The 144,179-nt window shown below is 45.0% G+C and overlaps 1 protein-coding gene across 2 annotated transcripts; it reads right to left on the reverse strand.

The window, feature by feature from the left end:
• Positions 1-486: 486 nt before the first annotated feature.
• On the reverse strand, positions 487-93,069 carry RRAS2 (RAS related 2). Of its 2 annotated transcripts, none has more exons than XM_030560446.1 (6): positions 92,935-93,069; positions 25,229-25,316; positions 24,229-24,331; positions 19,485-19,593; positions 6,771-6,889; positions 487-2,263 (listed from the first exon to the last, which is right to left on the reverse strand). In XM_030560446.1, the coding sequence occupies exons 1-6, from the start codon at positions 93,037-93,039 to the stop codon at positions 2,176-2,178; spliced, it is 612 nt and encodes a 203-aa protein (XP_030416306.1). In that variant the 5' UTR covers positions 93,040-93,069; the 3' UTR covers positions 487-2,175. The 2 variants fall into 2 exon arrangements, with proteins under 2 accessions (XP_030416306.1, XP_030416307.1); XM_030560447.1 differs by lacking the exon at positions 92,935-93,069 and adding an exon at positions 78,378-78,474.
• Between the last annotated feature and the right edge of the window lie 51,110 nt (positions 93,070-144,179).

The following is a 144,179-nucleotide window of genomic DNA, read 5'->3' on the forward strand; positions in this document are numbered from 1 at the left end:
GTGGGCGCTCCTGGATGTGACTATTTCATCACTTCCACTCTGGACCCGGCCCTGGGGCCCAGAATTTCTGTCAGCGGGCCTGCTTAGGAACATAATGCAATATCTTACATTTAATGCCTTCCCATAATCCCAAATGCTTTACACTTCTGAGAAATAAAAATCCACCATCTTTGCTAAAGGCCATCATTTCTTAGAAGTGGAGAATGTAATACATCTGCCAAACATTCCACAGGGTCTTTACTGGAGTAACTTTTAGAAAATTTGAAATAATGACCCAGCACGCACACACAACATATTTTACATGATGTCTGTAAAACATTGTCATTTCTCAGAAAACTAACCATGGTGTGTATGCAGAGTCAGCGAGCCAACTTAAGCTTCCTACTGCAATTTAATTTCCTCTACTATAAACGTCTCCTAGCATTAACCTGGCTTGTTACACAATCTAGTGGTCTTCAAGATTTTATTACCAGAGCAGAGTTATAATTTTTTATTGGCAGAGCAATCAACAATTCGCACACGCCAAAATATAGCCAAGTACAAGACATTTATTTTGAATGGCCTATTTTGTGAACTATCATTCTGTAGTCCTCTGGTATCAGCCGCTGGTCACAGCATCAGTTGAATCAGGAAGCCATTTCTACTTAGATGCTTTTAAGTCCATTCAGGTTACATCACTGTAGGTCAAATTTCAAGCTCCTGTCAGACTGAAAGTATGTAGAAATTTGCCTTTATTGTCCTAGTCCCCCTTCCAGCTATTGTTAACCCTTTCTCCCAAGGAGAGATTCAGTTTTTAAAAGACAAAAGGTGCAATGTGCTTACCTCTTGATAATGGTTAGATCATCTTTAATTCTAGCACCTCAAGTTATACACAGGTATGCTTAATAACCAAACTCCATAGAATTGTTGGACACATTCAATAAGGTGACAACTGTGCAATACCACTCAGTATTTCAGAGTCAGGGAACATAGTCTTGAATTGTTTAAACACAATCCACAGAACTCAAAATTCAAAAACCATCCACAGTTAAATTAAACAGTCATTTAAAAGTCTTACAGTTTAATATAGTTCACATAATGGTCAGTCTTTCACAAGGGATACTAAACATTACTTGAAAGCATGCCAAACTTTACTTGATGGCACATGATTGGCCATGGCTGGATACAACCAGAACAGTAAGGAGAAGTTCTACCACAGTTCAGCATATCCCGCATTATTTTGTCAGTTAAACGTGAACCGTGAGAATTAAATATTCATCTTTACATATACACGTTATGCTGTGAAAGCATATTTGCTTACAAACATATAAAAATACTTGTTAACTAGTTTGATAAGAAAATAATGTATAAAAGTATATAGCAAAAACATTTAATCATCTGACATTGGAAAGATCAAATCCATCTTTTTATATTACATGAAACAAAAACAGCTACAATTTTAGTTTTCTTGAATCCCTTACCCAGAAATACATCAAAGGAAGACACAGGAAAATTTTTCCCTCCAACAATAATGTGAAATTTTTCTAATAAACTGAAATGGCTAGTCCAGAATGAGCCCAGGTATTTGGCCACATTATAATAGTAGTAGTAATAATCCTGTAGCTATTCTAGATCCATAAAATACAGTAAGTAGACTTTTGGCCACTGGAAAAAAAGCTGAAGCATAAACAAGAGGTGAAACATTTTTGCTGACAAAGAAATTCAGTTTTGGTTTCTCAAGGCTAGCTGAACTCTAATTTAACTGAAGGGCAAAAAGCCACTACATTTCTTTATTAAATACACTTTACGCTTTGATTAGAAGTCTCCTTGATAGTAGCTAATGAAATGTCAAAAGTGAAAAATAAATTAACATAAAACAACTTTTATGTTTCACTTGAACACCTTGTCCTCTAAGGTTTTGTTTCATCTCCTTTATGAATAAAATTCCACAAGGTGCAAGCTCTTAAAGGGAGCAAAAATAGGAACTGTGATTTTAAAGAAGCAGCCTTAGTGTTTTGCTTTGAAGTCTGCCCTGAGATGACTAGTTGTCTTCTAGGACTGTATTCAGCCAGCTTCTTGGACTAAGGCTATTTTGGTGGTCATTTATAGGACATGGCACAAAAGCATACCCAAAGTGATGCAAAATGGTGGAAAGAAAAATTAATCTGGCAGTTGATAGCTTGATTCATGGGATTCTTAAAAAATGACACAATGACAGCCTTTCTTATCTTTTTCTTTCCGTGTTGGTTCTGGTGAAGGAGGGCACTCTTGTTCTTGAAATTTTCTAAAAAGATTAAAGTTCAGTTAATATATTTCTAACTCAAATCTGCTCTATATTTAAGTAAGTTTATTTATGATACTCTTGCTCTGGCAAAATTAGTCTTAACCACCATTACCTATGTTGGCTAGACAAGTTCCAGGATTTTCAGATTATTTGTATTGTCACAGAACCTAGAAACTGTATGCTAAGTACTGTACAAACATAAGAGTCCCTGTCCAGAGAGATTACTGCTCATGAATACTATTAGGCACACTTATATCAGTTCATGTCAGACCCAGCAAGATTTTCAGGAAGGTTAGACTGCTACTCTTCTGGGCATGCTCTAAGGTAAAAAAAGGTGTCGTGCCTATAACCAAATACTGGACAATAGGCCTATATTTGTACCTTAATATTAACAGCTTAAATAACCATAAATAACCAATTCTCATGGATAAATCTAAGATGTCGTGTCTCTGCAAACCATATCTTACAGAGATTCCCCCAAATCCTGTTTTTTGCAGGGGGCATAAGCAATAATAATATTAATAATGACTGATCAACAATCTTAATTCATGCCTGGTTCTAGAAGCTACATCAATAAGTATTGAAATTCAACATTTTAGTTAGCTCTTCTTATAATGCTTCTAAAAGCCTGTGCTTTCCTTTAACCAAAAGGGAAATTCCATGAAACAGAGCAAATTGCTCTGATGCAATTTAAATGGTTCAAAATGGGTTACTTATAGCCAACAAGTTCAGTTCTGAAGTTATGCAACATCCAAATGATGACATAACTCATCCTCTTTGGAGAAGTGAAATAGACATGTTTGTTTTTGAGTACCATTTAAATTGAAATCAAATCTGAATGATAATTTTAGGAATAAGAAGAGGCAAATCCTAATGATAGAGGATGAATGCTCTATATTTTACTCTCTTTTGCCTCTAGCCAAAAAGGACAGGATAATCTGTGATAGCTCTTGAAAATATATTACTTGTCTCTGGCCTATGACCACACTATAAACCAGATTTTTAAAATGGTGTTTATGCTACCTGGATAACTACAGCAAGCTACTCTGACGGCGTTTTGCCTCAAAACCAAAACTGTACCACCCTTATGATCAATAAGCCAAGAAGAGTATGTCCACAGAGTATGTTAGCACCCTTTGGCTAGGCTATGGGATTTTAGGTATAAGAATTCCCTTCCTGAAGTGCCAAAGCAGTATTTTTATGATGAATATAACATTTATTTTTCCATTTTCACCCAGAGGATGTGTAAGTGTGATGGGAGCTACAATTTGCAATTGAGACCCACGTCCCTGATGGCTACTAAAAAAATCTACTAGTGAGGAATTGGGTCAGTTATTGACAGATTTTGAAGGGCAGGATGCCATCAAAGGAATCAATTTCCTTCAATTGAGATTTTAAACCCTTTTCTAGAACTCCTCTCTACGCTGACAGAAGACACTAGGAACCTGAGCCATCTTTTTCCATGCACTTTAGGAGGACATTACATAACACTCTCACCATAGTTATCCATGCTTTTGTGACATCCTATTGGAATCACTGCATTGCGCTCTACATGGAGCTTTATTTGATACTCCAAAGCTTCAGAAAGCTCAGGTGGTGACTTTTTGCTTACTTAGCAGCTTTTGCCATAGGAAACAGGCATGTGCTCCAGGGTTTCACTCCCTTCCTAGTCACTTCTGGTTGTTATTCAAGGCACTGTTTTTTATTTAGGTCCATAGGCACAACCACAGGGAAGGAAAAAGAATCCTTCCTTCTCCACCCCACAATTTGCCTTGTTATTCCATAGACAGAAAATTCTCCCTCCTGGTACATCCAACTCTTTATTCCCCTCCTGTGGTGGCACTAACAGAAGTCAGCAAGGGCATTTTTGCTGACGGTCTCTATATTTGAAAAATCTACAAAGTGGCAGGGGTGGCTCTAGGGATTTTGCCGCCCCAAGCACGGCAGGCAGGCTGCCTCCGGCGGTAGGTCCGCTGGTCCCACGGCTTCGGTGGACCTCCCGCAGGCACACCTGCGGCAGGTCCGCCAAAGCCGTGGAACCAGCGGACCCTCCGCAGGCAAACCGCCCAAGGCAGCCTGCCTGCCACCCTTGCGACACCGGCAGAGCGCCCCTCACGGCTTCCCGCCCCAAACACGCACTTGGCATGCTGGGGCCTGGAGTTGAACCTGCAAAGTGGAAGCAAAAGCATTCTCAGTAAAGTAACTCATATTGGTCTAACAGGCTCTGTTCAAGGCACATGTAATTTGATTATCCACTCTGACTGGGAGAAAAAGGGAGATATTTTACCAAAGAAGTGCAGCCACTTCCAGAAGGCATTTAGTTTTACCATTGATTAAGCTATTTATTTTTTGTACATTCACCTGCCAGACAGGAGCAGTAAACAAGGCAGTTCTCTAGGTGAAGGAAGAATAAACTACATAATCCTTGATCTGTTGGTTTGGTTTGTTGTATGCTTGGCTTGATTGAAAGACTATACTGTGGTCTGTTTTGGGGGCTGTGCATTGAACCAAGCAACCTGCTAGGCTAGGCTAGGCTGTGAGCTTACTAACAAGGCTCTAGGCCAGGGGTCAGCAACCTTTCAGAAGTGGGGTGCAAAGTCTTCATTTATTCACTTTAATTTAAGGTTTCACGTGCCAATAATACATTTTAATGTTTTTTAGAAGGTCTCTCTCTATAAGTCTATATAGTATATTAACTAAACTAGTGTTGTATTGTAAAATAAACAAGGTTTTCAAAATGTTTAAGAAGCTTCATTTAAAATTAAATTAAAATGTTGATCTTACGCTTCTGGCCTGCTCAGCCTGCTGCTGGTCTGGGGTTCCATTCACCTAGGCCGGCAGCAGGCTGAGCGGAGCCTGCTGCCAGGACCCTGGCTGGCAAGGGTCTGGCAGCCAGAACCCCAGACAGGCAGCGGGCTGTGCAGGGCCAGCAGCCAGGACCCCAGACCAGCAGTGGTCTGAGCACCTCAGCCCACTGCCACTCAGGGGTTCCATCTGCCAGCTCCTGCCAGCCAAGATCCCGGCTGCCAGACCCGCTCAGCCTACTGCCAGTCTGGGGTCCCAGCCCTGCCCGCATACAGTGGGTACCTACCTTCTCCCTGGTTCTGGCCCATTCTCTTCCTCTCTCCGCACTGAGCTGAGGGTGGGAGTGCACTGAGCACAGGGCTGGGCGTGAAGGGTCTGGCCAGGAGCTAGAAGGAGGGAGGGGGCTCAGGGTTGGGGCAGGAGATTTGGGTGTAGGGCACTTACCTGGGCAGATCCCATTTGGTGCGAGGGGTGCAGGTGGGAATGTGGGGGGGATGCGGGAGCACCTGTTTGGTGCTCAGGGTGGGGATGTGAGGGGTGCAAGAGTCAGGATGTGGGGGGAGGGGTGCAAGCGATGTGGTGGGGTGCAAGAGTCAGGGAAGAGGGCTGAGGGTATGTTGGGGTTTGCCAGAGTCGGGGAGGCTGGGTATGTGTGGGGGTGCCAGAGTCAGGGCTGGGGTCGTGGGGGGAGGGGGGAGTGAAGGAGTCAAGCAGAGAGCTGGGTGCGTACTGGGGAGGGGTCAGGGCAGAGGGCTCCCCCACTCCTGTAGCCCCCAGCTGGCTCACCCACTCGGGGCCCCGCAGCACACCGCATGAGCGCAACTAGCGCCCCGCGGCAAGAGAGATTCCCCTCTGGCTGTGTCTGGAGGAGCCGCTCCTCCAGATCCCGTGGTATGCGAGCTCCGCGCCCCAGGGCTCTCTGGCCACCATCAATTCCCGCTCGCCTGCACCTGCTAGACGCTCAGCGCGGCCAGGCCGTAGGGCTCTCCACTCCTCCCAACTCACGAACAGCAGGTGATCCATAGCCGCGGCTCGGCGCCTCCTCCCAGAGATGTTCATCAGCCCGCACTGCTGCCGCCGGCCTCTCCCGCCTCCACCCACCAGGAGTCAGGATCAGGTTCAGCAGCGAATCTGCTCCCCTGGTGTGCTGCCAATCCACCATGGCCAGCTATACCAAGGTGGTCCAGGTAAGCAGGCCCCTCTGCAACAATGGGCAGGGCTCCTCGCCAGGTGAGGGGATGCGGGAGTCCAAGAGCAGGCCGCTGAGGCAGCTCCTTTCTTGGGGGGCACAGGTTTGGCACACGTGCCATAGGTTGCAGACCCATGCTCTAGTCTAGCCTGATATCTTTCAATCCCTAACCCCTTTCAGTTCCCTTGACAAAGGGATGATTAGTGAAAGGGTATCTGACTTTTTACACAAAGCCAATATTCAGTTGCTGAATACTGGCTACACTATTTAAGCATCAGCAGATTTCATTGACTATGTTCAATGCCTAGCACCAGAAATCTTCAAGGATTAAGGGAAAAAGTTCTCCTCTCAAACCCACACAGTCAGCAGAGTATCAGTTAACATCTGCAGTGCAGATGTGCAAGCAGAATTTGCCCTGATTATCCCTAGTTGTATTTTCTCTCCAAGACAGCAGTTTGTTCTCTGTTAAAGCTCACGAGTTCTTGAAGTTTCCTCAGAACACCGTTGACCTACCTTATTACTCTGACAAGCTCATGAAAGGCTTGGTCTACATTCAATCGTATTTTTGCTGAGGCTTCCATATACGTTACTTTAAGCTGTCGTGCTAATTGCTGGCCTTCCTCTTGTGTTACCTGAAATCAAAAGCAATCATTAAGAGTAAGCTCTAAGCATTCCACTGACATATTCTGATTTGCGTACACGTACACACACACACACTGAGCATGATGTCTATGAAAAAATAAGTAGCTGTTTCCCTAAATATTGCGTATGAATCACATTATCCCTGAGGGATTCAGTAGTTTGATATTATCTAGCCATTAAAATTAAACTACCGGTGTTGAGTATAGCTTCTCAAGCATGGTATTTAAAAAAAATAAAGCTACTCACCAAAAATACAAAAAACTAAGAATTTAAAATGCAAGTTAACTTTTTTTAGTGTAGAGAAGAGCATTCACAAGAATCAGAAAGCTCTGTTCATATACCATCTTTAAACCATTTCCCCATTTTCCATTTTATTAAATACTTTTCAAATTCTGTGTAATAGTTCATATAACCAGGTTTTACTCCTTAAACAGGAAAGCCTGCTATGAACCAAAATTACAATGACTCAAAAGTCAAACAGCTGCTGCTAGATAAGAACCAAGTGTGCAAGATATAAAGCACAGCTGTTTAGAAATATAGTTTGAACTCCAGAAGATGAGAGGTGGGTACACAGTGCTACAGAAATTCTATAAGAAAACTGAGTAGCTTTGTCCTGATACGATGGTGCAAGTTTCAGTGAAAAAATATTCATACAGCAATACACAACGCAGCCCAAAATGCTCATTTGTGACAAGCAGATCCTGAATAGTAAGCCGGGTGACATGCCTTCTGCACTGGAATCGTTTGATGCTAAAACAAGCTGCCATCCATCATCGATTCAATACATGCACCATATTGATAATTCCCAAAGGAATACTTAAGATAGAGAAGATGACGTCAAAGCTAGTGGGTGCTAAGACGCAGCCTTGCTACATACCAGTATCAATATTAAACTCAGATGACCTTCCATTTCAATACTAGATGGCGGCCTTCATTCCCTCATGGAACTCCTTGAATAGGAGGAGCACCTTTTGTGGACACTCAATTTGCAACAGAATCTTACAGATACCACTCCTGCTAACCATGTCAAAGGCTCTGGACAACATGGATCACTTCTGCTATCTCAGCTCAATTCTTACCAGCTCACTTAATCTTGATAGGGAACTTGATGCTAGAATCAGCAAAGCTTCTGTTACCTTTGGCAAACTTACCTGAAATATTTGCTAACCCTGAACACAAAGGTGTCTCTTGGGTCCTTGGTACCTTCCTATACACAGTTGTGAAAGCTAAGTTACGTACTCCAAGCAGGAGTGGAGATTGAACAGTTTCCACCTCTGCTGTCTTAGAAAAATCCTCAGAGTTACTTGGGACCAACAGATCACAATAATCAGACCCTTGAGGGAACCAGCCTACAATCCGGGCAGACTACACTGGACACAAGGAACACATGCCTCAAGATAATCTGCTGAAGGCTGTGCTCTATGGCCAACTGAAGAACTGCCCACGACACAAAGGAAGGCCAAAGGTCTAATACAGCAACAAGGTGAATGAAGCAAGGTCTCAGCATTTCCACTGACAACTGTGAAAATCCTGCCCAAAATCATTCAGTTTGGAGAAGCTGGGTTAAAAAGAGCCATGAGAGAGCTCAGCCAGCAAGCCAGGAAGCAGAGTATGCTTAAAATTCTGTCCGTCTGGTGAGGGAACCTGTAGCCACTGTGGGAAGGTTTGCCACCCGCATCAGGCTCTTTTCCTATACCACCGCTAAGCACCCTTGACGGACTGACTTTGTCGCATCTCCTTTCATCTGTTAAGATGCTGGATGGCCACATAAGGAGGAAAAAGCAGATTGTTAGTGGTAAAGATGAAGAAACAGATCTTGGTAAAACATGGCTACAAAGGAAGACAGTCAAAGGTCTGACTGGAAGAAGAACAGATGTCAATGGCAAGAGGTGCAGGAAGACAGAGGTCGAGAGAAAAGATAAAGTGTAGTTTAGGGGAGATTTAATTGGATGTCCAGCTGCAATCTCAGATGTCAGAAACACACAGAGGTAAGACACTGGACAAAGGAAGGGAAGGGCAGGGATAAAGAGGTAGACTTGTGGGTGGTCAGCAGATAGCATTAAGAGAGACAAATTAAGAATAAAAATGCCTCTTACATATATTATGTCAGTTAATGCGAAGAGAGGTACCCAGGGAGTGCAGAGGCTGGAAGAGGAGAGGGGAGATGCTTTTTACAGATTTTAAGGCCTTTCTGACCTGCTGTATAATAGGCAGAGTTTCCACCAGTAATTCCTACATTGAACCTATCCTTCTGATTGTAGCTCTAAAAGATCAATTCTAAAAGATGCATGGTAACTCAGTGTAAGACCTAATCTTGATTTATAGATTTCAAGTGATGGAGAATCTACCACATCCCCAGGTTAATTACCAGTGTTAAAAACGTGCACCTTATTTCTAGTGTGAAATTGTCTGCTTAAGTAAACAGACCCTTATTAGCAGATCCTTTTCTCTATGTAGGCATTTATAGACAATCAAGTCAACCCTTGGATACCTTAAATAGATTGCAATTCTCAAGTCTCTCTGCAAGGCAGTTTTTCCTGGATCATCAACTATTCCTGTAGCTCATTTCCAGTTTTTCCATGTCCTTTTCTGAAGTACTGACAATAGGACTGAACACTATCTTAGCAATTCTTGCTGTTACCTCTGTATATGGCACAACCTCCTTTCTTCTACTCAATAGACCCATTTATGCACCCAAGGCTCATTGTCATAACATCACATTGGGAGCTCATGTTTAGTGAGTTATTCACCATGACCTCCCAGTCCTTTCCAGAGAGTCACCCCATTCTGTAAATGTGACCTACATTCTTAGTTACAAAATATAAATACAGCCAAACGCATGGTTTAAAAAAAAAATGTTCAAATAGGCGTAGTTTACCAAGCAACCTAGACCACGCTGTATAATTGACCAATCTTTTAACACTACTAGTTTGGATCCTCCTCACATTTTCTCTTTTTAAAATCAGCAGTGACTTTGTTTTCTTCCAAACAATTGATAAAAATATATTTAATAGCAAAAACCACTTCCAATGGGTGCCTCAGGGGACACTGAAGAATTCACTGGTTTCCTGCTTAGCTGGTGTAACTCAAGGTGTTAACCTTGACCTGTTGCCTTACAATATTGGTCCAAGCTGTCTGTAGCAGCTCCACAACAGAGATCAGCTGCTCTCGTCTGCAATTCCCAGATCTGTACATCTAAAAGGTAGGGCACTCTAGACTGGAAAGACAGGGTGTCTCAGTTCACGGCAACTACATCTGTATTTCCCCCCTTGGATCCAGCAAGGGCCCACACACTCAGGCTTCCAGCTCCCCAGCTGTTGCCTTTTGGGTAGAGACCTGCATCTTACTCCCTTCAGACTAGGGCAAAGTCCAGGCTGTACAGTTCCCTGCTTTCACTGTGCATTTCCCAGCAAAGTCTGCTGCCCTAACAGCTCTGCTTGTTTTCTTTTCAGAGACTGATAACAGAGTGATTGCGGCAGACAAGTTACCACACAGTTCTTTCTAAGCACACCTACTATATTCTTAAGGTAAAAAGCATTAGAGAAGGCATTAAAAACAATAAAAGAACCTACATGCACACTAAGCCTACTATGCATCACCCCACCCTAGGAGGATTTTGTTTTGTTGTTACAAGATCAAAGTTTCCACTCAGAACAAGCGCAGTCTTACGAGGCTTCAATAGGCCCAGTCCTTCCAATCCTTGCATATGGATTGGAGCCCTCCATATACCAGGGTCCTGGCCATTTGCTGGATCAGGAAGAAGGCCCCGAGTCAATATAAAACAGGTTTCGGAGTAGCAGCCATGTTAATCTGTATCAGCAAGAAGAATAGGAGTACCTGTGGAACCTTAGAGACTAAGGCCATGTCTACATCTAAAATTTTGCAGCGCTGGTTGTTACAGCTGTATTAGTACAGCTGTATAGGACCAGCGCTGCAGAGTGGCCATACTTACAGCAACCAGCGCTGCAAGTGGTGTTAGATGTGGCCACACTGCAGCGCTGTTGGGCGGCTTCAAGGGGGGTTCGGGGAACGCGAGAGCAAACCGGGAAAGGAGACCAGGTTCGCTGCGGTTTGCTCTCGCGTTCCCCGAACCACCCTGCAAACCGCAGGGAAGGAGACCTGCTTGCTCGGGGGTTCGGGGAACGAGAGAGCAAACCGGGAAAGGAGAACAGCTTCGCCGCGGTTTGCTCTCGCGTTCCCCGAACCACCCTGCAAACCGCAGGGAAGGAGACCTGCTTGCTCGGGGTTCGGGGAACGCGAGAGCAAGCCGGGGAAGGAGACCAGCTTGATTACCAGAGGCTTCCTCAGGTATGCTGGGATACCTGCTTATTCCATGGAGGTCAAGAAAAGCGCTGGTAAGTGTCTACACTTGATTACCAGCGCTGGATCACCAGCGCTGGATCCTCTACACCCGAGACAAAACGGGAGTACGGCCAGCGCTGCAAACAGGGAGTTGCAGCGCTGGTGGTGCCCTGCAGATGTGTACACCTCCTAAGTTGCAGCGCTGTAACTCCCTCACCAGCGCTGCAACTTTCTGATGTAGACAAGCCCTAACAAATTTATTTGAGCATAAGCTTTCATGGGCTAAAACCCACTTCATTGGATGCATGCAGTGCAAAAAACAGTAGCAAGAGATATATAATATAACACACACACACACACACACACACACACACACACACACACACACAGAACAACAAACAATGGGTGTTACCATACACACTATAACGAGAGTGATCTGTTAAGGTGAGCTATTACCAGCAGGACAGAGGGGAAAAAAACAAAACTTTGTAGTGGTAATCAAAATGGTCCATTTACAGCAGTTGACAAGAAGTTGTGTGTGTGGGGAGGGGGGGAATAAAAATGGAGAAATAGTTTTACTTTGTGTAATGACCCATCCACTCCCAGTCTTTATTCGAGCCTAATTTAATGGTGTCCAGTTTGCAAATTAATTCCAATTCAGACTCCGGAGTCTGTTTTTGAAGTTTTTTTGTTGTAATATTGTGACTTTTAGGTCTGTAATCAAGTGACAAGGGAGGCTGAAGTGTTCGACTGGTTTTTTAATGTTATAATTCTTGACGTCTGTTGTGTCCATTTATTCTTTTACGCAGAGACTGTCCAGTTTGGCCAATGTACATGGCAGAGAGGCATTGCTGGCACATGATGGCATATATCACATCAGTAGAAGTGCAGGTGAACAAGCCTCTGATAGTGTGGCTGATGTGCCTAGGTCCTATGATGGTGTCCCCTGAATAGATATGAGGCCAGAATTGGCAACGGGCTTTGTTGCAAGGATAGGTTCTTGGGTGAGTGTTTCTGTTGTGTGGCGTGCGGTTGTTGGTGAGTATTTGTTTCAGGGTTGGGGCTGTCTGTAAGCAAGGACTGGCCTATCTCCCAAGATCCGTGAGAGTGATGGATCGTCCTTCAGGATAGGTTGTAGATCCTTCATGATGCGCTGGAGAGGTTTTAGTTGAGGGCTGAAGGTGACGGCTAGTAGCATTCTGTTACTTTCTTCGTTGGGCCTGTCCTGTTAGGGGTGACTTTTGGGTACTCTTCTGGCTGTGTCAATCTGTTTCTTCACTTCAGCAGGTGGATACTGTAGTTGTAAGAATGCTTGATAGAGATCTTGCAGGCGTTTGTCTCTGAGGGGCTGGAGCAAATGTGATTGTATCATAGAGCTTGGCGGTAGACAATGGATCGTGTGGTGTGGTATGGATGAAAGCTGGAGGCATGTAGGTAAATATAGCAGTCAGATCTTCTTCTCTCTTCCCATCCCCAAAGTAAGTTGTGTTGGGCTCTTTTTTCAAATAGGTTAGTAAGTTCTACATACACTGTTGTAAGTATATTTTTAGCGAAAGCGAGGCCAGAGTAGTTCATCTTATTTGGAGCAGCAGATGAGGTGGTCTGGGGCACTGAATTCCTGTGGGAATTCATCCAGTGTCTTAGACCAACAACAAGAAAGCTCCATTTCCGGTGCAAAAGAATTTTCCTCTTGCTGTGGCCAGCTCCATCATGCCTGAAGAGCAGAACCATCATCATCATCTGCAGACCTTGTCCTGGAGTTTTAGCCAATCTTTCAAATGTCATGATCCCTGGGGACTGTTAACTAACTAACTAACTATATCTGGCATGTGTTCTCTTTCAGAGCTCAATATCCAAACAGAAAATGACAAATGCTTGTTATGCTGTGCTGAGATAAGCACTCAAGCCAAGTTTGGTCCTATAGTATTCAAACATTACTGTATGGCCTGATGGGAGTATCTGCTTCTCAGCTTTGTACACAACCCAAATTTTAGTCCTCCATTGACTTTGTGTGCTCTTGGGCAAGTCATGTAACACCTGCTTAAGTTTCTTCATCTTAAAAATACAAAACAAAACAGGAATAATCTTCCCTTCCTTACAAGATGCAGTATCACAGGGGTGGCCAACGTGTGGCTCTGGAGCCACATGCAGCTCTTCAGAAGTTAATATGCAGCTCCCTGTATAGGCACCCACTTTCCAATGTGCTGGGGGATGCTCACTGCTCAACCCCTGGCTCTGTCACAGGCCCTGACCCCACTCCATCCCTTCCCGCCCCCTTCCCCTCAGCCTACAGTGCCCTTGCTCCTCCCCCTCCCCCCCAGAGCCTCCTGCACACCATGAAACAGCTGATCGGGAGATGCAGGGAGGAAGGGGGAGGTGCTAATCAGTGGTGCTGCCAGAGGCCCTGGGAGCAGCGGAGGGAGGAGCTGATGGGGACTGCTGAGGTATTACTGTGGCTCTTTGGCAATGTACATTGGTGAAGTCTGGCTCCTTCTTAGGATCAGGTTGGCCACCCCTGCAGTATCAGGACTAGAATTCATGCAGAATTCCTAATATATCTAATACTACATAAGCTTTAAAAGAAACATATGAAAAGAATGGAGTTCTGCTATTGACTGGAAGTCCATTTTGCTAAATCAACTAAAAAATCTAAAAAGGACTGCATTGCAAGCTAATTAATCCACAGAAGTCAAAACTCACATAAGTGCATGTGATTCCATAATTGCAATCACTTTGTCCCCTAATAAACTGGTGAAATGGGGCAGCTGTTTAACAAACGAGAGTGGTACACAAAAGTTTACAACAGAAAGTGGGAATTTAGGCATATGCCATCATGTGTCAGCAATGCTCCTCTGCCATGTATATTGGGCAAACCGGACAGTCTCTAGGCAAAAGAATTAATGGACACAAATTTGACATCAGGAATCATAACACTCAAAAAACAGTAGGAGAACACTTCAACCTGTCTGGTCATTCAATGACAGACCTGCGGGTGGCAATTTTGCAACAGAAAAGCTTCAAAAACAGACTCCAAGGAGAAACTGCAGAGCTGGAATCGATATGCAAACTAGATACAATCAATGTAGGCTTAAATAGGGACTGAGAATGGCTGAGCCATTACAAACACTGAATCTATCTCCCCTTGTAAGTATTCTCACACTTCTTATCAAACGGTCTGTACTGGGCTATCTTGATTATCACTTCAAAAATTTTTCTCTCTTACTTAATTGGCCTCCCAGAATTGGCAAGACAACTCCCACCTTTTCATGCTCTCTGTATGTATATATATGTCTCCTTAATGTATGTTTCATTCTATGCATCCAAAGAAGTGGGCTGTAGTCCACGAAAGCTTATGCTCAAATAAATTTTTTAGTCTCTAAGGTGCCACAAGTACTCTTGTTCTTTTTGCAAATACAGACTAACACGGCTGCTACTCTGTTACCTAAACTGAATCCCAAGGACCCCTGTTTTAAGCCTCACTCTAAAGATAACACCTCTAGCAACACAGTGCTGTGCTAGTGCATTAGTTAATTACTGACTCAGAGGAAAACTAGCACCTACTAAACCACAAGCCACTTCCGTGCACCCATTTTGGATCTTCCTTGAAAGCCTGCCACCCAGGGGCCGATGAAGGCCTAACCTCATTTAGTTTGTGATTAGCTAATAAGGCTGCCACCCTGGAAAAAGCTGCTGAGACATCAAGTGCCTTGTTCAACTCTCCTCCTTTTTAAAGGGAATCAATGTTATTTAAACAAAAGAACAGGAGTACTTGTGGCACCTTAGAGACTAATAATTTTATTTCAGCATGAGCTTTTGTGAGCTACAGCTCACTTCATCGGATGCATAGAATGGAACACGCAGACAGGAGATATTTATAACATACAGAGAACATGAAAAGGTAGACGTATGCATACCAACAGGAAGAGTCTAATCAGTTGAGATGAGCTATCATCAGAAGGAGAAAAAAAACCTATTGGAGTGATGATTAAGATGACCCATGCCTGTCCTGTAGTAGGTGGCTTCTAGGTACTCTTCTGGCTCTGTCAATCTGTTTTTTCACTTCAGCAGGTGGGTATTGTAGTTGTAAGAATGCTTGATAGAGATCTTGTAGGTGTTCATCTCTGTCTGAGGGATTGGAGCAAATACGGTTCTATTTTAGAGCTTGGCTGTAGACAATGGATCGTGTGGTGTGTCCTCGATGGAAGCTGGAGGCATGCAGGTAAGTATAGCGGTCAGTGGGCTTCCGGTATAGGGTGGTGTTTATGTGACCATCGCTTATTAGCACAATAGTGTCTAGGAAATGGACCACTTGTGTGGACTGGTCTAGGCTGAGCTTGATGGTGGGATGGAAATTCTTAAAAATCACAGTGGAATTCCTCGAGGGCTTCTTTTTCATGAATCCAGATGATTTAGATGTCATCAATGTAGCGCAAGTAGAGTAGGGGTGTTAGGGAAAGAGAGCTAAGGAACCATTGTTCTAAGTCAGCCATAAAGATGTCGGCATACTGTGGGGCCATGCGGTATCCATAACAGAGCCAGAAGAGCACCCAGAAGCCACCTAATACAGGACAGGCCCAACAAAGAAAACAGAACACTACTAGCCGTCACCTACAGCCCCCAACTAAAATCTCTCCAGCGCATCAAAGATCTACAACCTATCCTGAAAGATGATCCCTCACTCTCACAGATCTTGGAGACAGGCCAGTCCTCGCTTATAGACAACCTCCCAACCTGAAGCAAATACTCACCAGCAACTGCACACCATACAACATAAACACTAACCCAGGAACCTATCCTTGCAACAAAGCCCGATGCCAGCTCTGTCCATATATCTATTCAAGTGACATCATAGGACCTAATCACATCAGCCACGCCATCAGGGGCTCGTTCACCTGCACATCTACCAACGTGATATATGCTATCATGTGCCAGCAATGCCCCTCTGCCATGCACATTGGCCAAACCGGACAGTCTCTACGCAAAATAAATGGACACAAATCTGACATCAGGAATCATAACATTCAAAAACCAGTGGGAGAACACTTCAACCTCTCTAACTACTCAGTGACAGACTTGAAGGTGGCAATTTTGCAACAAAAAAAATTCAAAAACAGACTCCAAAGAGACTGCTGAACTTGAATTAATATGCAAATTAGATAGTTAACTCAGGCTTAAACAGAGACAGAATGGTTGAGTCATTACACTAATTGAATCTATTTCCCTATGTTAAGTTCTCCTCACACCTTCTATGGGTCATCTTAATTATCATTTCAAAAAGTTTTTTCTTCTCCTGCTGACGATAGCTCATTTCAATTGATCAGACTCTTCCTGTTGGTATGCATACTTCCACCTTCTCATGTTCTCTGTATGTATAAATATGTTCTGTCTGTGTGTTCCATTCTATGCATCTGAAGAAGTGAGCTGTAGCTCACGAAAGCTCATGCTGAAATAAATTTGTTGTTCTCTAAGGTGACACAAGTACTCCTGTTCTTTTTGCGGATACAGACTAACACGGCTGCTACTCTGAAAAATGTTATTTAAGTTATACCTAACAATCCTTTATGAGAAACTGTACAGCATGCATTTATAAAAAGCAAGCAGCTGAGGATACAGCGTTCACCAAGTCTTTGACACCAAACTAGAGGTCCTTTTAACCAAGCTGTGATTGGCTGCAGTAACAGTCTGAAGACTTGGTTTTTTTAGCCAATATTAACACCATCCTCTTAAATCCAAATGCCTAGATATAATGAAAAGAAGGCCCAGAACGTAATTAAGCATATACAAGGCTGTCTTGGAACCCCCAAAACTATAGAAGGATCCAGTAATACTGCTGAAATCTCATTCCTTACCTCACAGGAGCATTTTGTGGTTTAATGTTTGTATATCCCTTTGTAACTCATAGTATTTTTTTCCTTCATCATGTGGCCAATGTGGACATTATATTTGTGAAACACACGACCCTATAGATCTGTGGCATGTGCACACCAGTGTTTAACTGCATTAGCAGGTGACCATAAAGTCCTTTTTGCAATAGGTCAATATGTTATAGGGCTTGTCTTCCCTCGCACCCTCTCCATCAATTAAAATAAAAAAACTGTGGTTTTGATTTCAGCAATGAATTATGGAACAGCAGCTAAAAAGTGTAATTGTGTTATTTCTTACAGAACTGTCATTGATTAATTAGATTCTCAGAACTCTGTCTCTGCATAGCATTTCAATAGTACCCACTGTATGAAGATGCAGGAAAAAAGCACAACCAAAACTAATGAACTTTTTATTTTAAGACCTTGAAATATTGATAGTAGCAAAGCAAAGCCTGATTGTGTAAGCCACAAGTCAAAGATACTAAGGCTAAAATAAATAAAGATATTATCAAATACACAATGCTGTCAGTGGCAAGGGTCCACACTAGTATCTACAATCAATTAACAAAATCAAACCATTTTATGTGAACCATCAGCAAGTTTTTATGGCAGCAAAGATTACTTTGCAAATATAACCAGAACAGCTGAGGCACTGATGTCTGCCTGAGTGTACAGAACATGAAATAATAGGTCTGTGGAGCATGAAGTGCCCTTCCATCTAAATAGATACTACTTCAGACACCAGTGGTGTTACTCTTAAATATCAGCATTGTTAACCATTTTATGTGAACCACAGTGTTCAGCTGTAACAAACTGAATATAAAATAGCACAAAGTGCCTACACACATGAGAGATTAGGAATTCTCTGCCACCAAAACAAAGTTAGAGGTGACATTTTGAAGGTTTATGGAAGTGGTTTCAAACCTTTAAAGCCCTCAAAGTGATAGAAGAGTTTATAGTTTCATAGATTTTTATAGCCAGAAGGGACTATGATCTAGCTTTAATTTTTTGCTACAAGTTGCACCTCATTTAAGCCTGAATTTGTCTCGCTTCAGCTTCAAACTGTGGAAAATTCTGGTACATTTTTCTGCTAGATTGAAGAGCTAGCTGTCTACTATTAGAAATCTTTTCCCCAAATAGGAGCTTATAGACATTGATCAAGTCACTTCCTAAACTCCTCTGATAAACTAAGTAGATTGAGCTTCAGTCTCTCACCTTAAAGCATGGTTTCCAAACCCAAAGACATTCTTGAGCCCTTTCCAGTGTTTCTACATCCTTTTTAAATCATCAACACCAGAACCGAACACAGTATTACAGTAATGGTCTCGCTAATACGTATACAAAAATACCACCTCCTCCCCCGACTCCAACTTGATATTTCTCTGCTTACATATCCAAGGATTGCATTCACTCTTTCACCTAAAGAACTGCATAGGGAGTTCATGTTCATCTGATTATCTACCATTACCTTAAGTTCTTTTCAGTGTCACTACATTTCAAGATGTTGTCCTTGATATTGTATTATGATCATTCTTTGGTCCTAAATGTATGACCTTGCATTTGGCTGCATTAAAACACATGCTGTCCCAATAAACCTCTTATCAAGGGATCCAGTTTGGTCTGTATACAGTTAACCTATCCCTGTTATTTACCCTCCCATTAATTTTTGGAGTCATCTGCAAATTTTAACAGCAATGATTTTATATATTCTTCCACACCAATAGTAAAATATTGAATAGCACTGGGACAAGAATAGATACCTCTATGACCCCACTAGAAAACATCTGATAACTGCTCCCGTTTATAATGACTTTTCCACAATTTATCAGTTACACAGTTTTCAATCCATTTAATATGGGCTACATTAATTCTGTTGCATACCTCCAGACTTCAAAGCATACAATTGGTTGCATAATCTGCTTTATGTGTGTATAACTCAGTTATACACAAAAATTTCTGTTGCTTTTACAATAAGGAGTGCACTCTGAGTAAAACTTTTAGAGTAAGCACTACACCTTTTAGTGATAGAATTTTATGCTTGGCACAAGCCAATTTGATGAGTAATATATATTACAGAAAATTTTTGAGTAAGAGAATTACACATATTATAACTTAGATCTCTCAATAAATTTAGCCTCAGCCTCACGTCCAAGAGTCAAGAAGATAAGCTGCTGTATCAACAGTAAAATATTTTGATCCAGAAAAGTTCTCCCTAAAGAGAAACGTTAAGAACCTCAACTATAGCAGTTACCAAATTTCCTGCATTTCTTTTCCATTGTGATTAATTACAAATATTTTACGAAAAAGTCATTTGCTCCAGTTACTAATTTTAAAATTTGAAATTAATCTTCGACAACCATTTCTACAAAAGCCATAACAAAGAATTAGGATTCTTGATATACAAAATGCCAAGATTTACCTGTCTTTGATGATCCAGATCTGCTTTGTTACCAACTAGAATCATAGGAAATTCATCACGGTCTTTCACTCTAAGTATCTGCCTTTGAAACTTGTAGATTTCTTCAAAACTGAAAAGAAAGTAAGGAAGATTTACGTGTACTTGTTCATGGGTTCTTGATCTATGGCAGAGGTCGGCAACCTTTCAGAAGCGGTGTGCTGAGTCTTCATTTATTCACTCTAATTTAAGGTTTCACGTGCCGGTAATACATTTTAACATTTTTTAGAAGGTCTCTCTCTAACTCTATATATTATATAACTAAACTAGTGTTGTATTGTAAAATAAACAAGGTTTTCAAAATGTTTAAGAAGTTTCATTTAAAATGAAATTAAAATGTTGATCTTACGCTGCCGGCCCGCTCAGCCCGCTGCTGCTCTGGGGTTCTGTTCACATAGGCCAGCAGTGGGCTGAGCGAGGCCTGCGGCCGGGACCCTGGCTGGCAAGGGTCCGTCAGCCAGAACTCCAGACCAGCAGCGGACTGTGCGGGGCCAGCAGCCAGGACCCAGAGGGCTGGGGGTAGGCTGGAGTTGGGGCTGGGGGCATCAGGGCAGAGGAGGGGGCTAGGTATGGGGGGGGGGCAGAGTCAGGGCTAGGGTTGGGGGGGGGGTGAAGGAGTCAAGCAGAGGGCTGGGTGTGTATGAGGGAGGTACAGGACTCAGGGCAGGGGCCTGGGGGGTGTACGGGGCTCAGCGTAGACAGCAGAGTGTGTGTGCGTGTGCGCGCGCGCGGGGGGGGGTCGGGGTTCAGAGGAGAGGGCTGGGTGACTGCCCCCCCTAAGAACTCCCAACCCTGCTGCTCCTTGTCCCCTGACTACCCCCTCCTGGGACACCTGCCCCCAACTGTCCCCCAGGACCCCACCCTTATCTAAGCCTCCCTGTTCCTTGTCCCCAGACTGGACCCAACCCCCTACCTGTCCCCTGACTGCCCCGACCCTTATCCACACCTCCATCTCCAGACCCCCAGGACTCCCATGCCCCATCCAACTGCTCCCCACCCCCTTACAGGACCCCCAGAACTCCCAACCCATCCAACCCCCACACACACCCTGCCTGCCCCAACCTCTCTCCACACCCCTGCCTCCTGACAGGACCCCCAGAACTCCCAACTCATACAACTCCCCCAGCTCCTTGTCCTGACCACCCCCTCCACAGACCCCCCACCCTAACTGCCCCACCCCAGGACCCTCCTTGCTCCCGGTCCCCTGACCCCTATCCACCCACTGCCCGCTCACAAACCCCAGGACTCCCATGCCCCATCCAACTCCCCCTGCTCCCTGACTGCCCCCTCCAGAGACCCCTGCCCCTAATCACCCCACTGGGATTCCCCCCATCCAACCCACCCTGCTCCCTGTCCCCTGACTACCCCCACCCCTTATCCAACACCCCCAACCTTGAGGCTCCACGCAGAACCAGACATGCCGCCCCACGGGAGAGCACAGCCCCAGCCCTCAGGAGTGCGGCAGCAGTAGGGCTCCAGTTCAGTAGGGAGCGTGTCTGCCTCCCTGTGGAGCCAAATGCTGCCTCGCAGGAGCACGCAGACCCAACCTCCAGAGCGCTGCGCGCAGCAGCAGAGCTCCAGGGGAGGGGAGAAGGCGAAGGAAGGGGCCAGCAGCTTGCTGTGCTCGGCCCAGCACTCCGGTCTGGGAGCACTGACCCCACGGCTTGCCCTGTTGGGAGAGTGGGGCCATTTGCCCACCCCATGTGCACGGCTATGCTTCTGCTCCCTGCCCCCATGAGGGGAGCAGAGGGCAGAGGAGAGTAGGCTGGGCTGGGCAGGATTTTTAATGGCACGCTGGAGTCCTGGCAGGCTCCAGCATGCCATTAAAAATTGGCACACGTGCCATAGGTTGCCGACCCCTGATCTATGGGGTCATGAAAAATTGGAGTGGGATTACAACCACCCTCCATGTTTATGGATGAAGACAGGATGGCAGGTTTGTAGAAATTCTGGTGGTGTCCAGAACCTGCCCCCGTCCAAACTCCGCCCCACCACCTGCCTAAGGCTCTGGGAGGGAGTTTGGATGGGAGAGGAGGTGTGGGGTGCAGGCCCTAGGCAGGGGCAAGGGATTGGGGTGCAGGCTCTGAGAGGGAGTTTGGGGATGGGAGGTGGTGCAGGGGTGAGGGCTGTGGCTGCAGATGAGGGGCTTGGGGTGTGGGAGGGGCTCCGGGCTGGGGCAGAGGGTTGGAGTACAGGGGGATGAGGGTTCTGGCTGGGACTGGGGATAAGGTGTCTGGGGTATTGGAGGGTCTCTGGTCTAGGGTAGAGGGTGTGGCATGGGAGTGAAAGCTCTGGCTGAGGATGTTGGCTCTGGGGTGGGGCAGGGCTGGGGATGATTTGGGGGTCCAGGCAGGCTGCTTCGGGACAGTGGCCAGAGAGGACTCCCCCAGCCTTTTCCCTGAAGCAACCTCTGTAGGAGGAGCCCCCTTTCCCACCCCCCCAGCAGCACACTCACCCTCACCACTGTCACTGCAGGTGCTCCTAGAGCCCCTCAGGTCCAGGAATCTCCCTCACCGACCCCATGGTGGGTGCTGGGGGGTGCTGCTCCCCTGCTGTTGCCCCTGACTGTAGTCTCATTGGGGGTGAGGGATGGGGCTGCCTCCTTGCCCAGCATGGGGCAGGAGCGGTGACTATGGGCGGGTAGGGAGGAGGTGTTGCTGGAGGTCCCACTGGAAAAGGGACGGGTCTGAGGTGGAAGGACAGGCTCAGAGTTGGTTTGTCCTGGCAGTTAAGTTGGGGGGCACTAGGACCCCATGGCAGCAGTTGCTGCAGGGAGGCAGCATGGAGCTACACAGAAGAGACAGACTCTTTACTCCGGGGCCCCGGAAAGATGAGCAGGGACTGGGAGACATTCGGGGGAGGTGCAGGGGGTGCAGCAGATGGGGCCAGGGGGAGACAAACAGCCCCAAATATTGGTGGAGCTGGGCTCCAGGGCTCTGAGTAGTGTTAGTGCCCAGGCACCACGTGGGAATACAACTTGCCTATGGACAAAGAGCCAGGATTGTAAGTGTCCTAAAAAAAATATATTGTTTCATCCTAGGTCACCATGGCTCCATGATTAGGGAACCACTGAGCTAGTTCATCCATTTAAAATTATTCTTAACACAAATCAGTAATGTGCCATCTATAGGACCTATTCTGGTCTTTTAGAAAGTTGCAGTGGAGCATGCCCTGCTTAACCTAAGGATATGGTTCATGCAACTTTACAGGTGTCTATTTTCTTCATTGAACGGCAACTCAATATTAGTATCAGCTATGTGCATACATAAGTTGGAAAAGGCACTTCCACTTAAGACAACAGAAGGTTGTGTTTAGGCAGCAAGAGCCTTTTGCCAGTTTCCATATGGCTAGGAAGGATACCGATTTTATTCTTGCACTCAAAGCATACAGGACAATTTTTTTAAAAAATTCAAATATGATTCAGGCTCTTAATTTTAGGCAACCAGGTTTGAAATTACCAGCCAAAAATACACTGTTATCCATTCCATACAAGACTATGGAGGCCAAAATTTCAGATAGCATCCAAGAAAGCCAATTGGTCTTCCCAACAAAGCCTCTACAGCTTTTTCTAATGTTTTAAACCTTTGCTTTTAATTATAAAAACCCATCAAGTTGGGGATAATCCTAATGCCCAGGAATAGAAGAAAAGTGGAAGTGCTATCCAAGTAAATTCAACTGTCAGGTTTGCTGCCTGCCAGAAAAGGACAGCAGCAAGCCTAGTAACACCAGGCACAGCAACACTGAGCTGGCAGAGTTAAGGGTGCCCAAAGGGGTTAAGGAGTGAAGCAAAGAGAATAGAGCTGCCTTAGGGAAAAGGGAAGGGGAAAGGGCTGACCAAAACAAAAAGCTACCAGTGCACTCAATGAAGGACACCAAGCATAGATGTTACACGCTCTTACCAAGAACTGCTCAATAAGCCTGGCATGACATACCGAGCCAGCTTTAAAAGTTCAATTTAATATTTGGGGGAGGTATTTTGTTCCTGACGCATTTGGTTCCCTGCCCCCATTCTTGTTTTCCTATTTATAGTTTAAAGTCACTTATAGCATTGGGTAGGTGCTTTAATGAAACTGAAATAAAATGTAGACCAGTGGTTCTTAACCAAGGGTACATGTGCCTCTGAGGGTACGCAGAGGTCTTCCAGGAGGCGCATCAACTCATCTACATATTTCCCTCATTTTACAAGCAGTTACGTGAAAAGCACTAACAAAGTAAGTACAAACTGAAATTTCATACAGTGACTTGTTTATACTGCTCTATATCAATGTTTCTCAAGTAAGGGGGGGGGCGTGATTTATTTTATAATCATATGGCAAAAATGAGAAAGTACGCAATTTTTCAGTAACAGTGTCAGCTGTGACACTTCAGTATTTTTATGTCTGTTTTCGTAAGCAAGTAATTTTTAAGCAAGGTGAAATTTGGGGTACACAAGACAAATCAGCCTCCTGAAAGGGACACAAGTAGTCTGGAAAGGTTGAGAACCATTGAGTAGACAATTAACAGTTGAATTTTGTCTAGCCATATCACCCCAACTCCCTCTAACACAATTTGAGGGAATATTAGCTAGCCACTTAAAACCAGGAAGCATTGGCATCAGCTTGTGTCTGCAACAAAGGACCATGTGGTTATTCTAGTAGAAACTGACTTAGCAAACAAAGTTATCAGATGGAGTAGTAGCACCTGGTCTCATAGTTGATTTCAGGCTTACCTTCCTCTATCAGTGACTGAGAAGACAAGGAGAAAGCCCTCCCCAGTCCTCATATACTGTTCTCGCATAGCTCCAAATTCTTCTTGTCCTGCTGTATCCAGAACTAAACAGAAGAAAAAACTAGTTACTATACTTCATGCTCCTAGTTTGTGAAACTTTTCCTCCTGAAATAGTTGGAGCACAGCAGCTTCTTTTTTAAAAGAGATGTTATTTTATAAATTATGACCTTCCCCAGCATATGGAAAATGACTTCTGTAGATTTTCTTCCAATGAAGATATATTGCAAAATTCTTACTCCTGGAACTTAAGATGCTGGTGGGACTCCTAACTCAAGGTTTTTTGACTCTTCAGGGCAGTGACCCCGTCATAGGCATTAAGTCTGGCACGAACCAGACCTGAAGAAACACTGGTCTCCCTTTGACCAGCTCATGCCAGGCAAAAATAGCTATTGTGCATACCTAGATGGGAGTCTTACATTGATTGTTAACAAAAGGGGTTTCATTGGAATATTTGGAGGGCAGCATTTACACTCTGCACGGATGGCAAACATGACAGCCATTAAATTGTATCCCAGAACCACTACTCAGAAGAGTTAAGGAAGAAGTTCTGGTAGTCTTGTACTCAGAACATAAGGCCCAAGAATAAGGCTCCTAATGCAGAGGATATCTCTGGAGAATAGAAGCTGCAGATGCTCAGCATCTCTAAAAACAGAGAAGCTATTTATTTAGTTGCAGACACATTATTTACATTAGGCATTTAGGCTTAGTGTCACTTTAAAGAAAGTTAAGTTTGATTAGCTCTTTGATAGTCAATGAATATGCAATTAAGACTAGAGCACAAGTTTTTAAATCAGGTAGTCATGAAAGCGTCATAAATCAAAATACATAGCACAATACAATTTCAGCCAGTACCATCCTCTTAAAATTCAAGTTCAAACAAACAGTTACAGACCATTTAAATATCAATATTTAATTATGCTTTTAAAAAAAAAAAAACTTACTGTCCAAACGTGCTGCTTTCTCATCTATCACACACTGTTTGGTGTAGGAGTCTTCAATTGTCGGATCATAATCTGTGACAAAGTATGACTGCAGAAAAACAGAATTTATGTATGTGCACAAGACACATACATACAATACACTGTTTAATGCAGTAAGTTAAATATTTGTCATCTATCAAACTGTTTTTCGCAGAGTTATTTTCGGAACTCATAAAATGATATAAACTCAGGAGTATTTCATCCAAATTAGAGTAGACAATACATCTAAAACGGTGAAGTATCATTTGGCAATCTCTGGTAATGGCTTGATACGGACGTGGGCAAACAGCATATCAGAGGGAACACTTGTTATGAATCATGGATACATGTCATTAATGTGATAATACATATTAACCCCCATTCTTTTGGGGAGGACATTTATAACTTATCTAAATATTCGCTGGAGGAATTAGCATTTACACTATTACTCTATCTCAGTCAAATCACATGAGTTTTAGCTGGTTTTCTAGATAAATATTCCAAAATTGTACAAGTATTTTAGACAGTTTCATTGCCCCTTCAGACAACACATCAGTGCTTTTATAGTTTTGCTATGCCAGTCCTACACCACCATTGTTGAAGTTTAAAAATAAACTCTGCACCATTTTTGGAATTTAAAAAGTCAATTGGTTGTTTGTGCATCAGTGGACAAGCACCTATTTGAGTATACAAATCAATTCTATTGTTTAAGTGAAAAGTAAATTCTTTATGCACTTCACAGGCTCTCTTACTTGCCACCTAGAAGCTGAATGAACCTGTAGATTACACAAAACAGTCATTTAGAACAACAATGGGGAACAGTCATTTAGAACAACAATGGGGAATAGTCCCTTGTTTACTTCTGGCTTCACAGGCCTTGGCTACACTGGAGAGTTGCAGGGCTGGTGGTGGCGGCTTTACAGCGCTGCAACTTACTCACCGTAAACACTTGAAAGGCACATACAGCGCTGTATCTCCCTGGCTACAGCGCTGCATGTACTCCACTTCTGCCTGGGGAATAACGACTGCAGCACTGGTGATGCAGCACTGCGCTGCCAGTGTGGCCACCAAAAGCGCTGTTATTGCCTCCAGAGGTATTTGGAGGTATCCCAGAATGCCTGCTCAGCCACTCTGCTCATCAGTTCGCACTCTACTGCCCTAGCCTCAGGTGATCTGCCCTTTAAATGCCCCGTGGAATTTTAAAAATCCCATTCCTGTTTGCTCAGCCAGGTGTGGAGTGCAATCAGTGAATCTTTCCAGGTGACCATGCCTCCAAGCACCAAACGAGCCCCAGTATGGAGCAATGGCGAGTTGCTGGACCTCATCAGTGTTAGCGGGAGGAAGCTGTGCAGTCACAGCTGCGCTCCAGCCATAGGAATTATGATACATATGGGCAGATATCAAGGCCATGCTGGAAAGGGGCCATGACCAGGACGCAGTGCAGTGCAGGATTAAAGTGAAGGATCTGCAGAGTGCCTACTGCAAAGCCCATGAGGGAAACCGCCGCTCTGGTGCTGCCCCCATGACCTGCCGTTTTTACAAAGAGCTGGATGCGATACTTGGGGGTGACCCCACCATCAATCCGAGGACCACAACGGACACTTCAGAGCGGGGGAGAGGTGGAGGAGGAGGAGGAGGAAACAGAGTGGGGGTACTGGGGTGGGGGTAGAAACCCTGGAGTCCCAGGAGGCATGCAGCCAGGAGCTCTTCTCAAGCCAAGAGGAAGGGAGCTAGTCGCAGCAGTTGGTACTTGGTGAAGGACAAGCAGAGGAGCGGGTTCCCGGTAAGCGGCTTTTATTTTCAGGATAGAAATGATTCAGGAAAGGAGGGAGGGTTAGGGCTGCATGCATGCATGCCTAGATGTGGAATAGCCCATTGATGTGGTCTATCACGTCGCAGTAATCGGCCTCGGTAATCTCTTCAAAAGTTTCAGCCAGAGCGTGGGCAATGCGCCTGCGCAAGTTTATAGGGAGAGCCACTGTGGTCCTTGTCCCAGTTAGGCTAACGTGTACACGCCACTGTGCCGCGAGGGGTTGAGGGACCATGGCTGCACACAGGCAAGCTGCATAGGGGCCAGGGCGGAATCCGCATTGCTGTAGAAGACCCTCCCGCTCTTCCCAGGTGACCTGCAGCAGCGAGATATCTTCCAGGATTAACTCCTGTGGAAAATGTTGGGAGAGTGTTCAGTGTAGGTGCCCCCTGCAGCTGTTTGCTTTCCCCAATGCACAGAAACCCCAGCACAGCCCTGAAGCAATCAGTCCCCCTTACTCACCATTTCAGGGCTCCTGTGGGTTATGTGCACTCTCTTTGGTATGGGAAAAATATGCTAAAGTGAAGACTAAACTCCTTCACTGTGTGGGAATAAACTGTCTCAGATATAAACAATGCTGCCTCTGTTAACTGTTGCCTTTTTTTCCTTTCCACAAGCGACCTTGAGTTCTCAGCTGCCCATGTTAACAGCAGCTCAAAGACTCCAAAACCTGCGGAAGAAGCCACGAAAAAGCAAAGATGACCTGCTGCAAACAGTTATGGCCAGAGAGAATAAAAAGCTGCAGGACTGGAGGGAAAGGGAAAGCAGGATCTGCCAGAGAAACGCAGCAGCCAGGAAGAAAAGCACAAAGCAGCTGATAAGCATCCTGGCGCGCCAAGTGGACTCTATCCAAGCACTCGTAGCCATGCAGGCAGAGCACTACTGCATCACCCCCCACACCCCAAAGCTCTTTCCCTTGTGTCCCAATGTCAGCTCCAAACTCCCTTCCCCAGCATCCAGGTTCTTACCTCCACCAGCTGTCTCCAACACCTGTACGTTCACCAACCAGATCTGAGAACTATGACCCTTACCCTCTGCACTCAACCCCCATCACCATGCAGTATAGGCATCCTGAAGTGCAGCAGTCATTGCACAGCACTCCAGACAGGACATATTCAAACCTGTGACTGTACAGTTCCCCACCACACACCCCTGTCCTTTTAGGTTCCCAAAATGTTGTGTGTCTGTCAATAAAGTTATTTTCTTTTCAATAAATGAATTCTTGGCTTTGAAAACAAACAGTCTTTATTATTGCAGAAAGTCAAAGATACTTTAGCCCAGGAAAGAAACTGGCACTGCAAATCAGCTTAGGAAAAACAGATTCCTACTAACATTGTAACCACTGCACTTCACTCCCGTGCAAGGCACCAAACATTACTGTTGGTTTTCAGCCTCAAATTCCTCCCTCAAGGCATCCCTAATCCTTGATGTCCTGTGCTGGGCCTCTCTAGTAGACCTGCTCTCTGGCTGTGCAAATTCAGCCTAGAGGCGCTGAACCTCAGAGGTCCATGCCTGACTGAATGTTTCCCCTTCCCTTCACAAATATTATGGAGGGTACAGCACGCGGATATAACCGCAGGGATGCTGCTTTCCCCCAAGTCTAGCTTCCCATAGAGATCGCCACCGCCCTTTTAAAAGGCCAAAAACACACTCCACAGTCATTTGGCACCGGCTCAGTCTGTAGTCGAACCAGTCCTTGCTCCTGTCTCACTCCAGAGCTTTCCCTACACAGCTGTAAGACAGCTGTAACTCCCAGCGCTGCAGACCTCCAAGTGTAGCCAAGGCCACAGACACTATAGGCAACATCCTTTTCTTTTAACCCCATAATTCAAACAAAACTAAATCTAAAAGTATATTATTAGAACAAGCCCTCCAAATATAGCTTTGTCAGCATGAAAGCTACAAGTATTTCACTTATACATCAGCATAAGAATGTTGTAGTTAAAATGCAAACCATCTAAAAGCCTAGACAGTCATAGTTTTCTACAACTCACTAAGGCTACACTTAAGAGTTACAGCGCTGATGGTGGCTTTATAGTGCTGTAACTCACCCCTCGTCCACACTGGCAAGGCACATACAGCGCTCTATCTCCCTGGCTATAGCGCTGCTTGTACTCAACCTCGACGAGAGGAATAAAGAGAATAGTGCTGCTGCTGCATCGCTGGGGTGCCAGTGTAAACAGAGAATAATCTTAGTATGCTTTAGCTGACCTCCGGAAGCTTCCCATAATCCTTTTAAGTAAAGATTACTCTCTTTGTTTTGTTGTGATGCCTCTCTATTTTGTTGTGAACTCTGGGTTCCCGAAGCTGCTTATCAAAAACACAAACACAGCTAGTGTTTGCTGTGAATGAGCAGAGGCAGGCAGGGTGCTCCCTTTCACAGCTAGTGTTTGCTTGAAGAGAGGGAGAGGGAGGGGGTTTGAGGAGAGAAGCAGCACGGTGTGCGGGGGGAGGGGTCTGTTTCAGCATGGCTGCTTATTTGGTCTGTGAGGAAAAAACAAATAGCTGTTTGCTTTCAGTGAGCGAGAGGAGGGAGGGAGGGGGTCGGAACTTGCAAGGCAGCTGCTGACATGATGTCAGCTCCAAAAATCCACTCTCCCCCCACTCCCTGTCACACTCCACCCCACACCCGTCTTTTGAAAAGCACATTGCAGCCACTTGAACATTGAGATAGTTGCCCATAATGCACCGCTCCCAATGCCGCTGCAGATGTGGCCACGACAGTGCACTGGTAGCTGTCAGTGTGGCCAGACTGCAGCACTTTCCCTACTCAGCTGTACGAAGACAGGTTTAACTCCCAGCACTGTACAGCTGCAAGTGTAGCCATACCCTAACTTTCTCCACATCATCACAGAATCTGCAACATCTACATTGCAAAAAACCTGGAGCGCGAGACTGTGTCAATTGACCTGGACTCTATGGGGCTAAACCAAAGCAGTGTCAATGTTTGCACTCTGGTCGAAACCTAAGCTCTGAAACCTGCTTAGGGGGAAGGATTTGAAGTAAATGCTATGGGGCTAGGCCCATTTCCCTTGCTAGATAATTCAAGAGGAATGAGCCAGCTGTGTGTGTGTGTCTTGCTGACAGAAGTAAGCCCAGCCATCCCATGTGGTTATAGGGAATACTAAAAAGGAGAAGAGAAGACATATTAAGCACTAGAATTACAAGTATCTGTAACTAACAGATCACAGAATCTGCAAAAACAAAGCAGATTGTACCATGGAAGGACAGCTACTAAAAGAAAGCCATTAAAAATGTTTTGACTTGGCATCTTACCAACCAATTATAACAGTTAGAAACCAGAATTTCACTTGCAGTTTAACTGTTTTGAGTGTGTTGTATATTCTAGTCCAATTGTCAGCCTACATTCACATAAATCCCTAAAGAATATAATTTTCCTTTGCCATAGTAACAGTAAGGCCATTCTTTCCATTCTTCTGAAGCTCCAATTCAAGGCAGTGTTGCTATGCAATCACGGCCACTTCCTCAGTTTATACTACTTCCCACTGTTCTAATGTATAAAAGCAATGTTATCATGGTCCCTAGAGAAAGTCAGATATATTTAAATTTGCAACTACTGCTACAATTGTCTGATAAACTATCAGACAAGAGTAAGGAAATCAGAAACATACAAGAAAATGATTTTAGCTACCCAGAGATCAGCATATGCATTGTAATTTGATCACTTTTCACTGTAGATATCAATTATCCATTGAAATATATCCACCGCAGTTCTGTCACCTCCACATTCTGAACAGGGGCAATAAAGTAATTCCAAGTGGAATTGCCTCCTAACGAGTACAATAAAACTATTGAATCCCCTTCCACATGCATATATCCCTTTTGAATCCCTTAAATTTAAGGAAGCTATCAAATTCAAATTCATACTGCTCTACTTTAAGGTCTCAGGTAGTTTTGCCTCCCTATCATCTTCTCATTTCTTCCCAATCCTTTCACATTACTTTAGTTTCTCTCCTGTTTTCACTTTGTTCCTTTTGTCATGCTGCTCTATACAATTCAAGCCATCTCCAATAAGCACCTTTGTTCTCTCCTCCTTAGGGAGAAATATTCAAAAGCACCTGCATCACTTAAGAGACCAAGTCTATCAAAAGTCAACGGAACTTAAGACACTTGGGGTCTGGAATAAAATTTTCCATTCATCCAACAATAAATCATCCCTTCTTTCTTCCTCCTCCACCAAATCTCATCACTCTTCCATTCCTGAACTATTGGGCTATGTCTAGATTTCACAACCTAAAATAATGCACTCTCTTCAGGGCAGGGAAAACTTACTAAACTTGGAATGACAAATTATGTTTAAGTTGTATGTACATCGCTCAACGGACATTTCCAAAACTTTACCATACACAATCACTCACAAGTTTCTAGCTCCATCTCCTCTCATCCTTCTGCTCTGGATATTAGCAATGTCTGTCCCTCCCCGTGGACACAGCATCAAGCTATGTCACCTACTAGTGCCTCATGAACATACAGTAAAGTCATATTGGCACATCCAAATAATTAAGATCTTATATAATCAATTATGAGCAGTCTAAAAAAAGGATATTCATTTAAGGAGGTTAAATAGAGAGGAGCAATATAATATGGAAACAGACTGCCAGATTCAAAATGCATGAAGAGTTTACTGTGTTCATTTCCTTGTTGATCTGCCAAAAGACTTCACATCATATTGTTACCCTGTACTTGGCTATGTCCCTCAGAAGGTGCAACTACATCAAGCTGTGTAATGGTATTATGTCCATTTTGGACTTAGCTACAAAGGTAAAAATGAGTGACCTATGCAAGGTTTACATACACCCATAAGAGAGACAGCTAACATATTAACCAGCTACAACTCTGTTTTATAATACAGTACTTAGAATTATTTATCAGTATTCCTGTATGCTCCACTTATAGCTATGGTTGCCCACGCTTTTTCATTTGCGAAGGTCATTTTCAGAGGTTTATAAACTTTGAAACATGCTGTTAGCACATGCCAACAACATTTTCGGAGCATAACTGCCAAATTTTGGTGGACTTCTAAAGAGGCAGCAAAAGGTACATCTGACACAAACGCAGCCCCCTTCCCAAATTTGAGTCCCTGACCAGAATCCAGCAGTTGCAAGAGCTAGTCAACGAAATGGTGGTAAGAATTTTTAACACAGGCAAACTGATACTCATTTCCCCCTAACCTGTTTCAATTGAAAATTTTAAAAAGTCAAGTCTCAGGCAGATGCCAGGCAAGGAAAATTTCAGCCATAATTGTTAAAAGATTTGACAGAACTACAAGCCAATTGAAAACTGGGTCTTATAACATTGCCATTAGGCAATCTTAAGTGTAGGCACCACCTTCAGCTCCACCTATAAGTACAGCGTTTTAGCACGTCACCAACTGTATTCACCACTATACAAACTCTTTTGTATATTTGGAGTAGTTTCTACCCCCAAAGTCGTCTGACTCAGTTAAGATAAATGTTGGATCATATGCTGAACAAGTACATACTAGTTTCTTTAGAAACCAGCAGCCTAGCAAAAGCATCTTGTGCAATATATTAGTATCAAGCCACTTGTGAAGTGTTATTTACCATGTGTGACTATATGCACTCTGAGTTCCTTTGAAACTAATGGATCAGTATACCACTAAATACATTCTGTACCTGCTAATCTACTTAGTAAAGTCATGAATATTAGTTGCCATTAATACAACACTGATTAACACACAAATAACCAGAGCTCTTGCAAAAAAAAAAAAGCTATGCAATCTCTCAAGTCTAAGCTGTTTGTCAAATTAAGCAAAAAGTACGTTATATCCTGCCTGCACAAATGAAATAAACACATTTCAAACAAAGTAACAGATTCATCATAGTTTCAAAAACAGGAAGTTGCAGACTTTTGATATAATTATGTTGCAAGAATAGAAAGTTGGTATTTTTACTTTGCATACATTAAAATGTTCCTAGTTTTGAGCACTTTCATGGATGTCAAGATATTTAGAGCATTTGACAGAAACATCCCCTATATAATCAAGTCTGCCACATCTATAGTTCCCACACCACAAATTCATGCGAGGCCATAAAAATATGATAGTACCAAAACTGTTTCAGCTTTGTACTTTGCAAAAGCCAGGCAAGTTTTCAGAAGTGGGTATTCAATTTTAGGACTATGACAGTGAGAAAAGCCTGGTTGGACTACATACTGGGAAATAAGTTTTAAGAAAAAAAAGGAAAAAATTAAAAAAAACACAACAACATTTTTAGATGTAACTTTACTCTGTGAATAAATCAAATTACTGATTTGTCATTTAGTCAAACATGTTAATATAAAAATGAATACCTCCAACATATACTGTAATTTAAAGCCAGTATTACAATTTATATCCATAAAGCAGGGTAAAAGAAGAAATATTTTAAAGAGTTAAACAGAAAAAAATGAGTCAGATCAGAGTCAAGTCTGAAAGGAGCTTCCAAGAGTTTCTAAAAGACATAAAAGATTAATATTTAGAGGATTTTGTATTATAAGTATTTTCTTCCCTCTTTCAGGAGATGGTCTTTTCCCCCCATACACAGCTCAAAAACTATCAGAGTTTGTAGTTAACATTATACCATTAGATGCCTGTCAAATTCTGAAACAAAGGCTTGACACTTGAGTGGAAGCTCACAATTCAAGTCAGCATTTTAAATAACATACTGTTCAGTACTGAGATCAAAGAAATAAAAGCACATGAAAATATAGGTCAGCTTACCTGTAAATTGGGATATCTCCAAACTACGTTTTGTCTAGATTATGGAAGTTTGCACATGTATAGCTATAACAATATAGTTTAACAGCGTATATTTCCCTAATTTAGGCACAGTCTTACTTTCTCTTACTTAAGAGGCACTCTTTTTAGCAGTAAAATTTAAAATAGGAGCTGCTAATTCCCTGAAAAGATGCATCACAGCACTATCAACATATAGCAAGCCTGGTTCACAAGTTTCCAAACTGAATTATTTGGAGAACTTGAAAGCAAATAGGATAGGTGGTTGGGCAAAATGGATCTCCTCAGATTAGTTACTTAAATAACCAAAGTAGTCCTCCCTCTTGCTTTCTTCACATTTGAGTTTACAGAATCTCTGTAGGAATCTGAAGCATGGTGTGATGTCAAGACTGACGTTTATAGTAAAAGAATGTGATCCATCATAAAGCAGAAGTACTAAGGCATACAACAGTACAAGGCAGCAGCATCTTTGAAGTAGAGAACATAAGAAGCCAATGTTAAAGCAGTAGCTAAGGAATTTTTACAAAAGCAGATCCAGTATAGGAGGCATTAATCCTGAAATAAAATTCTCCTCACTCTTCTCTCTGATAAAGAAAGAGTAAAGAAAATCACCACTGTTGAGCTACAGAGTAAGGAAAGCATTTTGGAGGTGAAGGAAATATAGTGTATAAACAAATCAATCATTCTCAGCACCATGTTTGCTGAATGTTTTGAAGGAAGGCAGAGTGGGCTTGGAGGAGGTATTCTCCAACTCAGAACTGTACCTGGAAGAGATCAATGTCTCAGGCCTGGTCTACATCTAAAACTTAAGCCAGCTAGCTACATTATTCAGGGCTGTGAAAAATTTCTACACCTTATGCAACGTAGTTAGGTTGACCTAACCTTCACTATAGGTGCAGCTAGGTTGATGGAAGAACTCTGTCAACCTAGTTACTGCCCCTCAGAGAGGTGGATTACCTACACTGATGGAAAAAACCTTTGTTGACGTAGGAAGCATTTACACTATAGCAATATAGCTGCAGCCCTGTAGCTGTGACACTATAGCGCAGACGTGCCCTTAGATTTTTTTGCCTTCATTACAAAAAACCTCACTTTCTTTGTTAATGTCTCAGTGTTGACTAGTCAATGTTCTGTGCTCCAGGAGAGAGTTGAAAAGGGATAAAAGGGTATGGCTACATTTGGAATTTCAAAGCGCTGCCCTGGCAGCGCTGCCGCAGCTGCACTTTGAAGTGTGAGTGTAGTCAGAGCGGCAGCACTGGGAGAGAGCTCTCCCAGCGCTGCATGTAAAACACATCCCTTACGGGTGTGGCGCTCCCAGCGCTGCTGCCCTGATTACACTGACGCTTTACAGCGCTGTATCTTCCAGCGCTCAGGGGGTGTTTTTTCACACCCCAGTTGCAGCACTGTAAAGTGTGAGTGTAGCCAAGGCCAAAGATTTCTTCACTTCACACTTTAAGACTTCTTTAGTGCAGAAACTGCACAAGGCAATAGGAAAATGAATGCAAAGAGGTTACAACCCTCCAATGAGAAAAAGTAGCTGAGAGAAACTAATTTGAAAGAAAAAACAGGTAACTTAAACAACCTGAATGGCGTCCACACCTCTTGCAAGAGGAACTGCTCGTGAGAGGGGTCTCTGAAGAGGAATAGGGTTGGAGGGCGGAGTTGAAATAAATTGGAATTGGTACCCATACTCCACCATGCGTAGGACCCAGCGATCTGAAATTAACTAGGACCACACTGGGAGGAAGTAGGAGAGACGGTTGGAGAAGGGAGGAGAGGGATTCTGGCCTGTAACTGGTACGCCGCCCTCTGCCGCACCTTCAAAAGTTCATCTTTGGTCCTGGTGGTGGTTTCAAGGGACCTTGATTTTGGCCCCCTTGAGGTCCTGATGGTCGTCTGCGACCACCTCGGCCGCACCGCCTGCCAAAGTCCTGTCTTGTCTAGGCACAGAGTATGGGCGGTGAGGCTGGGGATAGAAAGGCCTGTGTTGGGTCACCGGTGTATGCATGCTGAAAGAGAGCATTATGACCCTGTTGTCCTTCAGGCTTTGCAGCCTGGGGTCAGGTCTTTTCTGAGAAGAGAGCTTTACCATCAAATGGCAAGTCCTGAATGGTATACTGCAGCTCCAGTGGGAGGCTTGAAACCTGAAGCCATGAGATGTGCCTCATGGCAACACCCGACGCCAGAGTCCTGGCTGCTGAATCTGCTGCATCCATAGAGGCCTGGAGGGAAGTTCTGGCCACCTTTTTCCCTTCCTCCAAGAGGGCAACGAACTCTTGGTGAGAGTCCTGAGGGAGAAGCTCCGTAAATTTACCCACCGCCACCCAGGTGTTATAATTATAGTGGCTAAGCAAGGCTTGTTGATTTGCCACCCGGAGCTATAGGGCACCTGCCAAGTACACTTTGCAGCCGAGTAAGTCCATTCACCTAGCTTCCTTCGATTTCGGGGCTGGTGCATGCTGGCCATGGCATTCCCTCTCATTAACAGACTGGACGACTAGTGAGCAGGGAGAAGGATGGACATACAAGTATTTGTACCCTTTACAGGGCACCATATATTTACGCTCAACTCCCCTGGCTGCAGGAGGGATAGGAGGCTGAAGACTGCCATATAGTGTCGGTATTGGCCTGGATGGTCCGAATAAACGGTAGGGCCACTCTAGTGGGGGCATCCGCCGATCGAATGTCCACTACCAGGTCCTCTACCTCTGGGACCTCCTCCACCTGGAGGTTCATATTGAGTGCTACCCTCCTTAGGAGGTCCTGATGGGCTCTCAGGTCGATTGGAGGAGGGCCGAGGAGGATGTTCCTGCCACCGCCTCATCTGGAGAAGAGGAAGAGATGCCAGCGACGAGCAGGTCCTGTGTGGCCTCTTGCTCTTGGGCGACCTCCTGTTCCAGTGGAACCTGGGAGTCTGGTGGGTGAACTGGGGCTTCCTCCGCAGCAGTCAGAGGGGGACGGCTAACCGTCGCCTCTAGCTTGTGCTTTGATGAGACAGAGCAGGACGGAACTACTGGTACATCCAAGGTGTCCAGAAAGACCACTGATGGGGTCCTTGGTCCTAGGCCTCTTGGAAGATGCTGGTGGGCACATCAGAACAACAGTCTTGTGCATAAGAGCTGTCCGCGTGGGACGACACTGATGCATGTCTGGCTGGCCATGGAGGGGCTGAGAAGCCCTGGGCAGAGTCTCGGCCTCTAGCGGACCTTGCTCTACTCAGCACCGGGGACCGGTACCGGGAACGAGATCGGGACCCGCGACCAGAGTGGTGCCGGCAGGTCGACCAAGATATCGAGGCTCGACGTCAGGAGCGGCTACAGGAGTCATGGTGCCTGAAGCGGTGCCGGGAGCTGGAACGGTGCCGAGAGTAGCAGGCCGGCGAACGGGATACTGAACAGTGCCACGAGTGCGACCAGTACAGAGGAGAATGGTGTTGGGACTGCGAGCGATGTCAGGAGCGGGAGCGCCAACGAGACCTAGAACCTCTGCAGGACCGCGATTGTGAACGGTGCTGCTCTGCTGTGTGGAGAGAGGATAGTCTTATCAAGGCAGGCTTGCCGATAGACTGTATTACCTGCACCGGTGGTGCCAGGGGTTGAGGCAGTGTCAACTCTGTCATGGCAATCAGATCCCTCGCTGTTGAGAATGTCTCAGGCGTGGATGGAACAGCAAGCTCAACCACGGCTCGTGCTGGAGATCTGACAGACACCGGACTCGACGGCCCTTGTGGGACCGGAATCGACGGTGCCGACGTCGTTGGTGCCGTGGCAGGTGTCAGTGCCGGGCAATCTGACTTAGACAAGCTCTCTACATGCGGTGCAGGTGACACGGAAGCAGGAGTCTTAGGCTCTCCCGACCTCGGGGAGAGGAAGCGGTGCCGAGTCGACTTCGGTGCCAGCAACAGCTGGTGCCGAGAGGCCTTGGCAGTACATGCCGAGGAGGCCCTTCTGCCCGCCGACTGACCAGCGCTCGGTGCCAAAGGTGGAGGGGTAAAAGCCACCTACATGAGGAGCTGATTTAGCCGAAAGTCCCACTCCTTTTTTGTTCTCAGCTTAAAAGCCTTGCAAATGTGACACTTACCTGTCAGGTGAGATTTCCCGAGGCACTTAAGGCAGGAGTCGTGTGGATCTCCTGTTGGCATCGGCTTATGACAGGCCAGGCAAGGTTTGAAACCCAGTGAACCAGGCATGGGCCCCGGCACCGGTTGCGGGGAAGGGGCTAATCCCCGAACTCCTCTTAACTATACACTAACTATGAACGATAAAAATTAACTAAAACTATATAACTTTGAAGTATATACACAAAAAAATAAACTAGAGAACTACGAGTAGCTAGGGAGGTGGAGGTCAGTAAAACCGCACTCCACTGTTCCAATGACTGGCATAGGTGGTAAGAAGGAACTGAGGGGCGGATGGGTCAGCAGGGGTATATATCCGGTGCCATGGCAGTGCCACTCCAGGGGGCGCCCAGCCGATCCACCAAGTGTTGCTAGGGTAAAAATCTTCCAATGAATGTGCAACCAGCGCGCGCGCACCTAATTGGAATGGATATGAGCAAGCACTCAAAGAAGAAGTCAATTTTTCTTTAAGATTCTTCAGTACAGACACCTATAATGGATATGCAGTCAACGCTCACGTTTTTTGGTGTTAGAAAAGTGAAAGGAACTGCCACTTTGATGCATTACTTAGTGTTACACACAAAGCAGTTGAATCTGTGACTGTTCTGCACAAAATCATGACAGCCTATACTGCAATTCGGTTGCTAAAAAAAGCACACCAACAGCTACCTTCACAAAAGCGATTTTAGATTTCAATCAGGGAAAAAAGGAGGCCGCCATGATGGTTAACTAGAATGAAGCTACTACAATTTAAAAGCAAGAACCCTCGGTAAGTTCAAAATATAACTATAAAAGCCAAGAGTATGGTTTACAAATAGTTACAGAAAATTAAGACCAGTAATTAATAGCTCTTCTGTTCTTAACTATTTCCAGAACTAAAATTAATTCAGAACTACCAATGTGCTATTCAAGCTTTTATTGATGCAACAGAACCCATGTTACAGCTCTTTAACACCACCTCACCTATCCCTGTAGTCTTCCATTGTTCACTTGGAGCTTGTAAACAAATATGAAGGAAAACATGCTATGGAAGAAACCACAAATTGCCCCCTGCATAAACTCTGTTAACATTATTGAAAACCCTCTCCAGCATGTATGAGAGATTCTGAATTTATGAACCAGAGAAGCAGTGATATTACACAATAGGTTTTTTCCTGCACCCTGAGGCCCCACCAATATAGAATCTCACAAGCCGTAAGTTCTATCTAACGAATAATAAGGTGGCATTCAGCGACTATTAAATTTTAGTTGAAAGAGGAATTATTTCAGGGAACTTTTATGGCCTGTTATGCACAAGACTAGATCACAGTGGTACCTTCTGGTTTTAGAAACTAAGAACTAAGTATCTGGCAATTACAGATACAAGAAGAAAAGGTAATAGTAGGCACTCCAAGGCCCCATGTAAGGTGACAACATTCTCTCAGCTCTTTATTCACGATACATCTGTGAATCAAACTGGAGGAAAAACTCAAAAGAATTGTGGGCTCATTCATTTCAGGGATGCAATGCAGAACAAAGTCACCAACCAGACCTAAGGTGGCTTGCTTCTGCTCTTTTTGCTTTCTCTAACACACCTCAAAAAAAAAGTCTTTATTCTCCTATTAACAGAGACCTTGAGTGCCGGAACTGCCACAAACTCATTCTCACAAGATATTTTGGGGAGAGGATTTGACAACATCCTCTGGTTTAATGGTATCAAGACATTATATAAAAAAGTGCTTTTTATTTGTAAAAAGGGCTGATGGAGAAGAGCACAACAGCCTGTGACCCAGGGAGCCCTTGTGCCAACTGGCAGAGCGCACAGGGGTGAGCTGGGTTTTATAGGGATCCAGTGGGTCAGATGTATGCATAAAATAGTTCACTAAAGGGTAGCATGTGAAGTATCTACCGAGAGTCAGAAGTCCACAGGTCATCATAATCACTGTAAAATGCATGTTCAGATAATATTAAGCAGTTTTGTCTGTACTGAAAATTATGTTCTTTAGGCAGATAGCCAGGTGATGACATGTCTTGTCTTGGATAGGTTTATTTCAGGTAGGAGATAAGAGATACTTGTCTGTGTCTCTCACAGTGTATGCCTATTTGTATACTGAGCCAGATGCTGATTAAGAGATTGTGAAATCTACAAAAAAGAGTTTACAGGGAAAAACCACCACCAGAGGACATTTTGTTCACAAATAAAGACAAAGAATTGTTCCGCTATATGTGGAAGTGAAAACAGACACCTGGGATCGTTTACTGAGGACGTCAAGCTAACCATGTGACTTGTCATGAATGGAGGGGTTACAGTCAAGCCTGGCTGTAAAATGATGGAAGGACTTGGGTAAGCACTGCTCTATAGACAGGAAAGCATCTAGTGATGTAAATCTTGGTTCTAGAATCTATCTTACGATTTTATTTCATTACTGACCATTTGTTTCCAATACTTCTATACACTGTCACTTGAATCTGTTAAACTTCCTCTTGTTTTCACTATAAAACGAAGCTAAGTGCTGTGTGTCAAAAATGGAACAGTGAACTGGCAAGCTGGGGTGTACTGCTTCTTTGGAACCACTGAATCTGTGAATTCTGCAAATGTCCAGAGGAGTAAGGGCTGGATACTCCAGGGAGATTCTGGGAGGTTGAAGTGTGCCCACTGCTACAGAAAGCGCGAGCGAGCGCGTGCAGAACCTGCCCGGGCCCAGAAAGAAGTGCTTATGTTGTGCATGACCAATGGAGTCAGGGAGCTGGCCCCTGGCAGGTACAGAAAAGGCAAGTGGTAAGGGCAAGTGGTAGCAAGGCACCTCACAATGCTAGGTATCACCAGGAAGCACCACAATGCCAACTGTCATCCCCTTCCCTGAAAGGCAACAGCCACTAAAATCCTCCTCCTATAAGCACACTATCAAGAAGGGGTAAATTTACCAAAATAGGCAATACCACTATAAGAACTTAACTAGGATAACCACAGCCATTCTAGGGGCTGCAAAGATTTAACAGACATTGGTTTCTGAGCACCTTTTATTAAAATTGGTACAAAACCATGTGGATAAGACCTTAGACCCTCCCTTCCACCACCACTGCACCTTCCGTGAATAGGCATTGGCCAGAACAGTTCTTTCCAGCTATACTACTCAGAAGTGCTGCACCTCAACTTGAGAGAGGTCAGTGGCTGAGAGAATGGTTAATCTTACCACTCTCCAGAATGGGAAAGTCATGTGTTGGAGGATAGAAATAACATCGAACTTGGAAACCAACAGCTAGTATAGCAGCAGATCATAAGCTCCCCTTTACAGTATTATTTTGAGTGGTCACCAGCCATTTTCAGTAATTAGCAACTGGTTGCAAACAAGTCAAATCAAAATCTTCAAATATTTATCACCCTACGAGGGCAGACTCAGGCACCCGAAGAGACAAGTTATCTAAAATATAGTCTGCTTGAACGTTTCAGGACTATCTTTGCACGCACCAATTAAGTAAAAAACATAAGAACTCTTTTTTCAGCATTATATATCAAGGGTGAAGTTCTGACCCTACTGAACTCAATAGCAAAACTCCAACTGACTTGAATGGCAGCCATGATTTCACCCTAATTGTCAAGAGGTTTTTTTAAATGAAAGCATGTATTTAGATTTTGTATGCTCTAAGCTACACAAAAGGTGGACCAAATGGCATAATAATTTTCAATTGCTTTCTATACCTCTCCATTTGTTTAAAAATTAAGTACAAAAAAAATCCAATCCCATTTCAGTGACAGGTCTGCTCACAGCTATGGAATTAAAGCTAAGACAACCCATTTACAATCAGCAAGACACCTGATCTACATAAAGATCTCATAGCCTTGTAGTCATAAATCACAATATACTAGCTCTTGTCCAGTAATTTTTATTGGAGGATAGTAATCCCTATGGAATTTTTAAACACCAGTTTGGATGCAATCCAATGTGAAAGTGTTGGATTAAGTAGGTTTCCTGTGCATACTCTAGAATATATTTTTATACTTTCTGCCATTTGCCAGGATTTAATGACTGCACCTTAGAAACTAAACGTTTGTAAAAGCTGTAAAACAGTACTTTCTAAAAAAATCTTATACAGCAATCATGTCAGAAAACAGGATGAATCCTAGCTACTATTCCTATTAACTTATTTTGGGATGGGGAATACACCTGTTTAACTTCAGCATTTGGCCTAAAATCTCAGATATTTGGGCTTCTCTCTCAGCCTTTAAGGACTACCATGACAATCCTGGGACTTCTTAAAGTGCCATGGCTATGGGTGCCAGAACTGCTGACAGTGCAACTATGGAAGTGGTTTTAATAAAACAGAGGGGGGAGCCAAGGTCCAGCAAGGTTCCCACAAAGCAGTTCTTACAAAACAAAAATTTTCCAAACTGATTAACACACACAAGTAATGCAAAGTTTTCATGAACCAGAAAGAATGATTTCACTATATAAAAGTGAATGAGGTTTAGTTTAATGCTGCCTCATGATTCTGCGAACGTGGCTGTTCTCTACGTAGAGGAGAAAAGAGGTTGCTTACCGCATTAGTTCTTCTATAGTGTTGCCTCTGAATATTCACACTTGTGGAACATAAGACCCCTGGCACCAAGCAGTGGAATTTTACTAGTGAGTAGTGTCCCATGGGGCCACTCTCCCTACCCTTAGTGGATTTGGAAGTCACAGAAAGGGGATGGACCTGAGGGGAACCACTATTAATGTTGGAATTCTTTATCCAAGACTGCAAAGGAGAAGGTAGGCAGGGAGTGTGACTATGTAGATGCAACTTGCTAAGAACAATAGCTATTGGTAAAGCTTCTGAGTGGCCTCCGCATATTCCCACTTGTAAAAAAAAACAACAACAAACAACAACAAGTATACCACCGGAAAATGGTCTGTCTTCCAGTGAACAAGGACTGCAAAACTACCAACACAAGTATCAGCTATAGGCTGCAGGTCAAGAGTATATTAGAAGCATCCCACATTTGACTCCAAAATACATATTAAGCTTTGCAGGTTCTATGAAAAAGATAAATAGCCACCAATGGATGTAGTCTTCAAATTAGCTGAATACTTGTAATATCCAGGTGAATGAACATCTGGCAAATCTTAAGGGTATACAAGAGACTGGGAAAAATACAAGCAAGCTAGAGACCTCTTTGAAATGGAAACAGGAAATTGAAACAGATGACTTGAAACTGAAAACGAGTATCTGAGGGCAATGACTGACCCAATCACATTTCCCATATGAACTATAGGTTTAGAAAGTACTGGACATCTGATCTGTAGCTCACCAACTCCATGGGCTGTAGTTATTGCTATGGGAAATGTCCTCTTCTCAGGTGTATGGTACAGATGTCCACCACGAGCAGATGAGAGGTCAAGAGCCTTGGAAAAAGACTCCAACCCAAATTTAAAAAAAATTTAAATGATACATGCACTCAATGAAATACCCTCTGGGCAGATAAATGAATGTGTCAACTCTCTGGCACTCGCAACATAATCAAATCCAGATTCCATAAAGAAATCCAGCATAGCAGTTACCTCAAGTAACTCTATTGGCACATGGGGCAATCCTTTCCAAAACTATGGCGTCGCAAGGTGAATGCGGACTGTTGCTCTCAAGGCTGTGAGGGTGGAAACTGAATCACAACCCATGCAGCCTGGAAGAATTCATGGTCCTGAATATTTGGTTAAAAACCTACAGCTATGATAACAATCCACTAGGCTTCCACAAAATGCTATCAGTGTTAAAAACTCAGCAACAAAAAAGGTCAACTTCTAGTACATTGGGATCATACCAAATTCTATCAACCTAGACAGATTTTGGATTCTGGTGCCGAATTGAGGGTTTCAGGATGCCAGCACCAGCCAGTGGGATTTAGACCTCAACTATATGTTGACTGTGCTGGGACCTCAGGGTCGACCCAGAGCAAGCCAGTCCTTGCTCCATGCCTACTGCTCAATAAAATGTGGCAGGCATGGGGGAATAGCACACATTTTCAAGGCTGGTTTCAGGTTTCATGCTTGTCTCACATCCTCTCCCAAGCTGTTTCAGGTCTCCTTATGACAGAGGCAGGAGGAGGCCTGGAAGTGAGTTTGAGGTGCTGGAGGAACATATCTGGCTAAGCAATTCAAATTTTAAACTTTGACCATAGTTTGTTCCAGAGAATAAAATTAAGCAATTGCACACCTTGTTGCAATATATCAGTATGCATATGACTAGTGTGCCCTCTGGTGGCTAGGGTTGGAAGTTCATAGCTTCTGGTCATCTTTGTGCTCCAGCATCTGAACTGACCTCAAGTGGTTTGTAAACATGGCCAACTCTTGATGACATGTAACTAAGACGTTTATCCTGACACCTTAGTTTTTAAAAGGTACAGGCAAGACATTAACCTGCATCTGAGCAAGGCAAAAAATAGTCAATTTTAGGCAAAGGTAAATAGACTTGGAGAATACAGAAGTACATGGTCCTGGGAAATCTATCTAGCACTATGGAAGTTCTGTAGCCAAGGCAAGAGTCTTCAAGCACGGCAACTGACAAAAGTGACAACGGGTTAAACAACATTTTTGCCCACTAGCCTTCCAGATAATTTCAGCTGATTTAACTTCAATGCAATGTGACATTTTCTATTTGTTTTGAAGGGGGAAGAGGATGCAATTGCTGTACTTGCTTACTTGAGGTAGCAAAGGTCTTTAAAAGGGCAGACTGCCATAAAAACCTGCGTTAGCAAACAGCATTCCTGATTACATCAAAACACTTATAAAAAACTGTTTTATACAACTAAACACATAAAAGGGCTATGTAACTACAGCAAAGACAAAAGCAAATTCAGGAAATGCAAGAGTTCAGATTCTATGTGCACATTTGTAATGGTACTAGTATATTTTTTACTGCAATTACACGGTTAAGAAAAAACAAGAATAGACAACAGCTGAGTTGTGTTCCACCTATGTGCTGAGTTAAAATTAAAAGCAAGAGTTAAGACTTCACCGCAAAGTAACTATACCACCTTAAAGTCTTTTGCTAAAACAACGCTGCTTTTAAATTTCCAAGATTTCCCGCACTTCCAAGAGAAAAGAAATCTGATATGGCTAATGAAGCATCACCGGAGTATGTAAGTTTCATGAACCAGCTAGTCTGCACTAAATTTATAGTGCATCTAAGATTAAAAAAGTGTAGGAGAGCCTCGTGCTACACTTGTCCTCTGGACATATTACTTCAATTGCTAAAGCAGTCATTCCATATCTTTCCTCAGCACTAAGTTCATTCTGTATATTTATACTAAAATAGATTGAAAGGTAGTAAGCCTATTTTTGTATCCCTAATCCCCAACTCCACAGAAAAAGTCATTTCCACAAACATGCCAGAGATTTGGGGCTAGGTAATTAATTTTATCTCAAATCTGAGGATTTATATGATCTGTTTTGGAAAGATAGATTTCAAATATTACAGGCTTTGAAAGTTCTGAATCATTTGCTGTATCTGGTCTCAAAAAAAAAATCTGCCTTAGAAAACATCAAGTGATACTTAACTCAAAGATCTTACAAGTCTAGTCCACAGGACCAACTATGAGAATTGAGAAGGCTTACTTGGGACATCAGTTACTGTTATTCAGTCATTCATCAGACTAGTCCGCTGACTTCTGAAGAGTGCCATATAAGCATTTGGAGACGCATTCATTTTAAAAAAACCCATTCTTGCCCTTTTCCCTTGCAAATGTAGTTGATAGAATAGTGATGCCAGGGAGATTTCTTATAATCATTTTTCTGGACATCTTCATGAGGTGTTCTGTTGCCTGATACCAGCTATGTGAACAATACAACCAGGGAAATTTGTCAGAACCCTTCTCTCTGTGAAAGCTGAGTTGTCTGCAGCACTAAGGAGAGTTGTGATGAAAATGAAGGGTGTTGAGAGAGAAGACAGGATGTTTCCTGAAGGATTGCCAGTGCTAAGACAGCTTCAGGAAATGACTCACTATCATTACATTTTTGGGAACGGAGCAGAGGACAAGTATTCCTCATCTCCATATCTGCTGGGTCTTGCAGTACCAGGCCTTATTATCTTAGCAGCAGTTTTCTCTCAGTGAAAGTCCCTTCCTAGGCAGCAGGGTACAGACTTTGCCATTGAAATAGCAGTATATTCAAAAAACCTACAAAACAAAAGGCATGTAGTGTACCATCTGCAGTATCCTGCATGGTGGAGGTTAATGGCACTAGAATCTTTGCATGTTCCCACATGTTCAGGGGAAAGGTAGTGGCAGAATCAGCACATAGCCACAGAAGAGACATTTGATTGCATCTCGCCCATGGTAATAGCATCTCTCTGACCTGACCAAGCAAGAAGTAAAAGACAAAAGGTTACAAAGGCTCATTAATAATGGTGTTGTATAATCAGTTGTGTCTGTGAGAACAATTACAAAAAGGTAAGACCAGGGCATTTAGCATGCTCATGTGCAGGGAGAGAATAATGAGGCGGCAAAGCCATGAGCCCAACGCAGCCAGATGGATTCCAATATGCCTTGCACCAAATATCTCCTGCAGCACTGTTGTGCTACTAATATGATGCCTTCATTGTCAACAAAAAAAAGAAGCATGGCTTTTTTACATCTATATGTACAGTTCTAGTAGAAACATGGCATTAAATTTTTGCCTCAGTGTAGCTAGTGGAGATCAGCAGCGTATCCCCAACTCAGGGTTCAACTCTTGGCTAGCTAAATAGAGGTAAACAAACTACAAGCACCTTGTCTCCATTAGGATTTTACATTGAAAAAACCCTACTTTGTTGGCAGTGAACACATGTCCATGTCCGTTCCACTGACTTCCCCTGGACCAGCCCCCCATCAGATTCTAAAATGCTCTTGGCTTCCAATCCAGGTGCCCCCACATCCTCTATCCCTTACTCTTTCCCAGATTCTAAACCTAATTTCTACTCCCAACTTCCAGTTTGCCTTTGACTTTAAGAGAACAAAGGAAGCTATTACAGACTTTAGCAGTGTCAGCAATAGACTTGTGGTTTTTCTTGACATACTACAGACTGCAATAGGCCCTGGGAATGTTAGAAGGTTCTCAAGAAGGTAATGGTGGGAAGAGACTGGGAATAAAGATGTGACTGAAGTGGAGCTTCTCTGTAATAATTTATAAACACTGTATGTGGGCCTGGTTATTAGTGTTTTCTGCATGACTATTGGTTTAACACAAGAGGAGACTGTTTGAAAGACATCAGGAAGGAAAAGAAGGGCTCTAGATAAGCCACTTCTGCACAAGCACTTGCGAGTTAAGGGACAATGTAATGCCAGGATCGCTAGCTTTGAGGATTGTGCCTCCTTTATATAGCTAACCTACAAAACTAGTTTGAACCGGGGGAGGGAAAAGGTCAGTCAATACAGGGGATGAAAACAACTCTGGCAGGCTTAAAAAGGAACACTAAAGAGAGGGAAAGGTCACTGTTTGGGAGACATGAAAAATGAGAACACTCCACTCGGGTGTTAGATAGGACAGTAATCCTTTAGGTAAGGAGACATGGGCAGGTCAGTTTAACCCTTCTACCTCTAAAAGCTTTGTTCCACTGCTAAAAACAAACAATACTTTTGTTTTAAGAAGGCTGTCTGATCATTGCATACCACTGGTCACAGATTCCTGAAGCAAATCACTGCAGGTGCATGAATTCAATTGGACCTAATGCATAAGAGCAGCTGAAACACAGATTATGATAGCCTTGGGAGAATTGGTGAATTTCACCCCAGGATAAGTAAACATAAAAGATCTGAGGGGCAGCATACAGACATTAGAAATACAGCTAGCCCTGTAACTGTGACAGAAGGTATGAAATTGGCATCCGACTGGTAAAACTGTTTTTTCAGTGTCAACTAAGGAGGTAGAGTGTGCATAGAGCTACAGGACACCCTACGTCACAATAAGCATTTCAAGCTAAAGCCTCACTTGCATACAATTCAATAGTAGAGTTTATGTAATATGGTATTCTTCATCAAAACCACAACCCTTAGAAATACAAGAAATTCAGAATTAGAGCACAGAAATGCATAATAAAGACCCACAAATCTTAACTGAACCCTTTGGCAATTCCCGGGAGGAGGGGGGGGGGGGAAGGACCATCAAATTTCAGCTCAGTTGCCATAACAAAAAGGAATGCCTTGTTCTTCAGAGTACAATGGTTGCAATGACATGAAACCCTTCCCTCCCCCTCACAAAATGCCTTCTTAGGCTTAGTGTATTTATTCTTTTATTGCTATGGCAACAAGTTTACAGATGAAGATAATGACTTCTTCACATTTGCCAGAGTATGTTTAGCATAATTATTCAGATAGATTTCCTGAACAAAGATCAAGTGTATGTGAATGATAAAATTACAAGAGTGACACTGTAGTAGGATCATGTATTCTGTTTACATGAGATAGTCAAATACTTCAGGTGCTATTTTCCTTTCACAACTCAAGTGGCAGCTATTTGAATCTTATCAGTTAGGTGGAGCGGTCTATTAAAACTTCAACCAGCAAAATCATCATGTGTCATTTAAGAAATGACAACTGAATAGGATAGAAATGGCATTAAGAAAACCCAAGAAAATTCATTAGCAATTCAGGAGGAAAAAGTTAAGAGTGCAGAAAGGGAAATGAGAGCCAAACACACTGGACTTTAAAAGCAAGTCATCTGTTCTACTTTGTTTCACTGTGCCACGAGACTCTAGACACTCTCATGCAGTAGGTACAGCACCAGCTAACAACTTTAAAATTTCACCTTAAACACAAAGGTGCTAATTCCATGTTAAATTCAGTTGATTTTAGTTGATGAATACCTAGTTATTGAACTAAATGACAAAGCCATCACTCTAGTCCTTCAGTTACAGTCTGATTTAAGTTGATAGCCATCAGATAGTGATAGCTTTGGGAAGCTACTTGGTACGAAGTGACGTTGGCAGTCACAGTCCAGTTCTTAGTGTGCAAGCATCCACTTACAAAACCACTTCTTTCAGCATTCATTGGCTGCCTCTGCAGAGATGCCAAGGAGTAAATAGGGTTGAAGGGATATTTACTATTAAAGAAATTGCAGAAGTGGACTCAGACACTTTGGAAGACAAACTGCAGCCGTAATTATCTGCTCTGGAGATAGACATGAGTTCAGTTTTCAAGGTGGTCATTCCAGCACTTCTTACCAGTATAATTTTTTAAAAGAAAGAATTGTGATGTTGCACTCCATATGATCTTATGAAAATATGCTAATGAGTGTGACCACCACATAACTGGAATATGCTTTATGCAAAAGATCTCTTGTAAGGGATCATTACAACGCTTATAATCTACTGAGTGTGGTCATCCTGTTTGTATAAAGGTATCATTCTTATATCTGAAACTAGAAATATGAAATATAACTTAGGTCCTATGTAATTATGTGAAGTGTGGGCCATTAATGGTGGTTTGGAATCTTGATGGCTCCCATCCACTAGGACAATTGGTTGTAAATGGCTGTTTACTTGCAAGCCTTCCTGTGAGTCAGGCCTGGAAGAATGAAGGCTTGGGGTCTCACAGGACATGGGACCATGTCACCTCGTACTGGAATCCATCTTAAACCTGGTGCTTGCTTTTCCATTTAGAAGGACAAAAAAGATTCCCACCTTGTGTCAAAGCTATATAAGGGGGCGAAACAGAACAAAGGGGGCTGCAGTCATGAGAAATCTCCTAGCTACCACCCGAACTGGAACAAGGACTGTACCATAGGAAACACCTTTCGAGGAGGGGAAAGACTATTTGCACACAGACTGGTTAACCTAGTGAGGAGGGCTTTAAACTAGGTTCGACGGGGACAGGTGAGCAAATCCCACAGGTAAGTGGCGAACATGAAGACCTGGGAGATGGGTCGGAAACAAGAGGGAGCGTGGGCTATAATGGCAGAGAGAAAGGAGGGTCAGGGCAAAACTGGGAGGCATGATCAAACCAGTATCTTAGATGCCTATATACAAATGCAAATATGGGCAATAAGCAGGAAGAACAGGAAGTGCTAATAAATAAATACAACTATGACATTGTTGGCATCACTGAAACTTGGTGGGATAATACACATGATTGGAATGTTGGTGTGGATGGGTATAGTTTGCTCAGGAAGGATAGACAGGGGAAAAAGGGAGGAGGTGTTGCCTTACATATTAAAAATGTACACACTTGGTGGAGGAGGTGGAGATGGACATAGCAGACGGAAGTGTTAAGAGTCTCTGGGTTAGGATAAAAGGGGTAAAAAACAAGGGTGATGTCGTGCTAGGAGTCTACTACAGGCCACCTAACCAGGTGGAAGAGGTGGATGAGGCTTTTTTTTAAAAAAAAACTAACAAAATCATCCAAAGCCCAAGATTTGGTGGTGATGGGGGACTTCAACTATCCAGATATATGTTGGGAAAACAACACCGCAGGGCGCAGACTATCCAATAAGTTCCTGGACTGCATTGCAGACAACTTTTTATTTCAGAAGGTTGAAAAAGCTACTGGGGGGAAGCTGTTCTAGACTTGATTTTAACAAATAGGGAGGAACTCATTGAGAATTTGAAAGTAGAAGGAAGCTTGGGTGAAAGTGATCATGAAATCATAGAGTTTGCAATTCTAAGGAAGGGTAGAAGGGAGTACAGCAAAATAGAGACAACGGATTTCAGGAAGGCAGATTTTGGTAAGCTCAGAGAGCTGATAGGTAAGGTCCCATGGGAATCAAGACTATGGGGAAAAACAACTGAGGAGAGTTGGCAGTTTTTCAAAGGGACACTATTAAGGGCCCAAAAAGCAGGCTATTCCGATGGGTAGGAAAAGATAGAAAATGTGGCAAAAGACCACCTGGGCTTAACCACGAGATCTTGCATGACCTACGAAATAAAAAGGAGTCACATCAAAAATGGAAACTAGGTCAGATTACAAGGGATGAATATAGGCAAACAACACAGGAATGCAGGGGCAAGATTAGAAAGGCAAAGGCACAAAATGAGCTCAAACTAGCTATGGGAATAAAGGGAAACAAGACAACTTTTTATCAATACATTAGAAGCAAGAGGAAGACCAAGGACAGGATAGGCCCACTGCTCAGTGAGGAGGGAGAAACAGTAATAGGAAACTTGGAAATGGCAAAGATGCTTAATGACTTCTTTGTTTCGGTCTTCACTGAGAAGTCTGAAGGAATGTCTAACAAAGTGAATGCTTATGGGAAGGGGGTAGGTTTAGAAGATAAAATAAAAAAAGAAGAGCAAGTTAAAAATCACTTAGAAAAGTTAGATGCCTGCAAGTTACCAGGGCCTGATGAAATGCATCCTAGAATACTCAAGGAATTAATAGAGGAGGTATCTGAGCCTCTAGCTATTATCTTTGGAAAGTCATGGGAGACAGGAGGGATTCCAGAAGACTGGAAAAGGGCAAATATAGTGCCCATCTATAAAAAGGGAAATAAAAACAACCCAGGAAACTACAGACCAGTTAGTTTAACTTCTGCACCAGGGAAGATAATGGAGCAAGTAATTAAAGAAATCATCTGCCAACACTTGGAAGAGGGTAAGGTGATAGGGAATAGCAAACATGGATTTGTAAAGAACAAATCATGTCAAACCAATCTGATAGCTTTCTTTAATAGGATAACGAGCCTTGTGGATAAGGGAGAAGCAGTGGATGTGGTATACTTAGACTTTAGTAAGGCATTTGATACGGTCTCGCATGATATCCTTATCGATAAACTAGGAAAGTACAATTTAGATGGGGCTACTATAAGGTGGGTGCATAACTGGCTGGATAACCGTACTCAGAGAGTAGTTATTAATGGCTCTTAATCCTGCTGGAAAGATAACAAGTGGGGTTCCGCAGGGGTCTGTTTTGGGACCGGCTCTGTTCAATATCTTCATCAACGACTTAGATGTTGGCATAGAAAGTATGCTTATTAAGTTTGCAGACGATATCAAACTGGGAGGGATTGCAACTGCTTTGGAGGACAGGGTCAAAATTCAAAATGATCTGGACAAGTTGGAGAAATGGTCTGAGGTAAACCGGATGAAGTTCAATAAAGACAAATGCAAAGTGCTCCGCTTAGGAAGGAACAATCAGTTTCACACATACAGAATGGGAAGAGACTGTCTAGGAAGGAGTATGGCAGAAAGATCTAGGGGTCATAGTGGACCACAAGCTAAATATGAGTCAACAGTGTGATACTGTTGCAAAAAAAGCAAACGTGATTCTGGGATGCATTAACAGGTGTGTTGTAAACAAGACACGAGAAGCCATTCTTCCACTCTACTCTGCGCTGGTTAGACCTCAACTGGAGTAGTGTGTCCAGTTCTGGGCACCACATTTCAAGAAAGATGTGGAGAAATTGGAGAGGGTCCAGAGAAGAGCAACAAGAATGATTAAAGGTCTTGAGAACATGACCTATGAAGGAAGGCTGAAAGAACTGGGTTTATTTAGTTTGGAGAAGAGAAGACAGAGGGGACATGATAGCAGTTTTCAGGTATCTAAAAGGGTGTCATCATGAGGAGGGAGAAAACTTGTTCACCTTAGCTTCTAATGATAGAACAAGAAGCAATGGGCTTAAATTGCAGCAAGGGAGATTTAGGTTGGATGTTAGGAAAAAGTTCCTAACTGTCAGGGTAGTTAAACACTGGAATAAATTGCCTAGGGAGGTTGTGGAATCTCCATCTCTGGAGATATTTAAGAGCAGGTTAGATAAATGTCTATCAGGGATGGTCTAGACAGTATTTGGTCCTGCCATGAGGGCAGGGGACTGGACTCGATGACCTCTCGAGGTCCCTTCCAGTCCTAGAGTCTATGAATCTATGAAAGGATTGAGCCCAGACTAGAAAGAAGTCTAGTCTGTGAAAGAACCTTACTGGAACATCTGAGGGTGAGATTTATCTGTAATCAGTTTCTTAATGTATTAGACTTAGACTTGTGAGTTTGTGTTTTATTTTGCTTGGTAACTTACTTTGTTCTGTCTGTTATTACTTGGAACCACTTGGAGCCTACTTTCTGTATTTAATAAAATCACTTTTTGCTTATTATTGAACCCAGAGTTAGTGACTAACACCTGGGGGAGCAAACAGCTGTGCATCTCTATCAGCGTTAAAGAATGGACAATTTATGAGTTTACCCTATATAAGCTTTATATAGAGTAAAATGGATCTATTTGGGGTTTGGCTCCCATTAGGAACTGGGGTATCTGGGTGCTAGAGACAGGAGCACTTCTTAAGCTGTTTTCAGTTAAGTCTGCAGCTTTGGGGTGCGTGGTTCAGACTCTGGGTCTGTGGTGGAACAGACTGGCATGTCTGGCTCAACAAGGCAGGGTTCTGGAGGCCCAAAATGGCAGAGAAAACGGGCTCAGAGGTAGTCTCAGCACAGGTGACAGTCCCAAGGGGGTCTCTGTGACCCAACCTGTCACAAGAATGTTACACTTAAACAATAAGCCAACTTTTCTAGTTTTAAATCAGCATGTCAGAGTCATCTAAACTGAAGAAAGTCACAAGAAGCACTACTGATGATCAAATTTGAGTCAATTTCCCTGTACAGTTAAAAAATTATGGTCCTTACTATGCTTGAGCACTAGATTTTTTTTTTTTTAAGAATATTGTTAATACATTTTGTGTTGGTACTAGCAGCGGAAATTCCCAACCCACCTGTTACCGTAACATCTCAAGTGGGACTACACATCAGACAAATACAGGGTTTAGCTTGTTTTTAAATAAAAGCCAAAGTTACTGATCCTACACACACGCTATAAAAGAAGCATCCATTTTAGTAAGCTTAAGAATTAACATGCATAGTAATTTAATTACTAGACAATGAAGTTTCTCCCCATTTACCAAATCCGTCATTCAGTGCACCAACCATACTATTGGTTTAAGTCCTGTTCTTAATGTACTATTTTAAAAGCAACTTTTAGTTTCCAGTTAAGTATAGAGGATGCTCATAGAAGCTTGTCTTTATGATCCCCACTTCTCTATTGTTTGTCTATATGATCTCTGTCTGGTTCTTTGATTATGTAACAGACACAATTTTGCTAAGTGTAAATTAATTAAGTGTTGGGATATGATTGTTTAGAGAATTGTTACAATAGGCTAGGACTGATTAGTAATATTTTAGTAAAAATGACTGGTTACAGTAAAACTAAGCAGGACTCAAGTTTCATTATATAAACTGGGGTCCAAAAATAAGTTCTTGGGAACCAACTCCAGGAGACAGCCCCAAGATCAGAGATGCCAGACCTCAACACCCTTCCAATCACACTGTGCAGAAGCCGGAATCCCCCAGATGACCTGATCCTGACTGGCCTGCAGGGAAAGTTCATCTGCCTTACTGGGAGTGGTGAGCATTGTATGTGTAGTGTGTGCATTCTGTTTTGGTAATTGTTAATAGAGGTCAAGTAGGATATTACTGTGTCAGGCTCTTTCACTGGCAAGACCCTGCAAACCCGCAGTTTATGTTTACGTCCTGAGCCCATGGAAAGGTGAAAGTGGGTGTCTAAATTAATAGGGTTATGCCTGAGCCCTAGGAACAGGGTAATGGGGGCGCCTAGAGTATAAGGTTACACCTGAGCCCTAGGAATGGGGTATGGTTGGGTGCCTAAATTAAGATGGTTACACCTTGATCCTTAGGAACAGGAAAGAGTGGGAAACCCTAGAGTGTGTGAATAACAATTTTGTGCAGGTAACACCCCTACCCCTCCCAACAGAAGTATGCCTCGAGGACCTTTAATTTGGGTTTTGGCTGAAGTGTGCATCAAGTGATATATTCTAGGCAGTCTCTTTAGGAGAGGAATTAAGCCTGTTAGTGAAATCTAGGATTCCCTTAAAAAAAGAGAAAGTTACCAGTTACAATACCACCTTCTATACCTTTGCAGTCTGACAAACAAGTAACCCCTAAAATTGAAAGGTACCAGATCACTAAACGTATCCTTCTTATAGTAGGGGGCAACAGGACACTGAGGACAAATGTTTACATTTTAAAATAAAATTTAAAAAAAAGAAACATAACTGGTCCCATTACTCAAGCACTGTAGACATACAAAACGTAACCAAAGAAAAGCCAATATAGAGGTTTGAAAAAACCCAACCCACTAAGTATGCTTCTGAAACTGTAGTTCAAACAAGTCCGCTGCTGCACTCTCACTTGCCAGTCTTTGTAGGGTGACCATATTTCCCTATGCTGAATATGGGACACCGGGTAAAATTACTCATATTCAAGCGAGTTCAGCGGCAAGCAAGCAGAACTATGCAGTACAAAGTTCAAATTAACATCAAGCTGACTGAGCCCCCTGTTAAAAAGAAATACTCCATAGTTAGATTCTTTTTCATTTTTCTTCTTATATAAGACTTTGGGGTTCACACAGGGAGAGGCGACACGCACACACACACACCCTCCATATGAGAGAGGTGTACAGAGGGGCGAGGGGCGATAACTGACCGACATGATTCCCCCTGCCCAGCACTCTCCACTCTCTGTGCCTGGCTGGGCCCCTGGGATGGCCCCACCTCACCTTGTACCTGGCCCAGCATCATCTCAAGGCAGCACATGGTGGCGGTGAGCATACATGGTCACATGTCCCCATCCCCAGATTTCTGCCGGGGTTCACACCAGAACATGGCCAGCAACAGCCTTTTGGCACTGTGCAGGAGGGAAGGAACCAGAGCTGCTTCCAGCAGCAGAGTGGGAGCAGAAACGACCTGGCCCATGTCTTTGCAGAGCTTATCTCTTCCCCCTGCCGTGGTAAGAAGCAGCTTGTCCTTTCCTGCCCGCACAGTGCGAAAAGGCAGCTAACACCTCCAGGCTACTCGCCACCAACATAACCCAGTCACCTCCTGTCCCCCAGCTACAGGGAGGAGGGGATTAAGCCAAGGGTTTGCAAACTGGGGATTGGGACCCCTCAGGGGGTCGTGAGGTTATTACATGGGGGTCACGAGCTATCAGCCTCCACCCCAAACCCCACTTTGTATCCAGCATTTATAATGGTGTGAAATATATAGAAAAAGTGTTTTTAATTTATAAGGGGTGGCAGGAGGGTCACACTCAGAGGCTTGCTATTTGAAAGGGGTCACCAGTACAAAAGTTTGAGAACCACTGGGTTAAGCCCTAAGGATGCAATGTGCACCAGGGCCCAGGGAACCTGACTGCTGGGGCTTCAGCAAACCAGGCCAGAGAGGTGTTCAGCAAGGCAGGGTGTCTGGGGATGGAGCAGTCCTGTGCTCCCTGGTAGCAGGATCCAGGGCTGGGGGGAGGGAAGAGGGTGCTAAGCCCCTACACATGGTGGAGCCTGCAAATTCAGGGTGTGAACATGTAAATCACTCTTCTCCTGGCCCCCCTTTCCTCTCCAACCAGCTTACCTGACAGGCAGAGAGGCTTCCTTGTGCCAGCGCTGTGCAGGGCTCAGCATTGCCTGGCCAGCACCCTGGGCTGGAGGGTCTTAGGCTTACCTGGGGTGCCAGCCCAGCCAGAGGCACTGGGGAAAGGAAGGAAGGAGCCTGCCGGCCAGGCTGTTGATGAGCTGAGTACTCCGACCGGGGCTGGTTCACTGTATAGCGCTGGGAGCAAAACGTGCCCTGCTGGTGGGGGCCAGGGAAGGGGAGATGTAGAGGAGCAGTGGGGCTGGGGTGGAGAAGAGAGAAGGGGCAAAGCAGGGAGAGGACAGCGAGAGAGGGAGCATGTAAAAGGACCGATGAGCAGCAGAGGTGACACGTAACCCGCCACCCCCTAGCAACTGCCCATACTCACTAGCCACTACAGCTCACAGCACGCAACTAGTACGTGCTGGAAACAGGATGGGTGGGGACAGGACCATGCAGGCTGAGAGCTGGCACACAGCGGGGACTGTAGACAGGCAGAGGGAGCTGCTGGCCCCCTAAGCTGCAGCTTTGCCCTGCCAGGAGCCTTGCACACCCACCCCCCATCATTAGCCACTGGACCACCCCATTCACTGCTGGTGGGCAGGCAGCTGGCAAGCAGGGATCTGGCCAGCAGCAGACCCACCAGAACTGATTGGGGGGGGGGGGAGAGAAAATATGGGGCAATTTGTCTGTTTTAAAGAAAAAAAGTCAGGACACCTGTAGGAGGCATTAAAAATAGGACTGTTCCTTTAAAAAAGGGACATCTGGTCACCATAAGTTTTAGGCTCTGGTAGTCAGGTCAGAGGAGCACATTGCAAAGATAACGGGCCTTGCCTAGAAATTCCCCGCACTAGTCCTGGAGACTTCAGCTACCAAAAGCCACAACCAACCTTGTACTAGGGAGCTCTCCATTGCCATCATCAGTGGCAACATTGGTAGGAGATTTTAGGAAAACCCTAGGATTTATTTTAAAAAAAGTTTTATTCACACCCAATAGCCTATACTTAATCCCCAGTGCTTAAAGCTGCACAAAGTTGTTTGCGGGACCTCTGCCTAGAATGAATTTTAACTACCTAGTATTTGTGTGACCTTCTAGATAAGCTAATATTGCATAAAAGTGAAAACTTTTTCAAAATAAAAAATAATGCAAAGCAGGAAGTTGGAATTAGTATTTCAAACTATTATGAAGTACCTATGAAGTACCCTTCTAACCAATACATTCTTCTTTTCACCTGCCTACATTTATCTAACTGGGAAACTGTCAAATTGAACAGAGCCCACTGTCCATGAACTACTTTTAAAATGTAAGTGGAATATCACACTAATGCCTGACATGTCCCTGGCCAGAACACCTGTCATAAACAGATGGTTAAGGGTTAATGCCTCTTTTACTTTTAAAGGTTTAAAAAGTTCACCTAGCCTAGCTAACACCTGACCAGAGGAACCAATGGGGGAATAAGATGTTTCAAAAGGAAGTAGGGAAGTTTTCCTTTGTTTAGTTTTTCCAGTTTCAGCCGGAGTGAAAAAGATCAAGGAACCAGCCTCTCCGAGTAGTAAGTTTTAGAAAGGAATAAATAGGTTTATGTTTATTTCTTTGTAACCTGTCTTATGCAATTAGAGGTAGAATCAAATTGGGTATTTGTTTTCGTGTAACTAAATTTGTGCCCAAGGGAACTTCCTCTGTTTTGAATCTGTTGTCTGTGAGAGTAGCTGGTACGCTTTCTTTTACTTTTCTTTTCTTTAAGAAAAAGGCTTTTAATACCTGATTGATTTTTTCCTTGTTTTAGATCAAAGGGGGTTGGATCTGGATCCACCAGGAGTTGGTGGGAGAAAGGAGGGGGGGATGGTTAATTTCTCCTTGTTTTAAGATCCAAGGGATTGGATCTGAACTCACCAAGGAATTGGTGAAGGAGTCTCTCAAGGCTACCCAGGGAAGGGAAGGTTTTGGAGGGAAAGGGAGTGATCCAGACTCTGGAAATTCTTGATGGTGGCAGCGATATCAGATCTAATCTAGTAATTAAGCTTAGAAGTGTCCATGCAGGTTCCCACATCTGTACCCTAAAGTTCAGAGTGGGGAAAGAACCTTGACAATTCCCAGAAACCTCAGGTAGGGTAAGGGCAGGAGAACAACTCTCCCTACTCAAAACTATGGCTCCATAAGCCAGTTGCATATGCACCTTGTAGTAATCACTGCAAATGATCAATACCAGTACTATTCATACCAGGGGTTATTGATGGCCAGTGTGGCACTGCTCATAAAAAGCAGATGGCCTCTTACTGCAGTATCAGGAGTAGCAGGAGTTAGATTAGCCTCCGTATTAGAGGTGATTTTTTTTTTTTAAAGTGAAAGAGGGGCTATTATGTTGCAAATCTCTAACTGGAGAATTTGGAGATATCTGCCACACCCCAAACTACACTGGGATTGCACCTATCGAGGTATCCCAATTCCCAGCATAGAAGCACGCTTAAGCTATGGACCTGCTCAGGGAGGTTGGAAATGGTTCTACAAATAATATGAAGAAGAAACAAAGATGGCTAGGGTGGCTGGCTACTGTCATCTCTCATCCCCCTTGCAACTACCACCTGTAACCTTTAGCCACAGAAGTTTTGTTTAGGAATTCAATTCAATAAAGCTGAAACCTTCTGGTCACTTTCTAAATGGTGTGCCTGCCCCTGAGTAATAAACTATTTGTGGTCTTGGGTTTCAACTGATCTATATGCTTAAATAAGCTCCACTTTCCACCTTAAAAAAAGCAGACTTAACAGCAAATATTTGTTTATACTAAAATCAACCCACAATTTTTCTTCCCCTTCATTTCTGCACCTGCAGGTAGCTTAGTACTGCTCTTAGTCACCATCACTCCAGACTGCAAGGAAGGACTGACCATGGGAAACTGGGTGAAGGGGGATGGGAGAGGGAAGAGGAGGGAGAATGCAAGGGTATGGGAAGTACAAAAGAAAGTTTTAGTTTTCTGCTTAGTTATTAAAGCAAGGGTTGAGAGGGAGTTTTGAGGGGGTTTTGTCTGAGGTTATTGTGGGGGTTTCTGTATAGGGGTATGAATATTAATGTCATTACGTCAGCTAATGCACCAACAGTTTTAATGAAAGCTGCCCATTTTATATCAGTGTTGCCTCTAATTCTTTTCCATTAGGGGACCTAAGCAGTTAACTAGCAATCCTGTCTTATCACCTTCAGCTGTTCAACTCCATTCCCCTAACCAACAAGGGTAATTCTGATCTCTTAGTTTACTGTAATTATCAGGATGTCCCAATACTGCTACAGTTGAGCCAGAAAAATAACTTCAAGGGTATGAACTTGAGACAGTTTGTATGCTATCAAAGGCCTTACCCTCACATCCTATTGACAAAAAAACCAAACATACATGCTATTATGTTAGAGACACCCAGAGTCAGATAGCACCTGTATTCTTGGTGTTTAATATCCTCTTCACACCATACTACACCAAAAATTACACTGTTGCTTTATGTGAAAATGCCTACTTTTCTACTACAGAAAGCCACATCTACAGTGAACCACATGAAGAAACTGCAAGTAAACATCCAGCTAACGCTCTACACACACCAGAAGCTCTTAACCAATGTTTTTACAGTATTGCCATTTATGGTAGAAGACTTCAGAACTAAAATTGCTGCAGTTTTAGTTTTAGCAATATTTCTCTTAAACAAGAACAGCTAATTTCAAATACTAACTGACAAGACAAATAATTTGCCTTGAAATACCACATCCATAGGTTATTTTCCCTCATTCTGCGACATTCATTCTGAGCTAGAATTACAATACTTTCTGATCAGTCCTAACTCTTACCTTCATCATGAACAGTCATGCAAGTTCATGATTTTCCATGAGTGCAAGGTGAGAGTCAAGTGTATGTTCTCTCAGTATATTAATGTTTTATCAATATGTAAAACAACTTATAGTCTGGAAATGATCAATTACAGTAACTTATGGGGGATAATAAGATTAAAGATAGGATAAAATAAACTCAATTTATGGATTGTATTGTTCAAAAGCTACATATACGCTTGAGAATGAGTGAAATAATCAATTCAGCATTTTGCTAGGTATAAGACTAGAAGCTCAAGTGAAATCAGTTCTCCACACGTAAGAAAGCAAAGGCTGGCTTGGGAAGGATGTTCCGCTTCATGGTTTGAACTGTGTGTGTTCGAGAAATAAAGTGAACCCAGACACAATACTATAATTTTGTGATGGAAGTTCTACTGTAGATTGATATGTCACTGTAAATGCATCTCACCATTCCTCACAATCAGGCAAAGCCTAACTAGATGGGACTTGCAGTTTAGCCCCAAGAACAGACCAACACAAGAGAGTGTTAATATCGTTAATCAGGGTCCATTACAAGAATGCTCTTCCTCCAAGCATCATGCCTTGCTTAGACTCAAAGGAATTCAGCCAATGTCTCCTACTAGCTTCAACAACATGACACCACTTAAGGAGGGTGGTAGTCTCACGTTCTAAAATATACCAGAAAAAATGTTACTGATTGCAAAAAGCCATCTCCTTAATTTCCCTAGCTGGTTAACGTGTTGCAGTATAATTGGTTCTATAGAACCCACAGTTAGGAGGTTCTTGGGATGTACAAATAAGTGTATGTAAGTATACATAGTTTTATCCTCAACTTTTACATTTCATGTAAAAAGTAAGAAGTGTTTGATGAGAATTTTTTTAAACTACTACTTTAAAGATAAAGGGCCTTTTAAAAAGGCATTCCTAGGCAGCTGTCAGTCTATGCCATTGACTTTTGCAGATGTTTCTAAGAGGTTTCTCCATCTTTAGTTTGTTTTTGTGTCTTGTTCATCCCCCTGCCAACGGAAAATTGTTCTCCCCAGTTTATTTTCTATGGCATCATTCGGTCTAATTTTAAGTCTCAGTGAGGATGCCCCCACCAGTTCCACTAAGGAGTATTCTATAATCAAGTAGATCTCAGCAGCAAAATTTATCTTAAGAATAAGGAGAGATTTATTCTCCACACTTCTTCCTTTACACCCAGTTATACTCACTTAACCTATCCTTAATTTGCACACTGCACACGTCTAACTCACTAGTGAAATTAAATCTTCAAAGCACGGTACAGATTTCATCTCAGTCTTTCACCATTAGTACTTTCAAAGTTTCTCCTCTCACTTACCCTGCCCTTTTTGTATTGCCATTTCAACACACACACACACACACACACCCACCCCCCACCCTTGGATACAGGCACACTAATCTACCAGTTGACTATTACTTTAAGTCCTGTTCATGACGACTAACCTCCCTAGGCCCCTATGCATTTCTGCTCACGGCAAACCCATCTCATCCCAAATTTAGTAACTTGTAAACAGCATATAAATCATATGTCCACCTCAGTCTTCAGTGTGGATAAACACTAACAAAACAAGAGGAACTTGAAGGTGGGCGACTCATATCTGGACCTGGTATTTTGAAGCTGTGACAGATCCTCAAGATAAGCTTACCACTGTCAATTTCTCCTAACAGAAGATAAGACTATCCACACTAACTGCAGTTAAAGCGTTTTCAGACTTCTCTAAAAAATTCCAGGTGTGCATTGCCCGCATGACAAACCAACTGCTTTCAAAAATTTGCAAAGATTAAAAAAACACCATACAGCTAGAAGTATAAAAAAAACCACCAAGCAATTAAAAATCCAGGAAACATTTTGTACTACTAGACTAGAAGTCAGCTGAATAGTTTCCTTCTCATTCCAAAGATTTGTTTAAAACCATTCCAGGCTCTGTGCAAGCTATAAAACTCTGGAATCTAGCTAAAAACTCTTTCAGTACAGCAGCGCTACAAGTATGTCCAGACAACTAATGCAGGGGGTTTCCAGTAAGGTGCTTTCCCTCTTGTTCATTTCTGTTCCTAATCTGTTCTCATTTCTTATCATAATTTACATAGAGTAAATTCTGAAATAAACCTGTTTTCTAAACTTGCAAGCAGTGATCGGCCTGCTTAGAACTGGCTTATAACAGGAACTCTTACTGAATGTGTGTTTTCAAGGCCATGTAATTAGGATCTCTTCATGTAAAATTCCTTTCAGCAAAAAGTCAATTGAAGGGAAAAGCCTAAATAGCTGGGAAACACACTGGGCCAAATGTACTATGATAAGCAGTTCTGAAATGATAAGCAGTTCTGAAATGCTTAATTTTTGCTTAAAACTATCCATTTACTAACCCTTAATATACAAATAAGCTATGCCATAAAAATGTATCAAACATTCATTATAGAGTGAAGATGGACAATACTTTAAGTTTTCTACTGGAAAATTACATAAGGTGGATTTTTTGTTGTTGTTGTTGGGGTTTTTAAGAGAGAGTATAGCTAGCATGATCAAGAAAACTTTGCAGCCATCAGTAGATCTGGAGTTGTAAGACTTCTGTTGTTCCTGTGATGGGACAGAACCTTACTATGCTGCCAGTGTAGGACCTAACGAGAGCCTATGGACACAGTTGACTCTGCTCCACTATACCCACAATGGTAGGTGTGGAGAGGGGAGTTAAACGGAGCAGATCTAGCCCAACTGAAGGCCATCCAGAAAGGAGAGCAAAACTGCTGCTTCCTGGACAAGGGCAGCCTGGTTCCAGCCAAGCACTTAGGACATCTTGCTATCTGCCATTTGGTGGATGGAATAACTAAGCCCATGAAGACGAATAAGAAAGGACTAGCCACATGGAAACAAGCCCAGAGCAGAAAGGCAGGGCTTTGCCAACAATCCTCAAAGTACCCTGATTTAAGGTCACTTTGTTTCTCTTTTTGTTTTGGAGTTTAACACCCTGGAAAGGGTAGGACTCCAGAGCTTTTTAGCCAAAGGGCTAAGACAACAAACACCACCTGACCATCAGGAACCAGCCACAATAAGTCAGACCCTGACTGGCCACAAGGGGTTACCAGTTACTTCCTCAGTTTCTTGAAGCTTTACATTAGCTTTGTTAACCAGACAGTAATTAAAATCTACCTCATTTATACAATTAAATTTTGTGGACAGCTACTGTAAGAGTAGGAATTTAGTTTGGGTTTTTTTGCTCATAAGACATTTCTGAAAAGTTGTATTTCAAGATCTCAGAGTTAATCAATACAAAATAGACAAGTAGTCTCTGCCAACCCAAACCAGATAGCAATCAGAAAAAGGAGAGGGAAATTAGCATGTGTCCAACATCAATAAGACAGTACCGAGATATCTGTATTTCACATGTAGAAAAATTCTTCTTGAATTTTTAAGTTCTACATGGGATAGCAGTAATCTCATTTTTACCCTGGACTATCACCCAAGTAGTACCAGACTGAAGCACAGTGATAGAACAATAGGTCAGTCTAATAAGTAATGCTTTCACCTAATGGTGCCATTGGGTATCAAATGCAGGCAAGATTACACACATGACCAAATGCTATTGCATAGGGTGATCAGTTTTGGAAAGAAATGGAAGCAGAATAGTCAAGTATGCAATCCCCACCCAGCAAGAAAGAACCCTCAAAGAACTGATGGTGCAGAAGCATTTATTGGCTCTAGTGTGCAGCATGGGATTTTGCTCATCCCAAAGAATAATTTCCATAATGTGAAGAAATTAGAGGGGCAAAAGAGAAAGGGAAGGAAAAACATGTAAATGACACCACTGCATTTCTCCCTTCCATCTTTTTCAGCAACAAGGGAGAGAAACAGATGCATAGAAACAAGCTGTGCGGAGGGAGTAGGGTGAAGAGATTTTTAAGAAGTGAAATAGAAAGGAATAGCTTAATGTGGGAGGGGGTTGCATTTCAGTTTCAATTAATGTTAACTTATTAAGAACTGAAAGGAGCTACCCACCTTCCATTTCTAAATACAGGAAAATTCTAGACAAGAGTATGATTTTTTATATATATATATATATATATATATATATATATATATATAAAAATAAATAAATAAATATAATAATCCCACTCCCCAACAAGTGTAACTAACCCATTAAAAAAAATTGGAGATCCTTCCAGTTCTAGAAGATTGGTTTCACCTTGAAAGGTCATCAAGTCCAGCCTCACTAGCAGGACCAATTTTTGCCCCAGATCCCTAAGTGGCCCCCTCAAGGATTGAACTCACAACCCTGGGTTTAGCAGGCCAATGCTCAAACCACTGAGCTATCCCTCCCCCATTTTTTTTAAACTAACCCATTATGAAGTAGCCTAGTACTTTGTTTAAATATAGGAAATATTATTTGACCAGTTTCTCCAGCAGAGGATAAAAACACATACACATTCTATTTAAAGGCATGAGCAAGAAGCAGACACATTGAGCATGTGAACTTGCCCCCTAAATGTGTGAAGTTTATTAGTGTGCAAAGTACAAAACTCTTCTTCACTTTGTTTACCTTCTGTAGAATGAGCTTTTTAAATATACATTTGAGGTTTTTTGCCTATTGCTATTTCCGTTCACATATGCCTGTGAAGTAGTCATCTGTGGTGAAGGCGTTCAGTGAACAGAAGACAGAGCGTGGAATAGGCGAGCAACCAACCTTGGGTGCTTAAAACCACACTAGAGCAAGTTAAATTGTCATGTTTTTAGAGATTAGCAACATGTTCTCCAAATACAGCATGCCTAGAATGTCCTTTCTATTCAGTATTATGTGGATTACCAGCAAGCACAGGTCAAGTACTTTCAGAGTGCATCTGGAAGACAGCAGAGTAAATGTCTGCCCGTGAGGAACTCCTCCACCCCAGGGCTACCACTATAGAACTGCAATGTCTGTGGTGTGTCATCGTGCAAAATTTCTCAAAAAGACAACCAAAGTGACTGATGACCCAGCTGAGTGTTAGGGACAAAAGCTTATTTATGCTACAGGAGTAAATAGTCAATGTCTTAGGCCTTGTCTACACTACAAAGTTGCAGCGCTGGTGAGGGGGTTACAGCGCTGCAACTTAGGATGTGTACACACCTGCAGGGCATTACCAGCGCTGCAACTCCCTGTTTGCAGCGCTGGCCGTACACCCGGTCGTGCCTCGGGTGTAGAGGATCCAGCGCTGGATCACCAGCGCTGGTCATCAGGTGTAGACACTCACCAGCGTTTTTGTTGACCTCCGTGGAATAAGCAGGTATCCCAGCATACCTGAGGAAGCCTCTCTGGTAATTAAGCAAACTCCACCGCCCTCCAAGCAGGTCTCCTTCCCCGCGGTGTGCGCTGGCGTTCCTCGACCCCCGCTCCAACCAGGTCTCCTTCCCCGCGGTGTGCTCTGGCGTTCCCCGACCCCCACTCCAAGCAGGTCTCCTTCCCCGCGGTTTGCTCTGGCGTTCTCCGACCCCCCCTCCAAGCAGGTCTCCTTCCCCACGGTGTGCTCTGGCGTTCCCCGACCCCCCCTCCAAGCAGGTCTCCAGCCCCGCGGTGTGCTCTGGCGTTCCCCAACCCCCCCTCCAAGCAGGTCTCCAGCCCTGCGGTGTGCTCTGGCGTTCCCCGACCCCCCCTCCAAGCAGGTCTCCTTCCCCGCGGTGTGCAACAGCGCTGCAGCGTGGCCACATCAACACCACTTGCAGCGCTGGTTGCTGTAAGTGTGGCCACTCTGCAGCGCTGGCACTATATAGCTGTACTAATACAGCTGTAACAACCAGCACTGCAAAACTATAGATGTAGACATACCCTTAGGCACTTAACTGCCACTTGTATTTTTGAAAAATCTTTCCCATGGACTCCAATAAAAATATGTTTATTCAGTCAGAAATTATACGGTCAGATTCTCAAAAGTGCATTGCATCAAGCAGTTCTAATTGAAAACAGGAGCTGAGAGATGCTGAGAAATTTTTAAAGTCTGAATTTTGTCATGTTAAATACAAGTTACAAAAGGCTTGACAAATTTTATTCTCTAGGACAAGAAACATTCTTCAGGGATAAGGTTTGCAGAATATAAAAGCTTAAATGTAAAAGAAAAATGAATTTCTAATCCTTACCGTTGAATAAAACATCCTCCAAAAATGAAACCATGTACCTGTCCTCTTCAGACAGATGGCTCTAACTCAGGGGTGAGCAACCTGCGCCCCATCAAAATAATCTGATTGCGGGCCAAGAAACATTTTGCTGACATTGATGGTCAGCAGGAACAGCCCCCTGCAGCTCCCAGTGGCTGCAGCTCACCATTCCCAGCCAATGGGAGTTGTGAGAAGCAGCGGGCCACAGGGACACGCTGACCACCACTTCCCACAGCTCCCATTGGCTGGGAACAATGAACCGCAGCCATTAGGAGCTGTGGGGGGCCGTGCCTGCAGATGGCCAACATCCACAAAACATCTCACAGCCAGCAATCAGATTACCCTGAAGGGCCGCACTGCTCTAACTCCTCTGCTCTTGCTCACAGCTATGTCAAGCTGTAACAGCATGAAAACTGATCAGAGTCTTGTCAGTTTTCACTGCTGCTATTCAGTTGGAAACTGTGAAACTGACAATCAGGTCAATTTTGTTCTGGAGCTGTTTGGAAAGCCAAGAGCGGAAGCAGACAGACAGAAGGGAATTGCAGTCTAAAAACAGTCTGCATGGTCGAGTAGCACAGACTCCCACCACCAGTCTTTTAGTAGCATGGAACATCCTCTGGGGTCGGAAGACTCGAGAACCACTCCACACAGGATTTGGTTTGGGAGTTTATCAAATGCTTGCTAGCTCAAGACTGACTCAGACAAGGACACATGAAAGCAAGACCAAGGGACAGTACTTTGGTACTAGTCTCAGCATCCTTCCCTTACCCAGCTGCTAGAGCAGAAGGCTGCCATTCTTCTTACCCTCTGCGCACTCCTGCCAACTCTGCTATCCATCCGGGTTAGTAGGTTTAGTCCACCATCCCAGAGGTGTTTGGACTGCAGTGACAGAATAAACTAAAAGATACTTGAGGCAGAGAGAAGTCAGAGTGAAAATCTAAAGGGATATTGGTAAAGAACAGAACTTAAAAATGTCCAAGTTAACTTAAGGGTAAAAAAATGCGCCATAGTCAATTATAGGCGGGAAAAAGTGATGTGAAAACAGGAAAGGAAACAAGGTATAACAAAAGCAAGAGATATAGTAAATATCACTGGCTGACAGGTATTCAGCAATTGTATTAAACAATTTTCACTGTATTAGTAAAATAAAATTGACATACACTCAGGTGCTCAGCTAACCTTTTAGCTGATCAAATACTATTTCAACTATATTTGTGTGGTTTAATGCAGGTGAAATCAGGCAATTACGTTCAGATATTTTTGCTTGTTTGACCAGCCATAGTAAAAAGTTGTTTTAAAAATTACATGTTTTATTCCTTTAAATTGCATCTTAGGTATTGTAATCCTGACCAGTAGTCTTAATCCTCAAACTAGCAAGTGTCAGATAAAGTTTTTTTTTTAAACTTTGCAGTTACCTATTACATATACCTAGCAAATTAAATACCAAATTAAACGTTAGCATTACTGTCCAAGCATAATTTAAGGTTTAATAACCCAGTTAGATCATAGGAAAGTTCTTAAGGATTATACTGCTTATGCTTTATATAGACACCACATTTCCTTCTCTGTAATGTGTAAAATAGTACTGAGTATTAGACAGGCTATTCTATTAGTCAAAGTATTCAGGTTGTCATCAATACAAACTGCCTTAAAAACAATACTGAGAGCAAAACAATCTAGATACTGAGTAAACTCAACAGGTATTAAAAAGCATAACTTGTACCTTTGCTATGTAAGCACAGGGAAACTATACTAACAGAATAGTAAGTTAGATTAAAAGAAATTTAATGAAATTGAATACAAGCATTTAAGTAGTAAGTTACCAATAGTGGTTCATATGCCCAAGTTACTAATATCTTAAATTGGACATGTAACTCATTAACAAAATGACAATCATAAATGCAAAACAATTAAGATGACCAAAAAGATATTATCTGTGTTGACATACCAGTATTTTATCACAAGTTATTTTATATCAAAGAACGTAACCTCAAATGACTCATGTAACATTCACAGTTATTACTAAAGATTATAAACTAGGAAATTCATAAATACTAGGGACAGAATTCAATTATTCAAGGCAACATTCAACTGCATTAATCATGAGACCATCCTTTCTCTTCCTGCAACTTTCTACCTCATTTACTATGCACTTTACAACTTGTGGGGAAAAAAACCAAATGTTTCTAGGACTCCTGCCTCAACAGCTTCCTTCACTACACAACCCTCACAGGACTAGCTGAGCAACAAGACTGCAGTCTCAGCCTCCCCTTCCCCGGCTCTCAGTCCCATTCTTCTTTCCCATCCAGACTCAGTCCATTTCCCCATCATTCCCAATATCCAGTCAGTGTGTCTTCCCCTCTCCGCCACCACCTCCAAGTCCAATCTCACTAGGCTCCTTATCCCACTCTAGCGCCCCTCCTCAGTCCAGCTTTCACCCCCATTATATTCAGTTCAGGTGGTTTCCTTCTCCATGCTGCCTGGGCACCAGCAGCATGGTAACAGAGCATAGGAGTCTCCCTGCTCAGTACCTAACACCCAGCATCCAAAAGCCGCAACTGCAGGAAAAGTCTGAGAATCTGAGCATGCCTTAGCTGCTCTGGGGGATGGAACATGCTCAATGAGGATTCAATCTTTGAATATTTTAATTGCCAAACTAGGTCTCTAATGAGCATGTGCAAACAGATTTTTTCCCCCAAAGGCTCATATCTTTGCCAAATTTGGGCAGAATTTTACAGGAACAAAAGGCACATCCCAGATCATGACTCCAAAGCACAGAGGCACTAGATTTTTTTCAAGGGAAAAGATATCAAGAAGTTCTGGGGTTTTTTGTTTTTTTAAATGGCAAGATCAACATCTCCCCTTCACCTTGCTCTGGAAAATGGCTCAATCATATTGGCTGAAGCTTCCAAGAAAAAAAAGCAGCCACCGCCTGAGGCAGACACCCAATATTACCAAGCTTTAACCATTTGGACTGAAATTTTCAAAAATTTTATGCAACTGAAAACTGAGCCTAAGGTGCACTGTCAGGCAATCTTAAAGCTGGGGTACCAGCCCCATCTATTCCCCACACACAGCTGAGAACACTATCAGTAAGTCCCTACATGTGTAGAAAAAGATTTAACCCTTTTACATGGACATGCCCAATATTTTTTTAACTGTCTATTTTGTCGTTACCAAAAATGTTTTTCCTACAGTTCTGTTTTCTCTCCTTTGCAGCGGATCAATTTATGTACTTAACATGTGCCTCCACTGACACGAGCACAACTGCAATGAGAACAATGAATACATTTATATCTTCCATCAGCTGAGTCTACTCATTACACAGGCTGGCAACAGGTGGTAGGTATTCATCTGAGACACAAGATCTTACACGAAAAGGACATTCAAGCCAACAAAAGTAAACTCATTTTATTAATCCTTTATACCTTATTTGTCCAGCCTGCAAAGATGTTTATATTGGACTACAGTTTCTTAAACTCTTCTGGCTGCAGGAAATAAATTCACGAGCGACCCTCAAAACTTCAATATCATCCCTTCCTTCCATTTGTAACACCTGCATAGCTAGTGCTAGCAAGGTTAATATACATCCATAAATATAAACAAGGCGAGCACCCATTTATTATTTTCTTCAGTGCCACAGACTTAGTAACTCAGGGAATGTACACAAACTACCTGTAACTAATTACATGAAATATGTTTTCCAGAAGGTCTTAGGTTTCAAAACTGCAGGTTCCTATTTTCTAACACTGGCTTAATTAGATGGTCCTACCACTCTGAACAGTCCCCATTTTCTTGAGATAATCCTAAATTTTCTGTTGTGTGCCAGTGCTAGACCTGGATAACTCGATATGCATGACAAGAACAATTGGGGACCTCCACGACTTAAGGAACTGGCATCCCGTCTCGCTCCTCAGTGACGACTACAAAATCGTAGCCAAGGCCAACTCGCTGCGGCCAGGGTCCGTGCTGGCGGACGTGGTCCACCCAGACCAGATCTACACCGTCCCGGGTCTCACCATATTCGACAATCTGTAACTGGTCCAGGACCTCTTGAAGCTTGGGTGTAGGGATGGGCTGTCGTTCACTCTCCTGTCCCTGGATCAGGAGAAGATGTCCGACAGGGTGGACCACGGGTATCTCCTGGACACTCTGCGAGCATTTGCCTTTGAACCTCAGTTTGTGCGTTTTCTCCAGGTGCTCTATGCTTCCGCAGAGTGTCTGGTCAGGCTCAACTGGACCCTGACTGGACCGGTCAGCTTCGGGCAAGGAGTATAACAGGAGTGCCTCCTCTCAGGCCAGCTGTACGCTCCGGTGATCGAGCCCTTCTCTGCCTCCTCCGCAGGAGGTTGACGGGGTTGGTGCTGCGAGAGCCCGAGCTGCGGCTGGTCTTGTCGGCACATGCCAATGATATGCTCCTCGTGGTCCAGGACCCGGGTGACTTGGCAGGGGTGGAGGCTTGCCAGGCCATCTACTCAGCAGCCTCCTCGACCCAGTTGACTGGGTCAAGAGCACTGGCCTGGTGGTCACGGATGGGTGGCAGGCGAGCTCCCTCCCACCTGCGCTTCAGGCCATCTGGCAGAGCACAGGTCCGCTGCTCTCTCTCAGCGTTTACCTTTCTGTCACACATCCATCTCTGCCAGAAAACTGGTACAGTTTGACAGGCAGGGTGACAGAGTGTCTCCGGAAATGGACAGGACTACTCCGGTGCCTCTCCCTCCAACGGAGGGCACTGGTGCGCAATCAACTAGTCCTGTCCATGCTCTGGTACCAACTCAACACCCTGGTTCCAGCCCAGGCTTCCTGGCCCACCTCTAGACAGTGATTTGTGCTAGGACTGCACTGGGTCTCCGCAGGGGTCCTCCACCTGCCCCTGAAGTGCCTACACACTCAGGTCCATGTCTTCTGCCTCCAGGCCCTGCGGAGGCTTCTGTATGGAGCAGGTAGTCCGGAGTGGACAATACTGGCACACACCTTCCTGTGCCGCTTCTGAGCGCTCAGATACAACCAGCAGTTCCTTTATGTCCATCCGAGCGATCTTCCATAAGACCTCTCCAGGATGCTGGTCTTCTACCAGGACCTCCTCCGGACCTAGAAGCTGTTCTCATCAATAAGGTCTGTGGCAGCCACCGACAAAGTAGATCTCCTCGCAGAGCCCCTGCTACACAACCCCCAGCTCCATGTGCAGGTGGCAGAGTCCCCCTCAGTGCACCAGAGGTTGGTCCTGGCAGAAGTCAGAGTTGGAGACCTCCTGGACTACAACCGGGGAGACTGACTGGATCCCCGAAGCTCGCTGAGTGCATGGGGCTCTCCAGGCCTTGTACTCCCCAGCGTGTACTTCAGAAGGTGAGGGACACTTTGCAACCTGCTGCTCGGGCCTACCTCGACTAGGTCCTGCTAGAGGGCACGCCCCGCCCACCCTCCAGACCTTTTCATCAGACCCCTGTCCCGTGGACCCAACCGGCCCACCCGCCCCTTCACCATGAGCCAGCTGCACAATCTACAGCCAGTCCGCTTCCAGACCGCTCCAAGGAAACATCTATACACGCTCGTGCTCCACACCCTTCATTTCTTCACCCTCACATCCTGCCCGAACACAAAGTGGCGGGACCTCCTGCCACCTCTAGAGGGTGAGGCGCCCCAGTGGGACAGCCTATGCTCCGCCCTGGTCCCAAGGCCCGCCAGGGATATCAGTTGGCAGCTCCTTCATGGGGCCATGAGCACAGGCGTGTACTTGGCACCGTTTACCCCTATCCTGGCTCCCCTGATGCCTTCGAAGAGCAGTGGACGCTATCTGGGATTCTCTGCTCTGTGTCCCTGTCAGGTTCCCTTTGTTTGACCCTTAGACCTCACTCCCATCCCTGTTATCTCATTAGTTGTCCCCTGGAATTATTTGGTTTCCAGGCCCTGTGGATCTTCCCTGTAAAGCACTGGGAGACCACTCTACCTAGCCCACCCACTTCCTGGTTCCCAAGAGGATGAACAATTGGGGAGCATGGGGGTGGAGGGTTGAAAACAAGATTTGTGGCACTTCTTTCTGGCTCTAGAAATCACTACCCCTGCTGCTGAGTGCAACAGCTTCTCAGCTCTGCCAAAGCAGACAGATGAGACAAGAAAGCAGCCTCACTCAACCTTCTACCACCTTTCAGTCCTTGGAGCAGCTGCAGTCCTGCCTCCTCCAAAGAGATGACATGGAGATAAACAAAAACCCAGGTGGCAAAGGTGCTGGAGAGATGTGGGAAGGCAAGCAACTGTATTTCCCCTTCCAATTTATTAGGGGAAACAGGCCCATCGGCTGCCTCTTCCCCATACTCAAACACATCCAATGGAATGGGAGACAGTAGCAGGTTATAGGATTACTTTTCTGCAGGCCTTACATCTCCTGGCAGGTGAGGGGAGCCAGGATCTCTGTTGGTAAAAGACTGTAGTTTCTTCTAGTTAAGTAAAGATCAAAGAAGACTGAAGAACTTCAAAAAAATCTCACAAAACTAAGTGATTGGGCAACAAAATGGCAAATGAAATTTAATGTGGATAAATGTAACACATTAGAAAACACTAACCCCAACTATACATACAATATGATGGGGGCTAATTTAGCTGCAACGAATTAGGAAAGCTCTTGGAGGCATCGTGGATAGTTCTCTGAAGGTTGTCCATGAAGCGGGCAGCGGCAGTCAAAAAAGCAAACAGGATGTTAGGAATGATGCAAAGAGGGAAAGAGAATGAGAGAATATCTTTTTGCCCTTATATAAATCCATGGTATGCCCACATCTTGAATACTGCGTACAGATGTGGTCTCCTCATCTCAGAAAAGATATACTGGCATTAGAAAAGGTTCAGAGAAGGGCAACTAAAATGACTAGGGGTTTGGAACAGGGCCCACATGAGGAGAGATTAAAGAGGCTAGGACTTTTCAGCCTGGAAAAGAGGAGACTAAGGGAGGGATATGATAGAGGTATATAAAATCATGAGTGGTGTGGAGAAAGTGAATAAGGAAAAAAGTTATTGACTTGTTCCTATAATACAAGAACTAGGGGTCACCAAATGAAATTAATAGGCAGCAGGTTTAAAACAAATAAAAGGAAGTTCTTCACACAGTGCATAGTCAACCTGTGGAACGCCTTGCCTAAGGAGGTTGTAAAGGCTAGGACTATAACAGGGTTTAAAAGAGAACTGGATACATTCATCGAGGTTAAGTCCATCAATGGCTATCAGCCAGGATGGGTAAGGAATGGTGTACCTAGCCTCTGTTTGTCAGAGGGTGCAGATGGATGGCAGGAGAGAGATCACTTGATTACCACCTGTTAGGTTCACTCCCTCTGGTGCACCTGGCATTGGCCACTGTTGGCAGACAGGATACTGGGCTAGATGGACTTCTGGTCTGACCCAGTATGGCCATTCTTATGTTCTTCTGAACAAGAGGAGGCTTGTCCATCTCAACATTATACATGGTGGAGAAATTTAGAATTAAGTGGGCACAAAATGTTAGGAATCTTTAGTCTAGTAGAAAAGGAAATCTTAATAAAAGCTTGACACCCTGTTAAGGCTCAGACAAAACACTTAAAATCCATCATAATGCATACAAACCCTTTTTCAGCTAGGGATCAAATAGTGGGGCCCCGACTTAACTAGGCAGACCCCATACTAACCCTTACTTACCCCTCTCCCCGTTGGGAAAACAGTAACTAAGACTAGTTCTTGATGTACAAAATGCTCTTTGTAAATTTTTTTTTTTTTTTTTTTTTTTTTTTTTTTTTTTTTAAAGATTTAGCTCAAGTCCGGAAATGCTACTGAGATTCATTGCTTTCATTACAGGTGTTTTTCAGATCAAGTTTAGATTAAATTAATACCTAGCCTTACTCTTGCAGATTTAGATTGCTCAACATGTTCACCTCCCTACTATATTTACCTCCCCAGCTACTGCCAGTAACTTGCACACAAGAAGGATATTTATTGTACAGTCATACAAAGACAAACGAACATTTATTTGTTATCATGCTTATTTATCAGGAAGGGAAACCAATAACTATTTAATGTCAAAGTATCAGTCTTCAAACACTTCCCCGCCACAAGTCAAAGCAGCAGTGTATGAGAGGCAGCTGCTAGGAAATGTATGGAATGCAACCTGTTGGGAAGGTGGCAGATAAGGCAGCCCACTTCTGTATTCTGTATTATGTCAGCTGTCAGCTCCCCGAAGTCACAGAAAAGCTGGAGCTACCACTAGTATTAGTTATCTTGAATGTCAGACAATATTTATGAAAAAGTATCACTTTTTCAGCCTTTGTAAAAAAAATGGAGATTTCACCCAACCAAAAAAATCCTGCTCAGTCAAGTACATTAATATTCTAATATGCTATACATCAACTTTTATTCTGCTATTCTGAAGAGTGGGTGCGCTTGTTTATGAAGGTGAATGAGGACTGGAAAGAATTAGACAAGATTAATATGCAAGCAAAGCACACCACTTGTGTTCTTAAGTACCTAAAAGGATACACACAAAAGTTACTTTGACAAAGTTCATTTTTCATAAGGCATTCTAGTCAAAATGTCTTTCAAGTTTATCTTTAAAATAAGAACGTATCATGGATTTTTCTGCTCCACTATTTAGATGGGCTTTCCCAGCAAGGCACAAACTGACTGAAGGGTAACAATAAAACTGACTATGCACAGAGAGCTGACAACTGCAAAAAGTAAACAGAAAAATATTCCCTCCAATCTTTCAGTTGGAAGAATTCAGATGGCCACTAAGTCCCCTATCTACAGCCAGTTTTCATGTGGATCACGTCCCTGTAACTATAAAGATTCCAATTCCAGACTAACAATATTCAACTCTCCTCTCACCAAGGAAGTGCTCCCCAAAATCCCAATTAGTATTTGATGAAATACTTAAAGTTAAGTATCCTGCCCATTAGTAGATTTCTTTTTAGAAACAAAACCCTTAAAACAAATGAAATTCCCTCTGCTGAGGTTATAGTAACCACTTCTAAGGCCTTGGCTACACTGGCGCTTTACAGCACTGCAACTTTTTCGCTCAGGGGTGTGAAAAAACACACCCCCGAGCGCAAGTTACAGCGCTGTAAAGCGCCAGTGTAAACAGTGCCCCAGCATTGGAAGCGCGGCTCCCAGCACTGCACGCTAATCCTCATGGGGAGGTGGAGTACGTGCAGCGCTGGCAGAGCTCTCTCCCAGCGCTGGCGCCGCGACCACACTCGCACTTCAAAGTGCTGCCGCCGGGGCGCTCCTGCAGCAGTGCTTTGGAGTTTCGAGTGTAGCCAAGCCCTAAATTAGAAATGCAATGCCTTACTCAAATTCAAGCTATTTAAACCATGGTGTTTGTGATCTCAATTGTGTCTACCATTTCCCCAGCTCCGTCTGAAAGCAAGCCTACCCAATTCAGAACAGGGATATAGATTCCTCTTAGTGAAGTTATCTGGCAAGGATGAGAAATAAAACAAAGTCTGTACCCTATGTCTACCCTATGTTATTTTCCAAGACATTTGGCACCAGTCATCACCACCTGAGCTGAATCAATAGTAGCATGAACAGGGGACCTAGTGCAGAAAAGGCTCCCAACAGCTGTGCAGCCCTTTCAACAGGTACAACAGTGGTAAGAGTGGGACCAGCTACATGAGGCACAAGAGGCATTTTCATGTCACCTGAAGCAGAACACACAGCAGAACAAGCGAAACCTTTGAAACCTCATTATCTTAGCTGGATCCATCAGACTGATCAAGGTAGAGCCAACAAACAGATGCCACAAAATAGAAAAACCAAAGCTAAACTAAGATTTGAGTGTGTGTGTGTGTGTGTGTGTGTGTATATTATACCTAAGCTACTTCTGGACAGTTCAGTTATTTTATGAAAATTAACATAATGGAGAAAATGAGAGGTTAGTTATACAACTATTCAGACAGAAAAACTGGGGGACACAGGACCCTGGCTACTAATACCCCGAGTCTATGGAACATTAGGATCCAGGGAATTGTGCATACCCTTAGCTGTCGTATTTTGCTCAAAAATGGTTCCATGGCCATGAAACTGGTTACACAAGGCCTACAGCACTGTGAAGGCTGTGTCATGGAAAAGAATACTTTTTTTTCCCCCTGTAGCCAAAGAAGGTTGGAGGAGGGAGTTCAAATTTATCAGACATCTAATAGCCAGAGTCCAATACAAAAGATGGAAACCCTTCCCCCATGCAAGATCCAGGGTCAGTTCTCTTGGAGGAATTCCAGCTTCTCTCATATGGATTCCCTCCACTTTCTGTATCAGTGCGAGGCTAGTTATGTAAAGTTTAGACCAGAGTATGAGGAAAGAGATTGATGTGGTAATTCAAAGGAGTGTGTGGAGGAGCAGGGGGGAGAGCAAAGATACAGGGGAGGAGCTCTACAACAGTGTAAGAAAGGAAAGACAAAAGTGATGAACTGCAGAAAACAGTGAAGTCAGTAAGAGAACAAGTATAACAAAGGCAAGAGACATGATAAGGCACATTTTGGGGAGGAGGGGATGTATCAATCAACTTAATTAGATATGCCACACAGTAAGTAATACACAGCTGTTTTATCTATTTAAAATTACCAGGCATCTTTGGACACGACAGCACAAGTATTTTGTAGTATGACTCCTAGGCTTAGTCCATAGGCTAGAAGTTGGGTAAGTTTTACAGGCCCTGATTAAGATCATACAAGTTCTGTCTCAGACAGTCCTGTTATTCATACCCAACAGGCAAAGCTTAGATTATCCTGTCACAACAAAAGATGGCAGGTAGCAGAGTGAATAGAAAGGGAGGCATTCATGAATTTAATGCTAATGAAAACTAAAGGGGAGTTTTCTAGTAGTAATTCCCTGAGCATCAAAACTAGATTGCTTAGAAAACTCATCAGCAGTTGTACTAAGCTGCCATGGGCCTCAAATAGGCCAGATAATGGTGAGGCTGCTTTTAAACAGTTCCATATTGATGTTTTCTGCTACAGAGCTCTCCAGATGAGATGATACTCTCCTGCAGTAATTTCAAACATGTAATATAGTTTAAAGGTTTATCAAGAATACTGTGAAGAGATGTGGTATTGCACTGATCTAGAGAGGTCACTGATGTATTTCACAGCTAAGACAAGAAACTTGATAGCTTTGTAAGCACGTGAAATTTTGAAATCCTTTCCAGTTGTGTTTAATTGCAGAAGAATGCACTGATGCAGCCACAGAACAGCTTTATTTAAAGCTCACCATTGATACAGACACAGGTTGACACATCCATAACTTCACTGTGACCAAAGTCTTTGGCAGCTTAATAGTGTATCTCACACAACCTGAAATAATGATGTGGATGGTTAGCATATAAAAGATGAGAACTCTAAGGAAACAAGCCTTAGAGCATTTGTCACTGTTAGCCTGTATTAAGTATTGTCAGTGCAATATTAATTTTGAGATTTAAAATAATTCATAAGAGGGGAAAAATAGATCTTGAAAGACAGAGGGGGTCCAAGGTGACAAGGAATCATTTGAAGAACCCTAGGGAAACACAGGCAGCTGGACCACTGTGGGATAATAAATATTACCATTACTTGGCCCCAATTTATCTTGTAGGGTAATCTGGTAAAAGAAAGTAAGCCAACAGACCTAAAATAGTGCATCCGCTCTCCCTACCTGGGTGATCAAGAAAAAAAGGGTATGGCTACACTTAAAATTTCAAAGCGAAGTGAGAGTGTGGTCGAAGCGCCAGCACTGGGAGAGAGCTCTCCCAGCGCTGCACGTAAACCACATCCCTTACAGGTGAAGCTTGCAGCGCTGGGAGCCGCGCTCCCAGCACTGCGGCACTGATTACACTGAGGCTTTACAGCGCTATATCTTGCAGCACTCAGGTGGGTGCTTTTTCACACCCCTGAGCGCGAAAGTTGCAGCGCTGTAAAGTGCCAGTGTAGTCAAGCCCTAAGTTCCACCTCTTCGGTATCTGATCCAACATGCAAACGAAGAAGAGGTCTACCCTGACAGGAGGGGGAGAAGGAAGAGGGACATCATAACTGTTAACTTAATTTTTAAGACCATTTGACTTAGTTCTCACTCCCTTGCTTCCAGTAAACACTTTGTTTGTTGTTTTTGCCTTGGATATACGTAGCCTTGATTGACAGACCCCAGTGTTTCAAGACTAGAAGAGGATCTCTCACCTCATTATTCAGGTCTCTGATTTTTTCTCCTCCCTGGACAATCCAGATATTGCTTTCCATGTGTGAAGCTGAGCAATCCACAGTTCAGACTTCTAAACTTCAGGGAATGCTAAAAAGGTGTGATGTGCAGTTATTTTTTATTTTGTACTATGTATTTTAATTTATTTCTTCAGATTTATAAAAGCTATTAGGTACCTATTCTATAAATACAAAAATTAAATATAATGAACTACAATTATAGTAGCTACTCTGCAAAAACTTAGTATTTTGTGACTAACCCAACAGCTGCTATCATCGCTGACGAACTATTGCATGAGCCTGGACATTGTCCTCAAGTGATAATCCTACTAAACAATAGTTAGGAATGCGCAGTAACAACCAATACTGGAATAGATCTTTTGCTCATAAATAGGCCTAATTAGTTAGTGTCTAAGGAAACAAAACTGAGAACACTCAACACTTCAGTTATTTGGACATTGTGTGTACCTGACAAATAGCATTGAATTGACCTTTCAAGGATCCTATTTACAGATTAAGGTTTCCATAGGATGGCTGCATCAGTGGGACAAAATACCCAGCGTTAATCCATTGCTTAAACTGAGCTATAACAGCATGCCTTGAGGGATGCATACACTAAATAAGGTTCACCACTAGTCATTTCTAATAATATCTGGAAAGTGCACGATCAATATTAGAAACCAGTAAGGATTTCCATCCATGATGGAATCAAGGGAAGACTTTGCCAGTCAGAAAGCTAAGAAACTAGTCCAGACCAAGGGTTCTCAGCCTTTTTCTTTCTGAGGCCTCTCTCAACATGCTAGAAAAACTCCAGGGTCGAGCATGGGGACGGGGGGTTGGGAGGGAGAGAATCAGGGCTCCAGGACATGGGTGAGACTCTTGGGTATAGGTGTAGTTTGACTTCTATTTTGGCAGGGAGGAGGCAAGGGCCAGTGGGGCTCAGTCCAGCACCGCACAGTGAGGTCCAGGGAGGAGCGCCAGCTCCTCCTGACTCACCTCAGCAGGCCACCCACCTGGCTGGGGCTGTGTGCCAGTGGCTACTCCCCGAGGACTCTACCAACCCCAGAGCCATCCAAGCAGCTCTGACCAGCTGCGCGAGCAGTAAAAGGAGGCTGGGAGTGAGGAGCAGCCACAACCCTGGGCACCAGCAGCAGACGGGGAATGCTATGGTTGCCCACTCCACGGCACTACCAGCTAAAGGAGCAGCTGCTCTGCACTGCCTGGATCCCGCTTCCTGCCTAGGACCTGGGCAGAGGGCAGTGCCTAAGCGGGGCTAGAGAAGAGAAGGATGTGGGAGATGGAGCTGTCCTCAGGACTGTCCCACTCTTGGTACAGCATTTCAGTTTGGGAGAGCAACACCCTTGTGCCTCTTCAACTCTGTCCATGTGCTTAAGGTTTCAGCCTTGCGCCACTGCCAGTTTCAGCCCACGAGGGGAAGAAAGGGGTGCCACCAGAGCTCGAGGCACTGGATTTCAGCGGTGGGGACACACGGATCCCCTGAAAGGCCTCACTGATCCCCAGAGGGTCTCTCTCAATATTTTGAGTTACTGCAACTGCAAAAATAACAGACATTTTTCACATTACACTGTGCAATAATGCAAGTATTTCCTTACACATCTAAAGGAAGCTCCTGAATGAGGTATCTTACCAGCAGTGATTGTAGTGCTTTCAGTAACAAGTGTGAATCACAGAGATCGTCATGTGACAATAAGAGTCATTAATACCTGAGTTTTGAGTCTCAATAATTGAAACTGTCTCACAGCTGTCTCCTGCATAAGGCTTTTCACAAAACTACAGTGTTCATATATTCGGCTCATAGTAGAGTCCTTCCCGGTTGCTAGGTCAAAAGAGGAGGATGTCACTGGTCTGCCTCCAGCATCCAGTACTTATTACCTGACCGACTTTAATAAAGGGACTATAAAGGCTTTCTATGTGACATTTCTAATACCCAGCTTTTCCTATCCACCTAAAAAGCTGAAAATCTTGTTCAGATTCATGTCTCAATTACTGCAACGTTATTTTTGGATCTTAAATTCAAACTTTCCCTACTCATATCCATTCAGAATGCTGCTGCAAAGATCACTGTCCCAGCACATGGCTCTGACCACATCACCGCCCACTTTCCAACCCTCAACTGCCTCCCTCTTCTCTATCACAGGACACATATGCTTTTTGTCTTCACTTTCAAGGCCTAATCCCCACCCATCATCTCTCATCCATTATTGAGATGTCAACTCTCGCCTCTGATTGGCCCATAATACCCACCCCCATCAGCTCTCTCTTAACTTCTCAAACAAGCACTTCCCATGCTTTCTCCCAGGATGCCCTTCATGCTTGGAAGGAGCTCTCTATAAACATCTGCAAAGCTACATCATTATCCTTCTTTAAAACCTTTCTTAAGTAATTCTCCTTTGCTGTGATGCCTACAAAAAACAGTATTTTTATTTTTATTTTTTTGACAACTATGGTCAGGCAATGGACTTGGCACACTAGTGGCCTATCATGCTAACCAACTTTGTCTCATTGTTTTTTCTTGTACTCTAGTCTGTGCAAAACTGTTGTCTCATCTTATACTTATGATTCCTGGTCTAAAGAGCTTACAATCTATTTCTTTCTGTTTGTAAAGTATACATAGAACAGTGGGGTCCTGGTCCAAAACTACAATTCCTGGGCACTACAGTAATACAAGAAGTCAACCACATACTAGTTTTTTGATATATTAATCCTTTTAATCAATGCTGAGGTCTACAACTTGTTCTCCTTGCACATGGCTAGGGAAGGAAAATTAAGGGAATTAAAATCTATTTCCTTTTCACCTCACCTCTTTATTCATCTCCACCCTCCTCCCATGCCATCTGCAGCTTTGGATGCCCCCTTGAGCTGCTTTGAGAGCGGTACAAGGGCCTTTCCATTGTGGTTCTTCCACTGAAACAAGAGGAGGATATGATCCCAGGCTGAGCACACCATAGGCCAAATACTCTCACAGTCACTTCATGAGGGATAGGATAGCACCACCACCTAGCTCCTCCTCCTCTAAAGATTTCTAATATTTAGATTATACAAAATGTTTAAACATGTTTAGAGTCTGAATACAGTTCTTCCAGGCAGTCTGTGTAACCTGCAGCACTAAACATGAACTGTATTAGTCACTTAAAAAGTGAACTAGTAAAGGAAACACTAAAGTAGAATGTTTTTAAGAAGGAGCTTTCAGTAAGATATTAAAAAACAGTAACACACAGACCATACTTAACCATCCAAGTTTGCAAAGATCCTTTCTGAAGTGCATAAAGACATTTCTGCATGTGATTACGTGACTAGTCTAAATACATAAGCATGACGTGTCCTTCAAACGTAGAGAGCAAAGAAAGTCAAGAGAACCAGTCCAGCTTAAGTAAATATCTCTATATTTGCTCTCTACTAAGAGTTCTTAAACAATAGAAAGGGCAAAGAAATGCTCCCACATTTATGAGATCTGCCATCTCAGAGCATTTGACAACTATTCCTGCACCAGCACTGAGGTGGTAGGAAGAATATGGACAGATTACTGAGAGTTCAGAGAGATTTTGTTGAAGGACACCAGGGCACATTGCTACACTCAATGGAAATAAAAAGTAACCCACAAGCAGAACAGGTAGGACTTCAGCTTTCAGGGTCAATTAGTTTCACATCCTCAGACTGCTAAACTGCTGACATACATAAACACAAGCAGTCTCTATACCTCACTCTCAATATTCTAAACAAAAAAATTCTAGGAACCTTTCAGCAGCATTCCTAGCTAGACAAAGCAACCACATTCTTGCTGTATAATCTTTAGAGGCCTATCAAATTCATAGTCCATTTTAGTCAATTTCACGATAAGTTTTTTTTTTAAAATGTAAATTTGAAACTTCAGATTTTAATAGGTGAAATCAGGAGTGTTGTAATTTTAGGGGCTCTGATCCAAAAAGGAGTTGGGGGGTGGGTTTCAAGGTTATTGTAATGGGGGGTTGCGGTACTGCTACCTTTACTTCTGTGCTGCTGCTGGCAGTAGCACTGCCTTCAGAGCCGGGCAGCTGGAGAGTTGCAGCTACTGGCCAGGAGGCCAGCTCTGAAAGCAGTGCCACCACCAGCAGCACAGAAGTAAAGATGGCATGGTATGGTATTGCCACCCTTACTCTGCGCTGCTGCTTGCAGGGCACTGCCTTCAGAGCTGGGTGCCTGATTAACAGCCACCACTCTCAAGCTGCCCAGATCTGAAGGCAGCACAGAAGTAAGGATGGCAGTACTGTGACCCACCCTAAAATAACCTTGTGATCCCCTCCACCTGCAACTCCCTTTTGGGTCAGACCGCTCAATTTGAGTAACCCTGGTCTCCCCTGTGAAATCTGTATAGTATAGGGTAAAAACACAGACGACCAGACTTCTTCATCTATAACGTGTTTTTCATGGCCATGAATTTGGCAGGGCCCCAATAATCTTTGTCCTTTCTTCCTGTACCATACCCTTTTTAATACCTGTCTCCCTTTTTGTTTTAGATGTGAAAGCCCTTTGGACTGTGCTATTATACAGAAGAAAAAAATTCATTCTGTGTATCTAAGTGTAAGGAATATACCAAAACTGGCATGCTGCACACTTAGTCATAGCCTGAGAATCTATGGCATCTCATCCATCTGGATTTTGATGACTTATTTGAAGGATGTGTTCCTGGGTGGGTAGTGAAGCTTACTCAGAGGCCAGAAATTGTATAAAAACCTCTACAAAACTACTGAATATACCATGCTGAAGTTGAACAAAGCATTAGCCATCAGGGACTGTCAAAACATTTAGTAAGTACTCTAAAGTCAACTTGAATTTTCAGATTAAAAAGTAACACCTGACTCCCCCTTCTCAGCTTCAGCACAGGACATCACCATAGATTCAGTTTTTGTTTGTGTTATTTTTTTTGGTCCAACAGTCAACTCAGATTCAATCAGCTCTTGGATAACTTACTTTTCTTAAAAAAGTCTTAGTTTGGTTCAGTCAATGAGAATTAAAATTCTTCAAGTACAGTTATTCTCAGAAAAATGGCAGTATAAGAAGTGACCCCTTAACACCTGTTCACTACATGTATGCAAGTCATATTCTTGCTTCACTGACAAATGTTTATGACTTTTAGTAGTGCTGTGGATGACTACATCCAATTCATTCTACTGACATAATGCATCAACAAAATGGTCAATTCAGTTCCAATTTCAGAATATCTACTACTGGTGATTATGTAAGCAATGGAAAGAACACAGCTTGATTTGTAGCTCTGGTGGTTGCAATAATCTCTCATTTGTAAACTAAGCCAAACTGGTAAAGACAACAACAAAATTACACAGGATGCAAAGTCATTTTTACACTCACTTTTCTTCACTGATTTTACTAAATTAAACTCATTTTAAAGTATTCTTACACATTCAGCCTCCTTTAGCATATTGTTGCGTTAATATGTTTTAAAATTTAAATGGTGTTGAACTAAATTCAACTGACCTGTACTGAGGGTATGGCTACACTTGAAACTTCAAAGCGCTGAAGCAGCAGAGCTTTGAAGTGCGAGTGTGGTCGCAGCGCCAGTGCTGGGAGAGAGCTCTCCCAGTGCTGCACGTACTCCACCTCCTCATGGGGATTAGCTTGCAGCGCTGGGAGCCGCGCTCCGGCAGTGTTTACACTGGCGCTTTACAGCGCTGTATCTTGCAGCGCTCAGGGAGGTGTTTTTTTCACACCCCTGAGGGAGAAAGTTGCAGCGCTGTAAAGCGCCAGTGTAGCCAAGGCCTGAGTTACATCCAGTCAATGCCATCTCAAGGTTTAAGTGACAATGACAAATGAGGAAATTCTTGTAAATTACTGCAGTATACTCAATATACCAGATTATGTTACTTTTGTGACAGAGTAGATTCTGAGAGAGAAACAATTGTGCAGATGACTTTCAGGATTCTGTTACAATTGCTGGTATTGTAGAGGTGTTGTCTAAACTTGTAATACTTCAGACTAAATACTTCCATTGTTTTGTAGAGTAGCTTGAAGTGTTCCTAGTTAAGCCTTAGGGGCACTGAAAGAACATCGGTACATTGTTTATAATACAGATTGCTCAGTTTAGGCATTAAAAACTACAAGATTGTAAAATAAAAGAGGAAAGAATGATTAAGTATTCACTAGGATCCATTTCTTTGAGCAAGGAAATATGGAATGTTACAGAGGGTTGAGTAAGAAGAGAATGTGGGCTATTTTGTGACAGGCCAGTGCATGACAGCTGGGAAAAAGCTATTGTGGCAACAGCTGTGTGTGCTGCACAGCACCCCCTACCCCCACAAAATAAAGTCACTAATTTCCAGCTATTTTTAGTCCAGTAAACCACAACCTGTTAAACTGCCCTCTTTATTTTAAATGTAATCTGACTGCTGACTTTTGGATCTGAATGTGTTCAGCCATTTACTGTATTTCTGAGGAGAAAAAGAACTATCATACAACTTCACTTTAGTGCACCACCATTACTTAAAAGCTAGGGCAGTGGTTCTCAACCAGTGTCCGCAGGCCCCTGGAGGTCCATGTTTCAGAGGTTCCATGAGCTGCAGCGCCTCATGAGGCAGAAGCCCCAAGCCCATGGGCAGTTTGAAGGGAACACTGCAGGGCATTGCCCTCCCAAACTGCAGACCTTTACACAGAGTAGGTCAGTCCGTGGAGCAGTTCCACACACCCCGCACCACCTCCTCTCCCCAATAAGGGTCCACCCTCTGATCAGGTCAGAGACAGGAGGCCAGAGCTGGCCAGTGTGAGGCAGCTGCATGCTCTGGCTGATGCCATGACCGCCCAGGGCTGCTGCAGCTGCTCTTCGGCTCGCCATCCTCTTTGACTGCTCCCGCAGCTGGTAAGAACTCCTCCAGGTCTGGGGCCAGGAGAGCCTGCAGGGAGCAGTAAACAGAGGGGGCCCTCCCAGCACACAGCCCCTTGCCACCCCTCTCCCTGAGCTACACCCCTCATGACACAACCCTTAGCTATGCCTCTCTCCACACCCTGAGTGGTTTTCAAACTTTTTGAGCTGAGCCACCGCCTCCCTTTGCCTTTGAGTAATAATTTTTGGTTGCCCTCTCCTCCCACCCAACCGAGACAGGCTAGGTGGCCTGCTGAGGTGAGTCAGGAGGTGGAGGTGGTGCTCCCTTGCCAAGCCCCACCATGCAGAGCTAGCCCAAGACCCACCAGGCCCAGCCCCTGAAAAAAGAAGTCAGTCTATGCCTATGTCCGAGGACCTCCCCCCACCCAAAGCCCCAACATCGCCCTCCCCCGCCTGGTAGCCGGAGCTCCAAGCCCGCCCTGGAGTTTTATAGACCCAGAAAAAAAAAAGGTTGAGAACCCCTGACCTAGAGGATTAAAAAAATACTTAAAGGCATTTGCCTGAGGAAATTTATAATTTTATTAGAAGTATGAGATTGGAGGTAATAGGGCTTTAATGTAAACTGTAAATTACTAGCATAGAACAGAAATTAAGAACTTAATTTCATTTTGTAGCATGGTTTACTACTATATTTCAGGATCTGTAAGTATTAGCATTAAAGTTATGATGTTTTGGACAAATTCCAACTTGACTACATTCTTTCTACAATTTCATTTGGATATACTACTTTTCTTCACTTCCTGCCCTAAACTGTTGTGTTGCTGAGCAGTGTTTAAAAAAAGAACTGAATCCTAGAAATAGATGAAGTGGTTTTTACTTCCACGATGAAACTGATTAGGGATCATATGCACTACAACAATAGTAATAAATAAAATCCTGGCACCACTTTGTCATCAATAGCAAATCTCTCAATGACTTCCACAAAGCCGGGATTTCACCCCAAGAATTTCTAGGGATGGCACACTGGTCACCTGCTCAAACGATTCCTATTAGACCTATAACACTGGCCTATTCAATCAGACTCTAAACAGATTCTGTGTAATTTTAGGACAATCAACTATTTTAAGAGTTAAAATAAAGGGAAACTGTTCATCATTTACAATGTAAGCTAGCTTTTCCTTAATTTTGTAAGACCATGAAAATATAATTAGTTTTTAATCTTGCTACAGACGCAAGATCCTTATGACTGCACTCCAACTAACCGAACAGTCATAATTTCTTTTAGGGGAGAGTGACCTATCATGTATCTTTGTTAGAGATCAGATTATAAGGTCTTTGGGGCAGGAAGAGTCTGTGTTGCAGGGACAGTTTTTGTTCTGTGTTCACAGTGCCTAGGACAATGCAGCCCAAACCTTGATGGGGACATTTCAGCACTACCATAATACAAAAAAAACTAGTGAGAACAAGTGGGATAAAGGAAAATCAATGTCTGGGGTCTATTGTCAGAAATCAATGCAGCTTTAGAATGCTGAGGGGGACGAGGCCTTCTGACATTCTGGGCCAATTAACAGTGCAATGATCTGCAGTATAAATGTTCATTAATTAGTAGGAATATCATATTTTGAACACAGTGAAGCTTCACAATAGAAACTGTGCTCTTTCTTGCTAGAGATAAACCAGTAGCTCAGCTTCCTTTCTCCACCACTGACCTCCCATCCCCATAATTCTTACTCCAACTGAAAAAAAGACTGGCATTAGTTTACTTGGTAATGGTAATAGCATATTAAGGTCTTGAAGGAGGGACATTGATTTAGTACCTAAGTAAAAGGTGTACTTTGCGTGCATTTTAGAATACAACAACTTCCAAAAGCCTTTTTGCTGGACAATAAGTCTGCAGTCAGTTTACAGGCTATGGCACAGTTAAGTGATAACATCAATGCTTTGTCCATATTTCAACTTTCAATCAAGATTTTGTAACCGATTTAAAAGAAGCCACCTTGTTTACAGCAGTTTGTCTCCACATAGTAGCCTGCCTGCCATCACAACATTGCTTGTCCATTTGTACCTACCACCCATACTATATATTAGTGCATTCTTGGAAAGTCTGCGCAGCCGCCCCATAATGCCTCAGCAGGGACAGTGTCCTGACAATACACAGAGAATCATGAGAGGCAACACACTTTGGACATTCTACCACATAGCACTGGGAGGAAACTCCACCAACCTGACCAGTTACACAAACATAGTTAGGCGGTCCTATCTGGACTGCAAAAACAGCCCGCAACACTGATTACAGCAGCAGTGCCAAATTAGCCCTATGATGGGGTGAAATACTGCTAATGTTACGAAGGGTTTAACCCCATGCTGTGCAAACAAAAGTCATGTTTAGATCCAGCCATATCATGTTGGTTATAACCCAGTTAACACGTAGTGGGGACAGAACCTTTTTATTTGGTATTAGGTAAAGCAATCCTCAGCTGAGTTCACTCCTTAATCCTATGAAGTTTGAAGTGAACTATGCAACTTGCTTTAAAAAAAAACACACAAACAGTATATGACTTTAGTTTTTATACAGTTCTTAAAGAAGAGAGATTTATTTAGCAACTGTTAAAAAAATACTTGATTTGCCACAGAAAAGCAGCAAAAGAATGAATCTCTATGCTACAAGACAACTGCCTTTGTAACACTGTAGACATAAGGCCTTCCTAGCCTCTAGGTCCAGGGATCGGCAACCTGTGGGCTGGGCCAGTTTGTTTTGCAGCACCTGCAGCTTCAGCCGATTGTGGCTCCCACTGACTGCGGTTTGCCGCTCCAGGCCAATGGGGGCGGCGGGAAGCAGCGTCCAGCACATCCCTCAGCCCGCACCACTTCTCGCTGCCCCCATTGGCCTGGAGCAGCGAACTGCAGCCAGTGGGAGCCACGATCAGCCGAACTTGCGGAAGTGGCAGGTAAACAAACTAGCCCAACCCACCAGGGTGCTTATCCTAGTGGGCCACATGCCAAAGATTGCTGATCCCTGCTCTAGTCATTGGTCCTGTGCCAGGAGGGACCTATCAAAATAGCATCTTTTGCTATCCCTAGAACATACAGCAAGTATTGAAAACCAACTTTAAAAATCCTTTAAATTCTAAGGGTATGTCTACACTTGGAGCAGTGAGTGTAATTTCCAGCTCAAGGAGATATACTCTTGCTGGCTCTTATCCAGCTAGCATACTAAAAATAGACGGTAACTGCTTCAGTGGAAGCAGTGGGAAGGGTTAGGGGTTCTCAATTTTTTTGGTGGCCTCAGAGTGTGGCCACTAATTCTTACTAGTGGCCACTCTGACAGTTTTGCCTAAAATATTTAATTTTAGGACAAACAAATCAGTATGCATATATACACATCCAAATTATTGTAAATTTATGTAGGAATTTTTATTTTTTTGGCAGACTCAGTAACAAATAATGTACAGTTGTCTCTTCTGTTTAGGTCCAGTCCAAGAACAGACACACAAATAAGGTTTTTCTTTTGTTGTTGTTGCTTCTCATTGCCTTTTTTTTTTTTTAAACAAGAAGTTTCAGGCTAGTAAGCTGTGAAAAGCCACGCTTGCATGTTAATATCACTTTTCAAAGCCTCCCAGCTAGCTACTAATACTGTGAAAATTTGTATTAACATACAAATGTCACTTTCCACAGCAGACTTCCTCTGGCCCAGCAAGCTGGGAAACAAATTAAGACCTAAATGGGAATGTGGGTAGGGAGGCAGAAGGGCCTGGGGCAATGGGGGGAAAGGAGCCTAGGACTGGAGCCCACTGCTGCATGGCTGAGGGACAGAGTCCAAAGCCCAGGGGACAGGGCCCAGAGATGGAGCCCAAAACCATGCAGCTGGAGCTTACCGCTCACCACCCCAGGGTGGAAGCCTGACCCCACTGCCTGCGGGAAGGTCGGGAACTCACTGGCTGTCTACTCCACCAACATGTCTCCCCCCAGAAGGTGCAAGGCCCAACCCCTGCTGGCAGCCCTGGGGAAAGGGCTGCTGATTGTGCCCCCTTACCCCATTCACCACCCAGAAGACTACGGCCACAAGAAAAGCCCCTGGTGGCTGCATTTGAGAAACACTGGGCTAGCTGTTCCAAGGTACTTGTTGCCCACAGACCCCAGGCCAATACTCACAGTAGCTAACTCATCCTACAGAGGCTACATTTTTAGCACACCAGCTTAATGAAAGCTAGTGGAAGTATGCCTCCTGGGGCTCAAAATCACACCCCCAGTTCCATGTGCAGATACACCTTAAGAGCCAAACTCTCCTATAAAGACTCTTATAAAGATGACAGTCCCCTCCCATCCTCTCCAAGTCACAAGCAGCACCCTACAGGACTAACGGCAACAGACAGGAATCAAGTCCAAGAAAGCATGAACAAAAAACAGGCCTTTGGGTCACACACGGATATCCAGAGAGCGATACTTGCAGTTAAGCCTTGTTTAGCACTAGTGTCGCTATACCCATGCTGACACACACTGCCAGCTTCACGTAATTTGTGTGTGCAGGCAAGGCTGCACAGGGAATACCATCTAAGGCAATGGTACCAAATCTGAACCTGAATGGCAATCTGTAAATTTAAGCTTCACTCATCCAGGGATAAACTAATTATCTGCAGCTAGAAGCAAGGAAGGATTTAGCAAAAGGTTTACAATTATTCTAATCTTACCTCCTCTGAGTGGATTACTCTCCTGCAACACTAGCAGAAAATGTTTTGCAGTACTCCAAACTAATAGCCAAAAATAAAATTTGGCATGTAGCCAAAGACAATATGTCCATCAAATAAAGGCAGCTACATCATATAACAGATACTTATGGCTCATTTAATGACTGCATTTCAGTTTCTACTTCCCAGTTTCTCCATTCTGGCTTAAAATGCTTCATCCAAATAGCTCTAAATGTGCAACTCAACTGTCCAACAAGGATATCAATTGTTATATTAAGACTATAAGTAGCTTTTAAAAGACCAATTATAACACCTTGTAGAACACTGGCTTTTCTAGGCGATCATATACCCAATGCCTCTTCCTAGCTTTGGAAAAAAGTTGTTCAGATAACCTCAGCTGGCTCATGGTACAGATTCTACTACCCCATCAGAACATTATTTAATATGGCTCAATGAGCATGCACAAAGGTGACATTAGGATTCCAAGATAGCACTTTCTATACCGCTGTCATACTCCTAGCTAGAGGAAAGAAGTGTACTGAAAATCCACCCCATAACCCCTTCCCCTCCCACAAGACATTGCTCCACTGTCATCTATAACAGCACAATGAAGAAAATTAAAAGGACCCAGGAACAGCTACAGATAGGGTTTTTTTAAACGCGTTCAAATCAGTACTACAAACGTCAAAAGCAATTAAATGGAGAAGAGGAATGAAAAAAAATTAAATGAGATATGGGCGAAGAAAAAGGCAAAACAGGAAACAGAACAGTTCTAATAGGACTGAGATACATAACCCTATTACCTGTTCTGTTGCTTTTCCTGAAGCAGGAAAGTATTAAAATAGTGGCTCTAATGATCTAGAGTTTAAGCACACAGCAACAAACCAATTTAGATGTGCTTCAGGCTAAGTCTACACTAAAAAATTCTCAACCCAGTTACATCCCTCAGGGACTGAAAAATCAACACTCCTGAGCAGAGTAGTTAAAACAACCTGTGCCCTGGTGTAGATAGCACTAGGCTGACTGAAGAATTCTTCAGCCAATCTAGTTACCACGCCTCAGAGAGGTGGATTAACTTCAGTGATGGGAGGCATTCTCCCATGCCTAATGTCCCAGCTGCAGCATTTCTAGCTAAAACATAGGCCTTGGCCATATTGGCACTTTACAGGGCTGCAACTTTCTCCCTCAGGGGTGTGAAAAAACACACCCCTGACAGCAGCAAGTTACAGCCCTGTAAAGCGCCAGTGTAAACAGTGCCCCAGCGCTGGGAGCACGGCTTCCAGCACTGCAAGCTAATCCCCACGGGGAGGTGGAATACATGCAGCGCTGGAACAGCTCTCTCCCAGCGCTGGCGCCACAACCACACTCGCACTTCAAACCGCTGCAGCGGGAGCACTCCCACAGCAGCGCTTTGGAGTTTTGAATGTAGCCAAGCCCATAGCCTCAATCAGGGTTGACTTAAGCCAGTCAACACCTATACAGCATGTCAGCACTTCTCTAGCAATTCTCTCTTTTTAACCTATATTGTTACACAAAAAGCCTTCCAAATTTGATCCTGATATTATGCTTAGTGTGTCTATAGATGGAAGCAACAACTGAGAGGCATAAACCACCCCCATTCTGGAAGTGGCAACTCTGTGGCTCAACAGTTTATTATATTAACATCATTAGGTAAATCACTCATTTTAATAAAAACATTCAGCTGGACAGAGGCCAGAATACCAACATTCTCCTTCACTTTGCTATGCATGCCCCCCAGCTTCCCCCTCTCCTTAAACCTCTGTTGCCCCCATAAATCCAGCCATTTTATTGTTTTTTCCCCCAAGTATATAATTTCCTGTTAACAAGTTGTAAGAGGTCTCTTCATTTTCCACAACCTACTATCTTTAGTAATTACAGTCCAGCAGGTAGCAGCTTCTGACATACAAGTGACACCCTTCAATATCTCCCCCCTCCCCGCCCCCAAGTTGTATAGAGTTCATTCACTGTTGTAGCCTTTTTAGCTGGGAAAATGCCATTAGATGTCAATGAAGTGTCAGACAATGCTACAAGCAGCAAATTCTAAGTGGAAAGCATTTACAGATATTGCAATTGGTGGGAAGGGACAGGTTCAGCCTATCCTCAGGTACTATGCAAATATGAATGGGAACACCTCTGCCCCCTAAAAAGGGACATTAGATATAGCAGAATGCTACACATGTCCAACCAGTGGGCTTGGAAAGGAAACACTAGTTTCAAACAGAGCTCTATGAAAACATCCAACTAGAAGGTGTGGCATGGGGCAACACTCTTACTCCAGAAGCTTCCCTGGTGTTTGCTTGCCACTTAGATCTAAAGTTGATAAATGCATCTACAAAGTATCTTGGCAAAGCAACTTTCATCCTGTTGCACAGATGAGGACAACTGAGGCAACAAGAGGCCAAGGCACATGCTCAAGGTCACACTGAAAGTCATTAGTCTAAAACCTGGTTCTTCAAACACTGCAAACCTCAATGCACCAACTAACTCTCACAGCCTCAGCCAGTTCTACGCACCAGTATCCCCAACCTCGAGCTCTGCCAACTGGGCAGAGTCCAGCCTCTGCCCCCTCAGAGCACGGGAACTCAGCAGGGGCCCCCCATCCCGGGAAAAGCCACCACCCCACACCAGTGCCGCAGGAATAGGGCAGGCCCCACCCTGAGGCAAAGCCACCGCTCCTGCCAGTGGCCAGAGAACAGGACCGCCCAGTGCCTGGCGAGCAGGGACAGAGAACAGCACCGCCCTCCAAACCAGGCACAGCCCCCACCCCGTGCCCGGGGAGCAGGGCAAGGCCAGACCCCCCAGCAATGCCTAGGGAGCGGAGCAGGGCCGAGCCCGCCCCCGGGCACTGCAGGCAGGACAGTGGCCGCGCCCCCGCCCCAGGGCCCCAGCGGACAAGGCAGCGCGCGGCCTCTCCTCCACCCCCCAGCTGCCGGGGACGGCCGGGCGGGCGCTGGGGCTGCCCCACCCCGGAGCCGGGACCCGGAGGCGCCGCGCGCCTCACCTGGATGAACTGGATGGTGAGCGCCGACTTGCCCACGCCGCCGCCGCCCACCACAACCAGCCGGTACTTCTCCTGCCCCGCCCCGTCCCTGCAGCCCGCGGCCATCGGGGAGCCGCGCCGAGCAGCGCCGCCGGGTCGGGGTCCCTCCCTGCGCCGCCGCCTCCGGCCGGGCTGGGAGCCGCAGGCCCAGCGCCTGCTCCTCCTGCTCCTGCTTCGCGGGGCGGGGTCACGGCGGCAGCAGCGCCCGGAGCGCCACGGGGCGGGGAGCAGATCCGCGCTGCCGGCCCCAACCCAGCCGGCTCCTTTCCGCGGCGGCCACGGGCCAAGTGAGAGCAGCGGCGGCCGCAGCGCGGCTACACAAATGGCCGTCGGGGGGCGGGGCCGTCCGATAACGAATATTCATGAGGAGCTTGTGGGGGCTGCACGGGACGGGCTTGCCGTCACGCCAGCTCCAGGTGCAATGGGAGGAGGGCACTGAGTGTCCTCCACGGGGGGGTCTATGATAGTAACCCCAGCCCTAGAAAGCAACAAGCTGCGCCCCCAGCGAGCTGTCCGCCTAGGGCTGCAAAGACACAGGCCTGTGTGTGGCACCCTAATCCAGATCCTGGCTGCTGCTTAATGATGTTCGTCTTCAATTACTTGATCCCATTGACTTTTCCCTGCAGGGGTCTTGCCGGGCACCAGTATCATATATGTAGTGGGAGTGCTGAGAGCCATTGAACCAAACTGTAACCCTTGTCTATACTGCAAAGCACCTCTAGTTCCAACACCTCTGGCTCCTGCCGCTTTCACTAGCCAGTACGGTGGGTACTTGCTGACTATTCAGTGTTTAATTTTATACACCTGGTTCAGTGCGTGGCCCCTGCTGCCATATTTACTGCCTGGCATTCAGCAAGTGTTGAATACAGAATTGATTCCCTCATGGGCTTTCGGGAGCACTCATCACTGTGCTAGCTGCAGGCCTCGCAGACATGAGTGAATTTATCTTCACACCACCCTCCTGTGCAGTGAGGCATCCTTTTGTCTATATTACAGATGAGGAATTGAGGAACAAAGAGATTAGAGCCAAAATTATCATTGTCAATCAATTTCAGGAATCCAATTTCAGGAACGTGAAGTCCATTTTTCAGAGTACTTATCATTTTTACCACCTATATGTTCAAAACAGGATCATCAGTAGCAGGGCCGGCCTTAGGATTTATGGTGCCCTAGGCAAGATTATTAAACTGGTGCCCCTATGCCTGATCTGCTCTTAGCAACACAAACATAAGCTTACAGTATTGGAAAACTTGCCACATTCACGTTATTAAAACCAGTTTAACTTAATTAAGCACACTGTAATGCTGATGGACTAGCACTAAAGAAGCAGCACTATAGAAAAAATTCTGATATGACAGAATGATGCAAATAATATATATTTCTTAATTTATCAAAATTTTATTGGAAATTTATATGAAGATGTATTGAAACAAAGATTTGTTTTTAATTAAAAGCAATCTTTCTGGCTTTTTTGGCTGCAAAATCAGTAATAACGTCATTGTATGACAAAGACAAAGTGATGTCTTGTTCGACTGTAAGACAGCAAGACCAGTTAAGCGTTCCTGACTCATTGTAGAGCGGAGATAGTTTTTAATGAGCTTTAGTTTTAAGAAACTCCATTCTCCTGATGCTACTGTTACAGAAATTGTCAGTAGAATAGGAGTAGCAATGTACACATTAGGATATATGTCAACAAGTTTGCGGTTATGAATAAACTGTACAATGTCCATCACTGATTTTGCATGTGGCAACATTGATGACAGTGTACTCAATTCTTCGTACAGTTCAAGTCCATTTAAATCAAAACTATCACCGTGCTTCAGGAGGCTCTCTAGGTTCTTGCACTTTGTCATTAGTTGCTCTTTTTTTCCTATTTCATTGAATTTAGTTACGTCATACAAAAATCCAAACTGTTCATGGTGTACTTGCAAGGTATTAAACCTTTCATCAACACAGCAGATACTGCTTTATCCATCACAACATTAAAAAATTCAACCTCAAATTTCTTTTCTGGATCGTCTATGGGCATGATCTGCTGTACAGATTCTTCACAAAGAAGTGTCCCTGACCGTTTTAACTCATATTAACTATGTATTTACTTTATGAAAGTTGGAGAAAACATTGTGAAAACGTAAAACATTGGCTGCCCAACTTCTGGGCTGGCAAAAGTTATACCTACTCATAGGGGAAAAAAAAAAGCAGAAGAATCTTAGTACAACATATGGTCACTCTATTACCAGGGGTCGGCAACCTTTCAGAAGTGGTGTGCCAAGTTCACTGTAATTTAAGGTTTCTCGTGCCAGTAATACATTTTAATGTTTGTAGAAGGTTTCTTTCTATGTCTATATTATATAAATAAACTATTGTTATGATCTGAGGTCTTGGCCACCGGTCCTGCTCAGGCCACTGCCAGCTGAGTAAATGAAACCCCAAACCGGCAGCGGGCTGGTGGCTGGAACCCTAGACAAAGATCCCAGGCCCTGCTCAGCCCGCTGCTGGTCTGGGGTTTTGACCACCAACTCCTGCCAGCCAGGATCCCGGCCACCAACCCCCCCTCAGCCCGCTACCAGCCTGGGATTCTGCTCACCCAGGCTGGCAGGAGGCAGAGTGGGGCTGGCAGCTGAGCTCCTGACTGGCAAGGGGCCAGCAGCCGGAACCCTGGAGTAGCAGTAGGCTGAGTGCTGCTGGCACCCCAGACTGGCAGCAGACTGGGCCACTCAACCCCCCACCAGCCCTGCTCAGCCCGCCACCAGCCCACTCAGCCCACTGCCAGCTGAGTGAATGGAACCCCAGGCTGACAGCAGGTTGAGTGGTTCAGCTGGCCTGCTCAGTCTACTGCCAGCCTGGGGTTCCTTGGGGGTCCCCAGGCCAGCAGCAGGTGCTGAGTGGGGCCGATGGCTGGTATCCCAGCTGGCAATAGGGCAGCAGCCGGAACCCCAGAGCAGTGATGGGCTGAGCCGCTCAACCTGCTGCTGCATACCATCAAAAATCATCTCACCTGCCACCTTTGACACGTGTGCCGTAGGTTGCCGACCCCTGCTTTATACACTAGTAAGGAGATAAGCATATTACAGTTGTTGGAGGGTTCTTACCAGGAGTAACAGACTATAGGAAAGTCAGTCAACATTTTTTGTTTCTCTGATGAAAACTGGCCCACTCCCTGCCTCAAACCAAACCTGTCACTAATAATTGTCAACAACTTAATTTTCTGTTTTTGGCTAAGATATTGATTTTTTTAAAAAATATATATATATTGAAATTGGATTCAGGATTGTTAGCAAGAATTTTTGGCAAACAAAGTTGTTAAATGACAGTCTAAATGGCAACACAGTACTGCTTTCATGCTTGGCTCACCCCCCAGCCTGCTGGTCCAACAGCTGCAATAGACCCCAAAATCCACCTCTTGGGGTGCAGAGTGGCAACAGCAGTAGCAAATCCTCAGGTGCAATCACACGCCAATGGGCACCACCACCAGCCTTACGGACCCTGGTGAAGTTAGCACAGCATCTGATCTCAGAAAGGTCACCCATGGAGCCACAGCGGCTCATCTTGCCCTGTGCAGCTCCCCCCCGGATGAGATGGATCGCTGGCAGCTGCCAGCCCGGGGAGAGGCGCTCCCCAGCTAGGGTGGCCAGATCCAGATGTCCTGACTTTATAGGGCCAGTCCTGATATTTGGGGTTTTGTCTTATATAGGCACCAATTACCCCCACCTAGAGTGACCAGATAGCAAGTGTGAAAAATCAGGACAGGCAGTGGGGGCGGGGGGAGAGGGGGGGGGGGGGTAAAAGGAGCCTATATAAGAAAAAGACCCCAAATATCAGGACTGTCCCTATAAAATAGGGATATCTGCTCACCCTACCCCAACCCCTTGTCCTGATTTTTCACACATCTGGCTAACCCCAGCCAAGCCCTGTGTGACATTCCAATCCTGGCTCGCTGCCCAGGAAGTGAGTTACTTTCACTTTCATTCCTCAGCAGGCAGCCAGCCTCCCCTCCCCCAGCACCTCACCCAACCCAGCCCTGATGGAGGGGAGGGAGGAGAGAGAGAGGGGTGCTCCTGGGGAGCCGGGGGGGGAAAGAGTCACACTCACAGGTGAGCTCCTTCCCCAACCCCCACCCCCTCCCCTTCCCAGAGACCCCAGCAGCCAATCCCATTCCTCAGACTGTGCTGCATTGGGCTCTCTCTAGGACCCAGCAGCCCTGCTTCTACACTGTCTGGGCTGCCTGCAGAGTGGTGCCCCCAGGCAGAGTGAGGCCCTACGCGGCTGCCTATTCTGCCTATGCCTAAGGACGGCCCTGATCAGTAGGGTTGGAATCTTTCCATTAATGACACAAACCACTATCACTAGGGCTAATGGAGTAACTGCTACTAGTAGCAGGCTATTATCCACTGTGTAGACCAACCACAAGAGGGAAAGGACACTTTATTACTGGGTTTCATAGCTCTTTACAAGGAGAGGAATGTTGAGACTCAGGAATCCTGGGTTCTGTTCCAGTGCTTGGTAATGATTTCAGACTCTTCTTTCACTGTCCCTCCACAGGTCCCCTCTTCCCCTATCATGTACCCTGCCAGCCTGACTCTACCACTCCCTTTGCCCTGTGTGTAGCCCCACAGTCTGTTTCTGCACCATGTCCTCAGCCACCCCACCCCACTGCCACAGCTTGTCTCTGCCCACCCCATCGCCCCTCTGCATTCCAGTCATTTATCTTTATCATTCTTCCAGTTAACTGCAATCGGAGCAGTAGGAACACAGGACAGAGTTTCCCTGCTCTCAGTTTCTGTTCCCCAGGCTGTTTGGCTGCTAGGAGGAGCAATTGCAGAAAAAGTTCTGTTTAGCCCCTGGAGCCCTCCACTGGAGCATGCCCAATACAAATGGAATTTTCAGAAAATTTAGCACATGCATGCTGATTTTATTCAGAAGCTTAAAACTGGAGGCATGCCAAAAAGTACAAACACCAAAACCACCATATCCAAGTTTGACAAAGTTATCAGCAACTGAAACCAGGATCTTACAATGGAAACACTTGTATAGGGATTGCTACTAGCTCTCTCTACAATAGGGCAGGATCTCACCAGACCACCCTACAGTGACTCTATTATCCCATTTTTCAAATTACTTCATTTGAACACTAGTATGAGTCCTTTCACTGAAAAAGAAAACTGTTTACATTTGCTTTTTCATACTGAAAAGATAGATATTATACCAAGTGACAGACCAAGCACTAACTGAAATTTATGGGGCTATATAGATAAATCCATTCTCCAGCAGCATAAAAGCCACTGTAAAGAGCTTTTAAATATAGACATGTCCCAAAATTAAGGATAACAGATATGTGTATTGTGACCAATCAAAATATGTATACTGTCTGGAAGATACCCCTAGGAGAACAGTCAGATCAGAGTTCTACATTTAGGTGTTTCTTCATCCAGCTGATGGAAGATTGCTAGTAATTTCCCCCTCTCCCTCCCTCCTGGAATGCTTGTGGGATGAATGGGCTGCTTGAGCAGCTGGAAGATCAGAAGAGCTCCTAGGTAGACAAGGTGTCTGGGATTCTGATTAGACAGTGATCACATGCCCAATGCATGGACACTGTCCGAGGTGGAGTGTGACCAACCAGATGCGGCCAAGTCATCTTTAATTGCAGGCCGTGAGGCGCACATCCTTAAAATGGGAGGGGCACATGTGCTCAGGAGTTTGTACCTCCCAAGATTGTACCTCCCGTGAAGGCCCTTCGCCTGGACCGCCTGGCCAGTGGTTTGCCATGTTGTATTCCATTGTGCTTCATCGCACCATCCATCGCTGCACTGTAGGACACTTACTTTGAAGGATCCTGACATCTTCAGTGCTGTGCCTGTCCTGGGAGTATGAATATGCAAGTGTGAGTGTGAACTCCACCCCCCCACACATCATCTTTTGAGCTTAGCTTTCAGTATAATAAACATGCTGCTGTCTGCCAAACTCTGGTGGGTCAGTCCTCCCTCAGCTTACTAGCTGGCCCAATTTTGGGTAACACAGATGAATTAGTTATAATGTGCAGTATTATATTTAAATGGAAAGTCTACTCATCAGTGGTAGATGTCTTAGAATGACCATCTCACTGTGCTGCCACTGGATAGTTCACCTCACTGGTTTAAAGTTACTCAGAAAGCAAACATCTCTATGTTTCCCTTTGTTTTTTAGCTTTCCTATTTCACTTTCCATCCTTTCATTTGTTTTTCTTGCTAGTATACCAGTGAAACTTTGTGAGATGATATTTTCATCATTCCACAGAAATAGTCTTGATTTCTTCATGATTAGTAGTTAGGATTAAAAGGTGATAACATTGAAAGTAAGCTGCACTCTCTATTAAAAAAAAATACAAAAAACTGCTAAGGCAAAGACATATGTTTTACAGTTCTTGGTACTTATGTTCTATCTGTTCTGGTAATCAAATCAAACTTCATAAACAGCAATATTTTGCTAAACACAAGATACTGAAAATACATATAAAAAGAAAGATTGAAAATGTCAGATATTTTGTTATGAATAATGTTTAAAGTCAGACACAAAGCCTATATCCCCACCCCCTCAATAACAAATAGGGTTCTGTTGTGCTAGGTGCTAGACAAGCTCTGGAGGATTTACAGTTTAAGACTGATCCTGCAAACACAACCAGGACTAACTTTACATATGGAAGTAGCCAACATGAACGCAACACTACTCCCATGCATAAAATTGTTCCTGGGCTTTAGTGTTTGCAAGAGGATAGGGATATAAACACACAAGCAAATCATAGAATATCAGGGTTGGAAGGGACCTCAGGAGGTCATCTAGTCCAACCTGCTGCTCAAAGCAGGACCAATCCACAGACAGATTTTTGCTTCAGATTTCTAAATGGCCCCCTCAAGGATTGAACGCACAATCCTGGGTTTAGTAGGCCAATATGCAAACCACTGAGCTATCTTTCCCCCCATGGACATAGTGTTAACCAGCAGCTATGTTAATGAATCATCTAATTGTCTTATTTCTTTAAATTGGGGGTAGAGGCAGGTAGGATGATGGTGGAATAGCAGAATTTGCAACAGGAAAGGAACAGAAGAAGGCAGTGAGGGGAAGGAGGAGTCATAGTTTATCACTCACAGTGGAACAATCAGTCAGTCATTGGGCCAGAGAGAGTGAGAGATTAGTCCAAGGATTAGGGCATCCAGGTGGAAGACCCCAGGTCTAGCTTGCCCCCCCCCGTCTCCCTCCCCTGCCCACACCAATGAGTCTGTCATCATTTATCCACAGAGAAACAGCCTAAATAGGAGACACTGAGCCCTCGTCCAGACTAACCCGCGGCATCGGCGGGTTAAAATCGATTGCTCGGGGATCGATATATCGCGTCTAGTCTGGACGCGATGTATCGATCCCCGAGCGCGCTTACATCGATTCCGGAACTCCATCAACCCGAACGGAGTTCCGGAATCGACACGGAGACCCGCGGACATCGATGCAGCACCGTCCAGACGGGTGAGTACCTCGATTTTAGAAATTCGACTTCAGCTACGTTATTACCGTAGCTGAAGTTGCGTATCTAAAATCGATTTTAATATCTAGTCTGGACGTGGCCTAAGGGAGCCCCACATCAGAATATCCTAAAGCTCAGTGATTAGAGCACTCTGGGAGGTGGGATGCCCCTGTTCAAATCCATTGTACACCTCTGGCAGGCAAGGAGCAATTGAACCTGTGTCTCCCCGACAAGTGCTCTCAACACCAGGTAAAAGTTACACAACGAGCACCACCACCTCCAGCCTTTTTGTATAAAGCGAGGCATGCACCTGACTCACACCCTCAAGAAACAGTTTAGGGCGCCTAAGCCTCCTGACTCCAGACAGCTTGTTCTGGTTCATGGATCACCAAACAAAGATAGGCACTTCGCTGCAGCCCAGACTTAGGCACCTGTCTCTGAGAGTTGAGCAGGGCTTAGCATGTACCCCTTTCATCAGCTCCCCACCTAGTGTGCTGGCTTTGGGAATCACATTCTTAGGCACCTGTCTCTTCCCATTCATTGTATAAGGAACCTAGGCACCAAACCCAGATCTGTGGATTGGCATGTTGTTCCTGTGATTTTCTAGAAACCTAAATTTCAGGTGCCGTGATGTTCAGCATTTGAACACTTAAGTCCCTTCATAAATCATACATGAAGTACATGAGTAGTCCCATTGACTTTGGGCTACTTATGGGCTTACAGCTAGGCACATGCTTCTTTATCTTGATGAATCTAGGCCTTATGAAACACTCCCAAAAGTGAATGTTGTGACCCTATAAAGAGTTCTAAATGTTGAGCTTCCTATCCAGGATTCTGCTGCTGGTCATAAGACAATGGAATGCAGTCAAGCTAAACTCAGAGTTATAAAACGAGCCCTTTAAAAGTTTTATAATAAAGAGAAAGATTTTTTATAACAATTTGAGTTTCCTTAGAAATCAGAAAGGAAATTCTAAAGCAACATGAAATGGACAGTTGGTTTTGCTCTGCATCAGAATTCTGAATTATTTGTTACAGCCATAATAAGAATCCAGAAGCTTTAAAAAGGAAAGGTAGGCCATTGCTCCTCAGATACACTGGTCAGTTTGTATCCAAGTCCTGTAATGAGCATAGCCTAGTTACAGTTGCTTTTGTATAGAAGCAGCAAAGCTATTATTATGTTCCCAGGTACCGCTATTTATAAACTTTGATACTGATCACTCTTCTGTATTTTGATGACCATCTACCTGTTCAAGTAAAGTACAGTAGTCCATAATATATACGTACACATTACTAGTGGAAAAAACCAATATTGCTCTAAATCACACAAAATACATCTTTTTCTTAAAAGTACAGGTGACCTGCAAGGGGGAAAAAATGAGCTTGTACCTTTTTTGACTATCTTTACAACGTATAAATGGAGCTTGAAGATTATGTTTTGTTTTTAAATTTCTACCAGTTGTTTACATAAGAAATTCAGGTTGCATCTGTTCTGAAAGAGTCAATGGCAACTAGAGAACTAGTGAAATGATGATACCACAGCAGAAAACAGTGAAAGCTTAGCTGAGCAATTAAGCAGGGAAAGAATTTGTAGACAAGACTGTTTAAAACTCTTTGGGTGTATATTTTTGTTAACACCTACGTAACTTCAATAACTAATGAACATTTGGAGAAAAAGACTTCTTTGTACAGAATTTTACACCTCACTCATTCAACTAGCATGTGAGATCTTGCAAGCGCTCCAAGACATCCAAGCAATCCTCCAAGAAGCCAGACTTGAATTCCTAATATTTCTAGGGTTAAAAAAAATGTTGTTCCATTGGAGTCCATTAGCAGCAAGCACAAGTTAGAGCTGCCCAAGACTGGTCTGGATAGATTGTACAGGATCCTGTTGGGGTGGGAAAGATGACCCAAAGGATCAAGGCCATTATACCCGTATTTATCTCTAGGTCACTTATGGTCCAAAAAGACCCTTACATTTTTTTTTAAAAATTATTGTAAATTAAACCAAAGGCCACCAAAAATCTCAGATAATTAAATTATATAGACGGAGTAATCAGGGTTGTGTAGTGAAGGAGACTTATCTTGCTTCTGAGGGCATTCTGCACCAAATAATTAAAAATGCTATGCCAAAAAATAAAAACTCTGCACACAATATTTTAAAATTCTACAAAATTCTGCAAATTTTATTTGTCACATAAATGCAGCGGCTCCAGCATGGCATTGGGGAACACAGACCACTAGGTGCACAGAGGTGGGAGATCATTGTGCAGCTCCCCCGGGACATGTACTCAGCAGTTAAGCTGCACCCAACCCTGACATCGTGCAAGGACCAGGCCTGGCCCAGAAACACCCCAGGGTTCTGCCCCTCCATGCCAGGTGCACCTGGTGTGGGCAGGCGGGCTCAGCAAGGCAGGATTCAAGTGTGGAGGGGCTTAGAGTGGGGGGATCCAGGTGTGGGTTGAGAAGTTTCTGTGTGAGGCAATCTGAATGTGGGCAGCTCAGTGGGGGGATCTAGGTGCAGGGGGGATCTGGATGCAGAGGGGCTTGTTGGGGATTCTGGGTGCAACAGTAATGGGACTCTACAGGGGGGTCCAGGTGAAGGTGGTTGGGACTCAGTGGGGGTGAGGTCTGGGTGTGGGGTGGGTGGTAAAGCTCAGCTGGGCTCTGGGTGTGGGAGGTCCAGATGCTGGGGGAGTATGACTCAGTGGGATAAGGATCCAAGTGTGGCTGGTTGAGGGTTGGTGGGGTGGAGATCAGGTACAGATGGCTCATCAAGGTAGTCCAGAGGTGGGGGGGTGGAGCTCGACCGGGGCAGGTATTCCGAGTATGGGGGGTGAGACTCAGTGAGAGGGTCTGAGTATGAGGGGGTCTGGATGCACAGAAATTGGGCAGATGGGGGAGCAGCTCCCTGTATAGTGATTCTTCCCCCTGCAGCTGAGGAGCAATGGGTGCAGGAAGCGTGATGGGATGATAGTTTGCAGAGCTTCCTGCAGCTAGGGGAGAAATCTGGATATAGCCGTGTGACCCGGCCCAGATGCCATGGAAGGAAAGAGGAATTCGTATCCTCCCCAGCCCAGCCGGGACTAGCAGCTGTGCCTAGTGCAGGGCAGGAGCCACGAGCCGAATCTTTCCCAGTCCCACCTGCTGCATCCAAGTGATTTACCTCTCTGCTGGCTGCCCAGGGCACCTGAAACATACTGATGGGGAGGGTCATATGACCACTCTCGTGGCTTCCCTTTGCTTCCCTGTCAGAAAGTCATTTTTCTGCAGGGAAGCAAAGAAATCTGCAGGGTACATAAATTCTGTGCATGTGCATTGGCACAGAATTCCTCCAGGAGTATTGTCTGTATGACCCCTGCTTTGTTTGTTGCAGAAGTTGGAAGGTATGTTGTGAATGAGGTAGGGGACTGCAGGATTGTCTTGTGACTAAGGCAGTTGAATGCTCTCCTGGAAAACTGGACTCTGTCCCTGCCTCTGCTACTGAGGTCCTGAGTAACAGTAGTCAAGTCACTTAAACTAAAATTGTCAGGGGTGAAAGTAACTCACAGGACTTACCAGTACAGCCGGAGTCCTGGGTGGGGCGGGGTGGCCTCAACCAGAAGAGACGGGGCCTCCGGATTTAAAGGCCCTAGGGCACCAGCTGTGGCTGGGAGTCCCAGGGCCTTTAAATCACCCATGGGGCTCCCAGCTGCAGAGGTGGCTGGTAGCCCACAGGGCGAACTAAAGGGCCCGAGGCTCCAGCCACTGTGGAGCTCCAGGCCCTTTAAATGTCGGCCCTAGCCCGGCCGCCGGAGCTGCAGGCTGGGATTTGAAGGACTTGGGGCTCCCTGCAGAGCCCTTTAAATCACCGATGCAGAAGCCGATGCGGTCCGGCATGGCGTACTGGCTCTTGCTGGTACGCCGTAGTGGACTGTATTGGCTTACTTTCACCTCTGCTAATTGTGCATTCTTCATTTTCTGGGTGCCTGACTTGAGACCCTGGGGTCTGATTTGCAGAAGTGCAGAGCACTCACAGCTTTAACTGAAGTCAATGGTGTCATAGAAGAGTAGTACTGGAAGGGACCTCAATAGGTCATGTAGTCGAGTCCCCTGTACTCAAAGTAGGATTAAATAAACATAGAAGACCATCCCTGACACGTGTTTGTCTAATCTGCTCTTAAAAACCTCCAGTGATGGAGATTGCACAACCTTGCTAGGCAATTTGTTCCAGTATTTAACTACCCTGACAGGAAGTTTTTACCAATGTCCAACCTAAACCTCCCTTACCGCAATTTAAGCCCATTGCTTCTTGTCCTATCCTCAGAAGTTAACAAGAACAAGTTTTCTCCCTCCTCCTTGTAACAACCTTTAATGTATTTGAAAATTATTATGTCCCCCTCTCAGTCTGCTCTTCTCCAGATTAAACAAACCGTTTTTTCAATCTTTCCTCACAGGTCATGTTGTCTAGACCTTTAGCCATTTTTGTTGCTCTCCTCTGGACTCTCTCCAATTTGTCCACATCTTTCCTGAAATGTGGAACCCAGAACTGGAGACAATACTCCAGCTGAGGCCTTCTTCTGTTTTGCTTACAACACTCCTGCTAATAGATCCCAGAATGATGGTCGCTGTTTGTGAAACAGTGTCACAGAGTTGACTCATATTTAGCTTGTGGTCCACTATGACCCCCAGATCCCTTTCTGCAGTATTCCTTCCTAGGCAGTCATTTCCCATTTTGTATGGGTGCAACTGACTGTTCCTTGACTTCCTTCCTAAGTGGAGTATTTTGCTTTTGTCCTTATTGAATTCTATCCTATTTATTTCAGATCATTTCTCCAGCTTATCCAGATCATTTTGAATTTTAATCCTATCCTCCAAAACATCTGAACCCCTCCCAACTTGGAAGCTGTGCTTTGAACATATAAAATACTATCTATTTCTACATCCTCTGAAAAATCAGCCATCTCAAATTGGGCCACCAAAATTAGTGGCTACTTTTGACTTTAGTCACTCTGTGTCTCATTTCCCATCTGATAAATGGGAATAATACCTTCTAATCTGACAGTGTGTTGTGAAAATAAATTCATTAACATTGATGAAGCACTCAGTTTCTATGGTGACAGCACCACAGAAACACAAGGTGGTCCAATAAAAGATATTACCCCACCCACTTTCTCAATTAATTAATAATTCTGTCTTCAGAGTACGGTTTGAATAGTGTGCAGGAAATAAGGCATAAGGCCTCACATTGAATGAGGAGAAAATAAAATACACCTCTATCCCGATATAACACGGTTGTAGGGAGCCAAAATCCCTACCATGTTATAGGTGAAACCCCGTTATATCGGGGTAGCAGTGGCAGGGCTGCAGCTGTGATTTAAAGAGCCCGGGGCTCTGGCCACAGGGAGCCCCAGGCCCTTTAAATTGCTGGCAGAGCCCCGCTGCCGCAGCCCCGGGGTAGTGGCGGCAGGGCTCAAGTGGTGATTTAAAGTGCCTGGGGCTCTCTGCAACAGCCGAACCCCCAGACCCTTTAAAGTGTCGCTGGAGCCCCGCTGCTACCACGCTATCTGCGAACCCGTGTTATATCAGGTCACGTTATAGTGGGGTAGAAGTGTATTGAATAGCTGCTCATTAGGTGAACGCTGTCCCTTCGGTGCATAGAATAAGGTGGGACCTGGTGGAAAAACAGCATATGATTATGTAAGTAAAAACTTTATCATAATACGTGTACACAAGGAGGCTGAATTAAGGCTGCACAGGCACCTACGACCCAATTTTCAAACATGCCAAACACCTGCATCTCTCACTGCCTTTAGCTGTGGCTGCTGAGCACTTCTGATAATCAGGCTGCAGGTGTTGCAAGTTGAACTCCCTTTCCCTCCAGTCCCACCCCCGAATCTCCAAGGTATCCAAAATGTTTGGATCCATTTAAATATTTAGGCATGTTATATACATTATACACAAATATCGTATGTAAAATACTGCAATTTTTGCATCGATCCTGTGAGCGGTGCTTGGTATCATGTGACCATTTCACAGGTGTAGAAACAGTTGGAGGGAGTGCTATGCGTGGACCGTGTACAGAAAGTAGGCTGGTTAACATGAACACACCAAACTATCTTGTAGGAACATAATGCACTAGGAATGCTTAGCTGTAATATTTGACCTTGAAACTCCCTTTGACTTCAATGGGCCCAGGAAGTCACCCTGAATCTTTTAAAATAGGTTTTTAGTAATAACAGAACTGTCACCGTTGACTGTTCTAGAAGGTATTTGGCCTTGATAGTCTAATACTCTTTGTTCAGATTTCCTGATAGATCCTACTAGCAAATGGCTGGAATAACCAGAGAAGATTTGAAGAAGTAAAAATTCACATAAAACAGATTCAGAATAGAATTCACATAGACAAAAAGCTAGAAACATGCCCTTTGAAAGATTCAGCGCTAAAATAGGACATACTACGAACAAATCCATACATTTGCCATGAAAAATCAGACACTAGCTCTAAAATACATACCCAAAACAAAAGACCATTGATTTTAATGTGTTCCTGTTCACTTAGCTGTTATTCATGTACTGCAGTTCTGGGGGTGGGATGTTTGTTTCTATGTTATGCATGTAAGGGTAGATCTCATGATAGTAACATGGGTGTGATTAAGCTGTTAGTAGTGTTAAATTTCTGAGCATACGCAGTGTGAACTAGAGCAGTGGTTCTCAATCTTATCAGGACATGTACATGTGGGCTCCCACTCCCCTGGCCCTGGTCTAGCTAGGATTTAACAATATGGGAATGGCATGGTAGTCACAGCCCCGTGACACCTGTGACTCTCAGCAGAGAACTCTTGTACTAGAGGTTTCCACACACCTCAGCAGTCTCAGCCTGAATTGAGTACTTGTGTAATTAATAAAGGTTCTATGCCTAACAAATATGACTCCTGAGGAGCATTAGAGTAAGAAGAGCACAGATTCTTCCTCCCGCCTATGGAGCTCACTCCCTTCCTCTTCCCAATGACTCATCAGGCAGAGGAATATGAAGTGGGAGCAAGAGGAAAGCTAGTGCCTGGCTGAGGAGTTTCTGGGTCTCCCAATGTTTCCTGTTAGTAGGTGGAGTAATAGCAGCAATTGATGGAGTAGGGGGAAATGGATGTTTTTAGCCTTCTCTGCAGAAAGATCTGTCCCTGTAGAAAGGAGAACTTTACCACAGGCACACTCCTTCACAGCTGGACATAGGAGACTGTCTTCATCTAGTCCCTCCTGCCAATCATCACTCCAGTCCCTGAAGAGGCCTGCCTCATCTCCTGATGCAGTCATGCAGCCAGGTCACATTTAGTCCCATCCCTGATAGAGTAAGGAAAAAAAGTCCAGTAAACTCAAATATCGCATTTCACTCCTATCCAGACTGACTCCTCCACAGACTTTTCATCCCATCCTGGGCTCTGGGGGATTGTCCTCCTCTTTTTCTGTGGAGCAACACCTCCCAACACTTTGCCCTTGGAGGCCAAGACCCTGTAGTCCTTCTCTCCCTTGCATCAGGGTGTTTCCACACCATCTTTTTCCAGCGGCTGGAAGGGGAATCCAGGCCCTTCTTCTGGGTTCCAATCCAGGGATCCTGTGGCAAACAGCTACGGTCTGCGTCCTCACACTCACTACCTCCCTGGATTTCTTCCAACCTTGGTTTTCCTTCAGGCCCTTTTTCAGAGCCCCTCCCTGGGTTGTGCATCTATCTGCTCACTCTATGCCTTTCCTCCACTCTCTAGCAACCAGAGGCACTGCAGAGTTCCTCTCTCTATAGCAGGGGTGGGCAAACTTTTTAGCCCGAGGGCCACATCTGGGTGGGGAAAGTGCATGCAGGGCCATGAATGTAGGGCTGGGGCAGAGGGTTGAGGTGCAGGAGGGGATGCAGTGTGCAGGAAGCAGCTCAGGGCAAGGGGTTGGGGTGGAGGAAGGGTGCAGGGTGTATGAGGGGAATCAGGGAAGGGGGTTGGGGTGCAGGATGGGAGTAGGGTGCAACAGGGGGCTTGGGGCAGGGGTTTGGGGCACAGGAAGCGTGCGAGGTGCAGCAGGGGGCTCAGGGGAGGGGGTTGGGGTATAGGGTGCAAGCTCCAGCCTAGCACCACTTACCCGGAGCGGCTCCACGGATGCAGCAGTGCACACTGGGGCCAGGCCAGGCTCCCTGCCTGCCCTGGCCCTGTGCCACTCCCAGAAGCTGCTGGCACCACATCCGAGCAGCCCCTGGGGGAGGAAGGGCAGAGGGGTCTGAGCACTGCCCTTTCCTGTGGGTACCTCCCGTGAAGCTCTCATTGGCCACGGTTCGCCATTCCCAGCCAATGGGAGCTGTGGGGCATGGTGCCTGCATTCGAGGGCAGCACACAGAGCCCTCTCCTCCCCCTCCCAGAGCCACGGGGATATGTTGCCAGCCACTTCCAGACATGGCGCGGGGTCCACGGCACCACAGGGGTGGCAAGCCTGCTGGCCAGATCCAAAGCCCTGATGGGCCAGATCTGGCATGCAGGCAGTAGTTTGCTCACCCCTGCTCTATAGCCTCCTTCTCATCTAGGCTTCCTCCCTTGATACTCACCACCCATCTACTCCCCCAGCTGGGCTTTCTCTACAGTTTGGCCTGACTCATCCTCCAGGAGCCACCAGGTGCCTTAATTGAGCTCTCTAACTCCAAAACCCTTTTAGTGCCAGGGTGGGGTTTATACCCCACCACAATTCCTCTACCAGCTCCAAGGAGTAGAGGAAGAAGGAAATTCCAACTGTCTTCCCCCAAGGATGGCGGTGATAAGGGCTGAGGGGAGACAGAAACAGATAAATAATGCCTAATAGATGTGAGTTTATGTAAAGTATATCTTCTAAAATGTCTTAAAGGCTTTTGAAATGCAGGCAATTTCACTGAGTATTTATTTCCAAATTTTCTGGGGGAAGAACCTCCCATTATTATTTGATTTTACATCAGCAGAGACTCTCCACCTTGGTCAAGTTCAAAAATAACAGGAGGGTTGGAGTGCAGGAAAACTGTACCCCTACACAGCTCCACACAGAGGCGGCTCCAGGCACCAGCACGCCAAGCGCATGCTGTCATAAACAGATAAGTAAGAGTTAATAGAACAAAAGTGCTTCATATCTCTTTTCCCTGGAAAGGGTAAACAAGAACAGTGAGCCTGGCTGTCACCTGACCAGAGGACCAGTCAGAGGACAGGATACTTTCAAATCTTGAGGGAGGGAAGTTTTTGTGTGTGCTGTTAGTTTTTGGTTGTTGTTCACTCTGGGGGCTCAGAGGAATCAGACGTGCAACCAGGTTTCTCTCCAATCTCCCTGATACAGGTTCTTATAGATTCAGAATAGTAAGTACTAGGTAGATAAAGCGAGTTAGGCTTATGTTTGTTTTCTTTATTTGCAAATGTGTATTTGGCTGGGAGGAGTTCAGATGTGTATTTGGCTGGAAGGAGTTCAAGTTGTATTTTGCTGAAAGGATTTTAATTTGTACTTGTATACTTAGGCTGGGAGGGTATTCCCAGTGTCTATAGCTGAACGACCCTGTAACATATTCCATCTTAAATTTACAAAGATAATTTTTACTGTTTTTTTCTTTCTTTAATTAAAAGCTTTTCTTGTTTAAGAACCTGATTGTTTTTTTATTCTGGTGTGAGATCCCAGGGGACAGGGTCTGGATCCACCAGGGAATTGGTGGGGAGAAAGGAGGGAAGGGGGAGAGAAAGGTTAATTTTCTCTCTGTGTTAGGATTACTTTCTCTCTCAGAGAGAGTCTGGGAGGGGGAGAGAGAAAGAGGGGGGAAGGTGGATTTTCCTCTCTGTTTCAAGATTCAAGGAGTTTGAATCACAGTAATCTTCCAGGGTAACCCAGGGAGGGGAAGCCTGGGAGAGGCAATGGTGAGGGAAAGGGTTTACTTTCCTTGTGTTAAGATCCAGAGGGACTGGGTCTTAGGGGTCCCTGGGCAAGGTTTTGGGGGGACCAGAATGTACCAGGCACTGGAATTCCTGGTTGGTGGCAGCGCTACAAGTACTAAGCTGGTAATTGAGCTTAGAGGAATTCATGCTGGTACCCCATCTTTTGGATGCTAAGGTTCAGAGTGGGGAATTATACCATGACACATGCCTAAGGCGGCAAGCCACAGGGAGTGCTCTGCCAGTCGTAGCGAGGGCAGCAGGCACATTGCCTTCGGTGGCATGCCTGCGGAGGGTCCACTGGTCCCGCGGCTTCGGACCTCCCGCAGGCACGCTGCCGAATCCGTGGGACCGGAGACCTCCCGCAAGCAAACCACCGAAGGCAGCCTGCCTGCCGTGCTTGGGGCAGCAAAATACCTAGAGCCGCCCCTCACTCCACGCATACATGTATCCCTGCCTGCAGGTATATGGGATCTTGGGGAGCAATTACCACACAGGTGGGGTGCCAATTAATTTCTTTATTAAAGGAAAAAGGAAGTGGTGGGAATTTAACAATGAAATGCGATGGGATGGGATGTATAAGGTGTTTAAAATAGACAATGATAAGGGGGGGTTCTTATTGAACAGTGTAGGGAGTTTTAACAGTGGGGTACAATAAGTGGGGTTCAGCACAATGGGATACAGTACAGTCAATAAGCAACTCAACTTTATATAGGAACAACTCTAGATACAGTGTGGAAAGCAAAATAAAACGGTAGCTTCTATATAAAAATGGTATACAAAGTATATTAGAAAAATGGAGGCAACTAATGGGGTGTTATAAGCACAAGTAAAATGTGAGTCACAGTGCAATAATACAATATGGGTGATAAGTAAAATTATGCAATGTAGAAAATTACTGACTTAATTTGTGAGGCTGTGATAGCAAGAGTGTACCTAAAAGCTGGGTCAAGAAGCGGGAGGGGGTAGGGGAGTGAGTGATTAGTGGTAACTAACGAGAGGAGAGTGCAGCTGCAAGCAGCGAGAGACTGAAGCCCTGTGGGGTGAAGCCCAGAGCAGCAGTCTTCAGGAGCCTGCGGGCTGGAGGTACGGGAGACAAGAACAGCTGGAGCGCACTTAAGGGAAGTCTGGGAGCAGCAAGAGGGGAGGGCGCTGAATGTATAAGCGATGGGAAGGCACGTGGAGAATCGGGGAGACGGCTGAGGGAAGAAGCAGGTTGCAGCAGCGGAGAGCACTTCAGGGAAGTTGCGGAGCAGCGGGGTGAAGACAAACAGAGGAGTGTGATGGTGATCTTCACTAGGGGAGGGGCAGCGGAGGAGCGGGGGCACGAACACAGGGGATACAGGGAGAGGCAGCAGAGAGGTGTAAAGAAGAGCTAGAGGGATACCAAAAAAAAAAAAAAGGGAAAGAAGTGGCAAAGGGTTTGGGAAGTTACATGGGGGGGGGGGGGAGCAGCAAGGGGTTACCACAGGGAGACACGGAGAAGTACACAGAGAGGGAGATTGGAGCGGGGGAAAAACAGACACGGGAAAGTTCAGGGAGAGATTGGGACAGCGGGAAGACAAATTCAAGCAGTAAAAACCGTATCTATCCTCTAACTTAATTAAACTTATATAAATTACAAGCAGCTTATACAAAGTAATAAAACAGGTACAGAATACAACCAGGCAATGGTTTTTTTAAATCTATCTTAATCAATGACTAGGCAAAACAACAAATATCACAATTCTAAGCAAACTATAACAAGCAACTATACAGGGCAACAAAACAGCAAACTATAACAAGGCAGGTGGAACTTACAAGCTCTACAATCTTAGCAAACTATGACTTATTAAACTAAAAAACCCAAAACCTACGGTGCACCTTATGCTATGGGGAAGTCACAGAGGGCAGAGTGGTATGTGCCCAGGATACAGCTCCCAAGGCAGCCCCCAAGGAAGCCAAGGGATGGTGGCTGCAGCAGTGGATACAGCTGAAGACAGGGAGCAGAGCTTAGCAGCTGGCACAAGCTTATTTTTAGCAGCAAAGCGCCGCGGAGTTTAAGAGAGGTTTTAGGACACAGACCAAGGTTTAGCTTGAGTCTGTGTGCTAGGTAAACAGAGCCAGCAGCTAAAGTAATAAAATAAAAGTATGGAAAGTTTTACAGAGGGATTTTTACCAGTCCCCAAGGCAGCAGCAAAGGCAGAAGCAGCAGTAACATCAGAAGAAGCAAGGAGGGCTCCGTACGGTCTTGATAATCAGGATATCTCTAAGGCAGCAATTTGTTCTTCGCGGGAGGGGGTTTAAAAACTGGGGGTACACTCAAAAATAAAACAAGAGCGGAGAAAGGACCCCCCAAAACCCCTGGCTGATCAGACCAGGCAGCAATGCAGGAACCTTTCTGATGTTTGTTTCAAAAATGTCTGTTTTTAAAGGCAAACTTAGGCAGTTTCCCGCCAGTGATCCTGATAGGCTCCCTCTGTCACAGGGGAGGAGGCATAGGGAAAAACTGCAGATGAGCACAGAGACATGCCTGGGCAGAGTCCTGTGCAATAGGTGACTCAAAAGCACATGAGGCCTATGACTCATGCCCAGGATCTTAAAAACACAATAGGTCTTGCAGCTCTGGACATTGCCTGCTCTTCACCAAGCCCAGGTTCAACAAGGTGATAACAGGACTAACCCTTTGAACAGGGCAGTGGTCCCACTTAACACGCAGCACAAGTAGCCATCCCTTTGAGAAGGGCAATGGCTCTTGGTAAACAACTTAAGGGGCCCTCCCTTTGAGAAGGGCAGTGGCCCTGGTAAACAACTTAACAGCCAGGGAAGGGCGGCCACAGGAGGAGAACAAAAACAAAATGGAGTATGGGGACAGCTGTAAGAAACAAAATGGAATAGGGGGATAGCTATAACAGACAACATGTACTTTTCATTTGGCTGATAATGAACCCTCTTGAGGACCTGGACCCTTTCAGATACAGTTTTGTCTTGTTTTCATTGTCGTCTTTATACATCATATCATTAGAAGAGGATGTAATGCCACATCCCTATATAACATCAATGTGATGACAGCCTCCCTGGCTGGAGGAGGTCTCCCTCCTATTTCAGTCTGCTTTAACCACTGGCCATGACTACTTGCTAAACATAACGGTGAATGTTTATTACTACCAGAAGTCAAGCTTGTGTTTCCAAATGCCATAGCCTGCCAGAATTAGCCTTCATTGCTGCTCATGGAAACATAGTTTTCTCAGCCAGTGATGATTTGCTTCAGCAATTTCATTTCATTGTGTAAACATTAGTGGAAGATGAACATGAAAAGCTAAGCTATTTGTTTGGTTTGGATAAAGATGAAAAATCCAGATGCTAATATCTTGTGACATTTCCTGTATTCTTTTCTCCTACCAACCAGTTCCTTGTATCTTTCCCCTACCATTGTGTTCCCCAGTAATTTCCCTGTCCATTGAGCAGGCCTCCTTCTGATCCTCCATGAAGCATTCTCCCAACAGGTCCACAGACCTAGCTTCCACAATCTGACTCCATATAGGCCCTATCCATAAGGACTTCCCAAGTTCAGTTCCATCCATCAGACTTCAAAAGGCACTTAATGCCTGCCCACAGTGCCTTCCTCTTATCGTCAATAGGCCCTAGAACCCCAATTTTCCCCCAATTTCAACAGGCACCTGAAGCCCCACTTCCTCCTGACATCCAACCAGCCTCCCCCCATGCCCATAAAACACTGTGTCAGCCCATTATCAAGTGTGACACCATCTCTGCTGAGCTCTGAAAAACTGATCTTCTCAAATCTTGCTTTCTCAAGGGATAGATGTCAGAGATGCCTCAAAATATATCATCCTTTCCCCCTTGCTTGCAGTGATCCTTGGAACTCATGTGGTTTTAAAGTTAACAGTGGGAGAGACTGTCAAAGCTACTGAGACTCTGAGATGGATTTCAGCCAATGAGGCCTACTGAGGAGGGGAAGGAAGGTGCTTGTTCAAATCTATCAAAAGGTTTGGGTTCAGGGTGAGATTTCAGCTGAGGTCTAATACAGCTCTTATTTTTTTTGTCCAGATTAGTTTGCTTATCAACTTAGCTAACTGAGTTGGGGACTCATTCCACTAGGCACTGCACAAACACATAGTAAAAACAGTCCCTCTGATAGCTGGGCAAAATTTTTCAACAGAAACTTTTTTTGCTGAAAAATGAAGATTCGTGACATCAAAACATTTCACTAATTTGTGCTGAATTTTTCACTTTAAAAAAAGCACAAATAATTCTGAAAAAGTGTAAATGTTTTGATTTTTTAATTCAAAACAAACTTTTTGGTTTTGAAATTTCCTTTAATTTTTTTAATTAAAACGTCAAAAAATGCTCAAAAGAAAATGTTCTGTTTTGAATCTGACAAGATATTTCATTTGACCCAAAACATTTTTTGACTTCTTCAGAATGTCCAGTGAACCCCAAAATTAGTTATTCATGTGGCTCTAGTCCCTGTCCCATGAAGCTTGCAGTCTAAATAGACAAGACAAGGGAAATATTATCATCCCCATTTTACAGACAGAAAACTGAAAAAATGATGTCACACAAGAAGCCTGTAACAGACCTGGGAACTGAACCCAGGTCTTGAGTCTCAGTCTAGTGATCTAATCACAAAACCAACCTTCCTCTCTCATAGTGCTCTATGGCCTTGTTACACTGTTGAAATCAAGCCCTTAATTCACCACCAGTGCAGCTCCACAGTGGAGGCAACAGTAGAAGTGCATTTTCCTTGATTTTTTTTAGCAGGGTTTTTACATGAAAACAAGGAGCCAAAGTCATTCCTGGTTTAACTCCACGAAAATCAATATAATTGCAGTAGAAATTAATTGACACAAAATATTATGCTCTTATTTCACTTGTCCATTCCACAACAGCTGAAAAACAAAGATTCTGTTTTAAAAGTGCAGCTGTACCCAGAGACTGAAAAGTGAGGAAACCAGAAAAAACAAACGTGGTAGCAATTGCCTGATAAACCGGCAGAGATATTTCTAAAAAGAATGCTTTTCACATTTTTCAGTGACATGTCATTGTCACTTTAAATGCAATACCTTCTGGTGCTCTCTTCTTAATATCTGGCAGAACATCTTGTATGTAATCCGACACTGTTTTTAACATACTTTTTTTAATTCTGTCTTATCTCGTAAGTATAGTGTAAGATAAATGTTAAACTTGTTAAGGAGCTTCCTGCACAGAAATTGAAGAAACATGTATATAATATTCTCTGTAGTTATCAACTTAATCTCTCATTAAAAAAAGTTTGCAAAAATAAAAATGTACATTTTAAAAGATAATTGTGCCTCAGTCTTAAATCCTTAGTTTGCGGGAGGGAGAGGAAAAAGACAGAACAATCAATCAAAAATAAAAAGAGACTAAGGAAAATAAAAAGAATAAGGAAGGATGAGGTTTGGCTACTACGCAGTGTGGATGGGAGCAGGGGGAGATCTAAGATAATCTAAGTATAGCCAAAAGTTAAATGAATATAGTGCCTCAGTTTTCAGTAAGGATGCTAATATGGAACATAGGCATGAAGGCAGGACAGCTGATGGAAATACATGTAAGGAAATGGAAATTACCACATCTGAGGTGGAAGAAAAACTCAAAGAATGTAATGTGCTCAAATTGGAGGAAAGGAGGAATCAGATAATTCCCACCTCAGAATACTGAAAGAACTGGCACATAAAAGTGCTGGTGCAGTATCAAGGATTTTTAATCAATCTGTCTATTTGGGGGTAGTTCCATATGACTGTAGGATAGCTAATGACTTATATTTAAGAAAGGGAAAAAAACTGCCCTGGGCAATTACGGATCTGTTAGTCTAACCTCAGTAGTATGTGAGATTTTGGAACAAGTTGTGAAGGAAAAAGTGATTGAATTCATGGAGGTAAATGGAAAAGGGGATGTAACATAACATGGGGTTTCCAAAAGTAAATGATGCCAGATTAACCTGATTTCCTCCTTTGAGAAAATAACTGAATTTTTAGATATGGTAAATGCAGTTGACCTAATATACTTGGACTTCGATAAAGCATTTGACATGGTAACACATGGAAAATTATTAATTAAATTAGAGAAGACGAGGGTTAGTACAATAATCATAAAGTGGATAAGGAAGTGGCTAAACGGGAGAAGGCCATGAGTTGTGCTGAAAGATGAACTATCAGAATGGAGGAAGGTTACTAGTGGAGTTCCTGAAGCATCAGTCTTGGGACCAGTCTTATTCAATATTTTTATTAATGACCTTAGCACAAAAACTAGGAATGCACTAATGAAATTTGCTGATGTTACAAAGTTGGGAGGCAATGGCAATGTAGAGGAGGATCAAAATATTGTACAGGAAGATCTGGATGCCCTTGAAGACAGAAATCACAGAAGTGGCATTAAATTCAATAGTACAAAGTGTAAAGTCACACACACAGTATCTAATAATAAGAATTTCTGATGCAAGCTAGGGCTCACTTGGATGTGTTAGTTGATCACAGGATGACTATGAGTCATGCAGCTGTGAAAAAGGTAAATGACAACTTAGGATGTATTAGGCAAATATTAATGCCATTATATGAGTCACTGGCAAGACCTCATCTGGAATACTGTATACAATTCTGGTCACCCATGTTCAAGAAAGGTGAATTCACACTGGAACAGGTGCAGAGAAGGGGATGAAGGGCCTGTTTTATGAGAGGAGACTGAAAGAGCTTGGTTTATTTAGATTAACAAAAAGAAGAATGAAGGGATATGATAGTTCTTTATAAACACATTGGGGGTAAACACTAGGGAGGGTAAAGAGCTATTTAAGCTAAAGAACAATGTTGTCACAAGAACAAAAGGGTGTAAACTGTCCATGAACAAATTCAGGCTGGAAATTAGAAGAAGGTTCCTAACCATGAGAGGAGCGAGGGTCTGGAACAGGCTCCCAATGGGGGGCGGGGGTGGAGGGGAGAACCAACCAACTTCGTTCTTTTTAAAAGAGAGCTGGACAAATGTAGGAGTATGATTGCATGACAGGCTTGCTTGTGATGTTGTGGGGGGAGTGGCAGGGCTTGGCAGTCCTGGGCTCACTTCCAGATTATGTCTTATGTTCCTAAAAGCCAATGCTTCAGCCAACTGCTTGCAGGACTCAGAAAGGGATTTTTCCCCCCAACCCCAGTGTGTTCTGGGGTTGTTGGGTTTTGGTTTTTGTCTCCTTCCTCTGAAGCATCAGGGATGGCCCTGTCTGGAGATGGGACACTGGATAGGATGAGCCAGTGCTCTGAGGTGACACCAGCATTCTCTCTCTCAGGTGCTTGGCGATATGGTTTTTGTTCCACGTGCTCAGGGTCTAACTGATTGCCCTACGTGGGCTCGGAAAGAAATTTTCTCCCAGCTCAGACTGGCAGTGATCTTGGAGGGGGGTTGCCTTCCTCTGCAGCATGCAGGTATGGGTCATATGCTGAGATATCTCACTTAATCTATTCCTTGCCATTGCAAGGTCCTTGGCCACTGCTGCACCTCAGTTCCTCCTATTCTCTCCCTGTGGCACAAAATAATTTAGTCTCCTATGAGCTGTAATACTTCGGTCTAATTTTATTTATTGGGTTTAATGAGCAAGTGCTGGGTGGTGTTGGTGGCCTCTGAGATACAGGAGGTCAGACTGGATGATCTGGTGATCCCTTCTGGCCTTAAACTTTATGACGCCTGCTAAGCAGCCAAATAAGTGCCAAACAAATAGAAATGACCTACCATTAGCCATACTTTTTTTCATTATTAGTTAAGTAGAACAGGCACATTCATGATATCAACAGGGAGTTCTACACCCTGATTCAGCAAGGTTCTTAAACTCATGCACAGCTTAAGCACATGAGTGGTTTCACTGATGTCAACAGAACTAATCATGTGCTTAAAGTTACACTTGCGCCCAAATACCTTGCTGAACTGGGGCCCTTGTCAAAAAAGCCCCGATCCTGCAAACACTTATCCCTGGGTGTAGCCTAGGGTTGCCAAGTGTTCAGTTTTTGCCCAGAAAGCTGGGTCGAAAAGTACCCTGGTGGCTCTGGTCAGCACTGCTGACCAGGCAGTTAAACGTCCAGTTGGCAGTGCAGCAGGGCTAAAGCAGACTCCTTGCCTGCCCTGCGTCCACGCAGATTCCAGAAGCAGCTGGCATGTCTGGCTCCTAGGTACAGGTGCAGCCAGGGGGGCTCTGCCTGCTGCTCTCGCCTGAGGGCTGGCTCTGCTGCTCCCATTGGCTGGAAACCGTAGCCAATGGGAGCTCTAGAGGTGGTGCCTGCGGGAGCAGACAGCATGCAGAGCCCCCTGTCCCCTCTGCCTACGAGCCAGACATGCTGACCACTTCCGGGAGCTGTGCAGAGCCAGGGCAGGCAGGGAGCCTGCTTTAGCCTTGCTGAGTCATGGACAGGGAGCTGCCTGGCCCTGAGGTAATCGCTACCCATCTGGAACCCCCTTCTTGATCTCCCTCCTGCACCCCAACCGCCTGCCCCAGCCTAGAGCTCCCTCCTGCACCCCAAGCCCCTCCTCCCTGGCCTTACCCCAGAGCCCACACCGCCTTCTGCCTCCCAACCCCCTGCCCCAGTCCTGAGCCCCCTCCTGCACTCCGAACCCCTAGGCCCTAACCCAGAGCCCCCTTGTGAACCCTAAACCCCTCATCTCTGGCCCCACCCCAGAACCCACACCCCGTCCCATACCCCAACTCCCTGCACCAGTCCAGTGAAAGTGGGGGAGAGCAAGTGACAGGGGGAGGGGGCATGGAGTGAACAGGGGGCAGGACCTCAGAAGGAGCAGGGCGGGGGGGCCTCGGGAAGGGGCAGGACAGGGGCTGGGTCAAGGGTGTTCAGTTTTATGCAATTAGAAAGTTGACAACCCTAGCCTAGCCCCTTTGCCTTCAGTGGAACTACTTGTTTGCACATGCATAAAAGTTTTCAGGATTGTGGCCTAATAAAGTGGTAGAAGAGAAAACCAACAGATACAATATTAAGTGTGAAATTAAATTCCAACAAGAGTGTTTGTAAGAGATCTCACCTGAAGCCACCATATCTTTGCTGGTGGAAGCAGGTCTCCCACAGAATTCTAACAATTTTTGCACATCATAATAGTCTTGAATATAGCGAAGCATGATCAGTGACTTACAGCTCAGCTACTTGGAAAGCAGAGGTTTCAGCACAAACATTACCACATCAGATTTGCACCTTTTCAGTAATGACTTACAAGCCAGAGAAGCAAACTAGTAAACTCTTGGCTCCCCATGTATTAGAAACAGTAAGTTTTAGCATAGCAGCACTGGCTGGCAGAGAACTAGGAATATATACTGCACCCTCATCACAAATAGTTCAGCAGTGGTGCTCCCCTGTTCTGCAGAGCTCTGAGCAGTACTGTGTACCAGAAAGGGTGTATCAATCCCACTGTTATGTATGAAGAGGTATACAGCATTGGACCCACATCCCCAGAGTCCATTAGACAGTGAAGCCGAGGAATTGAGTTTGTTGTTTTTACTTATCTGATGATGATACAGACTTTTTGGACCATATTTTCATGCTAACATTGGCACTAGGCTTCTTACACTTAGCAGTTCCTAAAAATACTGCCTGGTTTGTTGGAAATCATGGTTTGGGCAATATCAGTTTCATGCCATGTGTTCAATCAACTTTCTTTATAAATATACTGTATATGCTCATTCATTAGCCCATCGTTTATAAGCTGACCCCCTAAAATGGATAGGTAAAATAGCAAAAACTGTATGACCCTTTCATGAGCTGACCCTATATTTCAGGGGTTGGAAAACTTTGGCTCCCAGCCCATCAAGGTAAGCCACTGGCAGGTTGGGACATTCTGTTTATTTGGAGCATCTGCAGGCATGGAGCCCCTCAGCTCCTTGTGGCCATAGTTCACCATTCCCAGCCAATGGGAGCTGCGGGAAGAGAGGGACTCCATGCCTGCAGATGCTTCAGGTAAACAAAATGACCATGGAATCATTGAATTGAATATCTAATACATTGAGCTGAAAATCATCAAATTTTGGTGTAGACTTGTTTATAAACTGACCCTTGCTCTTTGATGCCTCATTTTTTTACCAAAAATATTTGGCTTATGAACAAGTATATACAGTATTTTCTCTTGGAAAAGTAAACATCAGTTCCTAGCCCATAAAAATATTTATAAAAATAAAATTGTTGTATCTACAAGTTTCCAGCCCATTCTTCCTTGACAACCCTCTTCCTGTTAAATCACCCTTTCTAGATAATTGAGCGATGATGTGTTTAATCATTCTTTTTGGGGAAAAAATTCTATCAGAAATAAAATCAATATTTAATGTGGCCTGTAACATTTTGTTACATTGTTAACATTGCATTGTTTGTCAGAGTTTAGATTTGTTAACCTTCCAGGCACCCTGCAAAGCCTTTTGTCACAGAGAGAACACCACCCAAGCACCCCTGCCAGCCAGAGTTTATGCTACAGCACTCTGCCTCAGTTTCCCTTTTTGGACACCTCAAGAACTCCACATCACAGTCCAGAAGATAATTAAAACACTCCAATTTGTTTAGTTGTTATACACATTAGCCCTCCAGGCCTCTACCCCAGTTCAGTGTACCTCTTCTCAGCCCTCCTTTCTAGAACTGGGTCACAGTTCAACCTTCCCCGCTCCAGTCAGGAGTATGGCCCTCTAAGATCAACCTCAGTTCAATCTCTCCTCCCCTTCCCCTTAAGTAGGGAGTTCCTAGCCCTCCTTCTCAGAGCAGGATCTCATTTCCTTTATTCTCTGCTCTCTTTTGCCCTTCTACCTTATAAGAAACTTGATTAGGTCACCTGATTTACTGGTCACATGACCTTCATTGTCCCCATCTGTAGAGGTGAGTTAAGCTTGTTACAGGTGGATTAAGGCCCAACTCCCCTTAAGGGGCCAGCCATCCTGTGACACCAATCTTTTGTCAAGCTGTTGAGGAGGAAGTGGGTATAGAATTAGAATGGCTAAGTTAATAAGAAACCATTCTGTAGTATTTTGTGTATTTTAACCTAAGGGATAGGTGACCAGGACATAGCATGAGCACCTATCACAGTTGCACTTTTGTCCCCGCTTAAATATTCTTAGTATTAAAACTGTGGCTCTGATCTTGCAGCTGATAGTGCCCAGGCAGACTGCAGCACCTGTGCACAGCCACATTTAAACCAAACAGAGCTGTACGGCAGCCGTCATCTAACCAGCAACTATCAACTGTGCTCCCCAGAGGAAGTCCAGGGTACTCACCTTAACACACTGAAAACTGCCTTCACCAAACAAGGACACTCCACCAGAGAAATACATTGCATCATGGAATCGGCCACCCAAATACCCCAAGAAAACCTGCTTCAGCACAAAAATAAACTGCCTTCCGACTGCATACCTGTAGTTGTCACCTACCACCCCACACTGGAACCCGTACGGGGTATCATTAAACAATTACAACCCATGCTTGATGGGCACCACATCCTGAAAGAAATCTTTCCCAAGCCCCCTCTTCTGGCCTTCACCCCTCAGCCTCTCCAAACTCATCATCAGAAGCAAGCTCCCCACAGACCAGGAAACACCAATTCAAAGCAGCACCAGACCCTGCCAGAACAACAGATGCAAAACCTGCAGACATATCTCCACTGCTGCAGTGATCAACACTCCCCCATAACACACCTTCCAAAATCCTACACATGCCTATTACCACTTGTGGTTTAGGTCATCCAGTGCACTTAATGCCCCAATAACAACTACGTGGGTGAAACCAGACAACCACTACTCTCTTGAATGAGCTCCCACAGGAGAATGATACAAGATAGAAATACCATCTAATCTGTGGATGAACATTTTTCATAAACCAATCACTCTATATTTGACCTCTCAGTCCTTATTCTCAAAGGAAATCTGCACAACGCTTTCTAAAGATGAGCCTGGGAGTTAAATTCATAACTTTTCTAGACACTAAAAATCATGAACTGATCATGGATTCTGGATTTATGGCTTAGTCCAACAAGCTATAAGCCACTAACGCACACACCTCACCGTCTTTTTTTCTCTCTCTCCCTTCCTTTCCCCACTACAACTGAAGAGGTATTAACAGGCTGCTTCACCTTGAATGGTTCCTTGAAATACATGTTAGCTACTTGTGCTAAGCAATGTTCCACCTTATATTTAGCTGTGACACTAAGTATATTTCCCAGACCTGAAGAAGAGCTCTTCAAAAGCATGTCTCTGTCCCCAACAGAAATTGGTCCAATAAAAGGCTACAACTACACCGAATACAATGATTTATTATGGGTACGGACAGGAGCTGCTTATGATGACTCATAGCAATGCACAGTGCTGTCTCTCCAGTAAAAAATAAAGTCTATCACAAAATAATTCATCTTGCATTTCATTTTAAATCTCTCCTACACAAGTGTCAGTGTGTGTCATGATTCATAATACTGCAGAAACAGCACGAGGTGGCATTTGTTAGTTTGATGTTTTAAATGGATGATTTCTCTTCTTCTGTGGGAACTTGTCTGACTTTAGCTCTAGTCCCTAAAGCACCCTGGCGAACTTTACTCAGAGCTCATCTTCACCAGATGAATAACAAGACCCACAATGTTTAGGGAAATACAGTACTCTCTGCAGAGTTCAACAGGAACAGGAGTGGGCCATAAGTAGTAATAAACCACTGCTAGAAATGACAGGCTTTTGCAATTTTGGTGATAGGAGGAGAGAGGAAGAAATGTGACATACATTTTTGTTTTTGAAATATCAGTGCAACTAATGTGGCATTAGGCAGGGGCAGCAGGTTATATGGGCTCAAGGTGCTCGAGCACCAGGAATATTCAAGGCTGAGGGATGTGCTCCACCAATATATGGAGCTGGGTTTCTCCCCTGGCCTTGCCTGGAGCGGGCCCTCCCCCACCTCGGAGCTTCCCTGCCTGAAAGAAAAGAGCTGGTGCCTCTCTCCCTTGCTTGTCCTGCTTCTGCCTAAGGCTATTGAGATCAGCCGCTGGCAGTCTCTTGGAGCACCAGGGGAGAGGAAGAGGGAGAGAGGAGGCGGCGGGGGGAGGCACGCTCGTGCTTGGGAGCTCTCTCCCCCACCCCCTGGCACCCACATGGAGGAGACACCAAAGGAACTTCCAGCCAGGAAATGGACATCTGGGGTGGACCTCACTCACCTGAGCAGCTGCTGGGGCTTCGGTGAGGTTTGACCCTGTGATTCACCCCCTCGCCCCGCAGCCCCAACTCCTGCACAATGCTGGACAAGGGGCATCCCCATCCCTAGTGAGACAAGGGTGAGGGGCAGCAGGCTCAGCAGGGGAGGAAGGAAGCCACATATGCTCGCAGTTCTCTCCTACACTGTGAACCCCTCATCCCCAGCCCCACCCCAGAGCCCTCACTTGAAGGGAAAAAGGTGCAACTTAAATTTGGTGGTCAGTTTGGAGTATCATTGTGTTTAGCACAATACTTGATTATTTTACACCCTTAAAAGTATACAGGTGTTACAAAGTGGGAATGTTCTTAATGTTTTCTCTGAATACTGTGTGGGTGCCTCAGTTTCCCCTATGCATTTCTCAAGGATCTAGATGGTGGGATAAGGGTGATTGTTGTAGCCCTCTAGACTGCCAGTGTGATGCTGTCTGCACAGAGAATGGCCGAAACCCTGTCTCCGGGCAACTGATGGCCTGGGCCACTCTCCTGCAAGGTGCCGACTGAAGGTGTTGGAGAACAAAGAGATCAGGTGGCTTCCTAAGGCCTGAAAAAGAGACAAAGGCCAGAGGAGACAGTGTTAGTGCCTGTGCGGAGTTCTGGGAAGTGCATGGTGTGGAAGTGGATGCTGGGATGCTTTGGAACTACTCCATAGAAAGCCAGTCAGGACTGTGGGGGAGCCTCCTCTCTCTGAGCATACTGTCTCCACGGCAAGAAGCTTACACCTTCCTGGGTCTGACCTCGGAGCATTCAGCATGCCCTTCCACACCGTGCACTTTCCGCAGCGAGTGTGCCCAGGCAGGTCCTGGGGCAACCAGAGGTCTCTGCACCCCAACTCTGCAGTCAGACGTGACTCAGCCAGCCGGTAAAACAGAAGGTTTATTAGACGACAGGATCACAGTGTGAAAAACAGAGCTTGTAGGTACAGAAAACAGGACCCCTCAGTCAGGTCCATCTTGGAGGGTGGGGAACCTAGACCCAAGTTCTGGGCCTCTCCCCATTTCCCCAGCCAGCTCCAAACTGACACTCCCTCCGTTAGCCTTTGTGTCTCTTCTGGACAAGGAGGCCACCTGCTTTCTTTGTCTCCAACACCTTCAGTTGGCACCTTGCAGGGGAAAGTGAGGCACCCACACAGTATTCAGAGAAAACATTAAGAACATTCCCACTTTGTAAAAACAGGTGCAACAAAATATAATACCATATATTGAAGCAGGCAAGTGCTGCTTCTGACTTTCCACTTTTAATTGACCTTTGTAATATTATGGTACCGACGCATTGTAGCTTCATTTCATATGTGCTTACAGGGCGTGAGCGGGCGGGGGGGAACCACCATTTTCAGCACCACCAAAAATTATACAAACCCGCTGACTATGCCCTTAGGAAGCCTAACCCTAGGGCGGGAAGCCCTACCCATAGGAACCCTAAACCTAGCTCCAAGTGCCCTACCCATAGGAACTCTAACCCTAGCTCTAAGTGCACTACACTTAGGAACCCTAACCGTAGGCGGGAAGTCCGACCCATGGGAACCCTAAACCTAGCTCTAAGTGCCCTACCCTTAGGAACCCTAACCCTAGGGCAGGAACCTCTACCTATAGGAACCCTAACTCTAGTTAAAAGTGTCCTCCCCTTACAAACCTAACCCTAGGGCGGGAAATCCTACTGATAGTTACCCTAACCCTAGCTGCAAGTGCCCTACACTTAGGAGACCTAACCCTAGGAAGCGAATCCCTACCCAAAGGAACCCTAAACCTAGCTCCAAGTGCCCTGTCCATGGGAACCCTAACCCAAGAGCAGGGAGCCCTACGCATACGAACCCTAACACTAGCTACAAGTGCCCTACCCTTAGGAACCCTAACCCTAGGGCAGGGCACCCTACCCATAGGAACCCTAACCCTAGCTCCAAGTTCCCTTCCATTGGAAACCTAACCTTAGGACGGGAAGTCCTACACATGGGAACTCTAATCATAGTTTCAAATGTCCTACCCTTAGGAACCCTAACCCTAGGCAGGAAACTCTACACATAAGAACCCTAACCCTAGCTCCAAGTGACCAACCCTTAGCAACGCTAATCCTAGAACGCGAATCCCTACGCATAGAAACCCTAACCCTAGCTCCAAGTGCCCTATCCATAGGAACCCTAACCCTAGGGCGGTGCGCCATACCCAAAGGAACCCTAATCTGAGCTCCAAGAGCCCTATCCTTAGGAACCCTAACCCTAGGGCAGGGTGCCATAACCATAGGAACACTAACCCTAGCTTCAGGTGCCCCACCCGTAGGAACTCTAACCCTAGGGCTGGAAGTCCTGTCCATAGGAACCCTAACCCTTGCTCCAAGTGCCTTAACCTTAGGAACCCTAACCCTAGATCCAAGTATCCTACCCTTAGGAAACCTACCCCTAGCTCCAAGTGCCCTTCCCTTAGAAACCTAAACTTAGGGCAGGAAATCCTACCCATGGGAACCCTACCCCTAGCTCCAAGTGCCCTACCCTTAGGAAGCCTAACCCTAGGGCGGGAAGCCCTACCCATAGAAACCCTATCCCTATCTTCAAGTGCCCTACCCATAGGAACCCTAACTCAAGGGCGGTGTTCTGTACCAAGGGAACCCTAACCCTAGCTCCAAGTGCTCTACCCAAACGAACCCTAACCGTAGCTCCAAGTTCCCTTCCCTTAGAAACCTTACCCTAGAGAGGAAAGTCTTACCCATTGGAACCCTAACCCTAGCTCCAAGTGCCCTACCTTTAGGAACACTAACCCTAGAATGCGAATCCCTACCCATAGGAATCCTAACCCTAGGGAGGGAACCTCTACACACAGGAATCCTAACCCTAGCTCCAAATGACCCACCCTTAGGAACCCTAACTCTAGCTCCAAGAGCCATACCCTTAGGAACCCTAACCCTAGGGCAGGGTGCCATAACCATAGGAATCCTAACCCTAGCTCCATGTGCCCTACCCTTAGGAACCCTAACCCTAGGGCTGGAAGTCCTACCTATAGGAACCCTAACTCTTGCTCCAAGTGCCTTAAACTTAGAAATCCTAACCCTAGATCCAAGTGTCCTATCCTTAGGAATCCTAACCCTAACTCCAAGTGCCCTACCCTTAGGAACCCTAACCCTAGGACGGGGAGCCCTACCCATAGTAACTCTAACCCTATCTCCAAGTGACCTACCCATAGGAACCCTAACCCTAACTCCAAGTGCCCTCCCCTTAGAAACCTAAACCTAGGGCGGGAAATCCTACCCATGGGAACCCTAACCCTAGCTACAAGTGCCCTACCCTTAGGAACCTTAACCCTAGGGCAGGAACCCCTACGAATAGGAACTCTAACCCTAGCTCCAAGTGCCCTATCCTTAGGAACGCTAACACTAGGGAGGGAAGCCCTACCCAAAGTAACCCTAACCCTAGCTCCAAGTGCCCTAGCCACAGAAACTCTAACCCTGGCTCCATGTGCCCTGCCCATAGGAACCCTAATCCAACGGCAAGAACCCCTACCCATAGGAACTCTAACCCAACTCCAAGTGCCCTACCCTTAGGATCCCTAACCCTAAGGCGAGGCGCCCTACCCATAGGAACCCTAACCCTAGCACCAAACACCCTACCCTTCAGAACCCTAACCCTAGCTCCAAGTGCCCTACCCTTATGAACCTTAACCCTAGGGTGGGAAGCTCTACCTATAGGAATCCTAACTCTAGCTCCAAGTTCCCTACCATTAGGAACCCTAACCCTAGCTCCAAGTGCCCTACCCATAGGAACCTTTACCCTAGGGCGGGGTACCCTCCCCTTAGAAATATTAATCATAAGTCGGGAAGCCCTAACCATAGGAACCCTAGCCCTTGCTCCTAGTCGCTTACCCTTAGAAACCCTAAAACTAGTGCGGGAAGTCCCACCCATAGGAACCCTAACCCTAGGGCAGGATGTCCTACATATAGGAACCCTAACCCTAGCTCGAAGTGCCCTACCCATGGGAAGACTAACCCTAGCTCCAAGTGCCCTCCCTGAGGAACCCTAAGCCTCGCTACCCATGGGAACCCTAACTCTGACCTCAAGTGCCCTACTCATAGGAACCGTAACTCTAGGGCGCGAAGTCCTACCCATAAGAACCCTAACCCTGACTCCAAGTGCCCTACCCTTAGGAACCCTGACCCTAGCTCCAAGTGCCCTACCCTTAGAAACCCTAACCCTAGCTCCAATGCCCTTTCCTTAGAAACCAAACCCTAGGGCGGGAATTCCTACCCATGGAAACTCTAACCCTAGCTCCAAATGCCCAACCCTAAGGAACCATAACCCTAGGGCAGGAACCCCTCTGCATAGGAACCCTAACCCTAGATCCAAGTGCCCTACCCTTAGGAACACTAAACCTAGGATGCAAATCCCTACCCATAGGAACTCTAAACCTATCTCAAAGTACCCTACCCTTAGGATCACTAACCCTAAGGAGGGAAGCCCTACTCATTGGAACCCTAACCCTAGCTCCAGGTGCCCTGCCCATAGGAACACTAACCCTGGGGTGGGGAGCCCTACCCATAGGAATCCTAATCCTAGGGCGTGGCGTCCTACCCACAGGAACTCAAACCCTATGTCCAAGTGCCCTACACTTAGGAACCTTAATCCTAGCTCCAAGTGCCCTACCCTTAGGAACTCTAACCCTAGGCAAGGGTGCCCTAAACCTAGGAACCCTAACCCTAAGTCCAGGTGCCCTATCCTTAGGAACCCTAAACCTAGGGCTGAAAGTCCTACCCATAGGAACCCTAACCCTAGATCCAAGTGCATTAACTTTAAGAACCCCAACACTAGCTCCAAGTGCCATACCCTTAGGAACCCTAACCCTAGGGCAGGAATCCCTACCCATATGATCCATAACCCTAGCTCCAAGTGCCCTACCCTTAGGAACCCTAACCCTAGAGCGAGTAGCCCTATCCATAGGAACCCTAACCCTAGCTCCAAGTGCTCTACTCTTAGGAAACCTAACCCTAGGGCAGGAAGCCTACCCATAGGAACCCTAACCCTTCCTCCAACTCCTCTACCCGTAGGAACCCTAACCCTAGCTCCAAGTGTCCTATACATAGGAAGACTAACCCTAGCTCCAAGTGCCCCACCCTTAGGAATCCAAACCCTAGAGCGGGAAGCCATACTTAAAGGAACCCTAACCATAGCTCCAAGTGCCCTAACCTTAGGAACCCTAATCCTAGGGCAGTAAGCCCTACCCATAGGAACCCTAACCCTAGCTTCAAGTGCCCTGCCCTTAGGAACCCTATGCCTAGCTCCAAGTGCTCTACCCTTTGGAACCCTAACCCTAGGGCGGGAAGTCCTACCTATAGGAACGCAAATCCTAGCTCCAAGTGCCCTACCCTTAGCAACCCTAACCCTAGATTCAAGTGCCCTACCCACGGGAACCCTAACCCTAGGGTGGGGTGCCCTCCCCTGAGAAACACCAACCCTAGGTCAGGAAACCCTAACCATAGGAACCCTAGCCCTCACTCCTAGTCGCTTACCCTTAGGAACCCTAACCCTAGGGCGGGAAGAACTACCCATAGGAGCCCTAACCCTAGTTCCAAGTGCGCTACCTATAGGTACCCTATCCCTAGCTCCAAGTGCCCTACCTGTAGGAACCCTAACCCTAGCTCCAAGTGCCATTCCCTTATTAACTTAACCATAGGGTGGGAAGTCCTACCCAAGGGAACCTTAACCTAGCTCCAAGTGCCCTATCCATAGGAACCTTGAGCCTAGCTCCAAGTGCCCTACCCATAGGAACCCTGACCCTAGCTCCAAGTGCCCTACCCATAGGAACCTTAACGCCAGGGTGGGAAGCCCTACCTATAGGTACTCTAACCCGAGCTCCAAGTCCCCTACCCTTAGGAACCCTAACCCTAGCTCCAAGTACTCTACCCATAGGAACCCTAACCTTAGCTCCAAGTGCCCTACCCTTAGTAACCCTAACAATAGGATGGGAAGCCTTCCCCGTAGGTACCTTAACCCTAGCACCAAGTGCCCTACCCATAGGAAACCTAACCCTAGCTCCAAGTGCCCTACCCTTAGGTGGGGGCAGCAGGTTATATGGGCTCAAGGTGCTCGAGTACCAGGAATATTCAAGGCTGAAAGCTTTGATCCACCAATATTTGGAGCTGGGTTTCTCCCCTGGCCCTGCCTGGAGGGGGGGCCCTCCCCTGCCTTGGAGATTCCCTGCCTAAAAGAAAACATACCGTGCCTCTCTCCCTTGCTTGTGCTGCTTCTACCTAAGGCTATAGAGATCATCTGCCGACAGCCTCTTGGAGCACCGGGGAGGGGAAGAGGGAGAGAGGAGGCAGCGGGGGACGCACACACGTGCTTGGGAGCTCTCTCCCCTGCCCCCTGGCACCCACATAGAGGAGACATCAAGGGGACTTCCAGCCAGGAGATGGACATCTTGGGTGGACCTCACTCACCTGAGCAGCTGCTGGGGCTTTGGTGAGGTTTGACCCTGTGATCCACCCCCTTCCCCCGCAGACCCCACTCCTGCACAATGCTGGGCAAGGGGCATCCCCATCCCCAGTGAGACAAGGGTGAGGGGCAGCAGGCTGCAGACCCTTGTAATCTTGTGGTGCTGAAGTGTTGTAGCTTCATTTTATATCAGCTTACAGGGCGGGAGCGGGCACTACCATTTTGGGCACAGCCAAAAATTATACAAACCTGCTACCTATTGAACTGTTTAATAAACAGAAAACACATACAAATGCAATTCCAATTCGCCCTTTAGATCAAGGTAGCTTCAATTTTACTTTGGTAGGGAAGAGGACAGACCACACACAAAATAACAAGGCTGTCCCAAGACCACTCAAATCCACTCAGCGTTCCCCACAAGCCTTCCCTTAACCATATCGTGCTGTGTGCTAGAGATACGATGGGATTATCCCTGATCTTGATGGAAGCTGTGTAAATCTTTGGAAATTATATTCATACTTTGCAGTTGTTCGCAACAAATTGACAGAGTTTGTCCCTCTAATAGCAAAATAGTCAGTGGTAAATATGGATACATGAGAAGAAAGCAAAATGCAAGTGATTATCATAAACTTGAATGTAGCTCAGTGGTTTGAGCATTGGCCTGCTAAATGCAGGTTTGTGAGTTCAATCCTTGAAGGGGCCACTTAGAGATCTAGGGCAAAATCAGTACTTGGTCCTGCTAGTGAAAGCAGGGGATTAGACTCAATGATCCTTTGGATCCCTTCCAGCTCTGTGAGATAGGTATATCTCCATATCCTGAACATTGGGCAGCTGGGCAGCCCCCGCTGGCAACTCCTCCGGCCTGGCTGCTGTATTGCCCCCAACCCTTCCATGGAGCCACACCTCTTGAGTCCTCCTGCCTGGGGTCTGTACAGCAGCCCTGCCAGGGAGCACTGGGCTGGGGGTGATACAGCAGCCGGGCTGGAAAAGCTGCCAGCGGGGGGCTTCCCAGTGGCCCCATGTTCTGCTCCTTTCCCTACTGCAATTCCCAGGAGAGCCCTGAACTGCAGGGCTATCCTGGAAACTGCAGCTGTGAAAGGAGCAAAATGTGCAGCTCCTCTGGCCTGACTGCTGTACTTCCCCCAGCCCTGTCCTCCGGAAGGGCTGCTGTATAGACCCCAGGCAGGAGGACTCCAGCGAAACAGCTGCGTGTAAGGGCTAGGGGCGGGCTCCTCTTGTGTCTTTCCACTATGCCATACTGCTTATAAATATCATACTGGTACAGCATACCAAACCATACCACCGGTTTCCTTTGAGGATGAGGACTGATAGGTCAGACGTAGAGGGATCACTTTGTGAAAAAGTGTATAAACTTCAATAGTAGATTCCAAAACAACTCCCTTACCAGGAACAAAGGAAGGAAAAACATTGTGACTCATCTGAGATTCATCTGAGTTAAAGATGTAACTGGACAGGAACTATCCCAGTTGAGACATCTTCCCCTAATTGTCATATTATATTAGAAACAATAAAGAAAGAAAAAAAGAAATTCTCCTCTAGATGTTGTGATTTGTACAGGAATTATTGCATGGACCAGTTTCCATTGTCTGTGTTTGTTAAACATTTTTAAAAGACCGGATTCTCCTCTCAAGACAGAGCCCAGAATTAAGTTAAGCAAATGGAGCCAGACTGAGTCCATATTTCATTATGGGCAAGCCCTCCGGAATCTTTCAGTTCCAGTCAGCAGCTGCCCAGAGGCTCCTGTCTGTATTAGTTACCAGTGATCTTGGACTTTGCTCTTCTTTAAATAGGTATAATAAACATCAACAATACAAATAACAAAACCCCTACAGCAGCTGAAACATAAATGAATAGAACCAAAACACTGAATAATATAAAACCACTGCTCCCAAGATGACACTGGATAAATATGCAAATACAATTCCTGTCTGGTGTGCTACAGCTCTTCACATCCATTCGAAATTCTGGAAGAGACAGCCGCTACTGGGCTTGAGTTGGGAGATAAGTGTGGATTCACTCACACCATATTTATAGTGGCAGTAGTAATTTATTCAACAAAGGGGAAGTTCACTGCCCAACCTGGAACAAATTCTTTTGCTCATCTTTCCTCTTAATTCTTCTCCACTTATTTCCATCTGTCTTTCGATTAACTCCACTATCCTATCCAACACCAAGACTCACAATTCTGACAGCTCCTTCTCCTCTCATTGAACAGTGAGCTCTTCCCCTAGGTTTCTTCCTTTTCACTGCTAAATCCTCATCACCTCTTGCAGGGATTATTGTAATCATCCCTGCCATGGTCTTCCAGCTTCTCACCTCTGCCTACACCAATCACACCAGAACTTTCCTGGCTAGTCATTTCTCTTTCCTGCTGCTTTGAACACATCAGCCCCTTTCCAAATCACTTAAATGGTTTCTTTTCTTTTATTGTATCAAGTTCATGCTTGTAATTTTCAAGATCATCTTGCTCCCATCAACCTGCTATCATTTCACCCTTCTTCCCCTTTCATCCATTCCTCCGCCAATCCTCTCTCCTTACTGTTCCTTCATCTTCTGGGTTTACCCCATCATACTTTAACTCAGATTTGCCCAAGTATACTGCTGACACGAGCTGGGGGTATTAGTCAGCATCCAGAGTGGTTTTTATCTAGACTGTAAACTCTTTGGGGCAGGGACTATCTGGTACTGTATAGTTGTATAGTGCCTACCACAATGGAGCCAGTTGTACTAATTTAGATGGAATAAAGAGGTCCACAGAGTCAAAGGTGTTAAGATGCACATGAAACTGTCCAACTTTAAACAGTTTTAAACAAGGTTCAAGATTTGGTAATACAGAGACCTCAGCCTGCTTAGTACCCTGGCACAAAAGCTCACCCACTCCTATAGTAGACCCCTAACCTCTGGATGAGTTACTGAAGTCCTGAAATCATGCTTTAAAGACTTCAGGTTACAGAGAATTCACCATTTACACTAGTTTAACCCTGCAAGTGACCCATGCCCCAGGCCACAGAGGAAAGCAAAAAAAAAAACAACCCCAGGGTTTCAGATAATATGACCCAGGGAAAAAATTCTTTCCTGACTCCAAATATGGGATTGGTTACATCAGTTACACAGTGTAGGGAGAGGAAATAACGAACTACAACAGTAACAAGACAATGCTGTTTCACCCGTTCAGTCTATTTATCTTATCAAAGAGAAGATTCAAAGATGACTATAACAGAGTCACTGAGAGAAGATTTCCGACAGAAGGCAGCTCCTTAGTTTAACAGACAAAGGCTTAACAAGATCACTTGGCTGGAAGCTGAAGCTAGAGACACATTTTTAATAATTTAGATAGGCTGCCTGTAATTAAACATGGAGCAACTTACCAATCAATGCAATTCATTCTCCATCACTTGAAGTCTTTAGATCAAAACCAGGTGTCTTTCTAAAAGATCTGCTCTAGGTCAACCACAAGATATGGCCTGGATACAGAAATTACTGGGTGAGGTTCCGTCACCTGGGTTAGGCAGGAGGTCAGACTAAATGATCATAATTGTCTCTTCTGACCTTGTCAAGTATCAGAGGGGTAGCCGTGTTAGTCTGGATCTGTAAAAAGCAACAATGAGTCTCGTGGCAGCTTAAAGACTAACAGATGTATTGGAGCATAAGCTTTCGTGGGTGAATACCCACCACAAAAACGTATGCTCCAATACATCTGTTAGTCTTTAAGCTGACACGAGACTCATTGTTGCTTTCTTCTGACCTTAAAAATCTATCAATTGATTCCCAATTTAAAATCTATGATCAAAGTAACCTAAGGGTTCCATAGCGTGAGACAGCTATAGCCCTGGGGAGTCTGGAATCGCAGTGCCACTGTGGGAGCTCCAGGAGTCGTTGTGTCCTTGGAAAGATTGTCAGTAGAGCTGGTCAGAAAACGAGATTGCTGTTCTGCAGGAAACATCAACATTTTGAAATTTGTTTTCATCCTGAATCAGACCAAAATGTCAAACTTTTCCTGGAGTGGAAATGCTGATAAAAACTGAAACAGCCTTATCAAAATATTTCCTTTTTGGGCTTGTCTACATGGTGCTTTATTCCACACCAGAGGGGTGTGAACTCTAGCGTAGCATTGTGACGAACTGGGAAAGTTCTTAATGTTTTCTCTGAATACTGTATTGGTGCCTCAGTGTCCCCATGGCAGTTCTTAAGTATCTGGCAGAGCAAAGGGCCAGTGCACCTAAATGCCTGACACTCTGTCTCCTAGCAACTGATGGCCTGGGCCCCTCCCCTGCAAAGGTGCCAGCTGAAGGTGTTGGAGACAAAGGGATCAGGTGACCTCCTGGCCCAGGAAAAGGGCTGAGAAGAGAGGAGGGGCTGGGAGGGGTGGTTAGTCTGGAGCTGGCTGGGGTCAAGGGTGGAGGGCAGACCTGGGGGTCTGGCTCACTGCCCCCCAGAATGGACCCAGCCGAGGGGTCCGGTTTGCTGTATCTACAAGCTCTGTTTTAGACCCTGTTCCTGTCATCGAATAAACCTCTGTTTTACTGGCTGGCTAAGAGTCACATCTGACTGAAAAGTGGGGGTGCAGGACCCGGTGGCTTCCCCAGGACCCCGCTGGGGTAGACTCGCTGTGGGAAGCGCATGGAGGGGCAGAGGATGCTGAATGCTCCAAGGAGAGACCCAGGAGATGAAGCTGTGTGAGCTTCTTGCCCTGAACAAGTCTGCTCCAAGGGAGAGGAGGCTCCCCAAAGTCCTGCCTGGCTGGGTGGGGAGAAGTTCCAGAGCATCGCCCGGTGACTCCGTGACAACTGGTGGCAGCGGCGGGACGTACTGCACCCCGTGAATGGCGCTGCTTGCAGTAAGTGACTGGGGAGCAGTAAAATAGAGGAGGGATAATGAGGACCAGGTGTGCTGAAGGCTCAGATAGGGACAGTTTCAGGGGGCAGTTAACCTCTGGGAGTGTGTGACCAGCGAGAAGGACTGTTGGAGTAACAGGGTCCCCCTGAGGATTGCAGTGAGCAGTCTCAGGGGCGGAGGAGCTTGCCGCTCGACCCTGGGAGAAAGAAGGATTTTTGCTGTAGCAGGGTTCCCCTGGGGATTGCAGGAGCAGTCCCAGGGGCGGAGGAGTCTGCAGCTCGACCCTGGCAAAGAGGTGGTGATCACGAGAAGGGCTGGCACACCAGGGGTTCTTCCTGGAAACCAGGGGGGAGCCAAGAGCACACAGGCCTGTGAGTCCAAAGCCACTTGGGAACGGTGAAGTGATGGCCTATCACCATCTCCTTGAGAAGGACATTGTGATCCTGTGCACAAAGAGAGGGTTACGCATGGGGAAATTCACCAAGGCACAGTTAATCGTGCAGTTGGAGGAGAAGCACCGCTCTGAGGAGCAGATTCCTGGCCCAGATGGGGCTACAAGAGGATCTGAGAGCAGCTGGAGCATCAGCCAGGCATCCCCGGGAGTCTGGTCCCCAATCATAGACTCATAGACTCATAGGTCAGAAGGGACCAATCTGATCATCTAGTCTGACCTCCTGCACAAGGCAGGCCACAGAACCCCACCCATCCAATTTTATAACAACCCCTAACCCAGGACAGAGTTATTGAAATCCTCAAAATTGGTTTGAAGACCTCAAGCTGCAGAGAAACCACCAGCAAGCGACCCGTGCCCCACGCTGCAGGGGAAGGCGAAAAACCTCCAGGGCCCCTTCCAATCCGCCCTGGAGGAAAATTCCTTCCCGACCCCAAATATGGCGATCAGCTAAACCCTGAGCATGTGGGCAAGAGTCACCAGCCAGCACCCAAGAAGGAATTCTCTGCAGTAACTCAGTTCCCATTCCATCCAACATCTCCCCGCAGACCATTGAGCAGACCTATCTGGTGGTAATCCAAGATCAATTGCCCAAATTAACAATCCTATCATAACATCCCCTCTATATACTTATCAAGCTTTGTCTTAAAGCCAGGAAAGTCTTTTGCCCCCACTACTTCCCTCGGAAGGCTGTTCCAGAACTTCACTCCCCTAATGGTTAGAAACCTTCGTCTAATTTCAAGTCTAAACTTCCTAATATCCAGTTTATACCCATTCGTCCTCGTGCCTACATTAGTACTAAACTTAAATAATTCCTCTCCCTCCCTAACGTTAACCCCCCTGATATATTTATATAGAGCAAGCATATCCCCCCGCAGCTTTCTTTTGGCCAGGCTAAACAAGCCAAGCTCTTTGAGTCTCCTTTCATAAGGCAGTTTTTCCATTCCTCGGATCATCCTTGTAGCCCGTCTCTGAACCTGTTCCAGTTTGAATTCATCCTTCTTGAACATGGGACACCAGAACTGCACACAGTATTCCAGATGGGGTCTCACCAACGCCTTGTATAACGGTACTAACACTTCCTTATCCTTGCAGGAAATACCCCGCCTGATGCATCCCAAAATCGCATTTGCTTTTTTAACAGCCGTATCACATTGGCGACTCATAGTCATCCTGCTATCAACCAGTACCCCAAGGTCCTTCTCCTCCTCCGTCGCTTCCAACTGATGCGCCCCCAACATATATCCAAAATTCTTATTATTAATTCCTAAATGCATAACCTTGCACTTTTCACTATTGTATTTCATCCTATTTCTATTACTCCAGTTTACAAGGTGGTTCAGATCTTCCTGAATAGTATCCCTGTCCTTCTCTGTGTTAGCAATACCCCCCAGCTTCGTGTCATCCGCAAACTTTATTAGCACATTCCCGCTCTTTGTGCCAAGGTCAATAATAAAAAGGTTAAATAAGATCGGTTCCAAAACCGATCCTTGAGGGACTCCACTAGTGACCTCCTTCCAGCCTGACAATTCACCTTTCAATACGACCCTCTGGATTCTCCCCTTTAACCAGTTCCTTATCCAACTTACAACTTTCATATTCATTCCCATCTTTTCCAATTTGACTAACAGTTCCCCGTGCGGAACCGTGTCGAACGCCTTACTGAAATCTAGGTAAATTATATCTACCGCATTTCCTTTATCTAAGTAATCCGTCACCTTCTCAAAGGAGATCAGATTGGTTTGACACGATCTACCTTTACTAAATCCGTGTTGCAATTCGTCCCAATTACCATTGACCTCTATGTCCTTAACTACTTTCTCCCTTAAAATTTTTTCCAAGACCTTGCATACTACAGACGTCAAGCTAACAGGCCTATAATTACCCGGATCACTTTTATTCCCTTTCTTAAAAATAGGAACTACATTAGCAATCCTCCAGTCATACGGCACAATCCCCAAGTTTATCGATTGCTTAAAAATTCTCGCTAACGGGCTCGCAATTTCACGCGCCAGTTCCTTTAATATCCTCGGTTGGAGATTGTCCGGGCCCTCCGACTTCATCCCATCGAGCTGTTCAAGTACGGCCTCTACCTCAGTTGCGGTAATATCCACTTCCATATCCACATTCCCATTTATCATCCCTCCATCATCGCAAGGTTCCTCACTAGTCTTATTAAAAACTGAAGCAAAGTACTTGTTTAGATGTTGGGCCATGCCTAGGTTATCCTTAACCTCCATTCCATCCTCAGTGTATAGCGGCCCCACTTCTTCTTTCTTTGTTTCCTTCTTATTTATGTGGCTGTAGAACCTTTTACTATTGGTTTTGATTCCCTTTGCAAGGTCCAGTTCAATGCGGCTTTTAGCCTTCCTCACTTTATCCCTACATGTTCTGACCTCACCAAGGTAGCTTTCCTTACTGATCCTGCCTTTCTTCCACTCCCTGTAAGCTTTTTGCTTTTGTCTAATCCCCTCTCTGAGTTGCTTGCTCATCCAGTTTGGCCTACAACTCCTGCCCATGGTTTTTTTTCCCCTTTCTCGGGATGCAGGCTTCCGACAGTCTCCGCAGCTGCGACTTAAAGTAATTCCAGGCCTCCTCTGCATTTAAATCCACTAATTCCTCCGTCCAATCCACTTCCCTAACTAATTTCCTTAACTCTTTAAAATTAGACCTCAAGAAGTCAAAAACCCTAATCCCAGATCTACATTTATTTATCCTTCCGTCTAGTTTGAACTGAATCAGCTCATGATCACTCGAACCAAGGTTGTCCCCTACCACCATTTCTTCTACGAGGTCCTCACTGCTCACCAACACCAAATCTAAAATGGCATCTCCTCTCGTAGGTACTTCAACTACTTGATGAAGAAATCCATCCGCTATCACATCCAGAAAAATCTGACCCCTATTATTCTTGCAAGTACTCGTCCTCCAGTCTATATCCGGGAAGTTGAAGTCCCCCATAATCACACATTTCCCCTTTGTGTTTACTTCATTAAAGACATTAAAGAGGTCTCTATCCATATCCCAATCAGATCCCGGCGGTCTGTAGCACACGCCAAGCACTATCTAAGGGGAAGCTCTAGTTGCTTTTTTACCCAGTGTGATTTTCGCCCAGACAGACTCTGTCTTATCCATTCCATCGCTTCTTATTTCGCTACAGTTAATTTCATCATTGATGTACAAGGCTACTCCACCACCTTTGCCTTTCTTCCTGTCTTTTCTAAACAGCACATAGCTTTCAGTACCCGTGCTCCAGTCATGAGGGTCTTCATGATTGGGTTCCCCATCAGGAGATTGGAGACGGATGGGATGGGAGCAGAGCCCGAGAGAGTGAGAGGACCGTGAGAGAAAGCAAGAGCCCGAGGAAAAGCTGCATGAGAAGCAGCAGCAGCGTGGACTGGTGATGGTGGAGCAGAGAGACATAGGGGGCTGCCCAGGGGTCAGTGGGGAAACACGCCTGCAGGGGCGAGACCCTGGGACAGAGAGAACTGTAGTGGTGCAGCCCCAGATGCTGAGGGACTGTGGAACCTGGGTGAAGTTCCCTGGGGTGAAGCCCCTCGCCCTGCCTATGGCCCAGATCCCTGTACAGACCCAGAACGGGTCGGGCTGGCTGGTAGTTGGGGTTCTCAAGGATATCGGCTGGGAGGCCCTGTTGGGGGGTGACTGTCTCCCCATGGAACAGGATCCAGGCCCCGCTCCTGTAACGGCCGAGGGTTTGAATTCAAATCCAGGGAACCAATTGGCTAGGATTGAAATGGTCAGTGAAAATGCAAATAACCGGGCTGGCAGGGGGGAGGGGCTGCTGGGCTCAGGATACCTGCCTACCTATAACCAGCCCCCTGGGGCTGAGTGGGAGGGAGAGATGCTCCCCGCCCCCCTGCATACCGGAGAGGGGGCTCACGCTGGCTCTGATGCTGTGACCAGAACAGAGAGCTCGCTGCCTGGCTCCACTGGGACAGCAAGGGCAGCGCTGAGCACGGGGGGAGCTGAGACCCCAGCTGAGTGGGGGGACACCCGGGCAGGGAAGGTCAGCTGCCAAACAGGTTTGCCTGGTCCAGACATGCTGCTGGGAAGTGATTACACAGCAGGGAGGGAGCTACCAGGGACAGGGCTCAGGAGGGCTGTGACCCCAGGCCCAGCCAGCGAGAGGGAGCAGGTCCCATTCCCTGCCCCAGCTGCTGAATCCCAGACCGAGCTGCAGAAGGATCCCTCCTTGGAGAAGCTGAGAGAACTTGCTGGCCACAGCGCTGCAAACCTCCTTGTGGAAGGCTGCAGGGACAGAGTCCTGCCGGAGAAGGGATTCCTGTACTGGGAATGGGCTCCCCAAGGGGAAGTAGAACTGGAGGGAATCGGGAGGCAGCTGGTGGTGCCCCAGGAATCCACAGGGTTCTTCCCATTTGAGCTGCTGGATGGGAGGAGAGTGAGGGGACCCCTGGACCTGAAGGGGGAGGACTGGATGGAGAAGGGGGAAGATCCCCTGGGGGATCTCTTCCCTGAAGTGGGAGACAATCTCCCCATCAGGTGTTCCTCGTTCAGTGTCACTGGGAAAGCAGCCCAGAACCTGGAGAGAGAGGTCAGGGACATGCTGGCTTTAGATGGGATCCACCCATTTTACAGCCCATGGGCCTCACCCGTGGGGCTGATCCCCAAGCGAGACAGGATGATCTGGTTTTATGGGCGCTATCAGAAGCTTAAAGCCATCACAGTGTCCGATGCTGACCCCATGCCTAGGCCTGGGGAGATTCTAGACAAGCTGAGAGGGATGGAGAACTTGGCCCTGGCAGACACTGATAACATGTGCATCTTTAGCAAGACCTGGGAGGAACAGGTATCCCAGGTGAAGAGGGGGCTGGGCTGCCTCAAGGAGGTGGGACTGACAGTAAAAGCTGGAAAGTGCAAGGGGGGACGGCAGAGGTGTTGTGTCTGGGCCACAAAGTGGGAAGCGGCTGCCCAAGCCCAGAGCTGGCAAAGGCCAAGATGGGGGCTCTTAACCAAGGGAGCCCGAATCACAGACCAGAGGGCTGGGAAAAGACCCAATCCCAGCTTAAAGCCCAGGGGTACTGGGGTGGCAAAGGGTGTGGGCTGCATAAACCTTCCCACATGCGGCCTGCAAGTGCCATCAAGCACACCCGACCTAAGGGAGGGCGTAAGACTGAACTGTCCTGGTGTAACTCACACCAAGGGATGGGAGAGATGCTGGGGCATCCATGGGACCCTTGGTGGGTTCGAACTTCCCCAGGTCACTGGCTAAAGTGACCTCGCTCAGTTCGGTCTCGAAGGGGGGAGAGATGTGACGAACTGGGAAAGTTCTTAATGTTTTCTCTGAATACTGTATTGGTGCCTCAGTGTCCCCATGGCAGTTCTTAAGTATCTGGCAGAGCAAAGGGCCAGTGCACCTAAATGCCTGACACTCTGTCTCCTAGCAACTGATGGCCTGGGCCCCTCCCCTGCAAAGGTGCCAGCTGAAGGTGTTGGAGACAAAGGGATCAGGTGACCTCCTGGCCCAGGAAAGGGGCTGAGAAGAGAGGAGGGGCTGGGAGGGGTGGTTAGTCTGGAGCTGGCTGGGGTCAAGGGTGGAGGGCAGACCTGAGGGTCTGGCTCACTGCCCCCCAGAATGGACCCAGCCGAGGGGTCCGGTTCGCTGTATCTACAAGCTCTGTTTTAGACCCTGTTCCTGTCATCGAATAAACCTCTGTTTTACTGGCTGGCTAAGAGTCACGTCTGACTGAAAAGTGGGGGTGCAGGACCCGGTGGCTTCCCCAGGACCCCGCTGGGATGGACTCGCTGTGGGAAGCGCACGGAGGGGCAGAGGATGCTGAATGCTCCAAGGAGAGACCCAGGAGGTGAAGCTGTGTGAGTTTCTTGCCCTGAACAAGTCTGCTCCAAGGGAGAGGAGGCTCCCCAAAGTCCTGCCTGGCTGGGTGGGGAGAAGTTCCAGAGCATCGCCCGGTGACTCCGTGACAAGCATGTCACACACTAATTGGCCGATGTGGACCTGTTGGTGCATACTAAAAGTTCCCTACTGTGCATTAACGTAGTACTGTTTGAAATGGGACAATAACAACACACACTAAGGAACTTTTAGTACATGCCGGCAGGGTCCAAGCCAGCCAGTTAGTGTGTGACACACTAGAATTCAGACCCCTCTGGTGCGAGGTAAAGCACCATGTAGACAGGCACCCTTAGATAATGCTGGGCTTTCATTTTAATAATAAATATGAAATATAATATAAATCAAAACAAGAAATTTGAGAGAAAAAACAAAATCAGAAAGTCAAAAAAACCCACTACATTTTGGTTTAGAATTGTTTCAAAATTTTACCATGGAAAACATAATTGAAATTGATGAAATGGCATTATCCAACAGAAACTTGTTCCATCGACAATGTTTCAGCCAGCTCTAGTTGTAACAGCGAACTCTGTGGTCTGGAGCAGATTGGGGCCATTGGATGATTTCTGTTATCACCCATTCTTGGAAAGGCCAGCCACTAACAGCAGCACAAGCCCAGCAGAGTCCCTTGCGCTCCCTGAGCACAAAGACTCTCATTCTGCTCCACTCCTGCACATCAGGGATGGAATCCTTGTTTCCCCTCCCCTCCATTGTACACTGGCACAGGACTTAGGCACAATCTAGACCCAAATGAGCAAAGAGTGAAGGATGATCAATTTATATCCAGAAAGGTAATGGTAGAAGAGGGAGCAAATAACTTCACAGAATGTGATAAGAGATGTAATTCTGCTGCCTACAAAGCACACTGCTACAAGACAATAAAAAAAAACCCAACATCCTTAGAGTTACTTGAAAATAATTTGTGTGGCAAATTCACACTATAAAAATATTTGGAACTAAAAGCTCTTGTCAATTGTACACTTGGCATTTCTAACACCAGCTGATGTACTTCCGTCTTGATAAAAACTTCTCTTTCCTCTCCCTGTTTAAGATTATTATTTGAATTAAGGCAGCACCTAGGAATCACAATCAAGATTAGATAAGTGCTGTAGACACAAAAAAGTCATTGCCTGCCCCAGAGAGCTCACAGTCTAGGTGTCAGACAGCATGTTACAGGTGGACAAAACAAGCAACTAGGATGTGGATGGATGAGAAGACAAGGTGATGAAAAAATAAACAGAATTTAGAAGAAAAGCAGCAGTCACATCTCATCATCCGCCTAACCAATGCCTTTAATGTGAGGGTGTGACAGGCCATGGTAATGGACCGTATTGTACAATTTGCCATAGGGGATTTGTTTATCATTGTTAAGGCTACTTTTTACTCATGGGTATTTTTAGTAAAAGTCATGGACAGGTCACAGGCAGTACACAAAAATTCACGGCCCATGACTGGTCCATGACTTGTACTATATACACCCGACTAAATCATGAGGTGGGGTGGTGGCCTGGGGATGCTATGAGTGCTGGGGAGGAAAAGCCTAGGGAGGCTCTGTGAGTGATGGGGGTGTGTGGCCTGGCCCCCCCCCCGCTGGTGCTTCGGGTGGGGGGGGGAATTTGCGAGTCTGATAGGCTCCCTACCTGGCTCCTCGCAGCTCCCAGGAAGCAACAACATGTCCCTCCCTCACCTCCTAGCTCTGTGTACTTACCCCACCCCAAACACCAGCTCTGCAGCTCCCATTGGCTGAGAATCATGGCCAGTGGGAGCTGTGGGGGCGGTGCAGGGGCAGCATGTGGAGCTAGGAGCTGAGGGAGGGAGAGCCCCCCAAAAGGAAGTGCCACCCAGAGCCCTCTTCCGATCCCATGCCCCAACCCTCAGCCCTGAACCCCCTCCCACCTCCAAACTCCTGTTGCTGGTGGGGGGGGGGCGCGGGCTGAGATGGCGCCAGCTGGTGCGACTGGCCCAGGGGCTGCCCAAGCTGCTCAGGGGGCCCTGGGCCAGCCACACCAGCTGTTGCACAAGTCACGGAGAACCCAGAAAGTCACAGAATCAGTGACTTCCAGGACCTCTGTGACAAACTCACAGCCTTATTCATTGTCTGAACTCACTCAAGGGAGGTGTTCAGCAGCCAGACTTTGTCGATGATACTTGCGAGTATGAAAGAGGCTTTCTGATTTCTGAAACTCATTTAATATACATAGATCTGTAGCTAAACTGGAAAACTGGAGAACCCTTCCCTTTTGTCTTTGTTTGAAGAGGTAGTGAGAAGAAGAGTCTTTATTTTACACATCTGGCTAAAAGTGCATCTGACCTTTTAATATTAAACTAGTCTAATACATAAATCATCATAAAAAAGAGTATTTAGTGCTATTATTGTTGAAGGTTCTATCTATTTTTTGCAATTATTTCAAGTGAATATCTTCCTATGAGATCTCAAACCTATATACCTATGAATCCATAATCTCCCCTTTATTAGTATCAACCATTACTGCTGCACAATCAATCATTTTTCTTATTCTCTAGTAGATTGCTTGTCCTCTTTTTTAATCAGTTAACTCATCCCATGAGTCAGAATCCGTATAAACGTCAAGTCAATACCTAATGTTGTTAAGGTTGATATTGAAAACCTCGTCTCATAAAACAAACTCCATTTTATAGCCTGATCTCTGAGTCATGGTCAAGTGGGATGTGAGAGTGCTTAGAGAATCAGAAAGAATCTCTGACCATTTTTGTAAGAGAAAGGGTCACAAACCCAGTGTCCTGCCTAAATTCCAACTCAGGTAGTTACATGTTACCAGCCTAAATCCCACATGCAGTAGAGGATGGGTACAATATTCCTGTTTTATAGCTGTGTAGTGTGACTGAGCACTGTTTTAAAAGACTGCAGGAGAACTCTCTTTCAAAGGTGGCTGTATTTTAGTAGGGAATGGTGTTGGGATTCCCTCCGAGAACTTTTCCAGTCCACTTATCCAAAACACTCAGTTGACTCTATCTTGTCACTCAGGTTACTTTATTAGGCATGTAAGTT

The sequence above is a fragment of the Gopherus evgoodei genome, chromosome 4, assembly GCF_007399415.2.
Source record: "Gopherus evgoodei ecotype Sinaloan lineage chromosome 4, rGopEvg1_v1.p, whole genome shotgun sequence".
Lineage (NCBI taxonomy): Eukaryota > Metazoa > Chordata > Testudines > Testudinidae > Gopherus > Gopherus evgoodei.

Bases quoted from the DNA above. Each gene is read 5' to 3' on its own strand.
- RRAS2 (XM_030560446.1), bottom strand. From the start codon at position 93,039: ATGGCCGCGGGCTGCAGGGACGGGGCGGGGCAGGAGAAGTACCGGCTG. The intron at 24,332-25,228 runs GTAAGTTTTTTT...TCTTCTGTTTAG, and splicing joins GAAAGCAGCACGTTTGGACA to TTCTGGATACAGCAGGACAA. The intron at 2,264-6,770 runs GTAGGTCAACGG...TAATCTTTTTAG, and splicing joins GAGCTTGTCAGAGTAATAAG to AAAATTTCAAGAACAAGAGT.